The 144,179-nt window shown below is 39.7% G+C and overlaps 4 protein-coding genes across 6 annotated transcripts; 2 read left to right on the top strand and 2 right to left on the bottom strand.

Annotated features, from left to right (window-relative positions):
* Positions 1 to 43,555: 43,555 nt before the first annotated feature.
* Positions 43,556 to 70,057, top strand: ggt5.S (gamma-glutamyltransferase 5 S homeolog). Its single transcript, XM_018244097.2, has 12 exons — positions 43,556 to 43,963; positions 50,851 to 50,981; positions 52,636 to 52,731; positions 53,983 to 54,178; positions 55,776 to 55,933; positions 56,394 to 56,540; positions 56,982 to 57,118; positions 57,335 to 57,522; positions 61,413 to 61,504; positions 65,074 to 65,186; positions 66,256 to 66,366; positions 68,567 to 70,057. Exons 1-12 carry the CDS (start codon positions 43,671 to 43,673, stop codon positions 68,711 to 68,713), a joined length of 1,809 nt encoding a protein of 602 aa, XP_018099586.1. The 5' UTR covers positions 43,556 to 43,670; the 3' UTR covers positions 68,714 to 70,057.
* Positions 70,058 to 73,208: 3,151 nt separating this feature from the next.
* Positions 73,209 to 106,644, bottom strand: ggt1.S (gamma-glutamyltransferase 1 S homeolog). Its single transcript, NM_001092395.1, is given in 14 exon segments — positions 73,209 to 74,536; positions 76,164 to 76,277; positions 78,451 to 78,563; positions 78,830 to 78,957; positions 79,802 to 79,989; positions 80,492 to 80,628; positions 80,781 to 80,930; positions 81,057 to 81,217; positions 81,684 to 81,876; positions 85,362 to 85,451; positions 86,524 to 86,654; positions 89,093 to 89,263; positions 95,320 to 95,403; positions 106,437 to 106,644. Coding segments are annotated over 14 exon segments (1,875 nt in total). The 5' UTR covers positions 106,502 to 106,644; the 3' UTR covers positions 73,209 to 74,386.
* A 9,305-nt stretch (positions 106,645 to 115,949) lies between these two features.
* On the top strand, positions 115,950 to 126,381 carry LOC108707118 (leucine-rich repeat-containing protein 75B). Its single transcript, XM_018244096.2, has 4 exons — positions 115,950 to 116,576; positions 116,914 to 117,042; positions 123,560 to 123,672; positions 124,485 to 126,381. Exons 1-4 carry the CDS (start codon positions 116,313 to 116,315, stop codon positions 124,960 to 124,962), a joined length of 984 nt encoding a protein of 327 aa, XP_018099585.1. The 5' UTR covers positions 115,950 to 116,312; the 3' UTR covers positions 124,963 to 126,381.
* An 8,399-nt stretch (positions 126,382 to 134,780) lies between these two features.
* Positions 134,781 to 141,354, bottom strand: snrpd3.S (small nuclear ribonucleoprotein D3 polypeptide S homeolog). 3 transcript variants are annotated; one of them, XM_018232649.2, is made up of 4 exons: positions 141,198 to 141,354; positions 138,944 to 139,092; positions 136,188 to 136,380; positions 134,781 to 134,952 (listed from the first exon to the last, which is right to left on the bottom strand). In XM_018232649.2, the coding sequence occupies exons 2-4, from the start codon at positions 139,067 to 139,069 to the stop codon at positions 134,891 to 134,893; spliced, it is 381 nt and encodes a 126-aa protein (XP_018088138.1). In that variant the 5' UTR covers positions 139,070 to 139,092; positions 141,198 to 141,354; the 3' UTR covers positions 134,781 to 134,890.
* Between the last annotated feature and the right edge of the window lie 2,825 nt (positions 141,355 to 144,179).

The raw sequence follows: 144,179 nt of genomic DNA, 5'->3' as shown, positions 1-144,179 counted from the left end.
ATGTGGCTAAGTATGTGGATTCACTATTACAACCATTGATCAAGGAATTGGGTTCGTATTTAAGGGACACATCTGACTTCTTAAGGATGATTGGGAGCATTGACACTACCAATATGAGCTTCATCTTTGTAACTATGGACGTCCACAGCCTGTACACGTCTATCCCACATGGGGAAGGGATACAGGCTGTGAGGGATTTTCTCAGTAATAACCAGGCTTACATTGGCCCACCCTCTGAATTTGTGATTTCTCTTTGGAGTTCATATTATACAATAATTATTTCAAATTTGAAATGGATTTTTATTTACAGTTGACCGGGACAGCGATGGGCTCAAATGTAGCACCCACATATGCGAATATTTTCATGCATGGGTATGAAACAATGTATATATACAAACACCCCCTCTTTCGTAAAAATGGGGGGTACTTCAGACGCTACATTGATGACCTATTTTTCCTTTGGTATGGTACCAAGGAAGAGCTGAATGATTTTGTGGATGAGCTCAATGGCATACCGTCACCCATTAGATTTACAGTACACTCGGACCCAATGAGCATTAGCTTCCTTGATGTGACTGTATACAAAAATGAGGAAACACATCAATTGGATACTAAGATCTATCAGAAACCCACGGATAGAAATTCCCTATTGCATTACTCAAGTAGCCATCCACGCCATCTATTAGACTCCTTACCCAGGTCCCAAATGATGCGGGTAGTAAGGGTGACCAGTGATAGAGGGGAGAGGATGCGGGCACTTGAGTGTATGGCCAATAGATTTTTGGAGAGGGGATATCCGAGCGAACTGATAAAGGATACACAAGCGTGGGCCGAATCACTTGATCGGGAGGTGATCCTGAGGGGTTCAACTAGAACCAATGGGGATAAAACGGATGAAATCTTTTATATGACCACTTTTGATGCACGTACCCCATTAATCAAAAAATCTATTTTTCAGCATTGGCCTATAGTAAAATCCGATGTGGAATTGACGGCATTGAATCGGAAAAAGATTAGGTTTGGCCATAGGCGGAATAGGAACCTGAAGGAAATCCTTTCCCCCACGGACCCGGTAAGCAAGTATTCGGCTAAGGCAACCATTATGAAGATGGGTGTATTCAAATGTGGCAATTGTACTATGTGTAATTCCTTAATTACAGGTGAAACTTTCAGCCATCCCTATACGGGTAAAGTTTACCGGATCAAACAGAGACTCTCATGTACGTCCCGGAATGTAGTATACATAATCAAATGCCCATGCGGCTTTCTGTACTGCGGGAAAACCTGCAGGCAGTTAAGGGAACGTATAAGTATGCATCGCTCGACCATTAGAGCGGCTCTTGATCCAAAACCCAAAAAGGAGACGAAACAGGACATTTCTAAACAACCTGTGGCACAACATTGGCTGCAGGCTAAGCATCCAGCCTCTGCCTTCAAATGTATGCCGATTGACTGCATCTTGGATTTAACCAGGGGAGGGGACATTGATCGCCTGCTACTACAGAGAGAGGCGTTCTGGACATACGAACTAAATTGTGTGGCCCCGAGGGGCTTGAATAGCTCGCTGACCTTAAATTGTTTCTTATGAATATTTTGTCCCGAATAATTGCTATATGGTAATCGTACCAAACATGTATATGTGGAAGTATAAGAGTATATCTCCTTTCCAGCATACGAACAGTATATTAGGTATATGTAGCATAGACATTGCTCTAATTGTAGTTATAAAGTCAACTCATCAAAACTGACTACTGCTGGCCTAGATATGTGGGTTATCCTGTTCTGGCAATTATAGATAGTGCAGAATTGACACATATTGCCTTTTTTAGTATTGCGACAGCAAAATTGGATACAAGTATAATATCTAGGGTTGCCAACTGTTAGATGAATGTAACGTATGTAGCATTCTGTAGTTTGATAAATGTATCGTTTAATGATTGACTGTTTTTAACAGCTGAATAGCTGTTTTTTAGCCTGGTTTTAACTACACAGCACTACCTTTATCAGTAAGTGCACTTTAATCGTTTTGATAAATCCAATGGATGTATTCTGCACTTGGTCACTTTACAAATTTTAGCACCAGTCTATTTAATATTTAACACTTTTAATATTGATATTTTAGAACCATACAGAATGTTTTTGTGATTCACTTTTATGGATGATTGATGTCATTTCCTGTTCATGGATCTGTGGGATTGTGGGTATATAAACACGTGTGTGATTAAACATGGTTGCCTTGAGAAAGGTCCCTGAGTGGACCGAAACGTCACGTCGGCTTTGCATGTAACTTGAATACAATTTGTTTCTTTCAAAAAACTCGGTGTTGCTGGTCATCTTTACTACATTATATAGATAGATAGATATATATAAAACTTGTGTTCAGCATATGCACTCTTACAGGACTGTAGTCAATGCGGGTGCGTTTGGTCAACTTTGTTGAATATATCAGTAAATGGACTCGCACTCCATAGTCAAGTGAATAAATGTGTCTTTATTCTTTAATGCGTATCTGATGTTTCGGCCCACATTAGGGCCTTTTTCAAGGATGATGAAAATCTTGTAAATGATCTCCTTATAAACAGTGAGTTCTGATGTCATCAGTTATAAACAGTGAGTTCTGCTGTCATTTCTGTCACATGACTCACTGAAACTTGTGTATTATAATAAATAAAGTACCCCCAGTTGCAAAATATGAGGATATTAGAAGTTACCTCAGAGTTCCATGACCTGTATAAAAACACCCGGCCTTCGGCCTTGTGTTTTTATATGGTCATGATACTCCTCGGTAACTTATAATATCCTTATATTTTACAAAAGTTATAGTAAGGGTTACCTTATTTCAGAAAGACATTTTAAACTGGAGATAAGGGTAAAAATGATTTGTTCTATATGTGTACATATGGGCCCTGCACCTCATCGGTTAGAAAATCTCTTCCACAGTTTTGGCCTTTGATTAGCACAGATCCGGAGATGTCCAAACTAGTGAGCAAAAAGCTACGTTTTGGGCATAAACGCAACAGAAACTTGAAAGAAAACCTGTCAACAGCAGATCCAGCAAGCAAATATACACAGTCAACAGGAGGCAGCTTGCTTAAACCAGGTGTGTATAAGTGCAACAACTGCGTGATGTGTAATACACTGATATTGGGTGATAAATTTTACCATCCACACAATGGAAAATCTTACAGTATTCGGCAGAGATTAACATGTCAATCCCAAAATGTTATACATTATTAAATGTCCTTGTGGGATGCTGTACTGTGGAAAAACCACAACACAACTGAAGGACAGAATCAACATTGGTTAAATTCACACCACCCAATTGCCTCATTTAAATGCATGCCTATAGACTGTGTGAAAGTACCTCATAGGGGGGGGCGATGTTGATCAGTTACTGCTACAAAGAGAGGCTTTCTGGACTTTTGAATTGGGATGCGTTTCCCCTAAAGGATTAAACTCCACGCTACAATTGAATGGCTTTTTGGACAAAAGATAATGTCTCTTACTGAATTGTTTATGAAACAGTGTTACAATCTTTATCTGAAAATCTAATCTAAGATATTTATGTTGAATAGATTGTATCTAAACTTAATATTGTTGTTATCACATAGTTACGCAACGTATTAGAGATAGTATTGGTCTAAATCAGGGATCCCCAACCTTTTGAACCCGTGAGCAACATTCAAAAGTAAACAGAGTTGGGGAGCAACACTACCATGAAAGATCTTTCGGTGCCAAATAAGTGCTGTGATTGGCCATGTAGTAGACCCCTATGTGGATTGTCAACCTACATTGAGACTCTGTATGGCAGTGAACCTAGTTTTTATGGAACCAAAAGTTTCCTCCAAGCCTGGAATTCAAAAATAAGCACCTACTTTGAGGCCACTGGGAGCAACATCCCAAAGGTTGGAGAGCAACATGTTGCTCAAGAGCTACTGGTTGGGGATCACTGGTCTAAATTATCCATTAGGGATTATTTTAAATGTGTTTACGCTGAGTTTTAAACCATATTTTAACCTGAACATGGAGCTGTACACTATATGTAATTTTTTGATTGCTTTTTTGATAGAGAAATTTAAGCAGCTCTTTAGTGCACAATTGCTGTTAGCCTTACGAGCGGTTAAATAATGCACATGATGTCACAGGCACATGAGGGGAGTGTGTTAACTATTTAATTGACTTTTTTATATGTATTTGTACCCTGAAAAAGATCCCAATAGGGACCGAAACATCGGTGATACATATGTTTTAATAAATTTACATACTTTACATACTGTAATTAAACACATACGCCATCAGCGCAGTATAAGATATGAAATGGTTAATCCAGTGGAAAAATGAGAGATTGATATTTATTGTGTTTGATACCGAATTGTTTCTTAATAATGACACATTTGTAATATTAATAACAATATGTAGCATGCTTAGATGGATTGAGTAATATAAGGCTACATTGTGTCTTGTTTTTAACTAGGGGTTTGGTAACTTGTTTTTAACTTGCTGTTTATTTTTTGAATATATGTTATACCTTGCTGATATATGGTGAATGGATGTGTTAATTGTTTAATTGATTTTGTCTGTGACAATGATTATATGAGTTTTGTTATATCTGATGTTTCCCGCCAGTGAGTGAATATAAGGCATGACTGTGAATCCCGCACTCACGGATCTATCCTTCAAAAAGTCGCAACGGCTGTGGTTTATTTCCTCGACGTTTCGGCTACCAAACTCTAGCCGTCCTGAGGTTGTTTATTTACGTTTTCTTTTACAATAAACCAATGATGTTATATACATAATCAGTTATACAGTATGATCATACTTTCATACCCTTCAGTTACACGGGTCTTAAAAGTGGTCATTATGGAGAGTCAGGTAGAGACACTTCAGGGTTGGCATCCAGCCAGGATGACCAGATTTTTTTCAAATTTTGCAGATGAGCCTTTAGCAATGCAAGTCAATTTAATAAGCGGGAGTGTTTTATTAACCAACTCCTTCCACAAGGTAACCGTGGGGGGATAGGGGCTCATCCACTTCATTATCACTAGTTTCTTACCGTAGTATAAAGTGGCCCTCATAAGACCTCTAGTTTTATTTAGTGGTACCATCTCATCCACCACTCCCAGTAGGCACACTATCTGGGACTTAACTTCAGGCATATTTAGGTTTTGATTCAGATATCCCACAACCTCACTCCAGTATTTAGAAATAACTTCACATTCCCAAATCATGTGTAAAAAAACTGCACTTGGTAGTTTACATCTATGACATTGCCCTTCTTCTGATCTGCCCATCTGTTTTAATCTCTGAGGAGTAATGTATAGCTGGTGGCATGCCTTAAACTGTATCAGCTTGTCTCTGGTGGAGATCCGAAATTCAGGGAAGCTTTGGGCCCATTTTGAATAAGCATGAGCAAATAGCTGGGGTCATGGATCTAATAAGGCTCTGTATAGGTCTGAGAGGAGTTTCTTTGGGTTGGGGTTCCAAAGTCTGTTGTCTATCTTCGAATTATCCCATACAATAAAGAGGGAGCCAAACTGGGAACTAAAAGCATGCCTGAATTGTAAGCATTCTATACAGTTCAATTGAGGGGTTTTGTCGTGCAGTTCTCAATTGTTCTAGTGCTGGGAATGCACTTTCTTGGATTAGGTCGGACATAAGTCTAATTCCCACTATTGGCCAGTACTGGGGGTCTGGTAAACCATTTAGATGTGGAAGATTGGAATTTTTCCAAAGTGGAAGCTTGGGGGATACCTGTGTGGGGGGCTTGGTCCTTATTTTATTTAGTCTAGCCGAAGTTTTGATCGGGTGTGCCATAACCTTTCGGATGTACGGCGAATCCTTGATACGCCTATAAGGAGCATTCCTGAGTGCTTCCAAGGACCCAACAATGGAGGCCTGAAGAATAGTTAGTGGATTATCCAAGTCAGGGTCAAACCACTGATGTAAATATGATATTTGGCTAGCCATATAGTAATCCCTTAGGTTGGGGAATGTCAGGCCCCATTTGTCTATTGGCGCTGCTCACAATTTCCAGGACATACATGGCATTTTGTATGGCCCACACAAATGAGCTAATACTGGAGTGTAGCTGTTAAAAGAAATTGTCTGGAATAGTTACTAGGGAGTGCAGTAGGGGGTATACGAATTTAGGTAGGAAAATCATTTTAAATAGATGAATCCTACCCCACCCACTGGGCGCTTGCCCTTTTTAACTTGGTTACACTTGGTTCTAAATTCTCTACACTATACTGAGTTGTCATGTGCAACATTAATACCAAGGTACCTAAATTGGGAGACCCACTGAAGACCCTGTACATCGTCTTTAGGTATGTTGCCACTTAGGATAGATTTTGATTTATTGACATTTAATCCAATCAGTGACCTGAATTCTGATTCTGTACCTTGAGAGCCGTGTCTAAGGATTTGTGCCCATCTGCCAGAAAGAGGAGCACATCATCTGCGTATAACACAATTTTTTCCTCAATCTTTCCAATCAGTATGCCCTTGATTGCTTGAGTGTGCAAACCTTAAAGGAATTGGTCAGTGTAAAAATAAAAACTGGGTAAATAGATAGGCTGTGCAAAATAAAAAATGTTTCTAATATAGTTAATTTAATGAATAAAGGCTGATTTAATGTATATTATGTCAGTCAGAACACTACTTCCTGCTTTTCAGCTCTCATGATTTACACTGACTGGTTACCCTGGTTACCAGGCAGTAACCAATCAGAGACTTGAGTGGGGGCCACATGGCTCATATCTGTTGCTTTTGAATCTGAGCTGAATGCTAAGGATCAATTACAAACTCACTGAACAGAAATGTACCATGTGGCCCCCCTTCAAGTCGCTGACTAACTCAGAGTTATAGAGCTGAAAAGCAGGAAGATGGATTCTGGTTGTTTTATTAGACATCTGTTCACTCCAGCCTTTATACATTACATTTTTGCCTAACTAACTATATTAGAAACATTTTTTATTTTGCACAGCCTATCTAGTTACCCAGTTTTTATTTTCACACTGAACTATTCCTATAAGCGCCAAAGGCTCTATTGCTAGGGCGAATAACAATGGGGACAGCGGGCATTGTTGCCTCATGCCTCTAACATTTGTATTATTTTACTACAACAAACAGAGAAAGGTTTTTTTTTTTGTTATATCACTCAGATATCCACAAAGGATACTCAAAGCAAGATTAAAGTTGATCCCTCCTGAGGCTGGGAACTGGATCTTGTTATGATACAAGGGGCATTCAGGGAGCACTCGCTCTTGTATTGATGCTCTGACTGGGACCTCGAAAGAAAAAAAATTATGTATCAATATACATCTTGTTTTTCCCAACATTTAAGGCTTTCAGCACATGTAGTATTTTTGTGCAGGAGTATTTTAGCTGGAGGAGGGATGTCGACTATCTATCCTCCTTGCTAAATGGAAACTACTAATTACAGGCAACTTTCAGCCCGTAAATGCACATTTGAGACCCTACTTTCACATGTAGTCACGTCAGGTGGAGAAATACTGTGTACACCATTAGCTTTAGAGGCAAGGGGAAAAAAACAACCTACTGGAAGGAAGGAGACAGGAAAATAATATCTGTATTCTTCAGCCTGCAGCTTATAAACCAACTTCATCATTGCTCCACTAGAATAAGAAAATATAAATGACAGTAGTTAATCAATGAGATCATACTGAACAGATACAAGTACTGTGCTGCCTAATTCCATGTACTGTATCCTGTGCCTCTGTAGCACAATGGCCATAGTGTAGTTATTTCTCATCACAATTTTCCTGTTAACACACTGGGCGATCACTCTGCTGGGTAATTTGTTTCAGTCATCTCTAATTCCCCAGCCCTGAACCCTCTGTGAGGTCTGGTGCCTAGGACAAAACAGGACCTAAATACATCCCTGGCAACACCCACTCTCCCCTGTAACTGGTAATAAAAGGCAAAGCAGTGGAGCAAAGGTTGGCACCCACAAAGTCTGCACACTTGACTTCCTGTGACTACTCACTTTTTTTTTTTTAATTTAGTGATAGCATGCTTATTAACAAAGTTGATTCCACACTCTGCTGGGGGTAATTTCGAACTCCCTCCTTTCGTTCTCTTATCACAATAATAGCCTGTAGCCTCCTTCAGTGAGCACCCACAATTTTTTAGATAATCCCTGTGTGCCATCCTACTACTCTTACAAGACCTTAAAGGGGTGGTTCACCTTCAAACAACTAGTTGGTTTCAGATAGATCACCAGAAATAAGACTTTTTCCAATGACTTTCTATTTTCTATGTGTGACGGTTTTTCTAATATTGAAGTGTAAAGTGTCATTTCTCTCCTTCTGAAGCAGCTCTAGGAGGGGGTGTTGCCGATCCTGTAAACTGTTCTAAATGGATACATTTAGTTGATACATTTCTTATCTTTGTCCCTGCTGAGCAGAATCTCTGGGTTTCATTACAGGCAGCTGTTAGAATAGAGTTGCGAATATTCCAGAGATATATTGTTGGTTGTGCTTAAAGGGGATGAAAAGCCAAACAAATAAAATCCCATTTTTACTTTCTTTATTGAAAAAGAAATCTATATCCAATATACTTTAATTAAAAAATGTGTACTCTTTTTATAATAAACCTGACTGTACGCAGTGAAATTACCCCTTCGTTTTACTTGCTCTAACAGCTATGCAGGGAAACGATCAAACTTTTAAACAGCAGTTCACTTCCCTGAACTCAAGCAGCTTTGTTTGTTTCCCTGTTAAGCAGCCGGTGATAGTGTAGAGATTTTTATCCGCAGACCCAGTGCAATCTGCATATTCTGATTATTAATCAGCCTAGCTGTATCGGCTTCTATGGCAGTTATTATTTGACTTGTGCTATTTTGATAATTTAGGACGATCCCTAAGCGTAACCTCCCAACTGAAGCCCAGACCAGACCACACTGAGCATGTGCATGGTCTTGGAAAGATGTTTAACAAAGTTACAAGATGATGATCCCCTGTGGCCAACTTTGAAAACATACAGTAAATCATTTGTTTCATTAGGCTTCTGGTGCAGTAAATTCATGTTTATGTTTAGTATACAAAAAAGTGATACCCACACTAGAAAACTACTCTTTAAAATATAATATGAATGTACATTATAACTTAAAACATCAACATGATCTATAGCAGTGGTCCCCAACCAGTAGCTCGCGAGCAACATGTTGCTCTCCAACCCTTTGGCTGTTGCTCTCAGTGGCCTCAAAGCAGGTGCTTATTTTTAAATTCCTGGCTTGGAGGCAAGTTTTGGTTGCATAAAAACCAGGTATACTGCCAAACAGAGACTCCTGAGGGCTACCAGTCCAGATAGGGGCTACCAAACAGCCAATAACAGCCCTTATTTGACATCCCCATGGTCTTTTTCATGCTTGTGTTGCTCTCCAACTCTTTTTTACATTTAAATGTGGCTCACGAGTAAAAAAGGTTGGGGACCCCTGATCTATAGCTTCTGCTTTTGTAAGTTATGGTTACTTGAAGTTCCTAAACCTGACTGTTTTGCCTACCTGACTGTTTCTTCTCAACTGGTTGGTTAGAGATTCTACTACTAATGGACTACTGCTGTACAAATATGGCAGCCACCTCATAGAGGAATGGGGGGGATCAGATAAGTAATGTAAAAGCATCAGGCAAATACTTTTATGGCAAAATTATAGACAGCACACAAAGACAATGCTATGATAGATGCTATAAAAAAGTTTAATTTCTGGTGTCAGTATCTCTTTAATTTCCTCCAACATGTGCAACAAAATGTCTTGTAATGTCTTTGTATTGTAGCTAAATCTCTGGTGGTTAAAACCACATAATCAAACAAAAAATCCTGCTAACTAAACAGTCACCATAAAAAACTTTGTTTTGACAAAATACCCAGGTGCTACTCCAATAATATCGATAATAGGCCGGTTTTTTTAGTTAACTTAAATACAATTATATTTTTTTTTAAATATCCTGTTGAAAGGTTCCCCATGTGCACTCATTACTTTTGGACAATATATATATATATATATATAGTGTTAAATAAACATAATATCTTACCTTGGATCCAAAAAATCCAAGGCAGTATGAAATTCCAGTGGATTGATACGTTCATGTAAGCCAAGGAGGTTCCAACCCAGTATACTTCCATCCAGACTGCCAAAAACAGTTTCTATTAGCCATGGAAAAATAGCATGAAGCTCCTAAATGCCAAAAAGGAAATATGCACAGGATAAGCAACAGTTGCACGAAAGGATTCCTGTGGTGGTAAGGTTGTGATCCAATTTGACTAATCTTTTATTAAAATGGAGATCATACAACAGTAGTAAAAAATGATGGAGCTTAAAAGATCCAAATGTGGGTCAAGGTTCTATGTCACAAACCTATAGCTTGGGCATCATAGAACATTTCAAACCAAACAGGAAATTACCATCAGAATATGCTGCTGAAGATCATGAAATAACATAAAGAAATCCTTACTAATTTTGGCATCCAGAAATGGCTGGAAAACTGGCAATAAAGATTTTCTTTATTTCAGTCATCAATCATTAGTCACTGGTACCAGGCCTTTAAGTTTTGAAATGTGTTGTAACACGTTATAGCCAAGCACTGGCATGTGCAAGAAACCGATAGTTGTTGTACCATATATGGAAACAACTATTAATTGAACACAGGCATCTGAGGAACCCAAGAAATCTGTAGAAGCAGAAGTACATACTATGCAGGCGAAATGCATCCTATTGAATTCTAAAACTGAATTTATTGATAACATGTTAAAATTCCCTTGAGGGAGACCAGGTAGACCAGTAACAACCCACTGCAAACGTAACATCAGCTAAATTACAGCAATAAAAAGGTGAAATATTCCAGCGAGAGGAAGATGTGGTGAATACTACCTAAAATTGCCAAGTTATATAAACTTGATGCCATACAACCTGAGGGGATAAATGAGGATGAGAAAATCTAATTTTATATGAACTTTATTAGATTGGAGGAAAAAGAGAGAATAGGTTTATCTTAGTTTTAAGTATTAGGTAGGATTGGCCTGGGAGATACCTAGATATGTTTTATAATGAAGCATACATCACTTCTATTGTCTTGAGCAGGAAAAAAAAACCCTGGATTCAAGTAAAAATGGCTGTGGGCACATATCCTTAAACATGGAACTGTGCCAGCAGATTACTGGCAACTAGATATCGGAGGCCAATGCCTTTTTCCACTTACCTTAGCAGGAAAATCCTCTATCATTCTAACTAGGTCCTGACACCTCAGCAACAATGGTTTGGTTACACAATCAGCTTTAAGTGATGGCTGCAAAGGAATTCAGTAACAAGTCTGTTTCCACAGATCATCATTACTGTTTTCCTGTCGATTTAAAGTTTATGCTTGAGATCTCTAGCAGTTTTGCAGTTGCTCTAACCCATCAGCAGCTAATTTTCAGCAGTCTAATGTAGGTCACAAATGAGAAAATTTTCTGTAGAATTTGGCAGGCCTTGTGTACAGACAGACTGTAATGAGCACAATAACTGGTTCCACAGGAGACTAAATCGGATCACTGGAAATCTGTCAACACCTTCATAGCAGATTTGGCAATGGCACCTATACACACATATATATGTATATCACAAATTGCACCAGAATGTAGATATGTACTCATTTCAACAGCTGGATTGATGATTAAAAAAACCTTTGTCTGAACGAGCTATATGACTTCACAGTACCAAACATTTAACTAATGCAGAACCATCCACAGGGCCCAAAATACTGGTGATCGCACTTTATTTTGTGAACTTGTATAACATTTGAAAAAACAAAGACCCATTTTTTCACAGTGAACTGTAAGTTGGGTTGCTCCCATAATGAATCATAAGCACAACCCTCAACTTTCAGTCCACCTTGAGGAGCTGGGTCTGTATTTTTACTGAAAATACAGTAATAAGGACAAAAAGTGCTAAAATAAAAATGACTGAGCAAAGTAATTTGGCTACATTAGAGGGTGTTACTACTTATACATAAAACAAAAGACACAATAGGACTTCATCCCCCAAAAGCCAGATAATAAGTCACTTGATAATTAAAATAGCAATGTTTATTAGTCAACCATGCCAACACTTATGTATTAAAAACACATTAAAACCCTAAAACTCCTGTAAGAGGAGGGGTCCCTCCCTCCTGTGACAAATTACGACAAAAAAGTGTTATCCCCTGGGTTTAGCAATAGCTAAAAAGTCTGTACTGTAGCCTCCGAATCACTTTATAGCTAAATGCCGTCTGGTTGCCGCTGAATAATGTGTTATGATGATGATCTAAGTTACAGAAAACATTATAATGGCACCTATGAGTAGTTCAGTGATGTCCTAATATGTTTTTATTCAGCTTGCTTTTTTTTTTTAATTATTACATTTGAAATTGTCGTTTTTATTCAGAAACTGTCATTTACGATACTGGTCCCCATTTATTACCATAGGTACACTTTTTGCACCTGTGTAGAAACACAGCACTACTCAATCACCTATTACAGAGAGATCTTAATTGTCTCAAAGCATCTGCAGGTTAAATACAAATGTAACAACCAAAAATAACAATTGAAGTTTTACAAAATAGGATACTTAGTCTCTGTATCCACTCTGTAACTCCCAAGCTAACCAGTGCAGATGAAAGACAATAATTAGAAACAATTTTACTAAAACTTGACTTTTAATTTAACTGCACTTAGAAAACTCGCTACCAAAAATACAAGACTCACTATTAGCAAAAAAAGTGCTGGACTGTGTCCATAAAATAACATATATATTAAAAAATAGTGTGGATCGGTGGGGAAATCATAACCTGATAAGATCTCAGGTGCATAAATCAGACATTTGTTTCCTCATTACAGCAGCACCAGATGGATCAAAGCCAACTGCTGATTGATTGCAATGGGTTACTTCAGTGGTACAAATGACGTGGAACATATGGTGCAGGTTGCAACAGGCCCTGGGCTCAGTGTACCTGAGGAAGTGAGATGTGGTACCCAGAACAATTTGTTAATGTACTATGAATGGCAGAGGAACATTGCAGTTAACTGTGTGCCCACTTGGAAGGATCTGTACTGGGGACTTTGTGTATATACAATTGGATCGCTTATACCCAAGCTCATTAGCCAGAAAGCTCAAGATTAAAGAAAGGTCATCTTTAATAGTGTGCATTTTAAGCTAATAATTTTTTTAATGATCTCCTTTTTTTCTGTAATAACACACCTGCATTACCTGATCCAGGCGAAACCACATTAAATCCATATCTGTGGCAAAACAACCCTATTTTTTTTTTTTTTGAAATTTCTTTTATTTTTCAAAAACATATGCATAGACAGAGAATAATGCAAACATAATTTTCAGTACAAAATTCTTCAAATGGTTCTCATCAGTACAACTTCGTTCAGTATGACATATATCAATGTATTTTAAAACAACCCTATTTTTATTTAGTTTTTAAATTATTTTTAGAAGACTTGGAGATCCAGATTACAGAAAGATCCCTTATTCAGTAAACCCCAGGTCCCATGCATTCTGAATAAGATAGTGTCAGCCCTGACACCTCATTCCTGACCATTTGTACATCATCCTCATGTCATATATAGGAGGACATAGAGCAGAGGAATCCTTGGGGTGCTATCCTATGTGTATCCTATGTGTATTATAAAACACAGATATGGTATTTTAGTTACCCTTACACTACTGTTAGATGGATATACAAGCAAAGTATATTTGTATCTGCAGTGGCAATGGCGATGTTACTGGGCCCCACAGCAAATTCATTATATGGCCCTTAAACATTAGTAAATTGCCCTATTCCAACAAGATGAAATTGATTAATTTTGACTGTACTGGGCCCCCTGCAGGCCTGGGTTTCTCTGCAACCACATTGGTCTGTTTCCTCTTAGTTAGGCCCCTATTTGTAAGAAATCCTGCAGGTTTACAGGATGTAAATACTCATTGCAGCATGTGGGTACAAATTAGGTTGGAAGTTCCAGGAATAAACAGGAAATTGGGCTGCTGACTCCCGCCGGCAACAATCATTGTCTCTTTCTGGTTTTCTTACGTTACCGGTTCAAGCCTCGCGCCGCACACACACGGTGAAAAGTTTAAGCGTTCCAGTGACGTCATCTCCCTGCTCAGGACGGAGATGCTAGTTCTCACCAAAGAGAGCGCTGTGCGTCGCACACATAGTGACGTCTCACCAAATAGCGATTCGTAGTATTGGCAGCGGCTGAGACTTGAATTTAAAGGGGAAGGAAACCTAGTCGGCGCAAACCAACACCCCTCCTCCCGTTTGTTGCCCACACTCCCTCCTCCCCCCTGGCCTACCCGTCCCGCTGGGCAAATGCCCCTAACTTGTTACTTACCCTTCTGCGCAGGTCCAGTCCAGGGAGTTCACAGACGACATCTTCTTCCACGCGATCTTCTTCCTGCTGTGAACGGCATTTTGGCGCATGCGCAGTAGGATAATTTCGCCGGTACGGATCTACTGCGCATGCGCCAAAAGTCACGCGCATACACAGTAGATTGTACCGGCGAAATGATCCTACTGCGCATGCACCGTTCAAAGCAGGAAGAAGATCGCGTGGAAGAAGATGTCGTCTGTGAACTCCCTGGACTGGACCTGCGCAGAAGGGTAAGAAACAAGTTAGGGGCATTTGCCCAGCGGGACGGGTAGGCCAGGGGGGAGGAGAGGGGGTGGGCAACAAATGGGAGGGGGGGTGGGGGGTTTGCGCCGACTGGGTTTCCTTCCCCCTTTAACTGAGGTTTGCACTCACGGTGCAGCTATGGAAGAACCTCAAACTTTCTACATTTGAGAAAAGCAAATGACTGGCTGCTTAGCGGAGTTGCAGTCACCACAAATACTTATTTTTCTAATACGGTGCAGTTGTGTGGCATGCGGTAGGGTGTTACTGTTTTAACCCTGCCATTACTGTACTTTGTAATGTCACTACATCGTTGCTCTATGGGTTTCACTGCAAATAGCCAAACAGGTAGTCTTAAAGGAACAGTAACACCAAAAAATATAAGTGTTTTAAAGTAATGAGCTATGTTGTTCTCCAAACTTGCAAGGAGAATTCTCAATAATGTTATGTCTGGCTGACTGAATACATTGAAATGCATTGTTGTTATGCAATTTATTCTTCCCCATTGATTACATTATTGGCAATTCTATGTCCATTTTTTGCAATATTATGCCAAATCTGCCCACCCTCAAAAGGTAATCCTCTTAGTTTCATGCATCAAACTAGAGTCCTGCAGCAGATCAGGTACCTGTGGGTTACCCGCAAAAAAAAGGGCACCCTGCGGAATGAGGGGGAGGATTTTCAGGTGCGGGTAATATTGTCTATATTTTACTCCTTTTAAAGTTTTACAAAACTTGTTGCTGTCCCTGCCCACTTTTGATGACAGCAGTTCTGGTTTGCAGCACCATCACTTCCTGTTTGATGGTGGTCGGCGGGTCGGGTTGTGGATAAGGCAGTTGCGGGTCTGGGTCGGGTAGCGGATCAAGGTGGGTCAATATGCGGTGTTGGGTCCGGGTCTTAGAAATTGGTTCTGCGCAGGACTCAAACTGCACCAATTATTGCAAGTAATAGGCATGTGACCTTTTAAAGTCTTTTTTTCTTTTACAACTAGCAACAATCAACACATTCTTTCTGCATTCCACAACTGCTAGTATTGAGCAGATCCACAATCAGGGTTACCTGGCTATTATCTCCAGTGTCGGACTGGGACACCAGGGGCCCACCCAAAAACCAGGGATCCACTGGGGCCCACTCTCAGTACTATTATTCTTCCTTTCCTCACTCAACCTCTATTCTCCTAGTCTCTTTTCTTTACATAATATAATCCATTATTACATCTATTTAGTCTCTTTTTCTCAAAGAAATAGGTAACGACCATGAAATATGCCAAATGTTTAGCAGCATGAGGGCCCACTGACACCTGGGCTCACCAGGACTTTTCCTGGTATCCCGGTGGGCCAGTCACACTGGTTATCTCATCTGCTTAGCCCTTAAAATACCAGCTAAGGCAAATTTACCAGCAATGTACTCACAACTAGTCCAGCTTTCCCAATCTCCCTTCTCATCTCACACAGGCACTAGCCTTCCTCAAATAATTCCCTTTGTATATCATAAGCACCCAGCTTTTTGTACCATCATCTATTTGGTTCTTTATACTTTTAGAACCCCTCCTTGAATCTGAAGGAAATAAGTTCTGTCCAATTGGATCGGTAAAATCAAAAATTAGTACAGTAATTGTAGGGTTTGTTGCACTGGGGTTTAATTGATATAACTGTTAGCTGTGATAAGTGTTGCTACCTGGCTCATATTTTGCCGGCTTGGCCTGTAATAATGATGCTTGATGCCAATGGTATTACTAGGAAAAACGGAAGGCCGGTATTTTTTTCCAGAAAAGGTGGCAACCCTAGCTCTCACAAATATTTTATATCCCACGTTTTCCTATCCAGATGATAGGTTTTGTTGTTGTAAGCCACAGGGCCATAACTACAGATGAAGCAGACCCTGCAGTTTGGCCCCAGAGATACATGGGGCCCCACAAGGCTCTAATTAAAGGACCAGTAACATCAAAAAATGAAATTGTTTTAAAGTAATAAAAATATAATGCAGTGTTGTCCTGCACTAGTAAAACTGCTGTGTTTGCTTCAGAAACACTACTATTGTTTATATAAATAAGCTGCTGTGTAGCCATGGGGGCAGCCATTCAAAGGAGAAAAGGCTCAAGTTACACAGCAGATGCAGATAAGCTCTGTAGAACACAATGTTATCTGTTATCCATTATTTATCCTGTGCCATACAGCCGTTTTTCAATTACCACCATTGCTACTCAGCAGCTTGTTTATATGAACTATAGTAGTGTTTCTGAAGCAAACACATCAGTTTTATCAGTGCAGGGCAACAGTACATGATATTTTCATTACTTTAAAACACTTTCAGTTTTTGGTGTTACTGTATGAACAATTTCAACATATATTGGTAAAACAGGACAATCTCTTGATATGTTGGGGGCCCAAAAAATAATTTGCTGTGGGGCCCAATAAATATTGTGTTTCTGGTCTGTCCTATTTGCCATATAATAGTGAGATATGTAACTTGCTTGATATAATCTCAAATTAGGATGTAAAAGGATCCATTACCTTGATGAAGACTTCAAAAAGTAAATTGTGTTGATGAGATGCCATCGCCCATTTCTAAATTTAATACATATTTGATTGTTCAGGGACAGAGTTTGTGGTTGTCACTTTGAATAAATTCCTTTATGGCTTGTTGATTGGCTAGTCAGAGTTAGATGTACAGTGTATAATATGTGTGCAGTAATCTTCCCATGGAAAACCACAGACCGTAATATGTGTTGCTGTATGGTTTACACTACAGAGAGCAGAGAGCCCAGACTTAAAATACTTTTGTAACAGCTTTAGATAAGAAGTCTCTTGGGGAAGCTGTAAATTGCATCTTAAAGGGAAATTCACCTTCATTAGCAAATCTGTAATAACACATGAAAACCACAGAAATGTGTTCAAACTTTAATAACCTGGCAAATTATGTAAAATGGACATGGTAATTATAGGGTGTGACCACAAAAATTTGCCACACTATGCGTAGGGTTACCACCCAGGCAGTATTTTACCGGCCTAGCCTGTAAAACACCTGCCGAGGCCGAGGCCAGTATTACAAATTAATGTAGTTGCTGGTAAATTTGTAATACCCTTAACAAAATCCCTTGGTCTGCTGGAAACTTAAAACTGTTCTCCTTCTAGCCATTGCCTTGTCGTGGCTCCACCCCTTTATGTCATGATCCGCCCCCATTTTTGTCACAACACACCCTTTTGTTCATGCACCCACCACCGGCTGGTAGAAAGTTTATGAAAAGGTGGCAACCCTAGCTACGCGGGGAAAATATTTTTGTCCCTCTTTCTGTTTCCAAAATGTTGGGCTGTATGCTTATGGAAACAGTAGTATTTCAGCTGTGACATAAAGTTTATTGGATTAACAGAAAATATGCAATATGCATCATAACAAAATTAGACAGGTGCATAAATGTGGGCACCCCAACAGAGATATTACATCAATACTTGGTTGAGCCATTTTTTGTAAATGTAACAGCCTCTAGACGCCTCCTTTAGCCTTTGATGATTATCTGGATTCTGAATGGCGGTATTTTCAACCATTTGTCAATACAAAATCTCTCCAATTCAGTTAAATTTGATGGCTGCCGATCATGGACAGCCTGCTTCAAATCATCCCATTGATTTTTGATGATATTCAAATCAGAGGACTGTGAGGGCCATTCCAGAATATTGTACTTCTGCCTCTGCATAAATGCCTTTGTAGATTTCCAAGTGTGTTTAGGGTCATTGTCTTGTTGGCATATCCAAACCCTGCGTAACTTCAACTTTGTGACTGATGCTTGAACATTATCCTGAAGAATTTGTTGATATTGGGTTGAATTCATCAGACACTCGACTTTAACAAGGGTCCTAGCCCTGAACTAGGCACACAGTCCCACAGCATGATGGAACCTCCACCAAATTTGACAGTAGGTAACAGATGTTTTTCTTAGAATGCTGTGTTCTACTTCAGCCATGCACACTGTTTCTTGTTATGACCAAATAACTACATTTTTGTATATGACTGTGGCTTGTCTAAATGAGCTTTTGCATACAATAAGCGACTCTGTTTGTGGCGTGAGTGCAGAAAGGGCTTCTTTCTCATCACCCTGCCATACAGATGTTTTTTTGTGCAAATTGAGCTGAATTGTAGAACCATGTACAGATACACCATCTGCAGCAAGATGTTCTTGCAGGTCTTTGGATGTGATCTTTGGGTTGTCTGTAACCATTCTCACAATCCTCCGCATATGCCGCTTCTGTATTTTTCTTGGCCTGCCAGACCTGGATTTTACAGCAACTGTGCCTGTGGCATTCCATTTCCTGATTACATTCTTTCCAGTTGAAACTGACAGTTTAAACCTCTGAGATAGCTTTTTGTAGCCTTCCCCTAAACCATGATACTGAACAATCTTTGTTTTCAGATCTTTTGAGAGTTGCTTTGAGGATCCCATAACAGAAGCCCAGCTTGCAATTGGCCACCTTAAATACCCATCCTCATCTGCCCATGAAGTTCAAGGCTTAACAAGCTAATCCAACCAATTTGGTGTTGCCAGTAATCAGTATTGAGCAGTTACATGCATTCAAATTAGCAAAATTACAAGGGTACCCACATTTTTGCAACAGCCAGTTTTTCACATTTGATTTAATTTCATATAACTTGCTTTGCTAAAAATCTTTGTTCAGAAAACACCCCAGTACTCCTGGGAAATCAAAGACATACCACTGTTATCTTTTTTATTGAAAGTGGAGTAAATTATTATGCAGGCTGAGAGGGGTTCCCAAACTTTTTCATTTGACTGTATTTGTGAATAATAATATGTAGGCGTTATTTTTAGGTTTTGTGAGGCAATGCTCTATATATAACAAGAGTAAAATAAACCAACATAGTTGGCAGTTAATAAAGTGTCATAACTGGTTGCAGTTTGCAACGTTTTTCTGACTCCCTAATGTATTTTAAAAAGTGTTTTTGTTGTTATTTTGTCCCCATAATCTTAAGCAATTTTGACACTTTGATGTGGACTTTGCCCAAAATATCACTGATGATTTAAACTGTAACATCCTACTATTTCTATGAGACTAAACCATTACTATTTAGATATGTGTTGATAAAGTTGTCACAATTAAAAGAACACCAAAAAATCAAAATGGTTAAAAGTAATAAAAATACAATGTGCTGCTTCTGTGCACTGGTATGTTGTGTTGGCTACTGAAGTTCTACTATAGTTTATAAAAACAAGCTGCTGCGTAGCCATGGGAGAAGCCATTCAATGTTGAAAATGGAGAAAATACACAGGTTACACAGCAGAAAACAGATAAACTCTTAAACAGTGGGATGCTACAGGGCTTATCAGTTATCTATTGTGTATCCTGTACTTGAATGGCTGCCCCACGGCTACTCAGAAGCTTGTTTAGATAAACTGCAGCTGATTTTCTGTAGCAAACACACCAGTTTTACAGTACAGTTTATTGTTTTTTCATTACTTTAAAACATTTAACTTTTTTTGCTTTTACCATTCGTTTGAAATGCTATAGATCGGATTGGATCCAGCAACTCCTTTAACATTCAAACATGATTTCAACATCACTCAGCTTTTCTCAGAAACCTTTTGAAACATAAACAAGCTAATGTTACTTAAAGGAGAAGGAAAGGTTAAAACTAAGTAAGCCTTATCAGAAAGGTCCATCTAAATATACCAGTAAACCCCCAAAGTAGTGCTGCTCTGAGTCCCCTGTCAAAAGAAACACTGCATTTCTTTCCTTGTATTGTGTACTCATGGGCTTCTGTATCAGACTTCCTGCCTTCAGCTTAAACCTCATTGCCCTGGGCAAGAGCATGCTCAGTTTGCTCCTCTTCCCCCGCCCCCATCCCTTCTCTACTGTAATCTGAGCCCAGAGCAGGGAGAGACTCAGGCAGGAAGTGATGTCACACCATGTTAATACTGCAGCTGCTATCCTAAACAAACAGAGCTTCTAGAGCTGTTTACTCAGGTATGGTAAAAACATTCTACAGAATAAATATAGCATTCTAGCTTGCACTATTGCAGCTAATCTATTGGCAATAAAATGCCTCCGTAGCTTTCCTTCTCCTTTAACATATAGTGGAGTAGTGTATCAAGTAATGTACTACGTCAATATTTTATAAATAGGGAGGTTAATCAGTACCAGAAATGACTTAGCTCCTTAGAGCCTACTCTAATACACTAAAGTTTTTTTTTAGCCTAGTGAGAACAGAACCAATCCTTATAACCATAAAAGGGCAGTATAACCAGCAAATTATGTAACTGCTTGGGAATGAAGATGATTGTTATTGTTACATATAAATAAAGCTGAACAGACACAATCAAGTGCTCAAGTGGCTGAACAATTGCATAAATCATCAGTGATGAGCAAAATTCATATTACAGTATTATTAATTCCAATTATGTAATTGTTCTGGTCAAGCCAGTTCTATATATCTTTCTTTTAAAAGTATTTAACCCTTTCGATGACATTTTACATGAAAAGTGTGCCTTGTGACATGTGAGTGCTGTACAATATTGATGTGTGGGTCAGGAAAAACATGCACCCGACCCTAATCTGCAAAACCTTAACCCGCACCTGACCGTAACCATGTTGCCATTGTAGGACCCGTGCCCAAACCATCCCTGTGTCTTCTCTATTTGTATGCTACTACTCATTCCCAGACAGGGAATTTTCAGATGCAGAAATGGAGTATAGTTCCCCAGTCTGACCCCCACCCAACCCTATAACACAATGGTCACCCAAATTGCAACTCAAACCCACCAAACCAACAGTAAACCTTGTAGTCCTTGCACTCTCACATATACAAGGCTCCAAATAATATTCCAAGGATGCCTTGGAAACTCTTGGGGGCAGATTTATCAAAATGTCCTGTGAGTTTTTATTCAAATTTCTTATTGTTATTTCGAGTGAGAGTTGTAGAATTCGATAATTGAGTTTGCAAAATTTGAAATTAAATGTTTTTTCAATTCGACTATCCGATTCTTCTATTCGAATTCTACTATCCGAATTCAATATGAAAGGATTAGAAATTTATCAATATTCACTCGAATTTTTTTTCAAAATATTTTTTCCCCTACTTTGAACTGCCAAGTTCCATGTCCCACTTAGAAAATTCAAATATTCAAATTTTTATAATTTGAACATTCTTTTTAGCCTATCTATCTTTAGGATTTAGTAAATTGGATTACCAATAAAAACCTACAACTGATGATATTTAACTTTAAAATAGAGTGTCACCCGGGCTCATTTTCTTACACTCAACCCAGGCAGAGTGGATAACTTAGAAGCAGGGCTTTTTCCAAATTGAACAATTCCCTAATTACCTTTGAGTCGTTGATTGCATTCATCTTTTGATCACGAACCACCTCACCATCAACAGGAGAGCTACCGTCATTGTAAGTGATCCCATTACAACAATGTGCAGGTGTTGTGTGATTCCCACATGCACATCATAAGTGTGAAATCTGTCTTTCCTGGAAGTGTCCAGGATGCCACTATCCTGCCTCACTCAGCTCTCCATCACCTCTTCACCCAATGACAAATGCCCGAGGGCTGGCTTGTGGCTATAGGTAGCCAACAATACTTGTAAGTGCAAAGTAACAACTGACGCTTTGTGCCTTTAAGGCATACCATACACCTGTGACTTGCTATTTAAGTAGCACAGGCTGGAGGAGGTAATAGTAGACATTAGCCCATATTATGAGTGCTGGGTAGCCAATGTAGGCCATAGGTAGCCAGCAATTCTTCATAGTGCAAAGCACAAGGTACACTTTTTTCACTTGAAAGTGCTGACAGTTGCATGAACATAGGCTATTGTTACATGAATGCACATAACATGTAAAACATACATACAGAGCTTGATAAGCATATGTTAACTTTGAAGCAACACTGCACTAGTGATAAATACACAATAAAAAGTGTAGTCATACGCTTGCAATGATTGGAATTCATTGACCCTTACATGTAACATTTTTGGCCAAGTGAATGTGTTGGGCAACACGCAGCATCACCATAGAAATATATTAGAGCAAATGCACTTTTAGATGTTTTTAAGTGCTTTTCCAGATGTTATTGGAAAGGGTGCCAATAGATTTTAAAATGGCACCCCTTAGTGACGAGAAGGGAGCATGGTAGAAATAATGGGATGTGTTGTTAGGGAGTCAGTCCCATTGCTGGGTAACGGACAAAGTTACACCTAAAGTTTGTGGCCAGGAGAAAATAGGCAAAGAGGCCAGTCTCGGTTGTAAAGTGACACAAACTGGAGCTAAGAATTCTTGCTCTTGTCCCCTAGGATAGGACCATGTCCCCTTCCACACACCCTTCCCTTCAGCTGTTAAGGAGCTTCAGGGGATGGAGGGGGAGCAGCAGAAGGTCCAGGGACCCTCAACAGAGCCCTCTGATCAGTGAGGCTAGGCTGCCACCAGGTAATGAAATCCATGATGGATGGTCAACCTAATCTCCCGCATCTCACCATGCATTTGGGCCATCCACTGTCTCATCCAGAGATCCTGGCGGTGTTGCTGCCGAAACGCTGGTTGTATGGTAGCCATCATTGAGTTAACAAGCCCAGGTTGCACCGCAGGTCTTTGACCGAGTCTCCGTCCTTCCTCCTGTGGTCGTCCTCCAATTGCTGGAGCAGCAGCAGCATGACCTACAAGAACAATCAAATATAAATATAGATACATATATTGGACATGCACATAATCTGGGAGGCCAATGATTAACTGATTGCAGTAGCCTTGTCAGGGAATGGATTAGGGACAGGCTCAGTGTTTTAACAGTGTACAAGCACAGGAGCTGGCACATTATTGTGATATTTGTAAGAAAGCAATTGCATATTTTAGTCTAGGATTCAGGGTGGGCTGAGAAGGTAGGGGGCAAGTATATTGTGATTCCAAAAATGAGAGACCACAAGTTATCTGAACATCAGGGAATAGTCTGTATCGTCTGCAAAAAGTAATCCAAAAGAGACAGTGAGGTCACCCATGTATAGAATGAAGATAGAATAGAAGTCACTTGGAGGAAATTATAAATGGCCACTTTTAAGCACTGGGGGCCCAGGACAAATAACATAATAAACACACATCTTTGTATGTGTGTATGTATATAGCAGGGCTGTCTGTTAGAAAAAAATGACTATTTATAACACACATCCATACCCATAGCATCAGTCAGGGCCCTTAATTGTCTAGAGAAAGCAAAGTACGAAATAAAACGCGAGCATCTAGCAACGAAAATGATTCCAGGTCTTTGGCTCTGCTTGCAACAATAAATGCGACAAAAGGTCAGTAAATTGTGTTAGATTCAGGAATCCTGAGATAGAATAGACTAACCTTGATTTTTTGTGCTATAAAACAGGACACAAGGGGGAATATTGGGCATACAAAACCACAATTACTCTTTTTTTGCAAAAGACAGATGAGTATCATTTATTAAGTGCTAGTTCATTAACAAAATTCTATCTTATCAAGTGTGTAAACGAAACCCTGAAAGCATATCTAAGGGTGAACACTAATCCACAAGTATTCTTTGTTTAAAGTTAAAAGCCGTGTTGTGTATTTAAATGGAGTTCAATAATCAGCAAATTGTCCACATGGAACCAAAGAGCAACTAGATGGATTACCAGTCTTTAGTGGAGTAACATAGGGCAAACGCATGAAGGGGATGCTCTTCAAGCGGTAAAATGTATTGTACATGCTTAAGCAGTTTTGTATATTCACATGGTAACAGAGAATTCTGCCAAATTAATTAGCACTTAATTAATAACACTCATCTGCCGTTTGCAAAATGAGTTGTGGATTAGTGTGCCCAGCATTTTTCCTTGTGTCTATACACATATTTATATAGTTTGTCTTGAGATTGATTCACCCTCCACTATTGGGGTTTAAATTAATCAACTGCTAATTACCATTCTGTATTTTATAAAACACATTGTTGGTGGTGGAAAAGTGATTTTGCATTACTTAGCGTGAGGGTTTTTTTTATACTGGGGCAGCTGTATGAATGGGGCAAGTGCTGCTTCTGCCAATCTCTCTAAAAGTTTAGCAGCAATTCATAGACTTGTTTTGCCAGAGTTTTTGCTTCCCATGACTGATCCTTTTTATGTTTTAAAGATTTAAGAGATAAATACAATTTAATATGAGATCATCTGGAGTTTAAGCTTTACTTTCCTCTTCCAGATATAGGTACAAATTAAAACAACCACTTCAAAATATTAAGCGGAAATTAAATCTGCTCTTTTGGTTATGAGGGACAATCAGCAAAGTGTCCAGTCTAAATACGGTCAATGTTATTAAAGAGGCAGCATACTCCCTTTTCAACATGATAGGACTTACTGTATTCTTTTAATCATCAAAAAGCAAAGATTTTGTTTGCAAACTGAAGCTACACTGTGTACAGTATGTTATGTAGATAATTAGATTACTAGTGCACAGTACTGATTTGTGGTTGATCTGATACTTGTGAGACCCACCAGTCCATGGGTTCAGGTTGAAAATTGGGTAACCATGGCTAGTTGAGCGTGGATCATAGTGGTATTCAAAAATTAAAAATGAAAATCTGCTGATAATGCAGGCTCATTAGGTCTCATTAACACAACACAACTGTTGTATTTTGATTGGGGATGCACCAAATCCAGGATCCAGTTTCTTATTCGGCCAGGATTCAGCCTTTTTCAGCAGGCCGGATCATGTGACTTTTTGTCACTAAACACGCTTTAGCCACACGCTTTAGCCTCCACATCCTCATTTGCATATGTAAATTAGGGTTCACATTTGGTTTGTTATTTGCCGAATCTTTCACAAAGTATTTGGGGGTTCGGACAAATCCAAAATAGTGGATTTGGTTCATCCCTAATTTTGATCCAATTACATGGACGGTTCTTCCTGTGCACCCATGATGTCTGTGTGAATCAGCTTATGTGATTGTCCTATGTGATTACTGCTGGAGTTGAAGAATGGTGCAACTTTTCATCAGAGCAGTTAGATGAAAAATCCCATCAACACTGGGCATACATTGACTTTCCATGCAACTAGTATTGTGAATTACGTTGAATATTATTTGTTTTCTCTAAAAATATATTTTTTGACGAGTTTGCAGTTTCACACAGTTTGCAGTTGCACCCAAATTCAGTAGGATGTGATTTTTATGCTACTGTAGTTCATTCCACTGAATAGGGTCAAAGGCCTCAGCAGTAATAAAATCCACGTATAGTCATATACCATCTTGCAGCAATGGTAGTTGTGAAGACTAGTACATCAATCCAAAACAATGGATATGATACTGAATATAATATCTTATAAAAATTGGTACATGTAAATGGAAAGTATAACAAACAAATAAACAAACATTTGCAAATTGACATTAATAGAGCAGGGGTCCCCAACCTTTTTTACCCCATGAACCACATTCAAATGTAAAAAGATTTGATGAGCAACACAAGCATGAAAAAGTCCCTTGTGGTGCCAAATATGGACTGTGATTGGCCATTTGGTAGCTCATATGTGGACTGGCAACCTCCAGGAGACTCTATTTGGCACTATACTTAGTTTTTATGCAATTAAAACTTTCTTCCTGAAATATAAAAATAAGCAACTGCTTTGAGGCCAGTGAGTTCAACATCCAAGGGGTTGGTGAGCGACATGTTGCTCACGAGCTCTTGGTTTGGGATCCCTGCAATAGAGCAATATGCTTTCGTATTTGATCAGAGTGGGATGACGAAGCAGCATGCAATAAGTAGGTGGAACATGATATACCTGTGTTTACTGAGTTTAGCTCAACCCACAGAATAGCCCGAGATAACAGGTGCACCGCATGTTATAGTGCTGTAGTACTTTGTTCTTGTTCAAATATTTGAACATGTTTTATGTTACTGTTACAAGATGGATGAAATTAAACATTAATAAAACATTATTCTTGTCAGTACATAGGATAAAAAAAAATGTATTCTGTAGATGAATCAATAACTCAAAGAAAGGCGAAAGCTACATGGCCGCTCACTCTTAAAATAAAATCATGTGGCCTCCCAAGGGCTGTTACACAAGGGCATTTTTCATGCATTTACAAAAGCATGCTGACAGCAAAATACTGCATGTGTTTGTGATTATATCCATTTCTGGGGGGTTCCAAACACAACCCTGTGAATTAATTTCTGAATGTGTCAAGCACAAAAAAATACAGCATGTTGCATCTAAAAAACATGACAAATGTGAATGGAGTAAACCACAACTGTGAGGGGATTATTTATCAAAGGTCAAATTTTACAGTAATGTGAATTTTTTTCAACTCTAATAAATTGTATTCACAATTCGAATGGTATGTTATTTATGAAAAAATTAGAATGTCTAATATTCAATTGAATAGTCCCGACCTGAAAACTTGAATCAAATTCTAATCGAGTTTTCCTAGGAAAAAAACATCAACGTATTTTTTTCAAATTATGACGGGCAACATTTTTTTTCTCCCATTGGAGTCTATCGGGCGTAATTTTCTAAGCGAAACTTGGCAAAAATGTGGCTCAGCACTTCTATTAACATCTTCAAATAGTTCAAGGGACCTCTGCCATTGACTTCTACTTTTTAGGTGGAGAATAGTTGAATTAGAACTGTTTCCAGGGTCGAGGTGACATTCAAATTCAAAAACAAGTTGGTGGTTTTAAATTCGAATTTGTGAGTTTTCACCAAAAAAAATTAGAAAATTAGAATTTACCATTCTAACCTCAGTAAATCTGCCCCGTATGTTCATGAACACAACCAGGCAGAATATAATACAATCAGTTCAATTCTAGAGAGTGTAGTCACATTAAATCAGCATTAAATCAAACACCAGCCTTTCTCTGATGCCAGCTATTTCTTGCTTATTGTTCCTTGCCATATTATATGTCATTTGATCTATTTTTTGTTTAAATGGCTAAGAATTCTTCATTCTTCATTAAATCCTGCTTATGCGTGCAAGCTGTGAAATGAACTTTTGAAGAATTTAAGTCATTAAAGAAATAACTTGAACTTACAACAAGTAATAACTTGTCTCTAAGAGCATTTGGCTCATTAGATAAATTAGATCTTATTGGTCTGAGAGACAATGACCTACAATGAACAGCTGGAGACAGAACAGCAAAACAAAATTACTTTTCTAAATCTGGACTAAAGCAGTGACAAATAACTGCTGTGGCTGAATGGTCTGTAGGGCTATAGTTTCATGGTTCATCTAAAAGCGCTTGACTGGTCTCAATAGACTTTTGTTTCTGATGTACTATACAGCCTTGGGCTACAAATATGTGGATTTTATCTGCCATGTTAGGATTTAGTAATAGGATTTAGGGGATGACTAACAAACCTATATATGCACAAAATCTGGGGCTCATTTTCAACTGTGTGTTACCTGAGTAAAAAGTAGGCTAGAAATAAGGTACTTTTTTATAGGGTTGTTATTGTACCACACTTGACATAAGATTTATGACCTTGTCTCTCATAGTTTGTTACCAAGTGGCGCATTTCTATGATGCACATGCTCTGTAAATACATGTAGTGCTGCTTGCTGCTTCCTCAACTCATCCCAAATCATTAGCTAAAGTTGGCATATACCATGTGTGGAGTGTCCCAACATGGCAATCGGTCGTCCATTTAGGCAAAAAAGATTTATCAGCTACCCATAATTTCTCTGCATGTAACGCCTATCTGATGATTAATGGGTGACTGTCAATACTATTTGTCGGACATAACTTTTGTACGATTGCTGTCTGTCAATGAATGGGCCAGGTATTGTATGATTTGTTCTCTTTACTACTCTATATTAATCTGAATGGTTAGTTGCAGGTCGGAAGATCGGCAGGGGAGATCCTTTGTTCAACATAGGCTATAATCTGCACCTCTATGGCCAGCCTTATTAGTACTGCACCTGAGGAAGGGGTTGACCCTGAAAGCTTGTGCCACATTCTGCTGAATAAATGATTTAAAGGCATTGCCAAAGGTATTGGTGTGCTTCCTCTCTCTGGGAAATCGACCTTTATTGTGATGCATGGAGTAGAACGAGTGCATTTCTAACTAAATATTATTTATTTTATATGAGCACAAATGTAAATACATATAATACATTATGACAATAATGCCAATTTAAGTAACTTCCAGCCTAATGTCAAATTCTATTAGGGATGATATGGAATATATACATATAACTTATGTATAAGGTTCTTGGTTACAGTTTTAGTTTACAGTGCAATTTATCTTGTTTCCTGAGAATGTTCCATCTGTTTACTTTGGGAAAGAGCCTTCCCACACATTTCCCTGCACATTCTCTGATTAAGTTATCGTGTTTATAACTTTTACTGTGGTAGGTTTTTTTTCTCCAGAATGCCAGTAGCACAAAATGATTCAATCTGAATACTTTCAATAAATAATAGAATTGGACACATCTATGTTGAGGGAAATACTGCATGGGCTCGAATAGTAAGAACAATAAAAAAGACTTTAGTGTGCTAGTCACTGGTTAATTATAATACTCCAGATTACATTCAATTTTGAAATCTGACATGGGGCTAGACATATTGCCAATTTCCCAGCTGCCCCAAGTCATGTGACTTGTGCTCTGATAAACTTCAATCACTCTGTACTGCTGTACTGCAAGTTGGAGTCATATCACCCCCTCCCTTTTCCCCCCCAGCAGCCAGACAAAAGAACAATGGGAAGATAACCAGATAGCAGCTCCCTAGCACAAGATAACAGCTGCCTGGTAGATCTAAGAACAGCACTTAATAGTAAAAACCAATGTCCCACTGAGACACATTCAGTTACATTGAGAAGGAAAAACAGCAGCCTGCCAGAAAGCATTTCTCTCCTAAAGTGCAGGCACAAGTCACATGACTAGGGGCAGCTGGGAAATTCACAAAATGCCTAGCCCCATGTCAGATTTCAAAATTGAATATAAAAAAAATCTGTTTGCTCTTTTGAGAAATGGATTTCAGTGCAGAATTCTGCTGGAGTAGCACTATTAACTGATGCGTTTTGAAAAATAACATGTTTTCCCATGACAGGATCACTTTAAGTATAAGGGATTTGTTTCCCACATGATTTCCAACTCATGGGGTGGAAAGCAATATGCTCACATTTGCCTGTTTGTAGCCTATCATTCTGACTCTGCAGCCAGGCACGCCCTTGGGTCAGGCATTTACTACTTGAAAATCATAGTGCTTTACAGGCTGCCCAGTGCCCATTGCGATGGAGAGCACCCATGCAGAAAATTGTTGAATATGCACTGTATGCCATTGCCCAAATATTAGCCATTACTCTCTCTTGTGATGTAATTTATACTTATATATTGTTGTCACTAGCATGACCCCTTCATGGAGGAGTTACTGCTCATTAACAAAGACCGAGCCACAGGGAATTCTCAAATAAAATTTTCCCTTGCATTTTGAATGTAACAAGGTGTTAGACATGGTTTCCTAATTACTACTATATTCAGCTTGACATGTTTCTTCTGCATCTTTAAGACCAGAAAAGAAATGGATTGTATTATATGTACCATAAAACTAGAAGTATAATTATTAATATTTCTGGGGATTTCAATAAATTTAGAAATTCAACTTTCTCTTTTGGTTTCACTCAGCATATAATTTAGGCCACACATCTGCGGTCTATTGTGACTTCTCTGTTCCATAGGTTGCTCGTTAGTAAATTTGTCTTCCAATTATGCCTTTTAAAATTATATTTTTAACATTTTAGTTTATTTTTAATCATTTAGAACTGATTTTCCCTTGCCTGGAGAGCAATATTTAACAAATATTAAGGGCCCATGGGTGTTTTGACCTGTGTTCCCCTGTGCTTGGTTAGTTTGGGTCTAGACCAGGGGTCCCCATACTTTTTTACCCGTGAGCCATATTCAAATGTAAAAAGAGTTGGTGTGCAACACAAGCATGAAAAAGCCCCTTGGGCTGCCAAATAATGGCTATGATTGGCTATTTGGTAGCCTATATGTGGACTGGCAGCCTACAGGAGGCTCTACTTGGGACTTTACTTAGTTTCTATGCAATTAAAACCTGTTTTCAAGCCTGGAATTCAAAAACAAGCACCTGCTTTGAGGCCACTGGGAGCAACATCCAAGGGGTTGGAGAGCAACATGTTGCCCATGAGCTACTGGTTGGGGACCATCTGTATGCTATCTCTGGAATGTTTACAGCTTAAAACATTGAATAATCAAGTACCAACTTCTATTATATCGTACAGCAAGAAAATATATTTGTGGGACACTATGGATGCAAATTCATGATACCCATGGGGACTGAGAGCAATGCTTAAAGCAATAGAAATTGAACAATATCATTTTTGCTGTTTTAAGTGTTGATTTCACTTGCTGCGAATACAGACCCACTGGTGAAACAATTGTGAAATCAGTGGTCTGCCATGATGTGAACAAATAGAACTGCTCTGCACGGCACAGGCCTCTGTATCTATGTACCCTGTATATAACATGGGACCTCTGTGTCTATGTTGCCTATATATATAATGTGACCTGTATCTATGAAGTCTGTATATAACATAGTTACATAATTAAGTTGGGTTGAAAAAAGACCAGGTTTAACACCTCCAAATGAAACCCAGCGCACATACCCACTGAAACTATATGCAGTATATACCAATATCTATATTAGTCATAGATTTTAGTATCACTATAGCACTGCATATTGTGCTTGTCCAAGACATCATCCAAGTCCCCTCTTAATGGCATTAACAGAATCAGCCATCACTATATCACCTGAGCATTCCAAGACTTCACTGCCCTAACTGTGAAGAACCACCTACACTGCTTCAAATAAAAGTTGTTTTCCTCTAGTCTAAAGGGATGGCCTCTGGTCCGATGATCCATTTTATGGAAAAAATAGATCTCCCACAAGCTGTCTATAATGCCCTCTATTGTACTTGTAAGGAGTAATCATGTCCCCTCACAAGGGTCTTTTCTCTAGAGTGAAAAACCCCAACATGACCATGCTGGCACAAACTCATAGTATTATGATTGGCAATTATGTCAAGTATCTTATCCCATAATATCCCTTCAAAAAGTTTTCCTACCACTGACATCAAACTAACCGGCTATAGTTTAAAGGCTGAGAACAGGATCCCTTTTATATTATACTTACATGTTTTAATCTCTTTTGAATTTTCTTCTGTGTGACCCATGCATCATTTGTTGTATTACTAGAATTAGGACTTTTAATAATGAAATCTTCATTAATCATTGGTGTGTAGGCAAATATAAAATAACGGTTCAGAATCTCTGCTTTTTCTCTGTTCTCTACAACCAACTGACCCTCCTCTGATATTAATGGTCCCACTCCATCCTGCTTAATTTTTTTTTACTGGAAACACAGAAAGAAATTGTCAGTGCTCAATCAAACTCATGCTCAGGCCCGGACTGGCAATCTATAGGTTCTGGCAAATGCCAGAGGGGCTGCTGTATGGTTCTATAGAAAGTTACCATATAGTGGGCTGGAAGGTGGCTGTTTGGGCTGGTAGGGGGCTGTTTGGGCCTATGTGGACTTGGAATGGCAGGGTCTATTTTGACTCCCAGTCCAGGCCTGCTCATGCTGTGGTGTTGACCAGCTGCCATAGACACCATTGTCTCAGTGCTGGGTCTAACCCTGGGTCTAACCCACATTCTCGAGTTGAACGATAAAAAGCCAATATTTGTACACAAAGAGAGTGAGAAAATTTGCCAGCGCTCGGTTTCTTTTTAAAAATAATTACAAAAAATAAGGTGTTAGTACCACACTTTGGCCAAAATATGTAAGCTCACGTGCCACGCCAAGGCACCTCATTGTATGTGAGTCCTACACTGTTTGGGAGCATTATAAGTTTGTAGTGCATTTAAAATCAAGCCCCCCAGCAACCAGTGTGACTGAGTAGTAAGACCATTGTGCACTTACCCTTAGCTCTGGAGCTCTAGTGGGAAAGCTGGGAGCTTTTAAGCCCCAGCCAACAAACATATACCACATGTCTGCTCATATTTGAGCCAATAAAGTACACTTTTGAATTTTATACAAATTGCAGTGTGCTGCAGTATATTGGATTTCTACAATTGATTTTCTGACCCCTGGCAGGTTGGATCAAATACTGCTAGAAGCACCTGATCCGAAAGGATACATTGCCTGAGGTAGAGCACTCCATCTTTGTGTGGAACAAACATATACCTGTGAATAGTTTCCTTCCTACACTATTAGCATTTTAACTTTGTAGTGCATTTAAAATCCAGTCCCCTAGTAAAGATGTAACTGAGTAATAAGACCATGGTGCACTTCCTCTTAACTCAGGGGCTATAGTGAAAAAGCAAGGAGCTTTTTAGCCCCAGCCAATTAACATACATCTATAAGTGATTCCCTGTTTTAAAGGCTAAATGGCAGTCATAGGCAATATTTGGCTAGAATTTGTACACGAAACACAGAAAGAAATTGTGAGCTCTCGGTCTAACTCAAGCTGAGGCGTTTACCAGCTGCCATAGACACCATTGTCCCAGCGCTCGGTCTAACTCACATTCTGGAGTTGACAGCTGCCCTAAACTATAAAAAGCCAATATTTGTACATATTTAAAAAAATATTTTTGATTAATTTTTCTCCTCGCTGCAGTCCCCTTTTCCATGTCAAATTTTTGGCATGATATATTGGCCTCCTTATACCAGATAAATGTTTTGGCTGTCCTGGATAACTTAAATACCTTAAAAGCATATTTTTTTCTTACCCACCTCAACACCAAGACTTCTGTCAAGCCACAATGGTTTTGCTTTGTGACAATGTTTCCTTGCTTACAAGGGTAATATACCTACATGTATATTTACAGTGCCATAACTACATTGCACTGCCCCCCCCTGAAAAAAGATCTTTGGAGGGTTCGGCGCACTGCAATTCCCAGCACGCCCGCCCATCTGTTCCTCACTGCCTGTCTGCGCCGATCCTTGCCTGTCCACTCCTCGTCCCCTAATCATCTAGCACCGGAGCAGCCTACACCCCCCTTCTCCGGCTGAAGGTAAGATAGTGGCTGGGGGGGGTTTCCAAGTAACTGTAGAGGACCCCACTGTCCGAGTCCCCCTTTTCCCTAGGTGCCCCAGCGATTGTGAGGTCTGCTTCCTCTATAGTTAAGCCACTGTATTTTTTATTAAGAAGCATTTTAAAGACATTCTTGATGTTATGATCCCATGTTATGATCACTATTCCCTTAATGCTCTCCTGTGGAAATGCCACAGATGAGTTCAGTATTATTAGTTATTGCCGGGCCATCCAGCCAGCCAACCCGCTACCCCCTGTGCGCATGTGCGTCTAACTATGACTACACAGTAACAGAGAGGAGGGAGTGTAAAGGAGTGGGAGGGGAGGATGATTGAGAGGGGAGAAAGGAGGGGAGTGAAGGAGAGCTAGAGAGGGCAGAGAACATGGACTAGGGGTAGGCAAAAGACGCTTAATAAGTACCTGCCAAGCGCCCTATTATCATTGCACCCTAAGCAGGGGCCTTTTCTGCCTACCCCTGGTTCCGGCACTGTTACCAGGTCCACAAGAGAGTTATTCCTGGTTGGTTATTTATTTTATTTATTTTTTATTGGAAATATTTTGTTTGGTTTTCACAATAAACCATAAAAATCAATATGATAACAAATAGTATGCAGAATGAGAAGATTAATACAATGACATATTATACAGAATGTATAACTTACAATGAAGTAATATGTAAAATAAAATAGAAACTAACAAGAACTAACTACCACTAACTAAGCCAGTGGACGCATAGACATTCTTAAAAGAAAAAGAAAAAAGAAAAAGCCCATTGTCTTGGGAATGTCAGATAACCCCCCCCTATGAACATTTTACAATTGAAGAAACTGAGATATTTGACTTCTGGTATTTGAGTCACAGAACTCAAAGTAAGGAGATCATATAAGTCTAAATGATTCTTTGGAATTATTCCCTTTAGTTTTTACTAATAAAGCGCCCTGCCAACTAAGCTGGTTCATATAAGCCATTGTGTCTGTCAATGATGGAGACTCATTTTGTAGCTAACAGTTAAATAATGCTGATTTGTGCAACAGACTGTAATGTATATGTTTTCTGTGTTGTAATTGATCGTCCCTCCCCCTCCCTTTCTTCTGTCCCCTTCCCCCCCTTCCTTTTTTTCTTTTTGGAAATCAATAAATATATACTTTAAAAAAAAAAAAAAAAAAAGCCTTTCTGGAGGCAGCCAAAAATAAAATTGTCAATATATTATTTTCTTGGGACTTAAATTCTATATTAAAATTTGAAGAGAGCCTACTATCATCTAGAAGCAACAAAGCAAAACCTGGAGATAATTTAATTTTTATTTTAAGATTAATGTTTAGAAAACTGGTAACTTCCTTCCAAAATATACTGATATTTGGACAAGTTCAGTGAAAAAGGGACACATTATACTCATCACACTTGGGACAGTATGATACAGGACTAGAAAAGATACCTTTAGAAAAAATTTTCCCATAGCCTAAGTCAGGGGTCAGCAACCTTTACTATCAAAAGAGCCATTTTGCCCCCTCTTCCACTAAAGAAAAATAGTCGGGAGCCGCAGAACATAACACAGCTTATAAACTTTAAAAAGTTTTAACCTAATTTAATTTTAACTGTTACAACAAACAGAAGTGCAGTGCAGTGTGTATGCGTAGGCCTACTTTGAAATAAATTAAACACTGAATGGCCCTATTAAATGCTAGTGTTCTCATCTGTTTAATGTGACTTCTGTTTCTGAAGCTCCATGTTGATCTTCCCTCTCTTGTCTTGAGTGTGTGACCGCAGTAAGGACCATGATGAATCATCTTGCTGCGGCTCGGTCTTGCCTGTCACTCCTGAGACGTCTATACAGCCCTATCACCTGCTGGCGGCTTCCTGAGTGTGCGACCGCGGTAAGCTAACCGTTAGCTTAACGTGGTCGCACACTCAAGAAGCCACCAGCAAGTGCGAGGGCTGTATAGATGAAGTGACCGAGCCGCAGCAAGCAGGATGAAGAGCCGCATGAGGCTCCGGAGCCGCAGGTTGCCTACCCCTGGCCTAAGTGAACTAACTTAAAATGTTGTATCCTCCAATTCTCTGCCAAAATGAATTTATTGTAATTACAAATAGACTTCACCAAATCTGAAGGGGATATTTGACATTGTAGAAACTCAGCCCATTTGTTGGACACTTTAAGTAATGGGTGTGGGTCTGACCCATAATCATTCCAGAATTTTTTAGATATAGAGTTAATAGAAATCAAAGAAGGAATCTCCAAAAATCTTCAGCTAGCCTATGATCTGACAAAACAATGTTTCTATTATTACTTAACAAAGAAAGACCACATTGACAAGCTAAGTAATAATATCTATCAGATTCAAGAAGCCAGTAGTCTTTTTTGAGTCTTGACCAAGATAACAGAGTCTCATTGGGTGGATCTAATAAATCTTTTACTAAGTCTAATAATTTTTTCTTCAAAGAAAATAAAAAGGACTCAGACTTTTGAAAATCTGAGGGTTTAAGTAAGAGTTTAGCCGGCATAAAAGTAGTTTCCGTATAACTGTAGCTATGTGGAGAGAATAAGTGTTTCCACACAAAAATAGAGTCCCGAAAAAGGGGATTCTTCTTAAAATCGCTAGGAATACTACCCCATTTACTATGTAAAACAGATTTAATATCAAAGTGAGGTTCATGAAAAATTTCAATTTCAGGATTTGTAAACTTATTACCTTGAGAGATCCACTCAATGAGATATCTAGTAAGGGCTGATAAATTGAAAGTTCTGAAATTAGGGAGATTTAAAGCTCCAAGTTTAACTGGAGCTCTCAACTTATGGAGAGCAATCTTTGCTTTTTCCCATTCCATATAAACTTGATAAGAGCAGAATCAAGTTTCTTGATATCAGAATGTTTTATAAGCAAAGGGAGATTAATTAATGGGTATATCAGCTTGGGGAATATCAATGATTTAAAAAATATCACTCGTCCCTTAAGATTAAGGGGAGCATTGGCCCATTTTTCACACATGGAGAAAACCTTATGACAAGCTGGAGTCATATTTAATGAATATAAATTATTTAAATCTGAAGGAATTATAAATCCTAAATATTTAATCTGATTTTTGGGATGTTTCAGGTGAAAATTTTTAAGTAAAGAGTTTGAAAAAGAACCATATATGTTCATCACTTCAGATTTATCCACATTAACCTTATAACTAGAAAAAGACTGGAAATCTTGTAGTAAGTCAAAACCAATCTTAAATGAAGACTCTGGGTTTCTTAAAATCAGCAACAAATCATTTGCGAAGGCTAAAACCTTAAGTTGATGATTATTATTGATGGTAATTCCCTTAATCAATTTAGACAAATCAATGAAACGAATTAATGGTTCTAGTGCAATATTAAATTAAAGGGGCAATAAAGGACAGCCTTGTCTCGTACCCTTAAATATTTCAAAGGGTGATGACTTAGCTCCCCCCAAGATTATTTGCGTTTTGGGACTTTTATAGAGGCATTCGATATATTGGTAAAATGGGCCCGTGATACCAAATTTTTGAAGGCACATAAATAGATGTTTCCATGTAATATTATCAAATGCCTTCTCAGCATCAATATTAAGAATAGAACTGGGAATTTTATGCTTTTTGGCAAAAAATAAAATATGGATCAAAGCCCTAATATTTTTAAGTCCAGATCTGTTTTTAATAAAGCCATTTTGGGTTTCTGAAATTATGGAGGGAAGAATTAAAGAGAGCCTATCAGCAAGAACCTTAGATAGCATCTTGATATCTTGATTTAATAAAGAAATTGGTCTATAGGAAGAGGGAGGAGATAAGTCTTTGTCCTTTTTTGAGATAACTCTAAGATTCGAGAGTTCACTAGAGGGTAACCCAAGGAATAACATGTCATTAAATAAATTTTTTAGAAAAGGTTAGATCTTGTCTTTCATTATTTTATAAAAGATAGCCATCAGGACCACCTGCTTTAAAAGTTTTCAAATTATTTATAAAATTGGACTATTAAGACTTTCCAATTGTTCTTTTGAGATCTGAGGGATTTTACAATTTTCAAAAAATGTTTTCATTTTCTCTGAGTTAACATTACGATTAGAGTACAAGTCTTCATAATAATTTTTGAAAATGTCCACAATTTTATTAGGGTCATTTGTTAATTGGTTATGAGTATCCCTTATTTTTATAAGCTTATCCTGCTTATTTTCTGCCTTACCTTGTATGTAACAAGTTGCACCAACTCATAAAGAGGTTAGCATATGTGGTGGCAAAAGATGCCCCCATAGCGGCCTCACATCGGCGAAGATAACATTTCCCATCAAAGAGAAAGTAATTGGACTTTAAAAAAAAGTGGACTGTCTGTACAATAAATTCATTTTGGCTTTCAGGATAAAATTGTTTTCGATCTTGTCAAAATTGTATAGATTGAAGCCCCAAATCATGATTGATGGATGAATATAAGGCCATAACATCCATCAAAAACCATCTATATGTAGGCTTCCACATCAAATGAGTCAATTTATTAATACACATAGTTGTGTCCCTTAAATAAGTTGGAAGCGGTCCAACCATAGGCATCAGCAGTTTATCCACATGTTAGGAAAGACCTTCATTCAAAGCCCTCATACCTGCTACTATCGTGTGTCCCTTAACTTCCTCTAGGGACTTATGAACTTAAGTATATGAAATATGGGGATCACTGTATGCAAACAATTTAAAAATTCCAATTCATTCTTCTTATTAATAATCCCCATGCTATATCCCTCCAAAAGCAAATCTCCTAGCTGTGTCTGAAATGCTTTCGATGGATCACATATTAGGGGAATATAAGTGTCACGATCCATTAATTAATTGTCTCAATATCTCTTTCTCGTATACTACTGCATCCGAAACAACAACCAAGCCCATTTTATCCGCCCGCTTAATAACCACATTTTTATTTCTACTCAAATCCTTAAGGGTTAACACTCTCCAGGGGTAAGATTACCATTGCTCAAGTCATTTAATTTCCATATCCAGTTATTAAAAAGAGCCTCTATATAATTTAAGACTAATTTATAAAATAACTATTTGCTTACTTTTTGATTGAACCGGAATCTAATAGATATAAGGAATGAAGATCCAATTTCCGGAAAGATACATTATCCGGAGCATTCTGGATAACAGGTCCCATACTTGTATTAGGCTTACAAGCAGCAACACTTTGGGGGCCCATACATGTTATTTGTCTGGGAGCAGAGCATCACAGAAAAACAGGGGAAAGACATGTATGATCCCCTACAAATCCATTTTATTTGTTTCCTATTGAGAAGTGTAGATGAGTTCCCTCCTCTAGGGAAAAGTGTTACCAGTTGTAGTCCTATTATTGACGATCAAAGAGAAAAGTGTTTGGAGACATAAGTGCCTTTTTGCTTTTTATTAAAGATATGCTTTTATAAAATGATATTCTTGAGAGTAGACCATGCTAGTGGCCAAGATTTTACCAAGTGTTACATATTCGTACATAGTTACGAATTTACAGCCATGTTCTAAAACGCTGTCAAGGATGGGATCACTCTGTAGGATAGAAATTTTTCTTGATTATCCATTTTATATGAGAATTGAGGGCAATAAGGAAAAATACAAACTGGGCGAAGATGTGACATTGACGGACAGAGAAACAATGTTGGGTGGCTGGAGCATGTCATCAAGCATGGAATCAGCTGGGGATTTGGTGAGTATAGGAGCCAAAACTGGGGGGGGCAGGGACCCTGTGGGACCCAGTATCAGTCAGTTCATTGGGGGTCAATGGAGTTTTCCTTATGTTTGTTTATTAATTCTTTCAGTGGAGTTTGTCTTAAAGGGAGTCTTTCATGGGAAAACATGTTTTTTAAACTGCATCAATTAATACTGCTGCTCTAGCAGAATTCTGTACTCCAATCCAAACCAATTTTTTAATATCTAATTTTGAAATTTGACATGGCTGTCAGTTTCCTAGGTGCCCTCAGTCATGTGACTTGTGCTCTAATAAACTCCAGCCACTTTTTAATACTGCACTGCAAGTTGATATCACCCCCTCTCAGCAGCCTCATCAACAAAACAATGGAAAGGTAACCATTTTTGTGTGATATAGAATGGCCCGTTCTAAGCAACTTTTTAATTGGTCTTTCATTTTTATTTTGTGTAGTTTAGTAAGTATTTGCCTTTTTCTTCTGACTCTTTCCAGCTTTCAAATAAGGGGTCACTGACCCCATCTAAAAAACAAATGATCTGTCAGGCTACACATGTATTGCTATTGCTACTTTTTTTTTACTCCTCTTTCTATTCAGGCCTCTCCTATTCATATTCCAGTCTCTTATTTAAATCAGTGCATGGTTGCTAGGGTAATTTGGACCCTAGCAACCAGATGGCTAAAATTGCAAACTGGATAAAAAGCTGAATAAAAAGCTAAATAACTCAAAAAACACAAATAATAAAAAATGAAACCCAATTGCAAATTGTCTCAGAATTTCACTCTCTACATCATACTAAAAGTTAACTCAAAGGTGAACAGCCCCTTTAAGAAACAGTGACACCAAAAATTGAAAGTGTCTTGAAGTAATTAAAATATAATGCATTGTTACCTTATGGTGGTAAAACTGGTGTGTTTGCTTCAGAAACTCTTCTATAGTTAAATAAGCATGCTGCTGTGCAGCCATTCAAAGCTGAAAAGGAGAAAAGGCACAGTATGTACAACAGATAAGCTTTGTAGTATACAATGGGATTGTTCCGAACGTATCTGTTATCTACTGTGTATCCTGTGCTTGCTGCCTCCATGGCTATACAACAGATAACTTATATAAATTATCATAGTCTTTCTGAAGCAAATACTCCAGTTGTACCAGTACAGGACAACAGTGTATTATATTGCCATACCTTTAAAACACTTTCATTTTTTGATGTTACTGTTCCTTTAACAACTCCATGACACAAGATAGTCCTCTAGTAGATATGAGAATAGTACTTAATAGTCAAAATTCAAGTCCCACTGCGACTTCTCCACTTACATTGGGTAACAATAGCTAATCTGCCAGCAGTTCCATAATGAAGCGCGGGCTCTTTCTGAAAGCAAACATAGCGTAATACTTTCCAAATATGTAATATCACCCTGTGCATGCACTTAATATTAAGTACGTGTTTTCTCCCCTTTTTCCCTTCAAATGGCTGTTAATGGGGGGGTGGTGGTGGTAAGGTAGCAATAGAGGTGATAGGAAGGTGATGGCTTCCCTGCGAAAAAGTTAATATATTCCAGGAGTGAAGCGCCTCCACCTTCTATAGAAATGCCTACTTACAAACCACAACAGTGGTGTTATGCATGTAACGAAAAGCTCTTTCTGGTCCCTCCTTTAGGTCACGACATTCCTTCCAGGTTCCAATGCCAGAGATAAAACCGGTGATAGTATAATACCGTTTTTATTAAAAACAATTTAAAATCAATTAAAAAATTACACTCACATTTACCCTGACGGGTTTTTGCGCATTCAGTCCAATAAAAAGTCCATGTGGGGTCGCGAGTAGTAGTTCTGCTTACTCACTCCAGACTCCCTCGTGGTGCCTTGCTTCTGGGCTCTGGTGTCCCCCAAACAGGCGCTGATCTCTTCCCTTATATATATCCCTCTGGGAACATATATACGCTTGATTTTGGACTTATATACAGTTGAGAAACTGTGAAGGGGTCGGCAAGAAATTATCTAAGAGACTGACATTCTTAATTGGCTGCATTTGTAAGCTGTATATTGTTTTTATTCTTTCTGAAAGCAGATGACCAGGCGAAATAACCTGAGATGGCTGCCTACACACCAATATTACAACTAAAAACAATACATTTGTGGGTTCAGGAATATAATTTAATATGGTAGGGTTAATTATTTGTAATCTAACAGTGTAATTTAGAAATAAAAACTACACCATAAAAATCATGATAGAATCCCTTTAACTTTAACCCTACACTCCTGTCTGCCCATCACTCTTCTTTGCTCTGTCATTGCTTGACATGTAAGTTTCTATGTTACATTATATGTAAGTTATGGAATTTATGTAACTTTGTGGTAAGTGGCTGCCCCCCCCCATTCAGATTAAAATGTGATCAGGCCCAAGACCTTCTCCACCCCGATGGTGGCCCTGCTCTCAAGCATACATAGGGGCTGTTTTGTTTGTAGGCTTGTATGCTTTTTTTTTTTAACTTTCTGGGTAAGAAACCCCTACACAATTCTTTGCTGCATTCCTAAAGTATATTCTCAATATATCAAGGATGAAAGCAGCACACAGTGGTACTGACTATCTTTGCTGTGTGAGGATCAAAAGCACTGAAAAGGTTATCAGCTCTCATGCCCATTCATCACCACTTAAACTATGAGTTGCAACAGTCTGGCCTCTGTCTGCTGAGTCTGTACTTTGGTAATTTATTGCAATTTGTACTATAGTACATAGGAATACTTTGTGCAGTATAGTATAGTAACACATACTGTATTGTACAATATATACACAAATAGATAAATGGATAAAACGGCAGTGCAACTGCCTTATTTTTTATCCCTGTCAAAAACCACTCACATATACATTATACAGATGTTATTTGTTTGTGCTAGGAAGAATTTGCTTCTGGCCCCCATTCCTGCCGACATATGAGATCTATGGGGGTTGTAAAGCTCTAGAGACTTCTGTCAGTTCTCAGAGTGAAAAATTTGACCCCCAACCCACAAAACATTTTTAGCTGCAGGCTGGAAATAGGGAAAGGACAAAAGTTCAAAAACAAAAAAAAGGTTGCATAAAGTATGTCTGTCTTTCCAAAAATACTAAATGTCTGGGTTGCATTGACACCGGGACCATGATATAAGAACTTAGCAGTTAATAGGTTACTGTAATTTAGGAACAGGCAAAAATTCAATGGCAAGGTATGCAAGGTATTAAGCAGAACCAGAGTCCAAATATCAGACAGGGGTCTAGGTAGGCAGTCACTAAGATAGTCAGGAACAGGCCTGAGTCAGTAAAGAGAATATCAAACATAATGGAATGCATGTAGGAAAACCTGCTATTGGGTATTGAACCTTTATTTTTTAATCTGGCACCGGTGCACTGGCAATGAGTCATAGCACCATAATGATGTGGCACCAGTGTGTTGATCTTGATCACAATGCAGTCACAATTATGATATAATGCTAATAGGACTATTAGCGGGACAAAGACTGCATGCTGACCATTGGCATGTTTCATTCTGATGGTGGTAAACCTCTGTCTCTTTCAAGCTCTGTATGTGGTGAACCTTGTCTCCCTCACTCTTCTCAAGGCCTGTGACTGATATATCTCACCATTTCTCACCTCTCTTCCTGCAATTTGTTAATGTTAGCTTCTCTATCTCAGTTTTAGTCCCTTTGTGTGCTGAAACCTGTCTTCTTCTCTATGTCTGATATCTGTTTTTTTCCAATGAAGGTATATATTTATTTATATGGTGCTACATGTACACACAGTATTGTATACATTTATACTGTACAGTAACATAACAAACACAGAGGCCAAAATTCATGTCTCATAACTAGAATTGTTTTATTCCAGCTTCCAAACAGCTTTTAAACATCCACTTATAAATACAGGCATAGGACAAAGAGGGGAATCGGTGCTCTTTATCTTTATTTGTTTTTGATACAAAAAACATTCACAACACACAGACTTCTTAGAATACACACATCTCATCTATTTATCTGTCTGTCTGTCTATCATCTATCTATTTATCTCTCTCTCTCTCTCTCTCTCTCTCTCTCTCTCTCTCTCTCTCTCTCTCTCTCTCTCTCTATCTTTCACACATCTCGTTTTAATTACATACATAACAAACAGGGATAAAGTACATGCATTGCTGTGAGACACAGAGGAGGAGTGAGGATAGGGTGGGGGAGAGAAAGTCCTTGTAAAAGAGAAACTAAGAAGCAGTGTAAGCAGTAAGCTAAAAAGGAAAAGTTTGCAGTACATTTGTTGCAGTACATTTAAGCACATGGCACAAGACAGCCAGGAACACAGGAGTACAAGGGAACTGGAAGAGCAGATTCATTTACAAAAGAAGAAAGTAACACAGAGAGAAAATGTGACAAGAGAAGCAGAGGGATCTGCTAAGATGTCCAAATCTCAGGGGTGGTGTTATATTTTGGCTTTCATTATCCTGCTGGTCCTGACTGCGCTGATCTCAGTTACTGTGGTATTAGTCAGGCAACAGAAGGCGGGCTGTAGAGGGGGATTTCTACATGGAGCTGTGGCTGCGGACTCCTTGGTTTGCTCTAAAATTGGCAGGTGAGTGTTAGCCAGAGAATGGATGGGGCGTATTTATTAAGATTTGTGGGGAGATAATAAAAAAATAAAGAAACCATTATTTAACACCATGGTCCGCCGTTTAGGATCAAACATATTTATAGAGCAGCATATTTTACATGAATGGTTACCCAAGATTAAAATTATTATGGAAAAGGTGGTCATAGCTGGAAAAAAGCAGAACACTTTGCGCTGCAGAAATTCTTTGACACTTGAATTTGTCCCAATTACTTTAATGGGTAACACAGGGAATGGCATTATTCTAGTTCTGTGTATAAAATAATACAATTATTTGTACGCATGCTTATTATTGGTTTGCAACTCACTATGGCAAAAAAATCCCTGCAGTGACAAATGATGACATTAATTTATATAAGAGGACATTGTGCCAGTGTTATTAAAATGATACTGACACTCAAAACCTACTCTTCAAAATAGTAATGTACTGTACATTAAAAGTTACCTAGGGGTCATGTTGATGGGTTTTCATTAATTGTAAGTAATTATTACTTAAAGTTCCTAAACTTTTGCAAACCTGACTGCCCCTGCCAGTAAGAGTTTCTAATGCTAACGGACTAGTGCTGCACAAACATGTCAGCTCCCTATTAGATGAACATTGGGGATCAGAGAGGTAATGTAAAAGCATCGTAATTTTAAGGCAAAATTATAACTGGTTTCAGTATTTTAACTGGGTACATATTTAGCAGTGACATTTACAATTGCAATATTAATTCTATAAAGACTGGAGAGCTGGCCAGAAGTATAAATAAAGTGTTTGTGGTTATAAGGGCTGGCAGATATTTTGTATTTTTATCTAGCAATTATCTCTTATAAAGTATGGTTAACATTTGTCTGTAAATTATTAAAGGTGTTCCCTAAATTTCCCAAGCTACATTGTAGAAAATATAATTATAGGTTCTTTGCTCTGAATGACAACTTTATACATTTCCTTTCAGTGTACAAATTTGTATGCGTTTTCTTAGATTAATTAGTAGTTGCAAAAGCCAAATCCCAAGTTTAAGAACAGCACAAAAGGCTACTTCTGATTAAAATCATACACAAGAGCAGCCACAACTAAAGTGGATCAGAGGCAAGTTGAGAAACTAGCCTCAGGCAGCAGCACACCATTGGTTACCAGGGGCAGCAAAAAATGCAGCTTCTGGTAACTTTAAGAGACGAATGTCTGGTTTTCAAACTGTAAATTCAGCTCTTCTATTGCAGAGCACACGATTGTGCTTCCCTGCGCTATTGTTGCAGACCCCGGGACAGAGCGAGCAGGGTGGGGGGACAGCAGTAGCAGCAAGCTGCCTCAGGTGGCAAGGGGGCCAGGATCGCCCCTGGGTGCCCTTGTGCTTAGGCAAAGCACAAACATGCTGGAAAAAAAATTAATTCTAGAAGCCATTTTCAAAGACATTATCCAAAGAACTAATTATATCAGCTATGCGCCATGCAGTGCCCTTTTCTGCTGATACATGCAACAGTTTATTGGAATGATGCCTTCTGCCAGCTAGAATGAAAATCGCTGGCGGGAAGGCACTCGGAGCACTTCGTTTTCCGAAGTTGCCTCAAGAGGAAACTGGGCAACTTTGAAAACGAAGTGCTCCGAGAGCCTTCCCGCCGTCGATTTTCATTCTAGCCAGCTCAAGGCAGGGGAAGGCAGTTCAGGGAGATTAGTTGCCCCAAAGAAGAGGAGATTTGCCACCAAGAACAAAATGGTGTATACATGTCTTCTAGAGAGAGAGGAATGTTACAGTCTCTTAATAAAAACTATTAAAAAGAAAACAGTGACGGTAATAGGACAGCAAAGACATGCAATGACCTGGCAATACCGAGCACAGTGCAAAATGTCCAATCAAAATTGTATTTCAGAGAGATGCTTTAGGCAGGCTTCTTGTGTTTAAACAGCTGATCACCATCTTTAGGTGGTGATCAGTGGTATAGGTTATGAGTATTGGTCAAAGACAGATGCCCCATCCAGCAGTCATTTGCCTTATGTTCATTCTTGCTAGGAGGCAAGTCCTAAAGGTAAAAAGAAACAGGTTTAATGCCCAGGGCCGGATTTGCATAGTTGGGACCCCTAGGCCCACTGTCATTCATTGCCCCCATCCCCTCCCCTTTATTCATACAAATTTTCATCGCTGGACCAGGTGTACCGCTGTCCCAGACTTGCTCCCTGCGCAAAGCCACTAGCACTCCAACCAGTCCGACCATGTTGTGAACTGTTGTGCACCATGTACTGATTGTCACCTGTTGACAGCACCTGTGGGAGCACCTTTTTACATCACAAATTTACAAAACATAAGTGCAGTTTACAATTTTGATGGCAAGTCTCCATATTCCTTACCCACAATGCAGAGTTTTCCACATAATCTCATAATTTCGATACTAAAGGATCACCGTAGCAAAATGAGCACATTTGGGCTTGCGCTTCATTGCAAATTGTGTTGACATTTTTCGTAGTTGGAATTGCATCATTTCTGCAATTTGGCATCAGAATGACTTATATGCATGATTCTTTAAACATAAGGGTAGCCTCTCAGTGTCTTCCAGCAAAGCCTCTTTTTGGCATTGCCAGGCCCGGATTTGTGGAAAGGCCACCAAGGCCCAGGCCTAGGGCAGCAGGATTTTTGGGGCGGCATGCTGCCCAACCACACCCACTTTGGTTCAGAAACACTGGCAATGTGCAGGTGATCCGATAGTTTTTTTAAATTTCCCGTGCACCAATCCCCATTGTTTTGGTCCCTATGAAAATTTGAGTGAATAACAGGGAGGGGATGGGGGCGACAAATGACAGTGGGCCTCCATGGTCCACTACACACCTACAAGAAGGAGAAGGTAGAAGTGGGGGAGCTTTAAGGGGGTTGTGGCTCAGACAGGAAGCTGGAGGGGGTCACGGCTTGGGCAGAGTGGGGGCTTTGTGGTTGGGGCGACAGTCCAAAAGTGGTTAACAAAATACATTTAAAAAAAAATACATAGCTTGTTAATGTTGCAAAAACATCTATGTTTCTGTGCAGGGAGTAGAATTCCCCTATATTTCAGGGCAAATTATTTCACAAGAAAATTCCTTGCAGTATCTTGACTTTTCTCTATGAAAAATGGCTATGTTCCAACATGTTGGGGAATTCTTCCCATCATGTAAGACCCTGGTGTTTACTTTTAGAAACAACGTGGTTTTCACTGTACTTTGTGTCCTGTTATGCACCAGATACTTTCTTGCAAAAGTATACGCCAGTGTCTGGGTTTTTGTTTAATATTTGCCCACATAGAGACATAGTGGCATGTTTACTAACATTGGAGATAACTATCTTCACAGAGCACAATTGTGCTCTCTGCACTAAGCGACATGGACCGCCCCTGCCCTCTCCGGCGCTGTAAAGGTGAGTGCCATGGGGAGGGGGTGGGGCGGCAAAAGAAGGCTGCTTCAGGCGACATAATGGCTAGAATCGCCCCTGACCTGAGCACACAGTTTTTAAAAACTGCGCACACAAGTTTAAAATGTGTGCAAAAAAGAAAATGTTTTTGTGCGCATAGTGGAGAAGGAATTAAAGAGAATATTGATTCATAGTGCCTTTAGTACTTATTACGGCAGCCGTTTCCCCCCAAGTGTGGCTGCGCTTTGAACCTTGTGCCAGATATAAAAAGCCAAACTTCAGCACTACGGGGTGCAGCACAGTCCATACTGCTCGAGGCCTCATCTCAAAAGTAATTTTGGGAAGAATGGTAGAATCTGCAGGGGAGAGTGAAAGGGGTTATGAACAGGGGGTAAGACAGTAGAGTCCTGCGTGGGTTCATTTTATGGAAACTGTACCCGACCCATACTCGCAACCTGCAATCCGCAACCCGGAACCGCAACCTGCATTCTTACCTGCTTGGACCCGACTCGCAAGTACCTTATCCACAACCCGCAACCCACTGACCATCACGAATCTATACCCGCACCTAGAACCTCTACCCGCAACCTGCGGGGTACCGCAGGTTTTTGCGGGTAACCCACGGGTACCCGCTGGTAGCTGACATGCTGCAGGACTGTGAGACAATGCAGGAAAAGCATTGACTTGAAATGTCCCACACAGTGGCCATAAGGAATGGGACCTATTATCCAGAATGCTCGGGACCTGGAGTTTTCTGGATAAGATATCTTTCTGTAATTTGGATCAACATACTTTAAGTGAACTAAAAAATCATTTAAACATTAAATAAACCCAATAGGAGTGTTGACTGACATCAGGGGGGAACGGATGATGTGTCGATCAGCGATTGGTTGATCACCATTCACTTCAATGTCCTGTCTGGATTCCCTAATTTGGATATCCGGACAGGAACTTTTCACCCTGGCAGCCCTTCCAAAAACCGGCCTGTCCAGGTGAAATCCGGACAGATAGCAACCCTTAAAAGGGTGAAGGAATGCTGTTGTGCAACTACACCTCATTAGTGTTGTATTTGTAAATAATAGAATTGGACACCAGAAGGTTCATGAACAAAACAAAAAGCAACAGGGTTTATTCTCTTAAAGTGCAAATCAGGGTTTGGATACTCACAATCCTCTGAGGTATTCACATACATGTCAGGTAACAACACAGCAAATCTCTAAAATTAGTAATAGGGGTTTAGGGTAAGTGATTTCCCTGATCCAACATTTAGGGGATAAAGTTCATGGTACAGAGATCCTGAGGGTACATCTATCCATGTGGTACATTATCTCCACAGTGCGGTGTTGTAAGCTGACATGTATGTGATAAACCTCAGAGGACTGTGAGTAGCCAAACCCTGATTTGCATTTTATGAGAATAAAACCTGTTGCTGTTTGTTTTGTTTGGTCCAATTCTGTTGTTAACTCATGCAGCACAAGTGAGGTATATTTGCACAACACTATTTCTTCTTCCTTTCAAGTAGCAAATGCCCATCCTGTGTAGAGAGGGTCAAATGTAACGGGTGCGCAAGCAAAAGGAGCATTATGCCTACCAGAGAATGGATCCCTGTGCTCCTAAGCATGCGGCTGGAGGCTTGTCGTCCTAGGCCTGGGCCTTTGGGACCTCACCACTAATCCGGACCTGCTCAAAGCATCCTCTGCTTAACCAATATAATATTAAATCACAGATGAATACACTGAATTATCTGGCAGTTTATAATACACAGGACACTTTATCTATTCTCCAAGCCTTTACATTGCTTTAAAAACACTTTAATTGAGTTCAGTTATTAGTAAACATTCCTACACACAGATCATTGGTTAAATAAGTAAGACACACAAAAAAAAAATCAGTCTAGTACTTTTCCACTGTGGTGATATTTCTTATTCCAGGAATTGCAAAGACCATTCTGGCTGACTAATGCTGTCCATTAGCCAAAAAAAGTTTTTGCTGCTCTATTATAAATATTATGAGGATGAGTTTCACTGTATGAGCTTTTACAATTGTGCTTTCTTGTATTATGTACAAAGCCCTGTGCAATGTATTGATCTCTCTGGGATAATATGCACAAAGTCCACTATAATATCCCAAAGTTTACTTTTTAAAATCTGAAGTGAAATCCTCTAGGACAGACACAGGCAAAGCGCAAACCTGTATGACATAAAGCAGTTTCAGCTTTTAAAGAAGTTGATACAGGCTTTGGGTAAAGACAAGGATGTCCTACACTCAAATTAAAGGGGATAAAATTATTAAAAGTGCAGAAAAATTCCTCCCCATGGATTCATAGTTATACACGTTTGTAATATATATTTGTAATGATATGTTTACCAGTTGGTTGGGAATTCCCTTTTCAGTTATTCATATTGTATATGCTACCCAACCCTTGTGTGTAGCTGCGTGGAGGGGGCAAAGCCGATGAATGTTTATTTCTGGTGTTACTGAATAGGTGGTCCTGGTCAATGCTGAAAATGTAGTAAGGCCTAAAGAGCAGGGGCACAGCCAACAACCATATTATTACACTGTGGGATCAGGGCTACAGGGAATAAAAAGGCCAATTTTCAAAAATGTGCCTAAACAATAGATATGATAAGAGAGGTTAAGGGCAGAGACACACACTGCAATTCGGGGAGATTAGTCGCCAACGACAAATCTCCTCTTCTTCGGGTCGACTAATCTCCCCAAACTGCCTCCCCTGCCTTCCCGCTGGCTAGAATGAAAATCGAGAGCGGGATGGCACTCGGAGCAGTTAGTTTTCCGAAGTCATCCAAAGTTGTGTCACAAGGAAACTTCAATTGGCTTCGGAAAAGGAAGCGATACGAGAGCCATCCCGCCGCCGATTTAGATTCTAGCTGGCGGGAGGCAGTTCGGGGAGATTAGTCACCCCGAAGAAGAGGAGATTTGTCGCCAGACGACTAATCTTCCCGAATCTGAGCACGTGCCCTGACCCTTACAACACTGCATCAAAACAAATTTGAGTAATCATAAGTTACTTTGTGTGCTAAGTCAATCAATTGTATATTTGCATGTAAACAGACACACAGTATAAAATCTGGAGAGAGACTGGAGACTGGAGCCACACGCTACAAGACCATTCACTGACTATGTTTTGGGTGGTAACAATGCCACTGTTCTGCAGCTAGGAGTTGTAGTACCACATGGGGGCGGGGTTACACAGTCAGTAGTGTATTTGTGGGGCAGGTGTCAGGTCTCAACATTCTGAAGCAGAGCACATAGAGTTGTGTCAATTCCTAAATTGTAAAATGTAGTGTGCAAAGTGCAAAACACCCACAACCGTGCCTTTTTTTGCACTTTGCACACAGCGTTCTGTTTTGTAAATGACTCCAATATATCATATGAAAGGTGGATGGTAAAAAGTCCTCTAATGGACAAAACATATGTAACAATGGTTTTTATATTCATGAGTGGCAAAGCACATATATTTATTGTTTCTTCCAACAGGGACATCTTAAAAGAAGGAGGGTCTCCAGTGGATGCTGCTATTGCTGCTTTGCTATGTACTTCAGTGATAAACCCACAAAGTATGGGACTTGGCGGAGGTGTTATTTTCACCATATATAATGCTTCTACAGGTAGGTATATCACAGACAGATACTGACATATGTATGGGGGTTGCCACTGTAGATCTGAAAGGGCTTGGGGTTACTAGGTGTGGGTCATGAGCCCTCTTCATATCTCTCTAGGTTTTAGAAGATGAGTACCTGAATAGTACTGACTGCACCATAATTAGCAGTAACACAAATCTGGGGAAGAAAGATGTTTGCTGTGTATGTTTTAATAATGGGATCTGAAACTATGTTTGTGCTGCCATGCAAGTGATCCGTGCAATTATCTGGCTCTGCTGTTAGGCCAATTACTGTTAAGGCTGGATAAGCGAGTTACTGAAATAAGAAAAAATTTGATAGCAGATAACAGATAAGCTCTGTAGTATACAATGGGATTCTTCAGAATTTGTTACCTGCTATGTATCCCATGCTTGAATGGCTACCCCATGGCTTCACAGCAGCCTGTTTATATAAACTATAGTTGTGTTTGTGAAGCAAACACACGTTTTACCAGTGCAGGAAAACACTGCATTATATTGTCATTCCTTTCATTTTCATTTTTGGTGTTACTGTTCATTTAAGTTAATGTTTAGTATGTAATAGAATTGCCAATTCTAAGCAACTTTTCAGTTGGTCTTCGTTTTTTTTTATAGTTTTTGAATTATTTGCCTTTTTCTTCTGACTCTTTACAGCTTTCAAATAGGGGGCCGCAGGCCCCATCTAAAAAAAACTGTAAAGCTACAAATTTACTGTTATTACTCATCTTTTTATTTGGGTCCTCTTCTATACATATTCCAGTGTCTTGTTCAAATCAATCCACTGTTGATAGAGTAATATGGACCCTAGCAACCAGAATTCTAAAAATTGGAAACTGGAGAGCTGTTGAATTAAAAGCTAAATAACTTAAAATAACTCAAAAGCCACAAATAATAAAAAAAAAAAAATGCAAATTGTCTCAGAATACCACTCTCTACTTCATACTAAAAGTTATCTCAAAGTTGAACAACCCCTTTAATATATGTGTATGAGTTCCAATCCAATCATTCTGTACTTGTTGTATCCCTAATGCTTCTAATAGCTAATCATTTCCAAATAGGTTTAATTTATGGGAACAAAAAAGGTAAATAGATAATAGATTAGCTTCAAATATTAAACCTACGATTCAATTTTCCTTAAAGGGGAGGTTCACTTTTAAGTTAACTTTTAGTATGTAATAAAATGGCCTATTCTTAGCAACTTGGTCTTTGTTATTAATTATTTATAGCTTTTACATTACAGTATTTGCTTTCATCTTCTGCATCTTTCCATCTTTCAAAATGGAATCAATGACCCCAGCAGTCAAAAAAAGATTGCTTTGTGAGGCTACAATTATATTGTTTTTATTACTTTCTATTACTCAGGCCCACCCTATCCATCTTCCATACTCTTATTCATATTACTGCCTGGTTGCTAGAGTGAATACCAACCCTAGCAGCCACAACAAATATAAATGGAAGACCAATTACAAATTGTGTATCATTGTCTGCATCATACCAAAAGTTAATTCAAAGGTAAACTTCCCCATGAATAGATCCTTCTCTTGAATACAGAAGCAATTCAGGAAAATACTTTACAGTGTGTATCACATATTTCTAGTGCAGTGACTTTTCTTGCTAAAATGTCTGCAACATGTTGCCCTTAGGACTGGTAGAGGTTATCAATGCCCGTGAAACTGTTCCCAAGAGTTCTACGCTAGACCTTACACAATGTAAAGGAATAAACTCCATCTTCAAAACAGGTGAGGCTGAAATCCGGATGCACAGGAAAGGTGCAATAAACTGAAAAGAAAAAAAACAGTTATATGATGATATCATAGAATTAAACCAAATCTAGACAAATAAGCCAAATTTAGTGCAGTAAAATATAACATTAAAAAGTATCAGGATGCTAATATCCCTTGAAAATGTATGCCGCATTATGCTCACCAGCCATTAATAGCACAAGATCTTATAACAGTAGATATTAAAAATTGGTGCCACTGGTTTAATTCTGTGTTATTGAGCCCCACAGCAAATTTTTGTATAGCCCCAAACAGATGTTGACCTGTTTAACCAATATATTTAGAAATTGTTCATTAGTTAGGATCCAATGGGGCCCTCTTCACACCTTGGCCCTGCTTCTTATTTCTAATAATAAATTGACAAGCGGCACCGGTAGGCAATCTTCCGTCTAACCGAGTCAATAGACTCCCTGCAAACCCAAGTAAGGGATGCCTTCCAGATGGCCAGTTGGTTAAGGTGTCCACCCGCAGTGCGAATGGTCATGAGTCTGAGAATGCACATGACCGCGTGACTGTATCCATTGTGGATTGAGTGCGGGCATGTAGAAGAATAATAAACATTCAAATCTATTATCTATATAGAGGAATGATTATGAATACAATTATGTATTAATGTAATGACATTTTCAGTTGATTTTTATGGTTAACTTTTTTTGTAAGAATGAATTTAAAATTTCATTTTTATTAAAGTGTTAAAAAAAATACAAAAATGTATTATGTTTATTGAACTGGTGATCACCTTCCCTTAAAGCAGAGACACATGTGGCTATTTCAGGAGATTAGTCGTCCAGCGACAAATGCTTATTCTTCAGGCGACTAATCTTCCCGAACTACCTTCCTGCCGGCTAGAATGTAAATCACTGATGGGATGGCACTCGGATCACTTCAGCTTTCCGAAGTTTCCTCAGGAGGCAACTACGGGTGACTTCGGAAAATGAAGCTTTCCAAGTGCCATTCTGCCTGTCATTTAGATTCTAGACAGCGGGAAGGCAGAAGCGATTTGTTGCTGGGTGATTTATCTCCCGAAATAGCAGCTTGTGTCTCTGCCCTTAGTTTGCTGCTAACATTTAAACCCAATTGGCTTACACTATCAGTATTATTATTATTAACATGTATTTATATAGCGCCAACATATTGCGTAGCACTGTATACAGTATACACTGTTGTTATGCATTGTTGGTGGTATAACAGAAGTGACTTTTTTTGTAGGTGCCCAGTGGATTGGGGTGCCTGGGGAGCTTCGTGGTTATGAAGCTGCTCACCGGAGACATGGCCGCTTACAATGGAAATCACTATTTCAACCAACAATCAACCTGGTGGCAGAAGGGGTGAAACTCTCATCTGTTACAAGCAAGTTTCTTAAATACCCACAAATTGAAAGTAATATTCGAAAGCACTCAGTTTGGTAAGAAAGGGTAATGCCTGCAAACAATATAAATGTGTGCTGGGTGTGTTCTAGTGTTATTTTCCCTAATAAAGACATCATGACAATCCACAGTTAGGGAATTTCAAAGTACAGGTGTGCCAGTCTGCCAGGCATGTGTGGCGACAACTGTCTGTGTCTTCCAACTTATGTAACATTAACAACTGTAGAGGTGACATTAACCTTGCAAACACAGTGGGCAAAATAGTGGCCACTGCCTTCTGGCAGGCAGAGTTCTTGTTACCTGTAAGATTCAATGAATATATACAGTACATGCTAAAGAATTGAATAGTAGTGGTTTTATTCGTTTGACCCCTGTACTTTAGCTAGGCTCAGGGATGCTATTTCGTGAAAACCAATGACATTGATTACCTCCACCTTTAGACCTTTAAGTACTCCATTGCATAACATTAAAGGGATACATTATGTTAATTTGACAATTGGAGGCTTCTTTAGTGCTTCCAATATTTTACGTCAAATGAGAATCTTTTTATTTTTTATTAACTTATGGACTATTTCTGCAGGTTTTAGTAAATCTAAAGAACTCTCATTGTGTTGGTGAAGGAATGAGGATCAGCCCCAAACATTAAATAAGTAGGTTCATAGGTGACAAATATGCATCAGTGATATGTGCAACAAAATTCTGTGCACTTTTGACTGAATTCTCAAAATTCCACAAAAGGCCTTTGTGCTGTTAAATTTTCTATAATGTTCCCTCTTGCACATCCCTAGAGATAGATATAAATAGCATCAATCCTCAAATGCTTCTCAGTTTTGTTTCTAGTATTTAAAGGGGTTGTTCGCCTTTAAATTAGCCTTTAGTATGATATAACTAGTGATAGTCTGAGACAATTTGCATTTGATTTTTATTTTATATTATTTGTGTTTTTTGAGTTATGTAGCTTTTTCAGGGTCAGACTGGGAGGGTTAGGGCACACCGGGGCTCCAACATCAGGGCCCTGCACCCCCCAAGGGACCCCCTCCCCAGTCACAGTACTACCTCCCCAGCAAACCAACCTCTGCCCTTTCCCGTCCCCCTCAGAGCATACCTACTTCATGGAGCGAGTGAGCAGGTAGGGCAAGTGGGCGGATCGGGTAGGGCAAGTGGGTGGAGTGGGCAGAGCAAGTTGGCGGAGTGGGCAGGACAAGCAGGCAGAGCGGGCCAGGGGGAGAGGAGGGGGTATGGGCCGGCGAGGCCCACAAAGGCTGGGGCCCAAATCTGGTTGCTAGGGTCCAAATTATCCTAGCAATCTTGCACTGATTTAAATTAGAGACTGGAATATGAATAGGAGAGGGCCTGAATAGATGTGTTTGCTGCCTTACAGAGCATTTGATTTTTATAGTGGGTCAGTGACCCCCATTTGAAAGCTGGAAAGAGTCAGAAGAAGCAAATCATTTTAAAACTATAAAAAATGAAGGCAGATTGAAAAGTTGCTTATAATTAACCACTCTATAACATAATAAAGTTAACATAAAGGTGATCTACCACTTTAAAAGCTGTGATGGTTATTGCTGTTGGATGTGCCTCCAGCATTGCCTTTTCATTGACTTCACTGTTTTATTCTGTGCTGCCTTGTAGCACGCTGCTTTGCAAGGACCAGGATCTGGTGAATGAAGGTCAGTTTCTCAACTTCACTCAGCTGGCTCACACTCTGCGTGTAGTGTCAGAGAAAGGAGCAGATGCCTTCTATCAGGGGCCTATAGCAGAACAAATGCTGGAGGATCTACAGAGTCAAGGTGATGCATCCATGTCCTGTGAAAGCCTCCCTGCATTGCTCCTGCTTTAACAACCTTCTTTCTTTTCCTACACGATCTTCTTTCTTTTTCTACACAATCTTCTTTCATTTCCTACAGAAACATCTTTATTTTCCTACACAAACATCTTTATTTTCCTACACAATCTTCTTTCATTTCCTACACAAACATCTTTATTTTCCTACACAATCTTCTTTCTTTTCCTACACAACCTTCTTTCTTTTCCTACACAATCTTCTTTCTTTTCCTACACAATCTTCTTTCTTTTCCTACACAATCTTCTTTCATTTCCTACACGATCTTCTTTCTCTTCCTACACAATCTTCTTTCTTTTCCTACACAATCTTCTTTCATTTCCTACACGATCTTCTTTCTCTTCCTACACAATCTTCTTCTGTTTCTTTTCTGCCCATCCTGACAACTCAGTTATCATTTTTTTTAGGAAGTAATTTGACACTGGATGATTTCACAAATTATAAAGTGCAAATAGGAAGAGCTCTGAATATGTCATTGGCAAATCACACATTGTACTCTGCACACCCGCCATCAGGAGGAGCTTTGCTCAGTTTTATTCTCAAAGTTCTAGAAGGTATGTTTGCTAATCCCTTACCTGCATTTTTATATCTGATTATATATCAGAAATTCTTTTGCTTGCTACACAAAGGCCAATATTGTCAGATAATTTAGATATATATTTATTTTACCAAATTAGATCTAAAGTCATACTGTCAGATCACATATTTGCCACCAGTTACGTAACTAGAGGGGGGCGGGCCCTGGCACGGGACAGAAACACCACTGCACATAAACATCCAACAAGCAATGCCCTATGGTGTTTCTATTGCATTATTACTTACTTTATAGCATAGTCAACGTATCCTGCAATCTATAAATTAACAGTGTATAACATTATGTAAATATTAGCGAAAGACTGTGTTTATAGAACATATCCAGTCTAAAATAAGGTGGAAACTATGTTATTTGTGTGGAATTTAATAAGGAAATTATTACACAAAATGTTTAATTTCAGGGTATAAATTTTCTGAGAGCTCCATTCAAAATGAAGAAGCACAGATAGAGACTTACCATCGTATTGCTGAAGCCATGAAATTTGCTAATGGGCAGAAGATGAAAATGGCAAACTCTGCATTGAAACAGATGGAAGAGGTTAGTGTTGGATTAAGAATCAGCATGTTAGATGAGTGTGTACACACTGATGGCAAGTCAACATGTGGCATGAATGAATGCATGTAGGTATGCTCCCATTTTTGATTCTTGTCTCATACTTTCCATTGTCCCAATCTCTCTTACATGTAATGAGCTCCTTACTATTTCTTACTTCATTTAAGCTTCATCTTAATCTCTTTATTCCTATCCCTGCAGCTCACTGCCACCTTATTGTCGGAGAGATTTGCTCAGCAGATCCGGGATCAGATTGATGATTATGGTAATCATTCGCTGAGTTATTATTCTCTGAATATACCACATTCAGAGTCCTTCGGCACTTCTCATATCTCTGTCATAAGCGAGGATGGGAGTTCAGTATCCGTCACCAGCTCCATCAATCAAATGTAAGAAAGTGAATTTCATTTTTCATTTGTGCTTGTGTATTTACTAATGAATATTAGGGTAGTTCTACACCAGACCTAAACTCTGAGACCATACAGAAGTTTGAATTCTGGTGTTGATAATGGTGACTGAAAGCATTGGGCACATGTACCTTATATAGACCTTCCAAAGGTCCCTGATTCTTTTAGAAAGTTTTCATTTTAGTGTATTCTCCCAGGAACCCAAATCATGCCTCTCCGCCCATTTTTGGGAGTGAATTCGTAAAGAGTGTATGGAATATTTGGCATAAATAAAGGGCCTGTCAATCTACTTCTAGTTAATTCAGCACATATCCCACTATGCAATTTAACTTTTTTAAGACTTGAGAAAAGTTTCTTTTTTTTTTATAAATTCTTTATTTACGTGTTTTGCAAAATACAAAAAGTACAATGGTATGAGATTCCTGCAATAAAGAATTCAAGTATATGATGCAGTGTTTGAACATACAGTATCTCAAAATAAAGATTATTACAAGACACCAGCAGGTTACATATCTTGTAGTCGTACTTTGTGAGTAAGAAACCATTGAACAAGAAAAACAAAAACAAAAAAAACAAACTATGTTGGGCACATCTACAATCCTGTGAATAGTAGCAAAATGGTGGGTGGAGGAGTAAGCACAGAGAAGATAGGGTGGTAAGCACTATGCATTAACTGAGTGTCGCAATCGTATATCAATGAAATAGCAATTGGATATCAGGGGTCTCATGTAAGCAACGGACTAACAGTGGCCGTTTCAGGAAGTAAGGGTCCGGTATTCCTGCGATTCGGTGAACTGGAGCCAATAGAACCATTTCTTTGTCAAGTTTTCTTGGTATTGCGGATTACTCGTCTCTGTCTTGTAGTGTTCAAATTGGTAAATTTCGTTTACTTTAAGCGCCCAGTCCTTGAGCGTAGGGATTGCTTTTGATTTCCAAAATAAAGGTATCAAGGATTTAGCTACTGTAATTAAAGTTGAGATGAGCGATTTGCGATATTGTGCGGGAGACATTTCGTTGCAATGCAATAAGAAAAATGACGCCGAGTCCGGTATTGCCATATCAGTGAATCTGGGCAGTAACTGTTTTATTTGAGTCCAGTACGGTTGTAGGTTGGGGCCATTCCGAGTCAGTAAAGGTGCGTTGCAATTCTCTTTCCCATTTTAGTTTGAAATCATTCGCCGGTGTAGAGGGGCGACGTAGCAACAGTTTATAAATTAGTGCAATTGCATGCGGGGGGTGTTCAGTTCTGGTGAACAATTGTTCAAACAAGGTATCCTCGGATCCTGTGGCGTCAGTTATCATTCTAGTATCTAGGAAATGCCGAATTTGATGCAATCGTAATCTCTCGAGTGGTGTAATCTTTTCTGGGGGCAAGATATCCGCTAACGGTTTGATGGATCTACCATTAAGCAATTGAAAAGCCCATAAAGTTTCTGTTTGTGTCCAGTTCTTGAAATGTATGGGCAGTAATCCTGGAGGAAAGTCCTTATTGTACAATATCGGGGTTAACCTGGAGTGCGGATTAAGAAGGCATTTTTTATGTTTCAATGCGTCCCAAGTGTTGGCAATTTCCTTGATAACTGGATTCAGAAATGTTGGCTTGCAACGGTTAGGTTTGGGCAACCACATGTATATGTCCAGTGGATATTCATAGCCATCTTGTGCCACAAGTGGCCATAATTTAAGAGTCGTAGGCTGCATCAAGTCTATCATCCGTTGCAAGACCGCGGCTTTGTAATACGCCCAAAAGTCCGGCAAACCTACACCCCCTGCCTCTTTCGGTAGAGTAAGGGAATCAAATTTCTGTCTGGCCTTCTGATGCTTCCAAATAAACTGAGAAATGAGAGAGTGTAGCTCTTTGAAAAACGGTCTGGGTATCTGGAATGGGATCGTCTGGAACAGATATAGAAAACGAGGAAGTATATTCATTTTAACAATGCTGATACGTCCAAACCAGGAGAAGCCCGGTTTGTCCCATTTCTGCAAGTCGGCTTTCACTGTTTTGAGAAGTGGGTAAACATTCAGGGGGACTCCATCTGTAAGTTTAGCCGAAATCTTGAGACCCAGATAGGTGAAATATTTAGGTTCAATCATAAATGGACAATTATGTCTTATATGTTGTAATTCCTGGTGAGACAGAGATATATTAAGGAGGCTGGATTTCTGTTGATTTATTTTTAGATTGCTTAGAGAGCCATAGGCATCTAGTTCAAGCAAGATCTCCGGTAACGTGGTTCTTGGGTGTGTTATAAAAAATAATAAATCGTCCGCGTAAGCCGCCGTTTTATGTGAATGATTGCGTACATACACTCCCGGGATATTCGCATTCTGTCTAATGCGCTGCAGGAATGGTTCGAGTGTAATGACAAAGAGGAGGGGATTGAGAAAAGTTTCTAATTTTTTTCATAAGCAGAAGAACATCAGACCAGCCCTGACAACTTCCTTGACTACTTGGTGTTTAGACTGGACAGAAAATGACCAGCAGATGGCACTGTTGTAAAAAATGCATTCATGTTAACAGTACATGGAACCTTTAATATCATGGAATTAAAAAAAATGAATTAATGTACATTGCATTGCAAACGTTCTTAGAATAGCATCTTCAATTTTACATTCACTTATTTTTAAGGGTTTACTTATCGTTTAAAATGGTATATTAATAGCGCCCTGGAATAAATAGGTGCTAAAAGATAGATGATATGGTTTCCTTGTCCCTTTAGCTTTTTTGCCTTAGGAACAATAAAATGAAAAAATCCCTTTCTGGCATGCTGCAAAATGATTCTAATTGGGATTTTATGGCCATACTATTGAAACCATATTTGTCCATATCTCCATATATCAGAAGGGTATCTTTAGAACAATACACATTACACATAAGCTTTGCAACAGGACTGGGAGCCATATGGCTTGCTTAGCATGCATTACAGGCTGTGCCAGTATACTAACTAAGCACAATGCAGCTGGATAATTTACACATAAATTAGACCCAGTTTCCTAACTTTGACCTTAAAGAAGTTGACCAGGAATAATCCCAGAGTTTAAACCTTCCAGAAGAGCAAATAGAAATATATATAGATGCATTTTACAATAACAGTGAATCTGCTTTACATATTCAAAATACCTGCCAAAACATAATTAACTTACAAAAGTCTCTGACCCAAAAGGATACGTTTGAATCCAGCAAGTATCTCTATATACTAATGCAGCCCGTGATGTATTGTAAATATTGTTTTTTTGATTGCCTCAGTTAGCCTAAGAAACAGATCGGTAGCATTTATCCTAGAGAAATGAAGTAACAATTCAAAGTACATCGATACAGCCTCGGGGATTAGCCAGCCAGTGGGAGTCACTGGCAGATATAAAACTATGGGGGTTATTTATTTGATTCTTTCTGGTCAGACTTTTAAAGGGGAAAACACAATTGTTCATAGGTTTCCTGATTTATTAAACCCTGATGGTGGTAAAAGTCAGAATAAAAAAGTACTCCAACTCAGACCTGCCAAGTTCATGTAGAAGTCAATGGCAGATGTCTGTTTATAATTGGAAGAAATCCTGATCTGCACTGGGTTTTGTACAATAATCTGAAGATTTTATGGTTTTCAGACGATGATCCGAAAAAGTTGCAGTTTTTGGTGTCAAATCTGACAAAAACATAACATTTTGTTTTTTTCACGAATTTAAAGAGTTTTTTCCCACACATGAAATATTGGTGACAATTTATTGATAAATAGGGGGGGAGGAAGTTTGTGCAGATTTGGGTGGAGTGGTTTCAGAAAATAGTGAGAAAATTTCAGATTTTGATAAATAACCCCCTAAATAACCTATGTTTTACATTTTTACTATACTGTAATCTGTACATCATTATCTTCCAGATTTGGTTCCATGGTTTATTCCCCACAAACGGGAATCATATTTAATAACCAGCTGGCAGACTTTTGCTCTGGAGCAAAAGCCATCAGTACAGGTGAGAACATAGTGCCCCTCAATGCAAAAAAAAAATTATATTAAAGGGGAAGACATGTTTTTTTCAAAAAACATAAGTTATTAGTGTCGCTCCAGCAGATTCTGCACTGAAATCCATTTTTTTTAAGATTAAACAGGTATTTTATGTTTAATTTTGAAATTTGGCATGGGGTTAGACATATTGTCAGTTTCCCAGGTGCCCTTATGTCATGTGACTTGTGCTCTTATAAACTCCAGTCCCTCTTTACTGCTACACTGCAAGTTGGAGTGATATCACCCCTCCCTTCCCTCCTCAGCAGCCCATCAGCAACCTATCAACAGAACAATAGGCAGCTAACCAGATAGCAGCTACCTTACACATAGTTACAAAGTTACATAGATAACCAGATAGCAGCTACCTTACACATGTGCTCATGGATTTGTTTGCGTTTCTAAAGGTGCTCCCTTTCCTGCTTGGGTGCTATTCTCATGTCTATCACAGGTGGGACTAGGGAGCATGACATAGATCAGGGCTGTCCAACTGGCAGCCTGCGGGCCAGACTCCCACCCCCTTGTGTGCCCCCCCATATGAAAGCCTGCCTCCTGTGACTGCTTACCTTGTGTAAAATTCAAAAGGTATCAGTACTGAGATTAAGTGGCACCTGCATTGTTTACACCTCAAATCCAGACAAAACACCTGCATTGTTCACCCCTAAAAACCTGTACCATTCACACCTCAGACCCAGACTGAAACTACCCACATTGTTCACCTTTTCACATCCCAGACAAACTGCTGGAGGGGCACCAGCATTGTGTCACTGTATGTAGCACAGTATGAACTGTTCATCTTAGAGTCCTGTGTGTGCCAAACTCTGCCTTCCCTGTGCTCCTTTTGTGTCTGTGCCATACTCTGGCCTATGCGCCCTGTATGTGCCATATTCTGCTTTCCCTATGCTCCCTGTGAGTGCCATACTCTGCTTGCCCTATGCCCTCTGCTTCCTGTGTGTGCCATACTCTGCCTGCCCTATGCTCCCTATGTGTGCCATACTCTGCCTTCCGTATGCTCCCTGTGTATGGCATACTCTGCCTTCCCTATGCTCCCTATGTGTGCCATACTCTGCCTTCCCTATACTCCCTATGTGTGCCATACTCTGCCTTCCCTATGCTCCATGTGTGTGCCATTCTCTGCCTTCCCTATGCTCCCTATGTGTGCCATACTATGCCTGCCCTATGCTCCCTGTGTGTGCCATACTCTGCCTGGCCTATGCTCCCTGTGTGTGCCATACTCTGCCTTCCCTATACTCCCTATGTGTGCCATACTCTGCCTTCCCTATGCTCCATGTGTGTGCCATACTCTGCCTTCCATATGCTCCCTGTGTGTGCCATACTATGCCTGCCCTATGCTTCCTGTGTGTGCCAAACTCTGCCTTCCTTATGCTCCCTCTGTGTGCCATACTCTGCTTGCCCTATGCTCCCTGTGTGTGCCATACTCTGCCTTCCCTATCCTCCCTGTGTGTGCCATACTCTGCTTGCCCTTTGCCCCCTGTGTGTGCCATACTCTGCCTTCCCTATGCTCCCTGTGTGTGCCATACTCTGCTTGCCCAATGCTTTTTGTGTGTGTTATACTCTGCCTTTCCTGTGCTTCTTGTGTGTGCCATACTCTGCCTGCCCTATTCTCCCTGTGTGTGCCATACTCTGCCTGTCCTACTCTGTACCCTGTGGGATTTGAGCAATGGTATAATGTATAATGGTATAATAATAGTATAATAATAGTATAATGTGAAGTGTAGGGTAACTACTGTAGATGTCACTGGGCCCCACAGCAAATTTTGGGCACCTCAACATATCCAGAGGATGTCCTGTTTTACCAATATATGTTGTAAATTGTTTTTTGTTTGGACCTCATGGGATCTGCTATACCTCCTGGGCCCCCCTGCAGTCGCAGGTCCTGCTTTCTCTGATCCTAGTCGGACCCTGACTGATAAGCACTTTTAATATATGTTCATCAAAATATTCTTACTAGCAAAGTTTAGGGGATTTTGCTGTGGGGCCCAGTAAAGTCTAGTTACCATGGTTGACATCAGGGGGGTACAGGGGTACTGCAGTCAGGGGCTCTGTGACAGAGGAGCCTGTAGCTGTGAAGTGCTATTTGTAGGACAGGCTTGTGGGCATGGTTTAGGTGGATTGTGCAGAAAAGTTTATATCAAAAACGATATAAGTCCCAAGGCCTCTTCAAGTAAAAAATATAAATTTATTGTTATTCACATTAAAACAGTAACTAGTACATACTACCCCACATACCCCACGCGTTTCACACCCTCCGGCGCTTAGTCATAGGTGATACACAAACAGATTAAATGTGAAGCATTTTTTCTGCCCTTTTCTAGTTCACATTCCAGCCTAATACTACTACTGTCTGAGTGCTGTGTAAGTGACCCTAGCAACAATTAGATGGTATCAGCATTTGGGAATAACTGAACACTTTATGAACAAATCTTGCTAAAAGGTCAGCCAGTTGGCCAAGTCCATATTAAACGGCATGTAACCCCCTCCACAAAAATTCAAACAGTGAGCAGCCTCATTGAAATCTTTAGATAACTGTCACTCTGGTTGTTAAAATGTAAGGTAAGCAGTAAGGCTGCAGTATTCCCTTAAAGGGGAACTCCACACAAACATAACTTAAAAAGTAAACATAATTTCAAGCAACTTTGCAATATACATCAATTAAAAAATATGCAGACTTTTCATGGTTTTTAATGGTTTGGAACAGTTCCCTAAGTCTAGCTCCCTGCTCTCCTGCTAATCTGTCTGACTACTTTGCTGAGCTGGCTGACTACTGTTACTTTATATCAGCAGCCATCTGTCCTCAGTCTGCATCCTCCAAACCCCACAATTGTCAGGCTGTCTGATCCTATTTTTCTCTCCTAACCACCTCTCCTGAGCTCAGCTTAACCATTACAGTGCTCAACCCCAGCAGAACTTTTTATCAAAGTATGTTGTGCCTTGTAAAGCTGCATTCTGCAATGCATGAACTTTACAGCATACATTTCCTGTTCACAGATATCAGTGTTACTGATGATGTGTCAGAGGGAAAATGGCTGCCGGCTGAAAGCTGCAATTTGTTTTAGATGCTGGCAAATGGAGGGGGTATATGCAGTAGAAATTATGTGGATTGGTTGGGGAAAATATGCCTAATTTAAATACATGATAGGAAAATGTAGGCTTTACATGTCCTTTAAAGGGTATGCCTCTCAGACTAACAAGCTTTCAATGTTATACTGCTCTTCTAGTGTGAGGTTGATTGTACAGAAGAAAGGGCAAGCATGGCAAACATATAAATGCAGTGACTTTTCAGAACTTGTCCTTAGGCAGACTGCAATATGTAGTGATTTTGCTTCAGGGTATATCTCAATGTCTGTTGTAAAGATTTTGTTAGCTTCAGGCGGTATATCTCAATGTCTGCATGCTTTTAACTGTGTATTATAATTAGGTTAAACAAGTTAGGGGACACTGTTGTGCATAAATATGTACAGCTATACTTATGATTATGTGACTTTTCATATAAAAAAATCTTTTGATCCTTGTATCTAGGTGATCGCCCTCCATCTTCTATGGCTCCCAGCATCCTCTTGTCCAATGACAGGAAATCTCAGTTGGTTATAGGTGCATCTGGAGGAAGTTACATCACAAGCGCCACAGCTCTGGTGTGTATTTGTATTTTCATCTTCTATTGTCCCTAATATTGACTGGGCTTTTTTTTACCTTTGTTGTGGCTCCCCATTGCCACAAAGTAGATGTTAGATTTTTAAATGACTTAATGCCAAGTTCTTGAGGTGCAACGAATTAGGTGTATTGTCAAACAGAAGCAGGTATGGGATCCTTTATCTGGAAATCCATTATCTAGAAAGTTTTAAATTATGGAAGGCCATCTCCCATAGACTCCATTTTATCCAAATTTTTAAAAAGGATTTCCTTTTTCTCTGTAACAATAAAACAATACCTTGTACTTGATCCAAACTAAGATATAATTAATTCTTATTGGATGCAGAACCAACCTATTGGTTTTAATGAATTTTTACATGATTTTCTAGTAGACATAAGGTATGAAGATTCAAATAAAGATCCGTTATCTGAAAAAACCCAGGTCCCGAGCATTCTGGATAACAGGTACCACCTTTATCCAGGTGGTATAGCCTTTATTTTGCAACCACTAGGAATGTTTTCTTTCTTGTGATGCTTCTCAAGCCTTGTTGGCACCAATAATTCCAACAATCCACATTAAGAGACTTCTACTTTATATGGTGTGGGATCTATTTGTGAGTGTATTTGGAAAGTGTAGTCACCCACTGGGTACATGTTTATTGTTTTGACAGAATACTGTAAATGATCAGATATTTTTACCACATTATGTTGTAAAGGAAAGAACTAGCAGTTAGGTACAGATTAACAACTACAACAAAAAGTATTATTATTAGTAATAATAATAATAATAATACACGTTTCTTTCCAACAAACCAGAAGGCCATCCACTGTAATGGACATATTTTCCTTCAACAATGGGGGCTACTTAATAATTAGGCCATTTTATTATGCAGTGAACGTGTTTCAGTATACGGTAGTTTTGGCTCTAATCAAACATTATCAGCTGAACCCTTAATTTGGGTATAGGGAAAATTACACTTTTAAACTGGTTTTATTAATTCATTTCACTTGTTTTTCATTTTCTAGATGTCACAATTCATAGCAAAATGAAATTAATTTGTTTTCTTTCAGGCTATTGTAAATACACTTTGGTTTGGAGCCAACCTGAAGAAAGCCATCTCTGACCCCATCCTCCATGTCAGGGAAGATAATAAGGTTGTCTTTGAAAGAACATTCAGTAAGGTCAGTGGAACATTTATTTGGTAAGAGAAGAAATTATTTTATTCAGTAAGGTGAGGGTTGGAAACATTATATGATGTATAATGTATAAATACCAGAAAATATATACATGAATTAAATAAGGACAGTTTTGTGGCAATAAGGTGAATTATAGGTGAGGAGAAAGATAGTTTCATTCAGTGAGTTGCCTGTTGGTTTTATTTAGATTGGAGAATGTTTTAGTTCAGTGAGATGAGGGACAGTTTTATTTAATAAGCACAGGACAGATTGATATAAAGGAGAGGTACCATTTAATGTGATCAAGGGAAGTGACTGTACTGTCGGGTGAGGAATAGTTGCATTCAGTAAGGTAAGGTTTCATTCAGCAAGGTTAAGGCTTTTGAACTAGATGAGTTTCCTCCCATAATTCATCTATAATACCTGCTTTTTGAAAACCATGTATTTTGGGTGTATTTTACAATTGTACCTGGTTCAGGGGCCATTGCCTGTGTGTCACAGTGCAAGGAACGAGGTGTGTGTGGCATTATTAGTCAAATAACCAGGAAACTCAGTCTTTTGACTTACCCTTTTGACGTACCCTTTCTTTTACCATAGTTGTATAGGCAACTAATAACAAGGATTTAGGGAGGCTAAGGCTCCCCAAATAGAGATCAACTGCTATAAATTCATATATAATTATTAATTTTTACAATGTAATGTGGTACCGAGGGCAGAAATTTTTCCAGCCTACATAGTGGAGGGCCGATAATGGAAGCCAGTGTTGACCACTCCCTGTTTTTTAACCACACCCACTTCAAACCACACCCATGTTACCAAAGATAATGTCCACATTAATTATGGTAGCACACCAAAAAACCAAATGGTTGGTGCTCACTGCAGGGATATCACTTATAACTCATATGTGAAAAAAGTTGTCATATTAAGACATACTCTTAAATCAATATGCCTCATCTTGCCCTTGGATAACACAGCACCCCCAGCACATGATTAAACACCTTAGGGGCCCCTAACAATATTTTTTTTTTAAATGCTAACAAACCCCCAGAACAAATACCAGGCTTATATTCCACTGGCAGAGCAGGGCACACACAGGCAGAGCAGGGCACACACAGGCAAAGCAGGGCACACACAGGCAGAGTATGTCACACACAGGCAGAGTATGTCACACACAGGCAGAGCAGGGCACATACAGGCAGAGCAGGGCACATACAGGCAGAGCAGGGCACATGCAGGCAGAGTAGGGCACATGCAGGCAGAGTAGGGCACATGGCACACGCAGGCAGAGTATGGCACACACAGGCAGGATATGGTACAAACACAGCCAGAGCGGGGCACACACAGGCAGAGCAGGGCACACACTGGCAGAGTAGGGCACACACAGGGAGCATAGGGCAGGCAGAGCATGGCACACACAGGGAGCATATGGAAGGCAGAATATAGTAAGAGACAGGGAAACCTATCTAATATGTACTACATACAGTGACACAGTGCTGGTGGCCCAATTAGCATTTTGAAAAAAGTGTGAACAATGTGGGCATTTTCAGTCTGGGTCTCAGGTGTGAACAGTACAGGCTTTAGGATGTGAACAATAGAGGTGTCACAAGTGTGAACAATACAGGGGGATCACAGGTGTGAACAATATAGGGGATTAGTTTGAAATTGAGGTTTAAACAATGCAGGGGCCAGTTAATCTCTGTAGTGATACCATTTAAATTTTACACATGGTAAGCAAACACAGCAGGTAGATAGGGGGGCCACACAAGGGGGGGGGCGCCAGTTTGACCGCCCTGGTCTAGATCATAAAATAAAGTCCCCCTGTGCCTGGGACATCAAGGTGAGGATGTGCATTAGTGGGGATGGGGTGAGGATTGTAGAGCAGAAAGGGAGGGGAAAAGCAGATTATAAGAAACTGTTGCATCCTTTACCCTACTATTAATATTGTAGTTATTTCAATAGGACTTGCAAAAATTAAAATTACAGTAATTGGTACTGGGCTTCATCTCTCCATTTTTGTGTTTAAAACAACTCTCAAAAATAAATAGGAAGTATGGGTTGGGTATGTGTCTTTTTTACCAAAATAACTATAAAGTAATGATAAATAATACCGAATGATCTATAGAGCTGCAGAGGGAAGGCAATAATTTAATATTCCAATATTCCAATACCAGTTTTTTCTTTGTAACATCTTTCTATCTCTGTGCAGGATGTGCAGATAGGGTTGCAAAAAAGAGGACACCTGACTGACCCTTCTTCAGTTTTCTTCAATGTGGTCCAAGGAGTACATAAAAAGGATACTTGCCTGCTTGCATATTCTGATCAAAGAAAAGCTGGGGAAGCTGCAGGGTATTAGGCCATATGGAGAGACAAGGTGCATCAAAAGAAAGATAACTGGCTTTTCCCTGATAGGTGCAGGTAACATCCTTGTTTTTATCAACAAGGAATAAAATACAAACCAATGGACCTGAGAAGAGAAGCCCATCTATGAAGTTCACATAACAAAAAATGTTTGACACCTCCATATATGTTCATTGCTGTTTTGTTTTGCTCATTTTTTGTTCTCTTCCTTTCCTCCTCATTCATTGGATGTATTCTCTTTGTATTCTCGTTGTCTCCATTTTCTTGTCCAGTTCTCTGCTTTCAGTGTAGACTGTCCCATTCACTTCTGGTTTCCTTGATTTCTGTTAAACATCTTTTTCTTCTCTTCTTTACCTTCTGTTTATGCTGCTCCCCCCTTTCTCACTGTTATGCTTTATTTTTCTGTGTAGGACTAGGTCTGCTAGGGCCAAACAACAAACCTGACATCCAAGCCAACAATTAGATGGAAACAGGACTAAATGGTATAGATGTTTCATATGCTTAATGTGAAAATAAGGACTGGGGTCCTTAGGGGAATATTCTGGAATCTGCATGGTACTTGCTGGTAAATTTGTAAGAACTCTTCCTCTGGCCTCAGCCTGCTCCTGATCCACTTCTAATCCTCCCATGCCCACTTCCAACCCACCCCCATCCGCTTCCAATCACCTCTTCCAGGTCGGCCCTATACCTGAGTTACCCACTTAGTTTACTTGACATGTCCTGTGACATTACAACTCCACACTTGATTTCATTGGCCTGCCCCTTCACAAACACACCCTGGCCGGTATTAAAATGGACAAAAGGTGGCGCCCCCTAATAACAATTGATGCAGTCAGGCTTGCATTTTGGCATGAATCAGCCACAATAGTGCTAAAAAGATGGTAGAAGTAATTTTCAGCATTCGATGTGAGAGTTCGTATGTGGCAGATTATCTCTAGGTCACTGTGGGTACCCTGAAGCTATTGCTTGGTTTGAAAGTGGTGGAACCTCTAGGTTAATAGGCACAACATTGCTTAATTCACAACAGGCAGAATGCAGTGTAACTATACAGAAGTGCAAGGAGCTCATATCAATACAAGTAACTTAAATAAATGGGATTGTTTATGCAAACAATTGTGGGGAAATGTGTGCAGTGCAGTAAGCAAATGATCCCTGTTGACAGTGTTATCAGGTGCTGGTATGTAATTTAATAATAGGGTTTCTCTTGGAATATGCAGTGTACCTTTGGAGAAATATGGCATCCAGAATAAGTGCAGCAGTGGCAAAGTTGTTGAACAACCAATTAAAAAATGGGTCCAGGAATTGTTTCAGAGCTGGATACATTAGCAGTAGGGGTTCATGGAAGGCAAGGTTGATAAAGGCAAGATAAAGTAGATGTAGGCACTACATTATGGCACTAGAATAAAATAAATGGTGACTTACAGTCTGTATAGTAATCTATCATATTATACTAGTGATCTATTCATCATACCCTATCCCTCCTACCATTGCTTCTAGTTGCTAACCCCCTTTACCGGAAATGGATTTCTAGGGGTCTACATGATTTATCCCCAGCCTACCTTATCCATTGGATCTGTTTGATGTTGGTGGAGGTCTGTGTGGCTATATTTGTTCATCCTATTTACATTTGTTTTCATGACAAGGAAGGATGTGGAATTTTTGAAAGAAATGAGTTACTAATTACCCTGGGCTGGTGCTCTATATTAACTATATTGTGCATGTACAAGGCCAGACCAGGGCAAGGGATCTATACAAAAGAAAACAAAATACCAGCATGGAAAGTACCCAGGGCTAGTGCATTTCTTGTAGAACAGAATGGATGGTCTGGAGTGAAAAGTGACCTGTGTCTTTGTCCTTTAATTTGTATATGTGTATGTATATTTTTTGTGCATTAGTAGTTGCCTCTCTTTTGTGTATGCTGAATGTGTGTAAGTTTGTGTGCCTGGCTGTGTCTTCTACAAATACAGTATTTTTCTGGAATTACTTTCAACTGTTTGGCTCAAATATGCACACATCATAAGACCTATATACGTGGCAGCTATAAAGCTAAATGTGAAGTTTGCCTTAGTTATTATACAAATTTAATTTCAAGCCTATAAACAACATTTTTATAAAGACATAGGAAACATTCTGCTCTGTATCAGAGCTGCATATCAGACATCCTTGAGCATGTAAAAGATAGAGAACTGAGAAAAAGAATGAGGGAGGTTGTATGTAAATCCCTGATTAGTTTGCCAAGTATGGTGCTAACATAGGGTTGCCACCTGTCTGGGTTTTGAACGGGTTCCAAAATACCTGACCGGTTTTCAGACTTTTGAAAGCTGTCCACAGCTTTATGAGTGATTAGACCAATCACAGGCTTCCAATTACTAACCCGCTCCTTTGCGTCATTGGTGCTGTTCCCTGTCTGGATTCCAAGGGAAGAAAAGGTGGCAACCCTATGCTTACATGCAGCATGAAGACTGGCATACTATGTGGAATGGTGTTTACATGTTCTATAAATATATCCACTAGCACTGGGGTATTTTGTTCTCGCTCTATACAACTTCACTAGGGAAACTCATTCAGTCATTTGGACTTCAGTATCACCTTTATGCTGATGACACCCAGCTCTACTTGTCTACTCCTGATCTTTCTAGTTCTGTCCTTTCCCAAGTCACAGACTGTCTCTCTGCTGTCTCCTCCTGGATGTCACTGCGCCACCTGAAACTGAACCTTTCTAAAACAGAACTCATCATATTTCCTCCAAGATCTTCCCCTGTCCCTCAGATATCACTCACCGTAAACAACACCACCTTTCATTCCACCACACAGGCACGCTGCCTAGGAGTTATCGACTCACATCTGTCTTTTTCACCACACGTTCAAACACTTGCAAAATCTTGCCGTATTCAACTGCGCAACATTGCTCGAATACGACCCTATCTCAGTTCAGAATCAACTAAAACACTGATTCAGTCTCTCATCATCTCCCGCCTTGATTACTGCAACTTACTCCTCACAGGTATTCCAACAAGTCACCTTTTACAACTCCAATCTATTCTAAACGCGGCCGCTAGACTCATTCATCTAGCTCGCCGCTCAACATCAGCTGCTCCCATATGTATGTCCCTTCACTGGCTCCCAATCTCTTCTAGAATCAAATTCAAATTACTTACACTCACATTCAAGGCCCTTAATAATGAAACCCCTCCCTATATTTCATCTCTAATCTCCAAATACACTCCTTCACGAAACCTACGCTCTGCTTCTGATCTTCGCCTCACTTCTCCTCTGGTCACTTCTGCCCATTCTCGTCTACAAGACTTCTCTCGGGCTTCTGCTTTTCTCTGGAACTCTCTGCCACAAGCTGTCAGACTTTCTCCTTCCTTCCAAACTTTCAAGCGCTCCTTAAAGACCCATCTGTTTAAAGAGGCCTATTCGATGTGCCTTAATTAATCTGTATCAAAAATGACAAAGTGTTTATACAATCCTAATGTCTCAATTGTACCCTAACCTTTTAGTTTGTAAACCCTATTGTACTCTGTAATCCTTGTTTGTTATCCACCATTTATTCCCTGTTTGCTATAACTGCAGTAAAGCACTGCGTATCTTGACAGCGCTATATAAATAAATGATGATGATGATGATGATGATGATGATGATGATGATGGGGTATAAGAGGCTAACTCAAGAGCAGCTGTTATGGGTACAAAATATGCTACAAACAAGGCAGCCATTATGGGTGCAACTGAAGCTACACACAGGGGCAGCCATTGTTAGTTCACATAAATCAACAGACAGAACAGCAGTAGTACAGAAGAAGTTACAAACAGTAGAAAAACCTCAGGAACTACAAAATGGTCCACATAAACACATGGATACACAAGGATCATACAGTGGCTGTTGGGGGAGAGGAAGTTCATAAAGGCCTTTCCTCCAGAATCCTGCACTACATGCCAGTTTTGTTGAAAGCAAGCAACCTTCAAAATCTGAATGTAAACTACAGCAAATGATTTAGTGTGACAGAAGGCACACTGTGTTTGTACTCCAGTGGTCCTTTCAAGGCTCCTGCCCTCCATTAAGGCATAGTAATAACCCCCAGCCATGAAACCACTTTCATTCCCCTTCCACCTTTTATCATGTGAATCTGATCTAACCCCTTTCGGATAGCTTGTGGAGATCTCCATGTTTGCTCTCGTATATGAATATTTACCCATACTTTTATACGTAAACTATGTAAAATGTCACCTTTTATTAGAGAATTGCAAATGTTACAAACTATTACAAATAATATGAACTTTTTATAATTACCAATAAATGTATTTTTTGTACTATGTTTTGAGAAGAGTTCCTTTTGTATATATTTCTTTATGGTGTAATGGTGTATTGCTCCAGATTCATTTTATGGTGATTACTGCTAATGTCCACAATAAGCACAGTAAATTGCTCTTAGCAGACATTTCCTTGGAATTTTGCTCTTCTTCACTCAAAATAAACAGGCAGGTGTATAAGATAAAAGAAACATTTATTCCAGATGTAATTTATTAATTTCTAGGACAGAGACATTGCAGCATCTTCCATGCTGACCATAGCAGGAAAATGGCTTTGATTAATGGACAAAACATAAAAACCACCACTCCCTATAAGGGATGGAGTGCCCTCAACCAAAAATGTGACCTGCGCAAGGCAATGGCACTCTATAATGATCAGTTCACATATAGGAGTCTCCACACTGTGCACTTTAGGGTGAAGCGGCTGTTAGCGAAAGTTCGCCAAAAAAAACCCACTTCCCAGGTATATCGCCAATTTACTAACAGGCGCCAATGACGTTTTGTGCCCTTTCGCCAGGCAAATTTTCTTTACGATTGTTACTTCACAAATTCATTAAAGTGCAAATTTTCCACTACGTTACCCCCTTCACCAGAGTCTGCTTCGCCAGGTTATACCTGGCGAACTGATAAGCTGAAGCTACATTCTCCTCAATCTTATGTCAGTGACATCATATCCTGTATGCTGAAAAATCATTAAAAAAAAAGACAAAACGCTGGCGTTTTTTCCTATTTTAAAGTGGGATTATGTTTAAAAGTTGTAACTGTTAAATATTTTTATTTTTTTTAACCATTTGAGGGGCATGTCACATTTGTTTTAGGGTGGGCTCATGTCTAGGACAATAGAGGATCTCTTTTGTCTTTATTTACTTCAAGCATTGGTACCAACATCACTAATAAAGAAGACATATAAATGACCTGTAGGTACCCACCCTATTCAAATTGACCTAAGCATAAGTGTGTTAACATAGTTTGCTAGGCAGAAATTAACACTAGAGGAAGTAATTTTCGCTGGCGACACTCTGCCCAGCCTGTCTGCTGAGACGCAACTTCGCTTTTTGATGAATAAGTGAAATAACATCTGACGAAGTTGTGCAAAGTGTGGCGGAGCCTTCCACAGTGAAAATTCGCCCTTTAGTAAATTTCCCCCCTAGGTATTTATTTTTGGCTAAGCTGGAGAAATATGTTGACTGATGCAGGAGGAGAGCAGCAAGATCCATAAGTAGATCCATCTTAGATTGGCAAGATCCATAAGTACTCCACTGAATGTCGTCCCTGAGTAAAGCGTTCTTGAAATAGTTCATCATAGTTATGGATAACAGCTAGATCAAATCAGTAGTCCACAACATGGTTTCAGTTTAATAGCCAGCTGGGTAACCCCCTTTTCGTGAGTCTGAGGCTGCAGCCCATTTGCCATCACTGTGCAAAACTGCCTGAACTACAGATCCAAAGTAATAGCTCTCAAAACTTACATTATGGTTCCGCTTCACAAGTTCCTCTACTGTGGCCTGCAATGCAAAAGAGTGTGATGGAGAAAACGATGAAACTTGGTTATTCAGGGATGAGCAATTCATTACACGAGGTGTAAAACTATTATTGCTGGTGAGAAGGATGATAAGGAATAACATATCTATAGGATCTAAAATTATTAGATGCCAAAAAGTAGATTTGTGATTTTATAAAAACAAGAAGCTGTACACTGAACCATGTAACCCCAATTTGACTTCCTAATATTCCATAGGAGGGAGTTCATGATATTTTTAGATGTCTCTATACAGTATAGGTATGGGACCTGGGGTTTTCCAGATAAGGGGTCTTTCTGTAATTCGCTAGCAAAGAAGACCATTCGTTAGCAAGAGAACTTTTGCGCCATTTTGCCAGGCGAATTTTCACTCAGTCAAACGATTGTTTATCAAAGTGTAAACTTTCCAATACGTTAACCTTTTCGCCAAAGTCTACTTTGCCTGGTTCTACCTGGTGAATTGTTAAGCTTAAGATACATCCTCAACATTACTGTGTCAGTGATATTATATCCTGTGTTTAAAAAAAATCATATTTTAATGTGGGAATACTGTTTAAAAGTTGTTATACTTTTTTAACCATTTGAAGCTCATGTCACATTTGTTTTAGGGTGGGCTCATTTTTAGGACAATAGAGGATCTCTTTTATCTTTATTTTACTTCCTTGGACATTTTTAATAATAAGTGGCCACTTCCAGCAATTTCACCAACATCACTAATAAATACATACATACAGTATGACCTATATGTACCCACCATATTTAAACTGTCGAAGAAACTTTTGCTCTAATGAATATTCGCTAGTGAAAATACGCCAGCGTTCATTTGCAGGGACAATGGTACACATTTTGATGAATACGTATAGTCATAGCAGAATAGCATCTGATGTAGTTGCACGAAGTAAGGCAAAGATTTCCGAAGTGAAAATTAAGACCTATGTAAATGTGGCCCAAAAGTATTGGGGAAAATTATCTAGAGAATTTTCACCATGGAGAAAAGTAGCATGGAAAGGGGGACGTTGATTGCAATTTAAAAGTGGCTGCTGTATCTTTATAATGGGAGTTTGCCAGCCTAAACGTGGTCAATTACAATTTGGTGAAAACGTTTGCACTTTGATGGTGAAATGGTGTGTAAGTTCTCGAGCTCTGAGATTTTTTGCTAAAAAATTGTCTTCTCCTTTTAGTAAATTGGCAAATTTGCTGCAAACTGTCATTTTAGGGAATTTTGTCCAAAACAATTCACCCTTATAAATGTGCTCCTAAGTCTACTAATAAGTCATTTGAACATTATTTAAACCAAATAGGATTGTTTATCCTCCAACAAGGCTTAATTATATCTTAGCTGGGATCAAGAGCAAGTTACTCTTTTATAATGACAGAGCAAAAGAAAATATTTTTTAAACATTTAAATTATTTGACTATTATTGTTTGATTATTATTATTATTTAAATGTATTTGATTATTTGATATTATCAAATGGAGTCTCTGGGAGATGGCCTGCATAACAGGTTGTACTCAGTCGTTTCTGCTTTCTTTGCTCCATGTATTTTAAAGTATCAGGATGTACAAGTGAATATCTAACAATGAACAGAAACAAACATATCATAAACACTAACCTGATTAATTGTTTTCTCCAGTGTTGAGTTACCAGGGAAAAGTTGGTTGTGCAATCGAGGTGCCTCCACTGCCTTCTTAACATCATAACCGAACCAGATTGTGTTCATAATGGCCTGCAATAAAGCTTAATATGAAGCCCAGACAGCAGGTCCCCCACATTGATTGATTTAAGCAAGCCTGACGTTTTCTTTCTACATAAAATCAATAAGGTTTTTTTCTGATCAGTGTGTTCTAGTCATTTGATATTAGTCTACATATTAAATCCATAAATGACTGCCTGCATAACTGGTCTATCTGTAAATGGATCCCTGTGTGAAAAATAAATGTGGGCACCTCTCATAAAAACACTAGTGTTAAACACAGACAAGGTACATTTACCTCTTTCATTGCAGACTTAACAAAAAAGCTAAAATTTATTTTTTTTCTTTAATAAAAGATGTAGCCACTGAGTGGGAATATTGAATAACACACATCACTTTGCTTGGGTTTCAGGTAACATCTTTTACCATTCTTTATATGAATACAATGTTTACTTTCCAAGGAGGCAAGAACTAACTGTTATATTTAGGTGAAGTGTTTCCAAGCTGTTGTGTGTTATTTACGACAGAGCCAGAAATGCTACTAGCTAAAAATAAAATGTGTAGCCCCTTTTGTTGTCTGTCTCCAGTGAATGCGGCTGGCGGTGTTCCCCTCAGTGATAGTATACTGAGCTCTGGTCATTGTTGCCTATAGCAGAAGCTGGTCTTACTGTCAGATGACAGTTGTTAGTGCTGCCTAATAGTCTGAAGTAATAGAATAGGGCGTTGTAGTTCAGCAACACTGAAGAAACAAAAAGAAAGAAGCAGCCGGGGGTATGGGCCCATCATAAACAGTATAAACCTAGTTCCAAACATTGCCATTTGCACTTAATTCACATACTTGTGCCTGTTACAGCATCAGTGGTAGATTTGTCTTTAATACTGGTTCCTGTAAAAATTGCAGTGCTGTGGATAAGGGATCCCTGGATCTATAGCTTCATCAAAGCTTCAGATGTGTTACTATCTTAAGGATGACTCCCATTTTCATGCTGCAGTGATGTGTAGTTATATTGTTGAATTCCTACTATATATGATGTCCTTTTCTGCTCTCCAGAATTTACTGTTATAAGATAATTTGCCTTTTGCACCTACTGCAATCGACATTACTCTAGCTCCCTCTGGAGGTCAGATTATGGTAGTGGAGACCCTGGATCCAACTTCTTTCTGAGCTTAATGGTTGTCAATGAAGTTTGCCTCAGTTCTTGCTAGATAGGATTGAAGTGAGGATTAAGTTTGAGCATACCATAAAGGTGCAAGCATCTTAGATGTCTTAGATAATGCTAGGCTGCAACAGAACTGAGTGACTGCATATTGTTAGTGAAAACATTCTGTGTCCCATTTCTACCCTTTCCATGAGCTTTCTACCCTTGCTATACCCTAACATGTGTCTCTCCATGGGCTGCTGAGTTATGTCCCCAACCATCCTGAGCTAACAGTTACCTTGCTGAGAATGAGTAACAGACTATGGGGCAAATTCACTATGCGCCGAAGCGCCTAACGCTAACGTCAATTCGCTAGCGTTGGCCATTTTCGTTACTTCGCAAATTCACCAACGAACGCTGGCGTAACTTCGCTAGCTTTACTTCGCACCGGACGTAACTACGCAAATTCACTAACACGCGCATTGTACTGAACGCTACCTTTTTTGCTAGACTTCCTTCGCCACCTCAGACCAGGCGAAGCGCAATAGAGTAGATAGGGATTGCTTCAAAAAAAGTCCCAAAAAACGCTGGCGTTTTTTTCTATATTATGAGTGATAGGCTGAAAAAGATCAAAATTTTTTTTGGGGCTCCCCTCCTTCCCCCGTACATTTCCTAACTCGTGGCAACTTAACTATAAAGTGGGCACATGTGTAGGGCAAAATAAAAATTTTATTTTGATGTTTTGAAGGTTTCCCAGGCATTTGTAGTGCTGCTACATATTCCTCCATTGAAATTTGAATTTGGCGCTGTATGCAAATTAACCATCGTAGCGTAAATTCGCTTCGCTTAGCGAATCAATGCTGGCGCAACTTCGCAACCTTACGCTACCCCTGAGCGCAACTTCGGATTTTAGTGAATTTTCAGAGCGCTGGCGAAACTACGCCTGGCGAAGTGTGGCGAACTGCGGCAAAGTTACGCCTGGCGCAACTACGAATCTTAGTGAATTTGCCCCAATATGAGCAATAGATTTCAACCATTCATCTCTATCAGCTGTTGTTATGACTTACCAATGCTGTTGATGTTGTTATTTTTGGGCCTCCAGAAGCTCCAACCACTAGGTGTACCATTTTGTTTTTGTCCAGTATGATTGAGGGGCACATGGAAGAAAGAGGTCGCTTCCCTGAAACACACATTGTTTTAAGGTTTAACATGCAATTCATTCCTTGATGTAAATTGTTAGCTCATATCTGTCTGTGTTGTTATAATTAAGTGTATCCTAATATATATGTGGCTGCATGGGAATGACAAAATAACTGGTGATCTAATGTATAACTATTACAAAATAACTGGTAATCTAATGTATAACTATTACAAAATAACTTGTGATCTAAGCTATAACTTCTCATTAAACAAAAACAAATACAGGTTGCCATTGAATGATAGTACCTGGTTTTATGAAATTTGCAGGTGAAGGGGGGATGTCAAAGAAGCTTTTTATCAGAGGGGAGCTAAAGTCATCCATTTGATCGTTATAAATGATTCCTGTCACATTGGAAATAACCTTAGAACCAAAGCTGGAAAAAAATAATACAGGGAAAGAAAAAGGTTAAAACTAACATGACATAGATTAATACATCAAAATAAATGGGGGACTGGGACATCTAGAATAGATAGATTGCTAAGTCTTAATAAATTATATAGACTGGGTAATCTAACTGAATGGGACAGAATGGCAAATCAAATTGAATGGGATAAACTGGTAAATCTAACTAGATAGGAAAGAGCAATAGATGTAATTGGTGCTAGTTGGAGAACTGTACTCTTGAGCTATAATGTTTATGTAAAACCGATACACAGAAGACCACATAAGTAATTACATCCTGCTTTCCAAGTATATCACTACATTGGCCTGTTAAATCAAATAAAAGCATTATAAAGTAATTAAAACATCTTGTACCATTGCCCTGCATTGATAAAAGTTATATGCTTGCTTTGAAAAGACTACTATCGTGTAGTCATGGGTTCAGCCATTCAGGATGAAAAAGGAGAAAAGGCACAGGTTACTTAGCAGATAACAGATAATGTAATAAAATACAATGGGATTCTACAAAATGCATCTGTTATCTGCTATGTAACCTGTGCCTCGGATGGCTGCCCCATGACTACAAAGTAGCTTGTTTATATAAACTATAGTAGTGTTTCTGAAGCAAACACAACAGTTGTATCAGTGCAGGGCAACAGTTCATGATATTTTAATTACTTTAAAAAACTTTAATTGTTTGCTGTTATTGTTCCTTTAAGTAGGATTTTTACCATTATTTTTACCCATCAGGCTGATAAAACAAGGTTTTCTAAGAGATCACAAAAGAAGACCAATATAATATTCAATTGGCAATATCAATGTGTGACGGATCTTACTAGTGATTAATGGTACTTGTTGCAGATACAGCACTACCATCTTCAGCTACAACGGATAGGTGGGCCGTGCCATGTGGATCTTGTATGAAGTAAGTTGGTTCATAATAGTCAGGCTGGTGAGTAGTATCATCTGTGATTTTCTGTCTCAGCTCTTCAGCATAATAAACTGAGGTCAAGTTCTTTATCACCTGTAAGGTTGTGATAAATGGGGAAATATTAAACTTCTGGGAAACCATAAGGAGTCCCCAGTTTGCTGTTTGAACTTTGACAACTCTGCCCTAAGGGCTGTTTATACTGAAACTTATGAAACACTGAGGAAATTAATTAAATATCAAAATATGAAAACTTATGTAAATGTAATTCATCTTTTAATTCTCAAAGTGGGCACTAAAACCATTCCCCTTTTGGAACGTCCTCTAGAAGCTGCATAGAAAACAATGCTCTCAGTGTAAGTTGTGCACTGGACTATGTGGACACATGCAGACAACACAAATAATTGAGAAGCAAAGAGAAATCTTGTATTCACACATATAGTTTATACTTGCTCAGACAAACATATGTTACTGTGATACAGGGAATACACAGGGTTTAATAGTACACACAAATACAATTTTTATAGAGATGATCTTTAAGAAACTAGAGAGAACATTAACAGAAAGTGACAGAAAGTGAAAGGGGCTTTGTTGTTACCTCGGTTATGTTCTCATACATGGGATCTCCTAATAATGTTCTTTTTGCATAAGCAAAACGGAAGGCTTCTAAAATACGGTGATAGGTCAACCCAAGTTTCTCAACAGTATCTACGCTCTGGCTGGAAAAATTATAACCTGCAAGCATTAAAAAAGCAATAAATATACATCATTTCCCACTTCTGACAAAACACTACAACTAAAAGAAAAGGATTCTCTTCAGATACACAGACAGCTCTAGGCTGGTGCAGGGAATTGCAGTCCAACAACAGCTTTGAATTAGGACTCACCTTTTAAGATGTTCAAGATAAGGCCAAGGACAGGCCCACTTAGGGGTGCAGTGGGACTGACCAGGGTATAGTCTCCCAGTGAAAATTGAAGTGGTTCGTCTTGGAAGTCCACAGTATAATTATGTAGATCTTCTTCAGTGATAATACCTCCTACAGCACACACAGAGAAGAATAAATCACAGGAATAAATGCACATAATCAATGAATACTATTTCTCTCCTACAACAACCATCCAGATGTCCAATTTGCTGTCCCTAGCTCTCCCATTACACTCACCTGCATCCTGGATGTCCCTCACTATCTGCTTAGACAGGGGACCTGTGTAGAAAACATCAGGACCTTCATCTGCCAAGGTCTGTAGAGTGTTTGCCAATTTTGGCATTTTTACTATATCTCCCATCTGCAGCACATGACCATCTGGACCGCAGAACACCTCACTGTGGGACAAAGGTAAAGGAGAGAGTGGGTTTAAGTAGATGCAATTACTATGTTTTTTCCAGTTCCTCATAATAAATGATTTTTCTTTGCTGGCCAAGAAGCTAACCTGTGTTTCATGGCTTAACATTCATGTTCCAAAATACAAAACTACATCAATTCAATATATCTATATAGATCATTAGATGTCAAAATAGTTTGCCATCATTACAAAGGCAGGAGATTTGGATAAAATGAAAGGCATGAAAAGAAAATTTAAAAGAAAAAAAGAGTAGAGTTCTTACCTGTGTAAGAAAAAGTAAAGTAGATTGGATGGGAGACAAGTGGCAGAGCAATAAGTATAATGCAAGTATGACTGGTAGTATTTTGGACCATAGAAGAAATTTTGAAATTTTGAAAAGGCAAACAGCTCCGGAGAAACATGTAGGGAGGATAAGACCAGTCCAGTTCTAAAAGTTTTTTTTTTACCAGAGTAATGGATTATGCTCAATGTCCTCCCTGCTTTTATTCAGCCCTTGTTCAAGTCCCAAGCCCACAGGAAACCCCTCCCGTGCCAATTTAATGCTTGGCTCAAATAACCGTTTCCACGGGAGTTTGCCATGACGCTTGTGTGCCAACTGGTATCCTCGTATCTCCCCAGGCACTGCTATTGACAGGCCACCTACAGAAGGAGAACAAGAATGAAATCAAGTCAGAGTAATGTCTACATGCCATGAGGTGTACCTAGTACTGGTAGCACCAACAATCACAGACTTGTGACATAGTACACTCATTTTGCACAGCTGCTTGCCTTAAATGGGCCGCAATATGGGGCTTATGAATAACCAGACTGCCTTGCCAACCTGACCTGCACCCTGTGTACAGGACACAAGTGCAAATCTGCTTTGCTCAATAATTGTGACTACTGATGTCATTCTGTTGCCAGTAATCCTGTTAGTGTTGGGACCCCTTTGTGATGTGGTGAGTCCACTATTTTGTTCAAGGCACCTAATTTTGCAAGCCATAAAGTAGCCAAACTCCAAGAAACGCTTAATCTGTCATACTGAAATACTTCAAATGGAGTGTGTCTGCTTTGATGCATATTGCACTCAGTACAAGCTCTTTGATGCCACTTGTAAAAGCATGGTACATAGTACCTTTTGATAATCCAGTTGCCAGATGAACTGTCCTTTCACCAGCTGATAAATATGCTTCTTTATACCTGGCTGATAATTTAAAAATATTAAGTATAATGCAGGACACTCTTTAAAGGAAACATATAACATATATGAAAAAGCCCTAATTTTGTAGTCAATTGTGAGTAATAAATGGTGTTGCTTTTACATGGTGCTAAAAATGTATATTATCTTTAAAAATAGCCCCTTTATTAGAGCTCCCTATAGATTTTCTCTGGTCCCTGTCCCTGTTTCAAATGTGGGGTGGGCATGTCCTAACGGTCCTTGCCAGAAGCACAGTAGGAGGGGGACAGCCAATCACAGCCCTGCAGTGACACAAGCACATACAGGCTTCAGTTACCTATCAGGTCCTGCTAGCTGCTGATTGGCTCCTGTCCTACAGCACAGTAAACTGAGAGCCGCTGGCTCCCCTGCACAACCTGGGAATTCAGGGAGCAGGAAGTGGAAGAGAAGGGAGGGATTATAAGGGTTTTTGCAGAAATATTCAATAAATCAGCCTGAAACACTACTTTTTTAAGCACAATTCTTCTATATCTAAATGAGTATAAGGAACTGGTACGTTCTTATTTTATACACAAAATGTCTCCTTTAACATAAGGGCTCATTTACTTATGGAAGGCTTAAATTTACACAGCATATTGTGCCCATAGGGGCTTCATCTTGCACCTAGTAAATAATATATTAGAAAGAGGAATGCAACAGGACATCCATACGAACTTGTAGGAACCGCGGCAGCAGGAAGGTTTTAGTGCTGCAGCCTGAAGCTTCAGCCCCAAAATAACTCTCACTGTATCTTGGGACTCCCATATGCTGCCCATTACATGGAAGGTGCAGCCAGGTTCTTGCATTTTTAAAGCACTAATGGTACTGTCTGACATTAAACACAAGGAAGCATAAGGAAGGCTTAATGGCTTGCTTCACACAGAGGTAAAAGGTGGTTTCTGTTTTGCATGTCCTCCTTATGTTCAGTTTGTGCAGAACATATAACAATGATTTTTTGACCACAACACATGTCCAGCACTAAGAAATCATCTGACTGCAATGTTATTCCTGTAGAAATATCAAGTCCTAATCAGTGCCGTAACTAGAGGGAGGCGGGCCCTGGTGCGTGACACGCAGCCGGGCCCCGCCCCCCTCCATACACGGCGGATTCCAGTGGCTGCCGGGGGGGCCCTGAGGGGGTGCGGGCCCTGGTCCTCTTGCACCCCCTGCTCCCCCGGTAGTTCCGCCACTGGTCCTAATTATCTACATGTGTGGGAGTCACAGGATTATGCTACTCTAAAGAGATGATGGAAGATTTTATTAGATAAACAAACAAATAAATTTGCAATAATCGGTGGCTTTAACATTCTGGCTCAATGCAAAGGATCCTCCCCAAATGTAAGTATTCATCTCCTCATCTGCAGAGCGCTACTCATATCAATATGTCAAAGAAACCAGTGTAAACACTACAACTGTTTAATAATGTGATGGCTTCTTTATTGAAAATAAGTGCACCCAACTTTTCATCCTGAATACAAGATTACAAATGAATGCACACCACATCCTTCAAAAGCACCTATCTTCCCCCCACCTGTGGTGTTCTCTCCAGTTGGGGGAAACAATAGTTTAGTTTAAGAAAAATGCCCCTGATGAGGATCAACGTGCTGTGACGTCACATTCATGCAATAACAGAGAAGAAAAGAAAAGAACCCCTCTTCTATCCGATAATCCTATGGTCCATTTCTAATAATCAAATTCATCAATCAACTTTCTTAATAAATATAAATGAACGTGAATACACCTTACCTATATGGTTACGTGATCTTAGCAGTATAAATAAATAGTGGATATAGCAATTCATTAAAATGTCATTATTTGATTACAGAGTTTTTAAATTGAAGTGCTTATTCATTGAATTTTTTAAAAAGGCAGACTAAATTAATTTAAATCAATTATAGACCTACCATTCATTAACAATTAATTCAATTGCAATCGATCCACTACCTAAAGTGCATAGGTGTTAAGAATACGATAAATTAATTATAATACCTAAAGTGCAAGTGCATTAGTCCAGCTTAGGACTTAGAAGAAAATAAGAAAAATTAATACATGAACCAAATTAATTAAAGATAAATCAATTGCCCAGCAACTCAAACCCGATATGAAAGTAAGAAAATTGAAATACAAAGAGAGTTGTCCCAAAACTTTCTACCTATTATATTTACTATCCCTGGGACACCACAAAGCAAAGAAAGGCAGGACAACCAGGACTGTGGTCTCAATTTTGAAAAAACTGGCCCTATATGTTAAAAGAACTGTCTAGACCTCACAAAACCACAAATCCTGGCCCCCTTGAGAATCCCAGTGCGGGATACAATAGGAAGAGAAGAGAATGGGGTTTGAGTGCCGAATTCCCCCAAACAACCTCTCCCCTTGACCAATTCTAATAGTTAAATAAAGAGAGCTTTAAGCTAATATTAAAAAGTTATTTAAAAATAGCAGAGTTCGCCAACGCTTGTTTCGCAAGTGTCAAGGCGAAAGTCACATTCATGCACATAACAACTGAGAGCTACAACACTATGCTTAGTAAGAAAATTTACATCCTTTAAGTCAGGGCCACCATCAGAGGGGTGCAGGGGGTACAGAGGTCAAGGGACCCATGGCAGAGAGGGGGGATGGAGACCGAAAAGCAAGATCCTTTGTAAAAAAACAAAGAAAAGAAGGGGGGGCAAAATTTGGGTGGATGGCAAGCAAAGTTTTGGCATGCTTTGGGAGTGAGCAGGGTGGACCAGTGATATGACCATATGAAAGGTCCTATTTTACTTGTTTGCAGAGCACAACACACAGAGAGCCCAGGTGACCAATGGGCTAGTAATAGTACGGGGACCAATGATAATGATGGCAGCCCTACTTAAAGTTCACAGCACCGTCAGCCATAAAAGCAATGCATACGGAGGGCAAATAGCCCTGAAAATATAATTTTTCTCACCAGTTTGTGATAACTGACTGTTGTTTCCAAACATTTCCTCTGTTGCAGCCAGTGGAGCCTTTTCCCGAGCATTTATAACCTCAACTTTTCCTGCAAGGAGAAAAAAAAGTGCTGATGAAGCACCCAATTGCGCGAAACGCGTCAGGAGGGAGTGGCTGAACATAAGGTAGGCAGACTGGCGGGAGACTCTGCATTGTGGTGTGTTATGTTGGAATGCCATGGAAGGCTTTACTAATGTGAATTGTAATTTGGATGAATTGCACAAATAAATGTTTTAAGTGAGACACTGTGCATGTCTTGAATTTATATGCAATGTGTGATATTGGACCCGTGCACATTTCTCACTGAGAGATAGCATACACCCCTAAAACAAAATTGCGCTAATTATACAGTAGCCCAAAGCAGAAACAATAATGTCCCTTTTAAACCCACTGACGGATGATAGCAAATAATTTCTGGCATTGGTGAATTCATTCTGCTACGATCTTAGGTATGCATTTCTCAGGCTAGGCACCATGCATGCACTAATTGACTTGCACAAAATTTACCAGCATGGAAGCTAATTTGTACCTGTGAAGCAAAAAGGTATGCAAACTGTGCCACGTGTTATTTTGCAGAAGCCTGATATTACAGTGGAATTCTGGATAGGGCTGTTGCATTATGGGTAACACATGACAATTTGCACAGGTATTTTGCTCTGCCTCAGTAACTGGGCTTTTTTTGCACAGCTATGTTGTTCTGTATTTTAAATATTCTAATCAAAGGTGGATGTATTGGCTCAAATTGATTACTGCTCAGAATGTCTTAAAAAAACACTATTTGCCTTTGTTCCAATCTTTTTGGTTAAAATGCCCATGTACATTGGCAGCTCAGCCATTCTTGACTGAATTAGCATCTTATTAGCCCAGTCAAAATGATGCCCTGAAAAATTCCCTGGAATCCATTCGGCATGCAGGAAAATCCTGCCAGGCCTTTATCTCCCCAAGGTCATGCAACTGTCAGCCCATTGCTGAAGAATTAGATCTGCTAATACAGTCCATTGTGTTGTTGCCCAAATCAGACAAATATCTGTCGATCTTGCTGATATATGGCAAGTATTAAAACTGAGGTAAAACTGTGACTACATTTTATAGTTATAGTATATTTTACCTGTTGTTCTTACCAGTTTTGGAATCATATATAGTCAAGATGACACCGCCTCCAATTCCCATGCTGTGAACATTTAGTAGTCCAACACAGATAAGAGAGGCAATAGCAGCATCTACAGCCGAGCCAGATTCCTTCAGGATGTCCCTATAACAAATAGAGGAGAAGTAATAGATGGTAGGTGATTTAGTCTGAAATAAACATATATTTCCTAGAGCAGGGCTGACCACTTTCATGCAAAATGCTGTCTATGCATTTCCCATTTGTTTGTCAAAACTAGCCTGTGTAGTTTTTGAAAAGAATAAGCGTCATATACATTTTTTTTTATTAGCTGCATCTGGAAAAAGGTTTGCTCTGTATTGTCTAAAGAAATTAAACTATAAACTTGGATTTTTTAAACAACTCCCATGCCAAGTTGCCTAACAAAAGTTCAAACTAGCAACCTGTGTGTACAAATGCTTGCAAAATGTTTAGTTGTATTGTACTGAGCTATAGTAACAACATGACAATTCAGTCAGTGGCTCAGTATGAATATCCATACAGCGCAACCAAAACCGCATCCCTTTAACAAACCTGAAACAAACAGTCAGCCATGAGTGCTTACTTTTAACTTTGGGACATCATTTAAGGGCGAGGCTATGACATCTCATGGCTGGAAATGAGTAGGTTAGGCGGGGAAATGAGAGGTCTGGGTGAGGAAATGAGCTGTCTGGGTAGGGGAAAGTCCAATCTGGGGTTAGAAGACAAGTCTAGAGGTAGGAATTTGTAGGCATTATAAATTTACTGGCAACTAAATTGCTGGTATATTTGTTATACCGATACCAGCCCTAGCTGGTGATTTACCGGCTGGGCCGGGTAGTGAGCACCCGTGGACCCTATGCAGGCCTCTAGTTTTCTTGGTATTCCACCAGGACACCAGAAAAACTCCCAGTGGGCCCAGATGTCAGTGGTCCCTCGTGCTGATAAACATTTGACCTATTTCATGGCCATTCCCTATTTCTAAGATAAGAGTCTAAATAAATGAAATAATAGATTATAGTATGTAAAGAAAAGAGACTAGGAGAATAGAGGTTGAGTGAAGAGAGGAAGAATAATAGTTCTGAGAGTGGGTCCCTGGTCTAAGGTTTTTTGCTGGGCCCCCGGCCTAAGGTTTTTGGGTGAGCCCCTGGTGTCCCAGTCCAACACCGATAGTGTACCACTACAATTTCATATAAAAATGGGTAAAGGTTTCAGAAGAATATAAGAAGTAAATGCTTGTAAATAAACATAATAATATACTGTAGTTCCTTTTGACAATAACAATTACCATTTGATATATAGGAATGCACCAAATCCACTATTTTGGATTTGGCCGAACCCCCAATCCTTTGTGAAAGATTTGGCATATGCAAATTAGGGGTGGGAAGGGGAAAACATTTTTTACTTCCTTGACAAAAAGTTACCAGATTTCCCTCTCGCATATGCAAATTAGTATTCAGTTAGGCCTGGCAGTAGGATTCGGCCAAATCAAAATCCTGATGAAAAAGACAGAATCCTGGCCGAATCCCGAACAGAATCCTGGATTCAGTGCATCTCTATTGATATACTTATTACTAGGCTGTGCCCACGCATCAACAAACAGATTCGGTCCTTGATCCGACAGGATTTTGTAGCCTGCCTGTCCGCTTTTGATATTGGGTGGGGTAGCCTGTTGGGAGGGCATACACTGGCAAATAAGCTGCCAACTTGGTCTGTCAGCAGCTTTTATCAGCCTATGTAAAGCCACCTTTAGAAAACAAAAGCAAAGATCTGATTGGTTGCTGTGGGTAACAATGGTGATGTTTCTCTCCACTACATACAGTAGCATGATAAATAGGCCCCATGTGTATAATATTTTTTATTATTTTTTCATGTTACTATTACTTTAGTCTAGCACCTGCAAATAAAGTATTTCTTTTATATGAGAGGTTTTCATACTATAGTCATGTAGAGAGCTATGAATGACTTTTGAGCCCTGTTTTTATTCCTGTGTTAGAATTAAACACATACATACTGTATCATATCTAGTATCTGCTATATAAAATGTAGAATGCCATTTCAGCCTTAATGGCTGCCCCATGAGTACCCAGCAGCTTACTACAGAAGTATTTCTGAAGAAAGACAAATTTTTGTTAGCACAGGGCAAAAGCACATACGTTAAACACATTTAACTGCATATAAATCACTTTAGTTTGATGGTGTCCATTTAATTATCTAGTTGGATAGGTTTCCAGTTGGCTGATGGCAGAGCCGTGATGTTGAAGCCAAGAGTTTTCCGAGAACAAATGTCCTTGCAAAAAAGAGACAAAGTGCATTTAGTGCAGACAGCCAGCTGTGTATTTCAGTCCCACAGGTACAGCAAGACACTCACTGTGTTTCACTCCTCCGCTTTACTGTGATGAGCTGGTCTCTATTTGCCACTAACTCTTCCAGACAAGATTTATGGGTATGGTGAGACTGTGGGAGCTGGCAAAGACTGCAACCCTTTGCATGAGTGCCCTAAAACAGCATTTATTGGGTATTGTAAAACAGCATACACATTCACAAAAGAAATAATAAAAACTTACCTTCCAATCTCTGAACATATTCCAGCATCAGTGGCTACAGCTGCTCTTGCATAGACATATTCCTCAGAAGGGGTACCACAACTCAATCCAAAATAGAGACCAAAGAATAATGCAAGTGCCACCACTAGTATGCTAAGGACGCCTATTAAGATGAAGCGTTTCCGCATGACTCTGGGTAGAGAAAGACACACAGACCTATTAGTGAAGTAATTATCTTCATATATTTGTTGTATCTGAAGCACTGCAAGATAATGTGCCTGCACTTATACTTGACTAAGCCATGAGTTATTATATATTAGTACAAGATTGTTGAGGAGCTGGCTGTGTCAGCGCAGACCCCTACAGAAGATTTCCCTGTCTTTGGTTTGCTGCCTTTATCCAGGGCCTGCCTTGTGTTCCTGCAGCATTGATATACAGTCTGTGCCTGCCATCACTTCATGCTGTTCCTGACTTTTTCAGTTGGATGGCCAAACTCAAATCACAAAAGGCCCAAATACAGCTATGATCTCAGATGGAAATCCTTTATATCAAGCACTGTCCAGTGTAAATGCTGGGACCTTATTTCCAACATATGTGAGTGTAAACTATGTGACATATTAAAATTAAACATTGTTAGAAGCATGCTGCATTTCCAGATTTTCTGTCTATAAAAAATATGAAGATCTACAGTATATTTAATAGCTATATAATATAACAATGGCTCCATTAATTGGTAAGTTTAAGATGCAATGAAGTGGAACAGAGAAGGATAATTACTAGAAATCCTGCTTTCTCTCTAGGTATGATCATTAATAATCCTTCAAAAGGAGATAATCTGTTTCTAATTGCCTATTTAGGGGGTCAAAAATCTTAGATGTCACAATATGATATTTCAAGATAAAAGACGAGAGACAGTCGTCTGTTCTAACACAGCAAGGTTTAGTCATGTCTGCAAAAATGTCTAGCCCCCTTAAGCACCAAGAATACGTTTAGGAAAAGCCACTGCAGAAACCTTCTGGCTAACAGTTTAAAGGGGTAGTTAGCCTTTGTGTTAGGATGTTATAGAACACCCTATTCTTTTCAGTTGGTCTTTATTATTTATTTTGGATAGTTTTTAATTACTTGTTTTCCTCTTCTGCTACTTTCCAGCTTCCAAATGGGGGGTCACTGACACCGGCAGCCAAAAAACATATTCATTGTTATTTATTTATGTTAATATTCATTATTATTTTATTATCTCCTTATTTACACCCTCTCCTATTCATATTCCAGTCTCTCATGCAAACCACCGCCTGGTTGCTAGGGTAAAAAAGATCAGATTAGTGCATCCAAACACACCCAAATTCTGGCCACTGAGTGCCACTGTAAGTCAGTAATTTTGAACAATGGGTAAGTATTCTGTGTCCTACTTATCAAGATTTTTTTTATAAGGGGCACAACCTTAAATAAACTGTAACGTTTATGTAATATATTGATACCAGATACTTATAATACATCTCGGAACCTTATGGTAAAATCTTATCACCCAAACTTTACAATGCTTGGCATGTGCAAAACCAACTCAGGTACTGTAAGAGTTAATACATTTAAAAATGTTTCCTTCTTGATGTACCTTGGTGATGCTGCAGAATCTCAGCACGAGTATATCCCAAGCACAGAGTGGGTGGGTGACAGTACCATCTGTTCTTCTTATGTTAAGTAAAGAAGCCAAGTGAAATTGAGGAATCACTGGCCAGTAGAATTTGCTAAAAGCTATTGGAAGAGTATGTGTTTAGGGGGGACATCATTGTTTTTAACACAAACTATTACTCAAATCATGTATAAGATCCTAGCATAAACTAATTCCCCTTGGTTGACTACAGTTAAAATTTAGAGCATGCTCTGAAGCAGAAATTAAGGGATATTATACAAAAAGTCTCGGGGCAACCCCAAGTCCTCTACTCAGAACTTGCATTTGTCCTATAAAACAAATATTACATTTGTATGGGTGAACATTATACTTCCTTTTAGTGCAATGTATTTGTATTATATAAGTATGATGCCATTTGTATCAATACAGTAAATGCCAATTGCCACTGGCCGCCGTCTGTTCCCTTGTACAGAAACAAAACTGCCAATAACTGGAGATAGTATGCCATTGTGCAAAATGCAGCAAGTCCAGTGGCCAGTCAGGAAAAGCAAACAAAAATAAACCTATAAATAAAATACAATTCAAACACCCATCTTGGCTCATTTGGTCTGTTATAGAGTTTGATTAAAAACCAGTGAAATGTACTGAAGCTATCAAACTGCTGATTAAAGGAACAGTAATGCCAAAAAATGAATTTCAAGTAATACAAATATAATGTCCTGTTGTACTACACTGGTACAGTGTCCTGGGAATTTTTTGCTTGGAACTGCAAGTGTAACCAAACTGAAAGCTGCTAATGACTTTCAATTGAGTACAGCTGTACAGTTTGCTCAACAGAAAACAATGACACCTACATGTAGCCAGCCTATAATGCCCAGAAACTCTTATAGCTTTCTAGGAATGGAAAGAAGGACTTGACTTCAGGGGTGCAGGGGCCCAATACAGCAGCAACCTCTTAACTACCTTTCATTTAGGCTGGCAAATTCTAAAATAACAATGTATAATTAAGTTATATAAATATTTGCACTTGCAGCGTTATCCTTTTTTTACTTTTACCTAATGCAAATATAACACACACTTAGAGAAAATGATTACCTTAGCAAAGAAAAGAAATATGCTTAGTCTTAAACCAGAAAACATGTCTGTAAGATAGATGAAAAAATACAATGGTCTGTTCATGTAGTCAGGTTCGCCACAGTAAATCTTGGAGCCCAGTTCAAGTTGTCTTCACCCCCCCCCCTTCCTATAAACACAAGTGATTAGCAATAACATTTTTGTTCACACTCCTTGTATGTGCTACACAAAACACAGCTAGCAGTTGCAAAGATACAGTCATATAAAAAAAAGTTTTGGAACCCTTCTCAGCCTGCATAATAATTTACTTCACTTTCAACAAAAAAAAAAACAGTGGTAGGTCTTTCATTTCCCAGGAACATCTGAGTACTGGGGTGTTTTCTGAAAAAAGAGGGTACCCTTGTAATTTTGCTAATTTGAATGCATGTAACTGCTCAATACTGATTACTGGCAACACCAAATTGGTTGGATTAGCTTGTTAAGCCTTGAACTTCATAGGTATAGGTATTTAAGGTGGCCATTTGCAAGTTGTGCTTCTGTTTGACTCTCACCTGAAGAGTGACAGCATGGGATGTTCAAAGCATCTGAAAACAAAGATTGTTCAGTTTCATGGTTTAGGGGAAGGCTACAAAAAGCTATCTCAGAGGTTTAAACTGTCAGTTTCAACTGTAATCAGGAAATGGAAGGCCAGTTGCTGTAAAACCCAAGTCTGGCAGGCCAAGAAAAATACAGGAGCGGCATATGTGGAGGATTGTGAGAATGGTTACAGACAACCTAAGGACCTCCAAAGACCTGCAAGAACATCTTGCTGCAGATGGTGTATCTGTACATGGTTCTACAATTCAGCGCAATTTGCACAAAGATCATCTGTATGGCAGGGTGATGAGAAAGAAGCCCTTTCTGTAATCACGCCACAAACAGTTGCTTGTTGTATGCAAAAGCTCATTTAGACAAGCCACAATCATTTTGGAACAAAGTGCTTTGGAATGATGACAAAAATTGAGTTATTTGGTCATAACAAAAAGCGCTTTGCATGGTGGAAGAAGAACACAGCATTCCAAGAAGAGCACCTGCTACCTACTGTCATTTGACACATTTGGTGGAGGTTCCAACAAGACAATGACCCTAAACACACTTCAAAATCTACAAAGGCATTTATACAGAGGGAGAAGTACAATATTCTGGAATGGCCATCACAGTCCCCCAATATCATCGAAAATCTATGGGATGATTTGAAGCAGGCTCTCCATGCTCGGCAGCCGTCAAATTTAACTGAACTGGAGAGATTTTGTATGGACAAATGGTTAAAAATAGCACCATCCAGACACTCATCAAAGGCTATAGGAGGCGTCTAGAGGCTGTTACATTTGCAAAAGAAGGCTCAACTAAGTATTGATGTAATATCTCAGTTGGGGTGCCCACATTTATGCACCTGTCTAATTTTGTTATGATGCATATTTTCTGTTAATCCAATAAACTTTATGTCACTGCTGAAATACTACTGTTTTCAAAAGGCATGTTATATATTAAAATGAAGCTGCTACTTTGAAAGCTCAGCCAATGATAAACAAAATTCCAAAGAATTAAGAGGGGTTCCCAAAGTTTTTCATATCACTATAGATAGTTGAACTTGATGTGGGGTTTTTTGAACCACTGCTACTTACACAATCACAAAGGGAAATAGAGGAAACAGATCCTAGGAACTATAGGAAGCCCTGCTGAACCCAGCTGTAATATATGTTTGTGAAAAATGTATTAATCCCAAAGTTAAGGGGGTACAATGATCTTGCTGTGAGGGAGGCCCAATAACTAAATATTCTACTCCTTAAAAGTTAATGTAGGACATAGCTCTAATAATTCAGTTAATAGATAAAAATAACTGATGTTACTTTACAATAAGTAGTTCATATAAGTAATTATAATTATTAATTCAGTTAATGAATGTGCTAATAGTTTTATTATTTATGGTGGTCAGTGGAGTTTGCCCAAGTTTAAATCGGACCTTATTAGATCCATTAGAGGTTTTGCACAAAAGACACTGAATACAACGATCAAAGTAATTTTTACCATTTCATTGGCACAAAGGTAGTTGCAAAATACAAAGCACACTTTCAGGACTTCATTGGTGTGGGCCCACTGGGACTGCTGCATCAGGGCACCTGCCCCCCCCCCCCACTGGGCCCCCTTCCTGAGCTGCAAATCCCGCTCTGCCCCCAGCCCCACCCGTGCCTACCTGTGCTAGTCATTTCTTCGATCATGGGTGGAGGTCAGGAGCGCAGATAGGTCTAGGCCATCTGGGCCGACGAGGGCTGGCAGATCAAGGCCCTCATCCTCCTCCCATAAATCCCGCTCTACCTCTCTGCATCCCCTGGCACCTCCCCCGCCAGCACATACTGGTGCACATCAGGTGGGGGGTGAAGTTTTCAGAGTGCAGGCTATGTGAAGTGGGTCTGGGCCGTCTGGGCCAGCTGGGCCGTCTGGGCCAGCTGGGCCCTCAAGGGCTCAGGCCCACCGGGTTTTTTCCAGGTGTCCCGCCAGCCCAGTCCGACCCTGTATATGGCCAATTTAGATTATCAGTGCATAGATAACCCCCCCTGCATTGTTGACACAATTAAGTAAGGAGGGAGTTGCTTAGTGGTAATTTAATTACAGTATATACCTCTTTAGTAGTCAAACCAGAAGTAGCTTCAGTTTCTGTGATTTCCCTGCCTATCTTAAAAAATACATGTTTGTGATTAAAACAATAGGCAAAATTCCAATTAAAAAGTCCAATTAATGCTGAGCAGGGTGTATATTCTACCTTTAATCTCTTTAGAAAAAACCCTCTACGGGGACTAAATGAATCAGCACATTAGTAATAAGTGATATGTGTCACCTCTGAGAACTTTTTTTTTTGTATACATTTGGATAGTTGCTCTCTATTCAGAAATGTGTGTCGGGTATTGCACCTTTCCTATTGTTTCTTTTTGTAAAGGAACTTGTACTGTTTGCATTAATGGAGATAAAGGTTATTTGTACTCAACCCTTTGTTGTTCTGCCTGTATGCTCTTTTTGGGAGAGCCCATTTATACAGCGCTGCACAATATGTTGGCGCTATATAATTACATGTTAATAATAATGTTAATAATTCATTCATTTGACTTTAAATATCAGTTGTATGTTGATGATATGCAGACATTTAACTTCCTCCTAGCAATCTATTTTCAGATGGAGCCTTACCATCTGAAATGGAACCTTACAAAATTGAATGCTTATTACCCCTCTTATTTATAAAAGATACCAAGACGTAAGGGCAATGTCACACAGGATGTCTTGTCACCTACTGTAGTACAGATTTACCACAGGTGATAAAATGAGTCAGCGTCAGACTAGGAGGCCCCAGCCACAAAGCTCCCCCTGCCCCCTGTCCTAGCCGCAACCCCCGTCGGCACCACCGCCCCTACCTTCTCTGTCTTGCAGGTGCACGGAGAGGGCCAGGGAGGGAGGTCAGAAGCAGAGCTAGCAGCTTCACGCAGGGTGCGTGTATAAACAATACACAACTAACCTGGCATGTAGTAGTGTGGTAGGTGCCAAATTCCTTATATGAAGCCCCCACTCTCCATCATCCAGATTCTCGTATGCAAATAAACTGAAAGAATGAACACAAGAGAAAGATTAAAATGCAAAAAATGTATAGAAACAATAAAAAAATAAATTAACTTTGAGTCAACGAGAATATCACTATTATACTGTATGTAAGACATGTAAGTCTAGCTCCCAAACTGACTGAATAGATATTCAATCAGCGACCTAGCTAAACAGAAGTGCTTTGGGTGCTTATTATTGAATTCCAGACTTAGAGGTTGCATAAAACTAGTCGTACTGCATAACTGTAGGATGCCTGTCAACATAGGGCTGTGATTGGCTATTTGGTAGCTTTTTATTTGGCACCCCCAGGGACTTTTTCATGCTCGTGTTGCTCCCCAACTCTTTATACATTTTATTGTGGCTCATGGGTAAAAACAGTTATGAACCTCTGCCATATGTCATCAATCTTGAAGCTGCCTTTTTGTACTTGTTTTGGCCTTTTCTTATCAATAGGTAGAGGTAGATCTCCTAATTACTCTGGTCATCTTATAATGGTTGGAAGAATGGTTCTTTTGAAAGTAGAACTGTCAAAAAACTTGGCACCCCCTAGGATTCAGGGGGGCTCCTTGCCTCTCTGAGGCGGCCTTTCTGATGCCGCCCCTGCACCTGGCGCATATCATTTAGGGCGCCGAAGCAGGTGTAGGGGGCCGAATTGCTAGTGTGGAGAGCACAGTCTGGACTGGGATTCAAAAGAGGCTCTGCTATTTAAAGTACACAGAGGCCCAAATACCCCACTGTTAGCCCACTAGTTAGTGACTGTCTATGGTATCTTACAGTAGCCCATGTGTTTACTACTCCCTGTATTTAAACCACACCCACTTTAAACCACACCCATGTTACCACAAGAACTTTGTCCACATTAATGGTGGTAGCACACCAAAAAACTAAATGGTTGGTGCTCATTGTAAGGATATCACTCATCTAATATGTGAAAGAAATTTATTAAGTCATATTAAGACATGCCCTTATCCATATGCCTCATACTCCACTGTGGATAACACAGCAACCCCTAGCGCATGATTACACACCTTGGGGACCCTAACAAGTATTTCAAAATGCTAACAAACCTCCACCAGGTTCACCTCCCACAGTCATGGCACACACAGGGAGCATAGGACAGGCAGAGCATGGCACACACAGGCAGAGAATGATACATACAGGGAGCATAGGGCAGGCAGAGTATGGCACACATAGGGAGCATAGGACAGGCAGAGTATAGCACACACAGGGAGCATAGGATAGGCAGAGTATGGCACACACAGGGAGCATAGGGCAAGCAGAGTATGGTACACACAGGGAGCATCGGACAGGCAGAGTATAGCACACACAGGAAGCATAGGGCAAGCAGAGAATGGCACATAGGTAGCATAGAGAAGGCAGAGTATGGCAAACACAAGAATCATAGGGCAGGCAGAGTATGGCACACACAGGGAGCATAGGGAAGGCAGAGTATGGCGCACACACAGGGAGCATAGGGCATGTAGAGTATGGCACATATAGGAAGCATAGTACAGGCAGAGTATGACACATGCAGGGAGCATAGGGCAGTCAGAGTATGGCACACACAAGGAGCATAAGGAAGGCACAAACTAGGAGCATAGGGCAGGTACAGTATGCCCCTGACATCACCCACCTCAAAAGTAACATGCAGGGGCTCAGGTCCCATGTCTGGCAATATCAAATGCCAGACCTGCCACCCACCCAAACCCATACCATATTGTGATCTAAATTTGGATATATACAGACATCACTAAGGGTCAAGGCCACTCAAGCAGATTCAGGGAGATTAGTCGCCCCATCGACAAATCTCCTCTTCTTCGGGGCGACAATCTCCCCGAACTGCCTTCCCCCTGCCCTCAGCCTGCTAAAATGAAAATTGCCTGGGGGAAGTCACACACGGCGCTTCGTTTTCTGTAGTCGCCCGAAGTTTTCTCGCGAGGCACTGATGTCATCAGTTATAAATGGTAAATAGTGATGTCATTTCTGCTACATGACTCACTGAAACTTGTGTATTATAATAGAGTACCCCCTGTTGCAAAATATGAGGATATATGAAGTTACCTTTGAGTTCCATGACCTGTATAAAAACATTCGGTCTTTGGCCTCCTGTTTTTATATGGTCATGAAACTCCTCGGTAACTTATAATATCCTTATAATTTACAAGAGGGGGTACTTTATTCACTATATATTAAACAGTCCATACCATTTTTCTCCAAGTTGGGGGTGACACCTGTGATTTCCCACGTGCCTACAACTGATTGACGCCAAATGCGACGCTGAGGTGAAAAACTGCAGAATGTAATCTTTATCTACAGACAGACACAGGTACATGGACCCGAAGATTCCGCAGAGTACCAGTGAGTCCTTCTTTCAGGAACATGAAAGTGCCACGCAAACCACAACAGGGAGAATGGACAGTCCCCAGACAGCGGCAGGAGCAGCAGAGAAGAGACTGCAAGGCACAAATTGGCAACGTAGCATTCTCCGGCTCCACTGGCATCCCCCACAGAGTAGAAAGCTCTGGGATCCCCAGCACCACTGCGGATTTACTGCATTATATCCACCCAGGAGAAATCGCACATCAGTAATGTGGTGGCAAGACACAAGCTGGCCATAGATGTTGAGATTTTTAAAAGATCCGATCCTCATCGATCTCTGAACGATTGTACAATCGTACGAATTGACCATCAACTAAAAAGACCAATTTGCCAGGAAAACAAAGGGGAGCTGCCTGCTTGGCCCTGCAAACATACATAGATTGCACTGGGACCGACAAAGATTTTTTAACCTGGCCGATCAATGTCCTGACAGATGTCGGCCGAAAAATCGTAAGATGTATGATCGTTCGAATCCCACTAACCGCACGATAATTTCAAAGAATCGGTCGTTTGGCAAGAAGACAGACTGCAGGAAAAGGTAGCACAGACTTTCCAAATAACCAATATCTGCAAGAATATCATCTCCTTCCCTTCATTACTGTCTTCTCACCCTCTTTTGTCCTCTTTCCTTAAATTCTTCTCTTTTGTAAATCCCAATGTTGTTTTCAACGTTGGATGAAAAATCAATAAAAAGCTAATTAAAAAAAAAAAAAGACACCAGGGAATGCACAGTGTCCTTAATAACCTGAACCCGCAGTTCTCTAGGGCATTGCTGTCCAATAGGTACCCCCCTGTGCCCAGCTCTGCCCCCCATAGTGTGTGACCCACCTGTATAGATGTTTATGGACTGTGGAGAAATTTCTGTTTTTTACTCATAACTTAAATAATTCACCTTTCACTGTGGATTTCTTAAAAAGTTATTGAAAATGTTTTTCTTCCTCAATAAAAAGATGATTGCCTATTCACTATTACTGGCCACAATTTCTTCCCATGCACAAATGTGCCAACAATATTGTCAAGCAAGTGAGACTTTCCCAGAGATGCCAGTTATAACTAATCTCACCTCACCAGTCTTGTTGGCTCAGTCCATTGACATGTGGGTAAACCTGCAACAATTTTGGCAATAGGCCACCTCCTTGCTGCCAAGAGTCAGAGGCTTCCTAGTAACATGCTTTAGGAAATACCTGAACAACTAGGAATGAACCAAATTCTCTGTTTTGTGATTCAGCAGAATCTTGAATCCAGACCATAATTTGCAATTTTACATATGGAAGAACTAAAAAGAAACATTTGCTATTTCTCTTTTTTGTGTGACCCAAAGTCGCATGACTTAATTGTTTTGAATAGGGTTCAGCCAGACACTTGTGGATTCGGCCAAATCCTGCCTAAACAAAAAGGCTCAGATTCAGGCGAATCCCAAACCGAATCTAGTGGATCCCTATGAAAAATCATTTGTTTTATTGAAAAATCTCTTTGCACGTCAATAAACATGAGAAAAACAGGTTTGTTGGCAGCACTTTCAGTCCAAAGTTATATTGTGACATATATTGTGACATTTTGCCACCTGCATTTTAGACAGTTTAGTGCTGGTGACAAAATGTCATGTGTTGTCACTAGAGATCCAACTGTAAACTGCAGACTTGCAAAACAGAAGGTTTTAATTAAAAAAATACACAAACATATGGAATAATTAAGGCTGTCTGCAAACAACTAAAAGTAAATTTATCTCACATGATCACTTTTAATTGGCTGAGAAGGCATATTTGTATAGATAAGGTAGAGGGCTGTTGATCTGTATGTACAGTAGTATGTGATCATACAATGTTTGCAGAGGTGAGCACAGCTTTACATTTGTTAATAAACCCTGTGCGGAAGGGAAGACTTTAGAATGTATTTCAGCACCACTGCTCAATGCAGTACCTCTCCTGTCAACTTTGTGACATTCCAGCATTCCCTTAGATATAAATATTTCTATGTGTAGTCAGATAAACTGGGAATTAGAAATAGGAGCAATGGGACAAGCATTGGCGGAAACCTTGGAATTCCTGTCAACTTGGACTTGGAGGTAGTTGTAGGGTTCCACGTACAGGTCACATCAATTGGAGCTTCTGGCTTCTCATTTATTAAAAAAGAGACTAGATGCAAAGTTCCAAGAAGGGACTCAAAGTTCCAGGGAGGGACTCAGAACAACAGTTTTTTTTATACTTTAATGAATTTGTGCTGGCACCCAATCTGTGAGCTGCCTGACAACAAGTGTTATTCCTCTCACAGTATCCCACACAGTGTACAGTATGTGGAAAGGTGAGAGGTGGGTGGAACATGGGAGTCGACTGGCACGCTACTATTGTGTCTGTATTCAGAACATGCAATCTAGAGCACCGGGGGACAAAAGGCACTAGCGTAATGTATTGTAATGTCACCTTGCACTGGAAGAACCTGGTGTAAATGACACCCTAGTTGTAACCCCTATATAACCCCTTATAGACCGAATTATGTCCTAAGCAATTTAAAATGATTACAAAAATGTAAGTATTTTTATCAAGGGTTTCCCAGTCAATTGACCCCCTTTTGTGATTCAGGCGAATGACTAGTGCCCTCCCCTAAAACTGTATTGTGTTTAGGGCTGCCATCAGGAATCACAAGGCTAAATACTGCTAAGGTAGCCCTGCCAGCAAGTAGAATGGGACCCCAATGAAGAGAACATTTCCTGCACAATCATGACCACATCTACCCCAGTTACAGCTCATTATGCTAAAATCATAATCCATACAAATCAGGCCCCACCCACTTTATGGTCACAAATCACTATTTTATGCCTCTTGTGACCCCCACTGCCATGGAGTCTCTCTACAGTACTCCATTTACACCCGGAATGACAGCACTGCCTGGATGAACAAACTTGTGTGCAAAAAAAGGATTTTCTTTTTAACAGCATGTTAATACTTTTGTAATGTAAAGAACATATCATGGCTGGTAAATCCCCAAAAGTTCTTTGTATACAATTTAAATGTTACAGTCATTTTTATAAAGGAAGTTAGTGTGTAAAAAAGTCACAATCCACATTTTTTGCACTTTGCACACAGGCTTGTTGCTTTAAATAATTTGCTACAAACCCCTGCACTCAATTTTGAACCTACAGCCTTGAATAATTAGGGAACTGTAAGGGGAATGACACACAGGGAATTTTGTTAAATTGCAGGTGACAAAACTCCCAGAATGCCTTGCCATTGCTGACAATGTAAATTGTGAGGCCAATTCATACCCACTAATGTGATAATGGGCACCAATGCATTTACACACAATTACTCACTATGAATAAGTTACTTACAGCAATTTACATTTCTGGCAATGGCAATGCATTTCAAGCATTTTGTTGCCTGTGATCTAAAAATGGAGGGCAGTAGTCAGGCGGGGGTCGGGCAGGTTGGGGTCAGGTGCGGGTAGAGTTTTTCTCGACCCGCACATAACTACTACCTGTGTATACAGAAAAGGGAGTGTAAGTCAGCGAATCAACCTGCAAGTGGGGTATGAACTTTCACTTTCACCCATTGATAAATACTCTTTTAAAAATCCCATAGAAATGAATAGAGAGTGGCAGAATTCTTCTCTAGAGGACTTTGGTGACCTCTAACTTCATTTTTTCATAAATATACCCCCATAAACATAATTCAGAAACACTGCCTCATTCTCTGGGCCTAAGCTCATTTAAGGTGGACTAAAGCTGGCCATAGACATGCAGATTTTATTATTTGTCAAAAGTTGTTTGTTTTAGTCTACCATTAACCATTCCGATTACAATAAATAGGAAATATATCAAATCAGACAATGTTCTGGTCATTAATTCACAGACAGCAATTGTACAAAAGTCATGCCCAACAAATAGTAGTGACAGTCTCCTATTGAAATCATCAGATAGGCAATACAGACAGATCTTATCGGTAGCCAATATAAATCTTTTAACCAGTCTGATCGACTAAACAACCAATTGCCATGGTTGCCAATTGTCAGGATGCTCCACACACAAACCGAAAATAGTACAACTGTATCTCTTTGCACCTATGGCCAGCTTTAGACAGAAAACTTTCCTGTGGTCTGACCACTGCATCCTCTGGGCTAAAGAGAGGAGGGATGGGTACCTTGTGCATCTGGAAAGGCACCATTAATTTTGAACAATATACAACAGGTTTTGGGGTAGCATGTGCTACTATCAAGACAACAAGGAATGACGTTGCTTATTTCAGCATACAATACCAAACCATATTCTGCACATATTACAACACCATGTCTCCATAGTAAAAGAGTCCACATGCTAAACTGGCCTGCCAGCAGACCAGACCTGTCACCCACTGAAAACATTTGGTGCATTATGAAACAAAAAAATACTGTTTTCTAGATAAAATCCTATTTCTCGGTTTCAACATTTGATATGTTGTCTTTGTAATAAATGCAGTCAAATATAAGTTTAATTGATTTGCAAATTATCCCATTCGCTTTTAATTTACATTTTACACAGTATAAAATATTTTTGGAAATGGGGTTTTAGTTTGTGTAGCCACTTCTCTTTATAGTTGACTGGGTTAGGGCACATGGATGGTAAGTGAATTTCCTGAATAATGTTGGAAGCAGATACCATTGTGGGTAGAAAGGTAGGCACTCTACTCAGGACAACCCTATCCAAGGTTCACTCCAAGGCAAGGCTCCTATCTCAGAAACTCATGTAACTGATATAATGGAAATTAGGAAAGCTGCTTTAAGCCTAAGCCATTTAGGATCACACAACTGCAGTGGTTCAAAGTGATCTTGTTCTAGTATTATAAGGACTAATTTGTGATACATTGTCGTGTGGGGTTTCGATATGGAGATGTATACTGATGGTTCCTTGTAAGAAATGCTTCATTACCATTGTCCAGTATTGTTGATGTAATTATTGAGAGTTGCTACAGCCAATCCTTTGGCTAGACCCCAAACTAAAAAGTCCAACTGTTGTGATATTCTGCAGTCCTTCTAACAGCAACTGTGCTCTTGGCACCACTGTGTAAACACTCTCCAGATCTGGCCCATCCATAATTCCATGCCGTCAAATGCAGTGTTATATATTGACACATATAAGGACAGTTTTAGTAATTCCATAGACTGTGTTCTGTTGGTCAGCCCAGTGCAGTTAAATTTATCTGTATGCTGTCTTTTTTCATCTTCATCATAATTAAGATGGCTAGCGGTGGAAAGGCAAGTATCCTGTTGAACTTCTAAAGTATGGGCAACACACCTGTGAACCCTGCCCTTGGATCTCATTTCCTTGCACCATGCATTGGAACCTTGTAGTTCTTTGTGGAAACCAATATGTCTATTTCTGATGGTCCCTACCTGTTGACTTGATGTCAAACTGGGGTTCTTGAACCCACCACAAAACTTCACCTCAGGGGCCAACCATACACATAAGACTTAAGAGCACCCACTAGCTGCCCACTACAACATTTTGCACATACATATTGGAACTGCCCATCTCCTAATGTCATCACTTTAGTCTCCTATATGATTGGGCATACATACCCACATAACAGTGCTGGTAATTGCTAATAGGCTTTCTAGGAAGACATGTGCACTCAAATGAAGAAACCTCCTTCAGTTCTGTAAATATACTTTACATTTATGTTCACTAGGCTCATAAATGTCCACTTCATATGCATCTAAATGCCATATACAAAGTATCTGACCTACTTATACTCAACTATACTAACATAGTTTGCCAACTGCTCCTACTTTGCATGAAACATATGAATGACACAATCATGCTGGAATTTTGAATCAAATGTATTGTGGGTAAAAACATGGTTAATGGGAGTTAAATTAGTCTTATTATGGGACAGAAACAACATTTGTGCAGATGGTGCAGCTGCACAGGGGCTCTTTGTACTGCAGGGGCCTGGGATGCCATCTAACTGGACAAGGGACTGGACTCCTCTAATGCTGCAGAACACAAAAATGTCCTAGAAATGTAATACCCATAAAATTACCAAGAACACGCACAGCACAAAATAAATATCCATGCAAAAGCCTGAAAGACTTACCCTTTCCTTTTGTTTAACTTGTATATATGAAATGGCAATATAAATGGATTAATTATATTCTTTCTGAGGGATGTGGAATACATGTGGAATTTTATAATACTGTATGTGTGTGAAATAGATTATGTTCCCCTGGGCTCGTGGTGAATGATTATTTGTGATGCCCTATCCACTTTTAACTGCTCCCATTTATTTATTATTATTTATAAGGACGAAGGGCCTGATGCGGTAGCTTAAATCTGCCCATGTATGGCCACCTTAACAATCCACATGCCAGGCGAAAAGTGAATATTTTCCTATATTTGCCACCCATGTGGTGGGCCAAAATCAGACTGATCCAATTATTTTTCCTGGGGTAAACAATAAGAAGGCCCCTTACATGGTCCCTATTGGACCCTTACCAATAAAAATGTTAGTTTCAAATTTAACTTTTCATAAACAGGTAAAATATTTAACCATAGGAAAATTTATTTTTTAATCAAAATGTGTATAATGTTAATTATTTTATACATATTATACAATGAAGTCTATGAGAAAATCAGGAATTTAATTGACAAACTATTGAATAACAATGGAGGCAGTTAAATAGGGCTTAATGGCACAGGATGGATAGTGGATAATGGATATGCTCTGTAGAACACCATCATATTCTATAGCACGTATCTGCCATGTAACCTGAGCCTTTACTCATTTGAATGGCTGCCTCCATGGCTACACAGCAGCTTATTTATATAAACAATAGCAGGGTCGGACTGGGGGGCCCGTGGCCCACCGGGACTAAAGTCCAGGGCCCCCTCGACCCCCCTGCCTCCCTACTGTGACCCACTGAACACGCTTGCGCGAAGGCGCTGCTCGGCGCGCCTGCGTGTAGGCGCCGCTTCTCACTGAAAGGTGCCGCGCGCATGCGCAAATGGCGCTGCGCGGCACATAGAAAAACATTTTTTTCTTTAAAGTATGATCGGGACGGGGGACTGGCCCGGCGGGGGCCCATTAGGGGTCGGGGCCCACCGGGTTTTTTCCCGGTATCCCGCCGGGCCAGTCCGACACTGAACAATAGTAGTGTTTATGAAGCAAACACAGCAGTTTTACCAGTGCAGGAAAACACTACATTATATTTTAATTACTTTAATGTAATGTTTCTTTAACAATCATAATTTGGATAACTGTGATATTTTTTTTGAGGCAGGCTACATAAGCGGTGGGCCAGCCAGAGCAGAAAGAGGGGACCGGAGTGGGGGTAGGAGGCAGAGAAGGTATGTGCCTGGCACCCCTAGGCTTGTCCTAGCCATAGTTCCGGCCCTGGGCTACATTATGTAGAAAGTGTAGCACAGACTTACCAGATGGGATGTTGGTGCACTCTGAACTGATTGAAATTATTCTCCTTTATTGATAGAAGAACTAGTTATGCACAGATTTACAGATTTAATCTTAAAGGATTACTGTCATTGGAAAACATGTTTTTTTCAAAATGCATCAGTTATTAGTGCTGCTCCAGCAGACTTCTGCACTGGAATCCATTTCTCAAGAGGGTAAACATATTTTTTTACACTTAATTGGATCAGTCTGATTTATATTTAATTTTGAAATCTGACACGGGGCTAGATATATTGTCAGTTTCCCAGCTGCCCCCAGTCATGTGACTTTTGCTCTGATAAACATCAGTCATTCTTTACTGCTGTACTGCAAGTTGGAGTGATATCACCCCCCCCCCAGCAACCTAACAACAGAACAATGGGAAGGTAACCAAATATCAGATCCCTAACACAAGATAACAGCTTCCTGGTAGATCTAAGAACAGCACACGATAATAAAATCCAGGTCCCACTTTGACACATTCAGTTACATTGAGTAGGAGAAACAACAGCCTGCCAGAAAGCAATTCCATCCTAAAGTGCTGGCTCTTTCTGAAAGCACATGACCAGGCAAAATGTGATGGCTGCCTAAAATGAGATGGCTGCCTACACACCAATATAAAATACACTTGTTCAGGAATGAAATTTTATTTTGAATTATAGTGAATTATTTGCAATGTAAACAGTGTCATTTAGAAATTAAAAACTACACCATAAAAATTATGACAGAATCCCTTTAATGAAGCCATAACCTACTGGATCCTACAGTCATGTGCAACTAAAACAGGCTAAATGTCATCAGAAGCTTGTTAATCTGTGTGCAGAACCCCACGGAGGTAAACTACACAAATATGGGGAGAATATACAAACCCAAAGAGCCCAAAGAGATATGGGCATCCAGGCCACCACATACTAACCACTGTCTCTACACCTAGACCCACTGCCCAAAACCATTGTCCACCTAGAACCCCCTGTCTGCCCTTTCATTTGCTGCCATCTGCCCATTAGCTGCCAGTTTGCCCTTGCTTGCAACCACCCACCTGCTCGGTGACATTCCCCATCCCCATCCCCAGTGCTACATGTGTGAAGATATAAAATATATATATATATATATATATACACATAATAACTATGTGCAGGACCAATAGGAACTTTACACAAATAAACTTGTGAAGGTGTAAGATTTAACCCTTAAGCAGGTATAATTTTGCCATTGCAATCCTATCCATGTTACTCACGAATCCATGTCTGCGACAGTCACTCCCTGGTCAGTTGTTGCAGGACTCAGCTCTTGTATCAGCATCACAGTTCGGGATTCCAACACTTGCAGTCACTCCTTACAGCCCTAAGTTATGTATTCTGCTTCTTTTACATATTTGTCTTGTTAAAAAATGTCATCTCCCAGCATCTGGGAGCCTTCGCTCAGCACTGTAAGGGACAGCTTCCTACCACTGATATAGGTGTATAATATGCGTAAGGCACTTCCTGGGTAAACAAAACTAAAAACAATTCTATTAACCCTACCAGCTGTAGTTAGTATTTGATATGAACAATATATATGAAAATGCAAATGTATTTCTCTCAGTACAGTCATGGGTATTTAAATGAGCCTGTCAACAGATTCTACAATAAATACCGGGGAGTGTTATTTATCGATAAAAAACTGAGAACTGAGAAAATGTGAAAAGAAATGAAGGCAGGTAAATCCAATGGGTGTTCCTTCCTTAATTACAAACTTGTTTGGCAGGTTTCCTAGGAATTCGAAAGCAAGACACATCCCCTTCATTTGAGAAGAACCACAGAAAAAAGCAGTGATTTTGAATGAAAGCTTTTCATTGCTGTAGAGCAAGGGAGGGAACAGAAAGCATTGTCATGAAATACATTCAAAGGGCTCCTGTGCCTTCATTCTTTATTTGTCCTATGTATTTGTGTAATGGAAACATAAAGAAACACGAGGAAACCTTACTTTAAAGAGGTTGTTCACCTACAAGTTAACTTTTAATATGTTAGAATGTTCTATTCTTAACAACTTTTCAATTGGCCTTCATTTTTTATTGTTTTTAAAAATTCTCTTCTACCTCTTTTCAGCTGTCATATGGGTCACTGACCCCAGCAGCCAAAAAACTATTGCTACAACTTTGGTATTTTTGATACTTTTTTTTTACTTATCAGTCTATTAAGACCATATCCTACTCTCATTTAAACCAATGCCTTGTTACTAGGGTAAACTGGACCTTAGTAAGCAGATAGCTGCTGATATTTCACTCTGCAGAGCTTCTGAACAAAAAGCTAAATAATTATTCTTTAAAACAACACAATAAAATAAAACGAATTGCAAATAGTTTTAGAACTTGAATGTCTACATATTACAAAAAGTGCATTCAATGTGAACATAGTTACATTGAAAAAAAATCTAGATCAAACGTTTGACCTTGTAAATCCATCCAAACTTCTAGCGGAACTAGTTTAAATACTTTCCTGCTCAACTTGCCCTAGCTTCAATAAAGGTGGCCATACATAGGTCAATACTCAGCCTATCCAGACCAGCATATTGTCCCATGCAAAGTTCCTGTATGCTGTGTGTATTTGTAAGGACCCTTCTGAATATTTGAGAAAAATAATCATATCAGATTTTGTTCAACATATTGGTGGCCAAATAGGGCAAAGATCCACTTGTGTGACTAACAAGGGGATCTTCACATGTGTGCCCAGTAAAAGACTAGTTGTCCCAGGCTAGCTAACCAAAAACCACCACTTGCCTTTCTATTGTGTTATTCCCTAACAAGAAAGCAAGAGGGGTATGTTATCAGAGGGTGACCTGATGTCACTAGAGGAGTGGCTGATACTGCTACACTTCAGTTCAATCCTACACCAAACACAATTTAATTTAAAAAATCCATCTCCTCTTTACCCTGCAGGAATTTTTGGGAAGGATCCTTACGCAGCTTGATTGCCTTTGCAATTGATTATCTGAGCAATCAGGGACACATCTGAAAATTGCAATGACAATTTACTGACAGACTGGGCCCAAGAATAAGTCTGGCATCAGATATAGATAGTACTAAATATAATTGGTGTCATATAGGCCTATGGTAGAAATAAAGAGCTAATGAAAGTTGTCCTTGGCATAGACCAACCAGGCTGTTTGACATACTTCACTGCACTGCCGGGTTTGCAACTGGATCACTTTAAAGTCAAGGTAATCATTTCATACCTTTTTGCTTCAGGTGAATAATTTTCATTGTAATAATATAAGTGTTATCACCCTTTTAATTGACCCACAAGGCTCTTTTTATTTGCCCCACTTGTAATTAAAAACAGCAAAAAGTTGTGAGTTTTCTCCAAAAAGTAAAGACCAAGATTATAAGTAAAAATTTAAATCATTTATTAGGACATACAAAAAGCCAGCTAACACGTTTCGTGCCTACTGGGGCACTTACTCATAGGCTCACACTTTAATTACTGGTAGCTGGCAAATTTTAGCACAGAATTTCAGTATTTCCTGTGCCGGCAGCAGATTCATAAATATAAATATGGGCGTGGCAGGCTCCTTTATGCACAGATTTTAGTAAAGACTTACAAAGTATTTCCTGTGTGAGCAGTAGATTCATGAATATAAATAGGAGTTGGGCTTATAATAAACTGTATCATTTTTATTATCCTGCATGTAGCGATGACATATTCCACAGTGCATTACAGAGTAAGTGTATTGACAGGAACGTATACATTTTGGTACATTTACATGATTTAGATCAATTCAATACAAATGTACTTTTTAATGTTTTTGTCATCGTCGCTAGAACAGGCAACAAAATATACCATATGCCATCACCCTTAAACAGAGGCTTTATCACACACACTGGAGTAAAGATTTATCAGGAGTCATTAAACCTGTCTGTGTGCTTTTGGAACACCATCATCATCATCATCATCATCATCATTTATTTACTGTATATAGCGCTGTCAAGATACTCAGTGCTTTACTGCATTTATAGCAAACAGAGAATAAATGGTGGCTAACAGACAAGGATTACAGAGTACAATAGGGTTTACAAACTAAAAGGTTAGGGTACAATTGAGACATTAGGATTATATAAACACTTTGTCATTTTTGATACAGCAATGATTAATTAAGGTACATCGAATAAGCCTCTTTAAACAGATGGGTCTTTAAGGAGTGCTTGAAAGTTTGGAAGGAAGGAGAAAGTCTGACAGCTTGTGGCAGAGAGTTCCAGAGAAAAGCAGAAGCCCGAGAGAAGTCTTGTAGACGAGAATGGGCAGAAGTGACCAGAGGAAAAGTGAGGTGAAGATCAGAAGCAGAGCGTAGGTTTCGTGAACACAGCAAGAAAAACCCATAAAGCATAGGGAGAGTCCAACAACACTCTTGCAAATAGTGCCCTGGCAGGGATTTACAAAAGGACCCCAGTGCTGTGAGTAGCATTAGTACCTACTGTGCTGCTGCAAGTATCCCACACTTATCTGGCTTCTATATAGTATATTGAGTCATACAATTCTGGCATAAATTTCAGGGTCTTGCAACCCTCGCTTGTATTTTTATAGATGGGCACAGTGGAAAGGGAAGCTTGGTGTTATATAATCCTAACTTTACTAACCAGATCGACAAGTTTAAAAAAAAAAATAGGGGACACTTAAAGGAAATCCACACAGAAGGGCTGCATGTACTGTATATTTACTTAAAATTAGTGCCACAAAGCTACTTCCATTTACTAGTAGTGTATGGTTATTTAATGATCGGTAACCTTAATTTGCTTGCCAAATTTACAAGGGGTAAAATTAACCAGCATAATTATAAATATGCCACAAAATCCTGATGAAGGGAGTCTAAATCCCCCTGAAACGTTGATACAGTGGTGTATTTTAAATAAATTTGAACATACTGCATATAAATAGTGTGTGTGCGGATCCTTAAACGAGATTGCTGTTGCTGACCTTGCTGGGTCGATGGATGACCAGCACCACCATTGCAGTGAGGTGAATAGCGGGAGTGCAGTGGATCAAAACATTAATTAAAATTAGTTGTAGTAGTCACTTGTATCACATGAACTCAAAGGGGATTGTGGGAGCACACACCAAATCTAAGTAAAATAAAGGTAGTAGTCACCAGAACAGGGACACAGCTAATACATGCATGTCACAAGGATGCATTGATTGCACTTAAGCTGGTTGATTGCAACTCTTCTTTTCAGATGTGTCCATGAATTTTCAAGTGATCTGGTAATTGAATGGGAGGGGACTGATCGTTGTGTATTAATCACTACACATTACCTGCCCCCATTTTTTATTAGTAATTTAATCAGTGCCAGCGGCATAATTATAGAGGGCTCAAACGGGAGTAGAAGAGGCAAAGGGGGTGGGGGGTTTGCCGTTAAACTGCAATTTTGCATTGGTCACCTGTGATTTTGTGCAGGAGGGGATGTGAAAAACAATTTGCAGGGGGGCATGAGCTTCAAAAGCTATATACTTGTCTGAACAAGTACATACATTTGAAAAACAAGAGTTTTCTTGTTTTGAGTTTATGATCATAAAATGCTGAAGCAACAAATCATGCCAAGGTAAACCCCTTATGGTGGTCTTAACTATTTACCTCCTGACATATTTCTCATAGTCTGGCACCTCTCTGCTTGGTTGCATTTTTTTTATAAATAGTGTCTCCTGACAAAGTACTGGTCGCACAGGCTGATCCTCCTCCTCCACTGTAGCTAAGGAAGAGATCTCAAAGACCACCCATTTTTAAAGGCATAAGACCACCATTAAGATAGAGTTGAGGGGGTGCTACAGCCACTTGGAAATTCGGTTTCTGCAGAATAACTATAATGAAATAATATATTCTAAATCATAATGTGACCCTGTTTTTTTCCATCAAGTGTTGTGTAAAGCCATTTTCCAAGTTTCACACAATCTTCCTGAATTTTGACATTATTAACTTAAACACAATGTTAATAATGCCTAAAAAGTATACAGTATTCGACTAGGTGTAAGCTCTAGTCCAGATCTGTATGGAGAAATTAGTTCCTCGTAATTCACTGTAGTAATTGTAATGCAGTGCTGGCCATGTCATTTTGACTAGGCATTAAGATGGTCACCTCTGTGGAAGACCTACTGATAAAAATATTGGATATTTTCCTGTGGAAGAGCATACTGAGCTGGCAATGCTACTGCTGGGTACGTAACTGTAGCAGAGTATATAGTTGTGGTAATGCAATGCAGGACATATAATTTTGCCAGTACATATTAGGCTTATAATACAGATGCTGCAGAAATTACAGCAGCAGAGCAAGTGATTTAGCAGAACAAATACCAAGATAATCTTTTGGATGGTCATGCTGTGGCAGACCAGTTACCAAATACTGGACATGTGACTGTGGCAGAACATACTTTCCTCAGTTGTTGCTTGATTACAAATCCCAGCATGATGCAACATTTTATCAAGGTTAAGACATTCTGGGTAGTATTTTTTAAAGAAATAAAGCTCAATAAAACTTCCCCCAGCTCTCCAGGACCCAGGACAGCATTAAAATGTAAAAGTAGTGATGGCGAATCTGACCTGCATCGCTGAAAATTTGCGAAATGGCGAAAATTAGCTGAAATGCATAGATAAAAAATTTATAAGAAATTTTTTCACCCATTAGAGTTTATGGACGAAACTTGCCGAAAGATTTCGCTCATTACTAAAAATAGTCCTCCAATGTGAATCCCAACTGATCTGTGTAAATCTGGCTCCATGTTCTTTGTTTCTGCATTTGGAGTTGGAAACATTAATCACATTAATCACAGTATCCCAGCACTAAACAACTCTGTCTATTATTCCCATGTCTGATTCCAATGTCACATAATGAAATAAAAAATGTCACAATACTCTCTGTATGTAAGATAAGAGCAAGATGGGTGACAGGGCTGGGAATCAGCATTCTCACTGTTCAGTTCTCTTACATTTGTAATTACATTTTTAGTCAATAGAATTGTCATTGGTGAATTGGATTTCATGTGTAATTAAGTTCTTCTCGACTTTTATCGAGAATTAGGGGGCACAGTGGGACACAGTTATGGTTGGGTTTATTGTCCCTTTAATGGGATTAGTTAAGTGTGTGATTCTAAATGTGTGTGCCACTCTCTGCCATGCCCGGTTTTGTGGGAAGGCCACAACAGCTTGGGCCTAGAACAGCAATATTTTATGGGTGCATACTATACCTCACAACTTTGACAACTCAACCTGCAGTCCAGAATTTTTCAATCCAGAGTTTCTCTTTGATCTTCTGCACTTATGCCAGAAAAAGATACAATGTATCTGAAACGTTTGGGGCCTTTTGGCAGAGAACTCAGAATAATCAGCACCTGCACTTTGATACAATTGTAACTATTTAAGAAAAACTCTCTTGTTCTCTTGGGGGAACTGAGATTCACAGCTTAAAGAGCAATTTCACCTTCATTAGCAAAACACATAAAACATGGCCCTAGAATTCCCAGAAATGTGTTCAAACTCTCATTACCTGCCAAATTATGTAAAATGGACATGGTAATTGGGGGGTGTGGCCATAAAATGGGCATGGCCAATAATGTTGCCGCTTGTATGTAGATTTTTTTGTTCCTCTTTCTATTTTTCAAATGTTGGGACATATGGTGTAATACTCTTTTGCCTACTACTAGAGATACAATAAAGAATGCGTGCATAGAGGCTGTGTTTATCTTCAGGCTAAGAAGATAAAGCCGTAACTTTACTATATGAGACACGTGTTTACAGATGAGATTCTGAAAGAAGCACTTTAGGAGACCTCATAAAGTAATAAAGAGATATGAGCAGAAATGCCACTCATACTTCTTAAAATAGAAAATCATAACGGACAATTGCTTGAATAAAAGTCATTGGGTTTATTGTTTCCATGGTTCTTATACTGTTTCTCTCTTTCACTCTCTCTCTCTTTTTCTCTCTCTCACATTAGGCACAGCTAACAGCTAAAGGCACAGTTTACCTTAAAATGAATTTGTTCTCTGGCATAGACTGATATACTCAGGCAAAATGGACTCACACTTCATGTCATTATTTTAAGCTATTTTGGACAGGGCTCTCTTCATCCCTTGTATCAGTTATTGGTTGTATGTAACCTGTATGTTCATTGTATAGCACATTATAAATATGTATGCCAGGACCACAGAAATTAAAAATTATAATGACCAAATCCAATATGTCATAAAAGCTATGGATTAAGGGGCCCCATGGAAATAAAAATTATAATGACCATTTGCAATATGTTTAAGAGAACAGTGTATAATGAATGTTGTTTTGAGCAAGAAACAGCAAAAGTTGGTAACCCTAGTCTCACAAGACCGAACCTAAAAATTTGGAGTGCAATAAAATAGTACTGAGTAGTAACCCACATGTGACCTACCAGTACATAAAACTAAAAAGTCAAACAAGTCAAATTTTTAATAAAATGAGGTTGCACAGTGTGCAATAACGGTCAAGTATTTATTTTGTTGACTTGAATACTGGCCTGTGCAGTGAAAGAGCATGTTACAGGACCGTAACATGAGACATAGAAAGACATGGAATCCAACATTCAATTTCCATGTCAGCTCATTGCATTTAACCTCTGTGCCTCAGGCATCAAAATGTGATTGCTAATAAATATTTAATAGTGTTATTTGCCTCAGGCAGTAAAAATATTGCCAGTCTTTAGCAACCATGTAGACAGATATCTATGCTTATGTGTATTGTGTCCCTTACCTTAGAGAAAAGATCTAAAGAGCTTTTCTTTAGAGCCATAGGCTAATGCTACATTTAGCAGATGATGTACTATTCTCCATCTGCATTTATACACAGACAGAAAAAAGTGGATCCACTTTTCAATGATACACATAGGCTAATGCCACACTCTGGTATGTTTGGACTCAGGTCAGGTGGGGAAAGGTGGATCCACTCCATCCTCACATAGCTCCACTGACAAGCACGGTGTTGGCCTAGGTGCAGCTACAATGTGTAGATTGTTGAAGTGAAAACACCAGATCATGCATTTTCATACTGAATTAGCTCAGTGTAGCTACATCCAGGTCACCGCAGTATTTGTCAGTAGAGCTACACATAGGAGAGTATAGGAGTGGATCCACTTTTGTCCTCCGGTGTCCAAACATGCCAAAGTGTGCCATTAGTCTATGTGTGTCATAGCACACTATCCCATTTATTTTTCCACAAAAAAATGAAAGATTAGGATCTTGCAAAATATGTGTGTGACTTCTATATTCCGGCCAGGCCCGTATTTGTGGAAAGGCCATCTATGCCCGGGCATAGGGTGGCAGGATTTTAGGGGGGTGGCATGCTGCCCAACCACACCCACATTGGTTCAAAAACACTGGGGATACGCTGGAGATACAGCAATTTTTCAAATCCCCATTGTTCTGGTCCAGATGATGAAAATTTGCATGAATAAAGGGCAGGGGACAGGGTGACAAACGGCAGTGGGCCTAGGGGTGCCCAGTATGTAAATCCGGCCCTGATTCCGGCAATGTACACACTGAAGCCATACCAGGCATTTATGGAATTAATGTACCACATGGAATATATTTGGAGAATGTGTGCAAATACCCTCTCCAATCTGGCCAACAATGTGGTCACAAATTTCTTCCTGATCTACAGACTTTTATATGTGCGAGGGCTCTTACGCACTGGAGGTTTTTCCTGTGCTCCTCTGTGTTGCGCTTTCTTCCGTTCAGCCACAAAGGAGTGCTGTAGTAGACGCACTCAATTATTGTGAAGGGGGCTATATTCACACAGACGCATGTAAGCACCAAATGCAGGAGGGACGCAGCATGTTGCATTTCACCTGCGTTGGGCGTGAGTACAGCCCCATTCAAAATAATTGACTGTGTCTACTACTGCGCTCCCCTGCTGCTGTGGGGCTCATTTATAAACACTGGGCAAATTTGCACCTGGACAGTAACCCATAGCAACCAATTAGTGATCAGCTTTTTTCCAGTCGGCTGTAGTTTGAACACTGGAAACAATAGTCTGATTGGTTGCCATGGGTTACTGCCCAGGTGCAAATTTGCCCAGTGTTTATAAAAAAAACCCCAGTAAGTCATATGCCATAAATTATTAGGGATTCGCCGAATACTGGATTTGTTGTAGGGATTCGGACAAATCTAAGGCCATTTCAGAAGGATTCAGATTTGGACAATTCCAAGAGTTTGGCTGAACTGAATCTGAACCCCTAAACCATGTGATTTAAAGATGCATGATTATGGAGATTGAATTTTAACCCATTCAGTTCTGGATTTGCCCAAACGATTCGGGTTCACCCACATCACCAAAAAAAGGGATTTGGGCCATCCCTACAAATTAGCACATTAAGCACTGATTATAACACCTGCCATCAGTAAGGACATAATTCACAGGATACTCATGGCTCTTATGTTGTATATGAGTACTGAGTATATTTTATAGGTACTTTATTGCTCCTGTGCTTTGCACCGCATCCAACCACAGCCTAAATTGAAAACAGAAAAGTAAATGTCGCTAAAAATAATCCGAGAGAAGTACAAAGCATTATTGAGCTGCTTCTCCCCACATACTGACAAGGGACCATAAAGGTTTGTAGAGTAGCCCTTCCCCTGGGAACCTTCCCTAAACGCACAGCCCCCTGTTTCACACACTTCCCATTCTCATACGATTCCCTTCACCCCTCCCAACCCCCACTCTTCAGACACAGCCGCCCCGCCCATAATGTAGCCCTTGTCACCCAGACACATCGCCTCCCTCCTCACTACACTCGCTGCCGGCCCCTGATTGGTCAGACTCTGGGGGAGAAATATAAACAAACAGAACCAGGCGACTCCAGACACATAGGCAATCGGAACCGACAGACCCAGTTCTGTAACCGAACCCTTTGGAATTGACTGTACGAGTAGCAGTGAGAGCAACAGCCCCACGCTGATTTCAGAGGCAGCTTCAGCACCAGCAGCGGACAGCTCCAGACGTGAGAGCCCGGCACGTAGTCTATGGCAGCGGGTCTGTGACCCCCCTGAGCGAGTACATCATCTGGCTGAGCACCGGCTAATTCCAATGGCTGGGTAGTTGCCAGGAGCCTATTATAGTGCACAATATGGGCGGCCGACTGAGCAGACAGAGTAGCCTGGAGGATGAGACAGACGAAGCTGTGGATTCGGGGGGCCCAAGGGCGGACGCTTCCAGGGTGGAGTTTGCCCTCACGTCTCTGATGCTGAGTTCAGAGCGCATCCCCGGGGTGCTAAGGAGAAACAAGCCGGCTCCCTATATGCGCAGATCCGCCTGGATCCGAGACATCCAAGCGCTACTCCGAGACCACAAGCTGCAACAAGCCGTGCAGGTCCTGAAACTGCTCCGCAAGGTGAGGAATGGGGCTCCCCTCTACCCACCCGCGTACTCACTACTGGCACATACATTCCACACGGGCTCCCATACAGCACAAGTCCTATACAGTATTGGGTTTGGTCATTTATTGCCACGTTGAAAGCAATACACCATGCATGTACACTCATTATTAGCCCTAACTTGTGCAAAGAGCTGAGAAATCTAATCCAGGAGAGGTCTAAATTGTTCTTTCAGTTGTTCAATTACAACTCCCAAATTGCTGCTGTGCCAAACGCACCTTCACTTGCACAGAGTGTCCCTGGTACAGCCCTTCTCTCCTTCTTACCATGGCCTTCCCCTTTGTTCTGTTTCAGGACCTGGGCCTGGAGGGGACATTCCTCAATGACATCCTCTATAGACACTCCACCTTTCTCAACCTGGTGGATCCCATCTCCCATGAGCTGCTGCTCAGCCTTGCCAGAGAACTACAGTGTCCTAGAAAGGTAAGTCTGAGAGTGACCTACTGCTTCCATTGATTAGAATGCCCAGTGCTAGAAATTATATTTATCTGGTCAGTTCTTATATCTCCGTTTTAGGAGGACAATTTACATTGTAGCCCCTGAGGATTGCGTGCAACGTAGAAAAAGGGAAGGTCCATTCCACCCCTCCCTCCCCAGCTAATTACCAATACCAAGTGTTGCTTAGTACCCGCTGTAAATGAGCCGAAATTAAATCTTGTTTGCTGCTCACTCGTTTCAGATCTTGCAACGCATTTAACTATATTTAGAAGATTTTTTCTCCTTCCAGAAAGCACACGGTAGGTTCTGCATATATCAATTATAAGGATAGAAGCCAGAGAGGGAGGGAGGAGATTGGCAGTGAGACAGAAGCATGGAGAGGGAGAAAGGAGAAACAGACAAGTGAGTGACGATGGGAAGGAGAAAAAGTCACATTAAGGGGAAACTGAGAAGGACACGCAAGGAGAATGAGACTCAAATTGGAGAATATCGAGTGATTAGAGTTAAAGGGGAGGAATGTAATTAAAATCGCAAGCATTACTTAAAATTGCATTTTTGCAAATGTTTAGCACTGCTCTCAATGAAACATTTGTTGGTGAATATAACATTGCACATTATTGCTAAGCAAAGGATAGTGTTAACACCTACTCTGGAGTTTAGTTAAATATTTTGTCCAAAAAACGCTTTGTGATTGCAAAATTTTGTTACATACACTGCAAATGTTCGCAACAGCCATTTGGTCGCTTACTTTGCAAAGGAAGTCTGTACAGCCAGAGGCTCTCTTGCTGAGATACAGCTCCCAATATAATATTTGTGGGATTTTAGCTTATAGTAGCTAAGCTACAATGCTTTAGAGGTCAGCTGCCAGGACATTCACACTTTCAAGTTGTCAGAGGGTGCTGGAAGTTGTAGTACAACAGCGGCTGGAGAACATTTAGGCTGTTTTACCTTTTGCCAGATAAAATAAGGGTTAAACACAGGCCCATTGTTCATTAAATTATTTCTTGCTATAGCAACCCACAGGTGCCCATGGACATAGTAGCCACTAAACTAATTTAGTGTCCTTTAGTGTACAGATACTGAAATACACATAAAAAGCAAGGAAATTAAGCATTGCTGGTACATCAAAAGTACACCTATTGCATTAAATTTTGTTCTACTGGTGCCCCTTCCTATAGTTATTCAACTGAATAAAATATCACCAAAAATATTTATTTTGCATAAGGGGATTAAGCCAAATACTGTAAAAGGTGCTGATTGTAAATTTGTAGTGTACCGAATGCTGGAAGGGCACCTTCATGTGCATAAAACATTCCTGTCCCAGACCTTTTTCAGTTTTTTCATTTAGCACAAGGGCAGATTCAGGGAGATTTAGTCGCCTGGCCTCACAAGGAAACTTCGGGTGACTTCTGAAATCGAAGCGCCGCGAGTGCATTGCAGCAGGCGATTTTTCATTTTAGCAGGCGAAAGGCAGGGAAAAGGCATTTTGGGGAGATTGTCGCCCAGAAGAACAGGCAATTAGTCGCCAAGCGCCTGAATCTGCCCATGTGCTAAAGCCCTAATCAGTAACACCAAAAAATGAAAGTATTTCAAAGAATGTAGTGTTGCCCTGCACTGGTAAAACTGCTGTGTTTGTTTCAGAAGCACTACTATAGTTTATATAAACAAGCTGCTGTGCAGCCATGGAGGAAGCACATGATACTCAGTAAATAAGAGACAAGTTCTGAAGAATCCCATTGTATACTACAGAGTTTATCTGTTATCTGCTGTGTATCCTGTGCCTTTTCTCCTTTTTCAGCTTTGACTGGCTGCCCCCATGAATACGCAGCATCTTGTTTATATGAACTCTTGTAGAATTTCTGAAGCAAAACACCAGTTTTACCAGTGCAACACAACAGTACATTATATATTAATAATGGCAGACTAGTCACTGATTCAGACACTTGAAACAAACTCCCATGCAGTGTTCTGGCACATTTGGAACTGTGTGCCTTTGGGGTTAGCATGCAATCAAGTTTTTGTAAGAAATTAAACCTTGTTATTTAAAGAAAGCAGGTTATTTATGTATCAATGATATCCATTTAGTCTGCCACAAGATCCTGCTCACTGCCATACTTAATGGCAGCTTAAATCGATACTTTTCAGTCTTATACAGTCCTCAATGTTATAGTCTTTTTGTATTTTTATTTTGCAGGATTAAATACCCCCTACAGGGATTAGTCAGGGATTAGATTTGGCTGAACTACAACATCCAGCATTGTAATCGAGTGTAGTCTGCAGCCTGTTTCTCAACTGATAATTAACTAACCCTTTAACATTTGTGTTTCTTATAAGGGCCATATTAAAATGTTGAATCAGGAGCCTTAAAGGGGTGGTTCACCTTCAAACAACTAGTTGTTTTCAGACAGATCACCAGAAATAACGACTTTTTCCAATGACTTTCTATTTTCTATGTGTGCCGGTTTTTCTAATATTGAAGTGTAAAGTATAATTTTTCACCTTCTGAAGCAGCTCTGTTCTAAATTGATACATTTAGTTGATACATTTCTTATCTTTGTCCCTGCTGAGCAGAATCTCTGGGTTTCATTACAGGCAGCTGTTAGAATTGATACAATAGTTGCTAATACTCCAGAGATGAGGCTGAGAAATGTATCAACTAAATGTTGCAAAGTTGTAACAGTTTAGAATCTGCACCTGAATTACTGAGCTGCCAGACTCAAACACTAGAGACACGAACATTTAACTTTAAACTTAGATTTTGGGAAAAACAGTAAAAAATAAATAATGGAAAGTAATTGAAAAAAGTCTTTATTTCTGGGGAACAATCTGAAAACAAGTGAATTTAAAAAAAGGGTTTGGAAGGTGAACAGCCCCTTTAAACAATTTAACAGGACCCCTCAATAACCCCATTACATAATATAGTTTGTTAAATATTGCTCCATGCAGGGCTGTGAAAAAAATCAGAATTAAAGATTCTGCATTGTTTCTGAAATAATCAAGTTTATATTCACTATCCCTCTCTCAGCATCTGTTTCTCTTCATTCTGTCTTCATGCAGCAGTTGGGTGTCAGATGAATAATCCAGTATATCTTATAGGAGGGGGTTTCTTTCCTAGCAGATGTATTAGAGCTCACTCAAATAAATGATTCCAGGACAAACAAAATCTAACAAAATAACTGCCTTTTGCATATATTCTGCATGGTGATTTTAATAGAGTGAGCTCTAATACATCTGTTATGTTTTGGGTAGACGAGGATGAGGAGAGTATAACAGTGCTTTATTAGCAGAGACATGCAGGCATTACACAACAGTAACTTTCACTTTCACTTTTTAAGCTGTCCAGGAAGTATGCACAGTATGTCTGAACACAGTGACATCTACAGGCCATTTGTATAAATACCAAATATTCCCCTATAGTAGGAAAGCATTTGGACAACTATTATAAACAGCAACAATTGAACAGTATGCATTTTAAAACAACATTATGCATTATTCACATCACATAGTCCTGGGTCCGTGCAGGTAGTTTTCTGATTCTCTCAGTACGCCTTATAGGTTTGCTTTCTTCAGGCCCATTGCAGTTGGCATCAGGAGTAGGAAAATGTCCTTCATCAAATGGAGCTTCTCCAAAGTCATATCTAACAGGAGCAAGACGACTTGCATTCCATATGCGTCCATCAGACAGTTCATATGTGTATGGTCCTCGCTGGCGTCTCACTTCAAGTGGTGTAGTAAATTTAGATTGTCCTTGTTTCAGTATTCCTGATTTCTTAATTCTGACTAAAGATCCAGGCTGAAAGTGTACTTCTCTGGCACCATGTCAGCAGATTTTTGTAGGCACAGTATTTTGTGGAAGTTTGATGTCTGCAACATGTAACTTAGTGTGCATCTGTCTGCCATGTAATAATTCAGCAGGAGATGATTGGGTTGTTGCATGAAGATTTCCTATGCACAATATTCCTCTCTCTCAGAAAGGATTCAAACTCATATGAGACAAACTGTGGTCCGTTGTCTGATATTAACTCCTTTGGATTACCTTCTCTGCTGAAGACTGTAGACAGAAATGTTATCACTGTAGCTGATGTTATAGGAGAAACAAATGCAATTTCAGGCCATTTACTGTAATAGCAAATACACAAGGGGGGTTGTGGGAGCACCCGCATTGCTAAGTAAAAATATATATAAGTATAAGGGAAGTGCTACTGGCATATCCAAATGGGTCAGTGCACATTCCCTGGGCCCCTGTCTAAGTAATTCAGTAGATGTGCAAATGCATGTGTTAACAAAGACAGGGGTTTTTAGTTGCAAAGTTATGATCATTTACTGTAATAGTCTATCAAGGTTATAGCAAATCTACAATCTATAGGAGCATCTGTAAAAGGACCGACAATATCAATAGCAAGTTTTTTTCATGCTGAATCAGAAAAAGGTACTGGTTTGACATCTGGTCTCACTTTGTGTATAAAGTTCTTTGCACAGTCCAGTGAAGTGTTGCTTTGTGGTGAAATTTTAGACACAGGCTATGTGGGAGGCACTGGTGCTGTAGTAATGAGACCATCAACTAATTGTAGGTTTAATGCAGCAAAGAGATCCCTTCCAAGTATAGCAGTACCCTTATTCACAATGTAAAAGTCACATTTTGCAGTATTTGATTCAAATTGTACAGTCACTGGCAAGCAACAAAGCACAGGGATTGGATCCTTTAAGTAACTGACCAGTTTCAGGGCAGGTGCAACAAGCGGATCTTTTGCAAAGTATTTCAAGAAAATATCCTTTGGTAGTATAGAAACAGCTGAACCTGTATGAAGCATCAGGTTAATGGAGTGACCCTTGTCAGCAGAAGCAGTACTGACACTGACAGTGCATATAAACTTGTCAGGAATAAATGTACCAGCTTTATCCACACTTAATACTGTGACATTTGTAGTAGTGACTTCATGAACATCTTTAGCAGAACTATGGCAGATCTTAGCAAAATGTCCTATTTTTGTGCATTTGTGGCACCTTTTCGCTTTTGCAGGACATGTAACATGATTTGCAGTGTGTTGTGTTGAACCACAGCGAAAACAGAATTTTCTATTTGTATTTGCTGTATGGTTTTGCAGTGTAGGTGAATCCCTTTCCTGTCCCTGCACTGTATTTTGCCTGTGACTGTGCATTATTAGACCACAGTGCTGAATTCACAATCTGTACATTCCCAGCAGTTCCCTGACTGAGAGTTTTAGCCTCTGCCACTGCTGTTTCAATTTGGCTAGCAACTGTAATAGCCTTTGCAAGGGTTAAATCCTGCTCTAGGAGCAGTCTCTCTCTAATGCGAGGTGAGTTTGTTTTTTCCACAATTTGGTCTCTTAGCATTTCATCTGTTAGAGTCCCAAACTCACAGGTAACAACCAGCTCTCTCAAAGCTGCTACAAATTGTTCTGTGGATTCGCCATTACGTTGTCCATGTTGGCGGAATTTATATCTTTCAGCAACCACATTTACTCTTGGCATGAAAAAGTTCTTTATAGCAGTAAGAGCAGTTTCATAAGTCTCATCAAGTAATGGTAATGTATAGAATATACGCTGTCCCTCTGCTCCCAGACAGTGAATAAGTAAAGCACGCTTTCTAGCAGCAGAAATCTCCCCTTGGTCAGCAGCACTAATGTAATTTTCAAACATACGGATCCAAGCAGTATAAGGTATGGTAGGCTCACCAGGGTTTAGAAGAAAAGGTGCAGGCTGCTGCAGAGGTAGAAGAGCCATCCATGTCGCCATTTGTTATGTTTTGGGTAGCCGAGGATGCGGAGAATATAACAGTGCTTTATTAGCAAAATCATGCAGGCATTACACAACAGTAACTTTCGCTTTCACTTTTTAAACTGTCCAGGAAGTATGCACAGTATGTCTGAACACAGTGACATCTACAGGCCATTTGTATAAACACCACAACATCTTCTAGGCAAAAGGAGCCCCCCTATAAGATATATTGGATCATTCATCTGACACCCAACTACTGCATGAAGACAGAATAAAGAGAAACAGATGCTAAGAGAGAAATAGTGAAGATAAACTTGATTATTTCAGAAACAATACAGAATTTTTAATTGATTGTATTTAGAAAGTTTCTTATTTCAGTAAGCAGAAGCTAATATTAAATTTTAATTTTCACGTTAGTTCCCCATTAAATTCCTTTGTGTGCAGGATTGTGCAGCCCAGATGCTGCCCCCTTCCACTCCGCGCTTAAAAATCAGCATCAAAGCTGGTCAAAGGGGGGCAGCATCACTAGTGCAATGAGCGCAATTGACTCTGCACTAGTGGAGAAGAATTTTTGTGTTAAACCCTGGAAATTCGGCTTTTATAGTTACAAGAGGAGGCTTCTTGCCTCATGGCAGTAGCCTACATTTGCTTATAAAAAAAAAAGCACTTATTTTGTGTATATAGTATTTAAGTAAGTTTGTTATGTAAGTTTGTATTTAAAACAAAATATACATAGAAACACAATATATATTACTAATTGCAGGAACATGACACAATGAAATCCACAGATCGCATTTGTCGCCAACTTATCTACCACCTGACACCTCACTCCAAGTGGCATCGGCATAGCCTGCCTCAGAGAAAAAGCCTGACAAGGTAAGATAACACAGAAAGCGTCACTGAGCAAAGTTAGCATTTTCTACCTGTTGCTACTCATCTTTGTTGTATTGTTTTTGCACTTTCACCTGGTGAAACTTTCACCCCCATGCTTGCTTATTTGAAAAAAACATCAGACCAACAAGAAGGCTATGGGAAGAAATAAGGAGAGTTACAGGAATTAAATACAGAAATGCACAAACTTAAAGGAACCAAAGGTAGTACATACATGGAGGTATATTTATCAAAGAGTGAAGTTAGAGATGGCCACTGTCCGCTAGAGTGAAATTCCGCCACTGTCCATTCATTTCTATGGCATTTTGAAAGGCATATTTATCAAAGGATGAATTTTCTCTTTCACCCATTGATAAAAACTCTTTTAAAAATCCCATAGAAATAAATGGAGAGTGGCGGAATTTCACTCTAACGGACTGTGGCGATCTATAACTTCACTCTTTCACGCCATGGAAGGTATGGAACTGGAAAATCATATAAACAGATACCAAGGGAATATAATAGTACTTGTGTACCCAAAAATTTGTGTCTTGGGACACTCCTTAGGTTTTTGCCATAATTTGGTTTGTTATCTAATTACACACAAAAGTGTAACAGGCACAAAGTGCCAAGTCTATGCTTTGAAAATAAACTTTGCTTCTTTTATAATCACATTGCCTACGAGAGTTACCATACAGAGACGTAGCAAAATGTTACACCTTAAAGGACAGATTATAAATATTTTATGGTTTCGTGTGTACACAATCTGCTTAATCTTGCCCTTCTATTTTGATCCATTAATGTTTCTGTTGGTACAGCCTGAAGAACAGCCTACTGCAGAAACTGAGCACTGACACTCTGGATCTCTCTGGAATCCCTCTTTCACCCCGTGATGCACAGCGTATTGCTCACTACTTGCAGAGTCATGGAGACCACCTCACCAGTATAGATCTGAGCTTTACTGACCTAACTGATGGCACTTTATGCCTCGTACTACCAGCTCTTTCAGCTTTGCCCAATCTTACGCACCTTGCACTCAATGGGAATCGACTGACTTGCAACACCCTAAAGGAGCTCAGTGAAGCCATGAAGGATAGTGTCAACTTCCTCTGCTTGAGCTGGGTGGATTTGGGCAATAATGTAGATATCTTCTCCATGCCCCAGCCTCTGCTTCTTGGTTTAAGGCGACGTTTGTGCCAGCAGAATCTTCTTCCCACAATTCCTGAGGCTCAAGATGGTGACATTTCCGAGGGGGGCATTCCTGTGTCTTTTCCAGAGCTGCATTGGGACAGATGACATCTCTAAATGCAGTGATCATGAAGACTACAAATGACCCCACATACTGTCCCGCCTCTTAATGAATCAGAGAGTGGGTCCCACTTGTATTAGTGGTTCTCTGTGACCAGTTACAGAGGAGGAGAACTGGATACAAATTGCCCACATCCCCACTCATTTTCACCACCCAGCAAGAGTAGTAGAGCAGCACATAACATTTCCACACCAGCCTTATCACTGTGTGTCCTGCTGCTTATTCCCTTAATAAAAGGAGCCAGGAATCAGTCAGAACTGCATTGTCAGGAAAATTTGGAACTGGGTGGCATTTGCTGTCCAACATTGTAATATTGTGGGTGAAGCAATCACCAGTACCCACTCCTAACTTCTATACATGTAGTATGAATGTTTGGCTGGGTGCAGCAGAGCTACTGGCTCGCAAGTTTTTCAGTATATTGGTAGGATATGTGTTTGGCTTTTCCATGTTAACTAACGCAGTGTGACAATTAACTGTGCAAATATCAAAGGCTTCTAAGGACAATATATGATTTATTACAAATCTACCTAAAACTTGTATTCTGTTCAGCAAAATCAGAGTTACCGTTGTTGGAAATTGTTGAAATTAGTAAAGCCATATTTCTGCATTGCAGATCCGCACACACACGCATACACTTGTTCTGTTAAATATTGGGAGAGCCCAACATTTTTGGATGTATAGGTATATTCTGTATTTTTTGTCTGAGACCTCCCTTTTTGTCTGAATGGTTTTTTTGTGTAGAATATCAATGCTATCATACTCAGTGCACAGTCACAAGATAGAAAGTAAAACAAATGCTTACGTACTTACACAGCTATTTAAAGGGCACTACCATCATAAAAGAAATATTCTGTACCATGGGGTTACTATTGGCATCTTTTATGAATATTAAACTAAAATGTAATCATATTTGCTGTTAATCATGGAACTTTGTTGAAAAACCAGCTGATGAAACACAAAGGTTTAATACTTTCCCAAAAAAGCTCAAGCCATACTGTGAGCAGGAGTTGCTTTCTATCTATCTATCTATCTATCTATCTATCTATCTGTCTGTCTGTCTGTCTGTCTGTCTGTCTGTCTGTCTGTCTGTCTGTCTGTCTGTCTGTCTGTCTGTCTGTCTGCCTGTCTGTCTGTCTGTCTGTCTGTCTATCTATCTATCTATCTATCAATCTATCAATGTATGTGTAATTTGCATTAAAGATTTGCCATATGAAATGGTAGGTCTGTCAGAAGCTATCACTGCATTCTGTGTTTTCATCCAACAAGATCATGTCTGACTTTTGTTGTCATTGAAGTAAAGAGATTTGGTCTGCTTAGTCCTTCATTTGCTCTGTATCATATTTGTATGGATAGTCATTATAGTGATCAATCAGTGGTAACAAAAAAGTAAATACTATAAACTATTACTTCCAGTTGTCAATATTGTTTTGTTTCTACTAAGGCATAGGATGCAAGGCACATGGTAAGATAAATCTGCAGTACAGCAGGCAACAAATCCCCCTCAAAATTTCTTGCCATATCCTAATGATTGCAATCACTGCAAGTGATACATATAACTTGCAGCAATCAATTTTAATTGCAGGAAATTGCCTTGTTTCTCATTTTCCTGTAATTAAGCTGGATTGATTCTCTGTATCACACTCACAAGAGAACCTGGGAAAACACAGCTGTACACACATACTGGACTCCTGGTTCGAGCCTGCCTTCTCTTTCTACTCCACTACTTCTAATATGCTTAGTAATATTGGCTTATTTAAAAAAAAATATATATATATATTGTTGCATTATTTTGTTTATTTTATTTATATGCAAAGGCCTGCCACATAGGAAGGGTTGCCACCTTTTTTGCAAAAAAAATACTGGCCTTCCTATATATTTTTAGATTTTTTTCCCTATTAATAACATTGGGGTCAAGCGTAATTTTTACCGGTCATGCCGGTAAAATAGTGGCCAGGTGGCAACACCTACACATGGGTTGCTGTATATACTATATTTCAGTGAAGTGACATCAAACGTTAGTCACCAAGTGATTGTATTTACTTACCTCAAACCTCAGGCTGGTGCTCGTATCAGAAGAAAACTGGTCGGGGTTCTTCCAGTGAGCACCACAAAGCGATCCTCTTCCTGCTTCTGCATGTGCAGAAGATCAAAAAGCCAAACTTTAACTAAAAAGCCGACTATTTCACATATGCATCTGCCCTGGAAAATTTGAAGAAAGAAGAAGCAGGAAGACTATCGCTCCATGGTGCTCGCAGGAAGGAGCGGGGTATTAGGTAAGTAGATACAATCACTTGGGGGTGCCTAACTTTTGGCACCCCCAAGTAAAAATGCTTTTCATTCTCCTTTAAGCAATTCAATGCCACCAAACCTGGGAGCCCAGTAAACAGGGGTGCTGCTTCCATAAGGCAAGGTGAGAGCCAGAGGCGGCCAAGCGGGCCAGGTGCCCTACGCAGCCCAGCCAGCCTGCTCGCCCCCTCCTTTCCCCAGTCTCTTGCGCATGCGCAGTAAAGACGTTCCCGTGCACCGCTCGATGCATATCGCAAACAGAGTTCCAGGTGGGTTCAGACTAGGGGTAGACAGAAAAGGTAGCTGCCCATCGCCCCCCAATTGTTGCGCCCTAGGCAGCTGCTCCTGGAAACTTTAAGAGCGACAATTCTGCTTTTGAAACTTGAATTTAAATTTTTTAGTGCAGAAAGTGCGTTGAGAAAGTCTACCTCAGGGCTGCACATATAAGCTTCATCTTTTCACTTCCAGGTTTGTATAATTTCAGATGTTATTGTGGCCACAGCTGCCCAGAGTTACCCATCAGCCTGTCTATTTAATCCCCAGCTCTGAGCCCACTTGTTGCCTGTTGGTCAAGTGGGCTTGTTTCTGGGTGTTCTAAAGAACAATTTTGGTTCTTGTTTATGAGTTTGCTGCATGATTTTAAGCCCATCTGACTTTGTTTAGTTCTGTCTTTACCAGGTCCTTCTCTGTTGTTTGTCTCTCTTTCCTGCCCCTGTGGGAGTACTGGATTCTTGTGAGGAGCATCTGAGGGCCAGGCCCAAAGCCAAAGGTGTCTGTTATAGGCACAAGAACACGCCGGCCCTAGACAGAAATCCAGATACTTCCCTTGGGTTTGGGTGACACTCACTTAACGCTGAACTGACTTTCTTGACAGGCGCAATCCATCAATGTCATGTTAAAAGGCAGCGGTTGCTGTAAGTAAGCAGGCTGTGATTTATGTAAGTGCACTTAATGAATACATTTATCAGTGCAGAGAACACTGACATAAAACAAAGAACAGCTTGTGTGAGGTGGAAATGATATGTGTTCTGATTAAAGCATGAACAATTCCACCAAAAAGCAATGACCTTTAATAATGCATTTGTGTGTGTAAAAAAAACAGAAAAGGAAATGTGAGAGCCCAATGCAAGTAACAGCAACTATAATTCTTTATCATGCAACTCATGAACTGCAGCTCTCAGCATGCTCAGCCAGGCATTCGTTTCAGGCATTGGTATTGGTTTTAGCTCCACATGATATAGGGGCGTAACTACAGAGGAAGCAGACCCTGCAGGGGGGCCCAAGAGGTATAAGGCCTCCATAAGGCCCCACCCAATTCATATATCCATTCAATAAATATAGGTTAAAACATGTCAATCTGTATACAAAAAAGTAATTTGCTGCGGGGCCCAGTAATATGTAATTCCGCCACTGCCATATAGTCTCGGTATAGTCTCGATTTTTTATTCATTATGGGTGTCTGTCCACTGTATTCATGTGCAGAATAGTATGGTGCAGACTAGTATGGTGCAGCAGGCTGGAGCCTGGAACTCTCAACATATCAGATACGCTACAGTATGGAAAAAAATCCTTTTTAAGTTGCTTCACACTGGGACCTCTCCTGCATCTCATTGGCAGCTACAAAAACTCAAGGTGGTTCTGCATATTCACTATGGAGCAGTTCACACAGGCAACTGTACCAGTTAGTAAGAGTCACAGCTGCTGTTACTGTCATGTAACCAACATAACACTAATGTTTTTAACCTGCAACGGTGTCATGGATTTGCTTCATGGATTTGCAATGATATCAATGGTATCCTGTGTATCCTGATATCATGGTATACAGTTGCATGATTTGCATTTTATCCTTAAATTGCAACAACCAAGTTGCATCAGATATGGGGGAACCATGAAGTGCTGAGCAACTTTCCTGCAAGAGATTTGCTTTGAGAGAGCAGTTACAGCAGAGACACACGTGGACATTCGGGGAGATTTAGTCGCCCGGCGAAAAGTTTCCTCTTCTTCTTGGGGCAACTAATCTCCCAGAACTGCTTTCCCGCCGGCTAGAGTGTAAATTGCCGGTGGGATGGCACTCGGATCGCTTTGTTTTCCTGATTGCTACACAGGCATGGAACTCATATTTAAAAATATGCTACTCTCCTACATACTTAAAGGGGTTGTTCACCTTTGAGATAACTTTTAGTATGATGTAGAGAGTGATATTCTGAGACAATTTGCAATTGGTTTTCATTTTTTATAATTGAAGGTTTTTTAGTTATTTGGCTTTTTATTCAGCAGCTCTTCAATTTGACTCTTAACCAATCTGATAACTAGTGTCCAAATTCCCCTAGCAACCATGCATTGATTTGAATAAGAGACTGGACTATGAATAGGAGAGGCATGAACAGAAGAATCAGTAATAAAAAGTAACAATAACAATACATTTGTAGCCTTACAGAACATTTGTTTTTTAAAAGAGAGTCAGCGACGCCCATTTGAAAGCTGCAAAGACTCGGAAGAAAAGGACAAATAACTATAAAAAATAAATAATGAAAACCAATTGAAAAGTTGCTTATAATTGGCCGTTCTATAACATAATAAAAGTCATTAAGATGAACCACCCCTTTAAGTACTTATCTTAACAGATCCAAATAAGAAATTGCCAGGCTGGTTAGATAGACACTCCTATAGAGTGCTATTTAGTAAGCAACTGAGGTTCATCTTTTGGAGGATAATGGGGGATAATGAAAATGAACAGTGCATACCATTTTTAATAGAGAATTTCACCGTACAAATGACAGCTAGAGTCTGAAAATTAAGATAGAAGCCAAGTGCCTTATCAAGCACATAACAAGATACACTGGTATTGCAGTGCAAACTTCCTTTATTGTATGTACTGTATGTATCTACTTATATATATATATATATATATATATATATTTGTGTGAGAAATAGCGACACTCACGGGACTTTGTATAGTGCAAAATAGATAAATCCTTTATTTGAACGAGTTCAAACAAAGGATTTAACTATTTTGCACTATACAAAGTCCAGTGAGTGTCGATATTTCTCGCACAAGTATCTATTCCCCTATTGCGGGCACCCAGGCATTTCCACAGTAAATGGTGTGCACCTTTTGGGACTAGTTTACTTATATATATATATATATATATATATACACACCCGAGCCATGAATATCCTGTATATGCGATCCTTATAAACAGTGCTTACTGATATAATTCCGCTCACACAAGTCACTGAAACTTGTGTACTATAATAAATAATGTATCTTCTCTTGTAAAATAAGAGGATATATAATAGAATATGGAGTTCTATAATCAGTATAACATGTGATGGACCTCCTCTGTAATTTATAATCCTATTTAATAAAGTTCGAAGTGTCTCTGTGTCCAGTCCCTGTGTCCGTGGGATTGCGCTACTGCGCATGTGCCCCACGGACCGTCTCTGGCGGCCCGTCTAGCGCCCGTTAATTTAACGGGCTTAATGTCTAGTATCTTTATATTATACAATTGGGGGTACATTATTCGCTATGTAATTAAATTGTCTCCTCATTTTACAGACAGAATATTTCTTTTAAATACAATTCACTTTTACAGTGGGCCCTTATCTGCTCAATGACAATGATTTGATCTCCCAGCCACTGGTTTAGATTAACCCATCAAGGTACAAGGGACTAGCATGCAATATGTTGCTTCCTCGCTGGCTGGCAATGAGTTAACCAATCTTAGAATAAACAGAAAGGAGATCGGTGGGAACAGCCCAGTTTGGCAGGAGCTGGATGAGATTTGGCAAAGCACAGTGTTCACCTCTAAGCTTATTAGCAGTGAAGCGAACACAGAACTAGACTTTCTGCAGTAAAGATAACATATTGTTGCTATGGTCACATCTCCCTACTGCTAATCCCTATGGGGCATTGCTCAATTCTGTCCCACAGAGACCTATGAAGCAGGCAGCAGTGCATAACCACAAGGTATAGGAAAAGCTTGCCAGGCTTTCACAATCATTTCTGAAGCAATGGCTACCTGTCACAATAAGGCAGTGTACTGAGCCACTTTAAACAGATGTTTCATTATCTTCTGTTCGTTAAAGAAGTATTCAAAAATCCATAATTGTTTCCTAGAGTAAAGAATGGGGTCCATCTTGTGTGACATTCCTGTAAACTACTGTCTCATTGGCTTGCATACACATATGAATACACATTCATTTGCAGTGCTCCGACACATGAACAAACTATAACGTAGACCAGGGCTGTCCAACTGGCGGCCATCCCCCCTTGTGTGGCCCCCCACCTACCTGCTGTGTCTGTTTACCATATGTAAAATTTAAAAGGTATCACTACAGAAATTAACTGGCCCCTGCATTGTCTAAACCTCAAATTCAGACTAAACACTTGTGACACCTCTTATTATTCTCACCCCTGAAGCCCTGTACTGTTCACACTAGAGACCCAGACTGAAACTGCCCACATTGTTCACCTGTTCACACTTCATACAAAATGCTAACCGGATAGCAGCACTGTGTCACTGTATGTAGTACATTTAGAGTGGTTCCCTCTCTTGCTCTGTTCTGCCTTCCATATGCTCCCTGCGTGTGCCCTGCCTATGTGTGCCCTGCTCTGCCTGTGTGTGCCCTGCTCTGACTGTGTGTACCATGCTTTGCCTGTGTGTGCTGTGTGCCATACTCTGCCTGTGTGCGCCATACTCTGCCTGTGTGTGCCCTGCTCTGCCTGTGTGTGTCATACTCTGCCTGCGTGTGCCATACTCTGACTGTGTATGCCCTGCTCTGTCTGTGTTCTCTACTCTGCCTGCGTGTGTTGTGTGCCCTACTCTGCCTGCGTGTGCCCTGCTCTGCCTGTGTGCCATACTCTGCCTCTGTGTGCCATGCTCTGCCTGTGTGCCCTGCTCTGCCAGTGTGTGCCATGCTCTGCCTGTGGAACATAAGCCTGGTATTTGTTCTGGGGCTTTGTTAGCATTTGAAAATAAATTGCCAGGAGCCCCTAAGGTGTTTAATCATGTTGTGGGGGTGCTGTGTTATCCAAAGGGAAGAGGAGGCATATATTTAAGGGTATGTCTTAACATGACAACTTTTTCACGAGTGATAACTTATATCCCTGCAGTGAGCACCAACCGTTTTTTTGGTGTGCTACCACAATTAATGTGGACATGATCTTGTGGTAACATGGGTGTGGTTTAAAAACAGGCTGGCTTCCACAAAACACTGGCTTCCATTATTGGCTGGAAAACTTTCAGCCCTTGGAACCACAGAAGTTGGACAACATTTATGTAGACTATAAAAAAAACTATTTATGCAACAATAAAAGTTACTTACTTAAAGGAAAAGTTAAAACTAAGCAAGCCTTATCAGAAAGGTCCATCTAAATATACCAGTAAACCCCCAAAGTAGTGCTGCTCTGAGTTCCCTTTCAAAAGAAACACTGCATTTCTTTCCTTCTATAGTGTACACATAGGCTTCTGTATCAGACTTCCTGCCTTCATCTTAAACCTCATTGCCCTGGGCAAGAGCATGCTCAGTTTGCTCCTCTCCCCCTCCCTTTTCTACTGTAATCTGAGCCCAGAGCAGGGAGAGACTCAGGCAGGAGGTGATATGTCACCATGTTTATACTGCAGCTCCTATCCTAAACAAACAGAGAGGTTCTAGAGCTTTTTTCTCAGGTATGGTAAAACATTCTACAGAATAAATATAGCATTCTAGCTTGCACTATTGCAGCTAATCTATTGGCAATAAAATGCCTCAGTAGCTTTCCTTCTCCTTTGCATTCTAATGCATTTGATAAATTAGCAGCACCCCAAATAAACATGTATTTAAATTTGTATGCAAATTAGCAAGTGTGCTGGGCACTATTTTCGAACACGGGGAAATATAATAAAATTGTAAAGTTAGCTACTGGTATAGCTACTGCTGTGGGTCATTGCAACTGGACAAGCCCTTAGCCTGTAAACTCTGTGGGACAGGGACTGATGTGAACACTGCATAATCTCTGTGAAGGCTAGGTAACACCTACAAAATGTAAATAAGGGATAATAGTAAATCTTTTGACTGTGTAGACAGCCATACTGACCATATATTTGAGATAAAGCCTCTGGTAGGAATGTCTCAATATTTGACAACTGGTTAAAGGGACAGAAAGATCTGCCACACTTACATTTTAGACCATGCCCATTTTATAGCCACATCTAATATTACCATGTTAATTAAACAAAATTTGCCAGGTAATGAAAGTTCGAACCAATTTCTGAGAGTTTTAGGGCAATATTTGTTTGGCTAATGAAACTAAAAGTCTCAGTTCTACCAAGAGACTTGTTTATCTTAAATAGTTACAATTGAATATTTGCTCATTTCTTCTTTAGAAGCATCCCATAAAATTGTGCTAGAAGCTGTGTTAGTATTTCATTCCCATTACTGTATGTATGTCACAGTTTATCAGAATGAGGTGGGTTCCAGTGAAGGATGAGCTGTAGTGGAGAGTGATGAAAAGTTCCTGGAGTACTGGAACCTAAACAGGGATTCATACAGCATTTATAATCTTCTAAAATACAGAATGGACTCCTGGAAAACCTGCTAGTTTAGTAATAATTTGATCTAGCATGGACATGTGTAGGATGCCTATATCAAGTGAATGTCAGCCTACCCACCATTTCTTTAAAGACAATATTTTCTGGTTAGTAATATAGGTCTCTTGGATGTTTCTTTAAATAACTGAACAGAAGGTTCCTTTTAATCTTAGAATTGAGCCCCCTTACACTGCATCACTTTTGTAAATATGCTGCTCTTTTTCTGAACACAACTGTATGTGTATTTTGATACGTCTGTGAGGCATTTCAATTAACACATTTCAACACATTGTGAAACAACTCTTGTTCAATTGCACCAGAAATAATGACTTTTTCCAATTACTTTCTATTTTCTATGTGTGACCGTTTTTCTAATATTGAAGTGTAAAGTGTAATTTTTCACCTTCTAAAGCAGCTCTGCTTTAGAACCCCCAAAACGGTTCTAAATTTAGACATTTAATGGATACATTTCTTATCTTTGTTTCATTACAGGCAGCTGTTAGAATTGATACAATAGTTCCTAATATTCCCCAGATACTGCTGGATTTCATTAAAGGCAACCGTTAGAATTGATACAATAGTTGCGAATATTCCAGAAATGCTGCTGAGAAATGTATCAACTAAATGTTGCAGGACAGGAACATTCAACTTTAAAACTTCAATTTCGGAAAAACAGTAAAAAATAAATAATGGAACGTAATTGAGAAAAGTCTATTTCTGGGGAGCAATCTGAATACAACTGCACTGAAAAAAGTGTTTGGAAGGTGAACAACCCCTTTAAGTTGTGAACTAGGGAACATTTACATCTAAAGCCATCGGCCAACCACATGCAGCTGTGAATGAGTCAGAGCAACTAGTATCTGCCTGCATACTCCAGAACCACACAACCAACATCCCAGGCAGTAGAATATGCTGTTTATCATCTAGAGCACAAGACAAACATGTTATTCCGTTCATGAACAGTTTTATTAAGCAAAAGAAAAAAAAACAAAAATGGAAAATATTCAGGAACATATCAAAACATATCACCACATTAAAAATACAAAACCAATTGTGGTTATCGCCGTTTTTGGAAGATATTCCCGCGTCCCATCCCACGGCCTCTTCCTCTCGCTGCCACTGGAAAACAAAAGTACGACATAATGGTGAAGTACCATGCATTATATATAACTGCACCGTCTGTAAAACATGGAAATGTTTGCACAGGCTGGGGTATACCTCTTCACTATTCAAGCCCAGAAATGCATTTTGCATAATGTAGCAGCCTATATTTTTTCTCTATAAAAGGAAGATTCACATTGTACCATGGAATCATCTAAAAGAAAACCTTGAACTAAAGTCAGAATATTTAAGCCTGTACAAAATTAAAAAGCTGAATTGTATGACCATGTTGCTGGTTAACCACAAAACACATTATTGGGTGCTTATTTGTAACTACCCTTTCTACCCAGTTAAACAAATGGTGTGTGCTATTGGTTCAAACTAGCTTTCTGCAACCAGAATCAACATCGGGCACAGAAAAGGCGGCAAAACCTGATAAATGTCTTTCTTAAAGGACAAGGAAAGGCAAAAAAATAACATCCCATTTTTACTTTCTTTAATGAAAAAGAAACCTATCTCCAATATACTTTAATTAAAAACCGTGTACCGTTTTTATAAGAAACCTGACTGTATACAGTGAAATTCTCCCTTCATTTGATTAAGCTTTGTGGTGAAGTAAGTTCATGCTTATGTTTAGTATACAGAATACAGCATTTCTAGCCTTATACTATTTTAGACTTTCCTTGTCCTTTAAATTGTAAGGTGAATATGCAGCCCCAGTGGCCATTTAGAGGAATGCAGATAGACAATTATCCCAGTTCAAGTAGCTGTCATTTTATAGCAGGTACTCAATCCATGGAAAACAAAAACAAGAATCTGAAGATAGTGTCTAATATCTAACAGAATAAAAGCCTGGTATTGCTAATGGAACCGGATTTCATGCTGAATCTTTGGGATTGTCTCAAAGTGGTGGGTACAAATATTGCGCCCAAAAGTATTTTCCTTCTCTCTTACCCATATTTTTCCCCTTTCTATTCTCCTTGGGCTAACAATTCCTTCCCCGAATATGAAGCAAATACCCATTTGTCATTTAGTTTGTACCTTAAAAGCAAATTTTCAGTAGGATTGGAGAATTGTTAATGAAGATCAGTAACTATTACAGATAGATATCATGTCTGCGTGTCACAATGTTATTCATTAACAGTACACAAGAAGAAAGAGTGAAAGAAAGGAGAAGACTAATAAAGTCATTGTAGGGTCGTAATCTAAATGAGATTTTACGCTACTACAGACCCTGCACAAATAAAACTCACCTTGGGCTTTGAGGATGGCTGCTTTCCCTCTACCTGCACCCGAACCCTGGTTTTTATTCTTCATACTCTTTAACATGGGTGCATTTTTCAACATGTCTGGGAGAATGAGGAAACGGATTTTGCTGCCTCGGATGTAGACTTGCTCTAGCTGTGCCACTCTTCCATCCCTATACGTCACAGTGATGTTGGACATCTGAAAATCAAAATACAACAAATATTCATAGAAAAAAAAGTAACACTGGCTAAACACATTGCAATACTTGAGAAATTACCTGTGCCTTCACCAACCTCAGTGTCTATGTATATATGCATTGGGAATCTGATTATCACACAGGAAGATAGAAACAGAATAACTTGTTTTTTTGACTTGCTAAGCTCAAAAACAGTACAATTTAGATTTTTTTCCCAAAGAGTTACCACCAAGAACATTTATGCACAATAATATAATTGTTTGCAACTTTTCAAAATCCAGTATATAATTTCCATGTGTTACTTCAAGGGGTTGTTCACCTTTGAGTTAACTTTTTAGTATGATGCAGACAAAATTCTGAGATAATTTGCCATTGGTTTTCATTTTTTTTTTTTTATTTGAGTTATTTAGCATCTCTCCAGTTTGCAATTTAATCTAGTTACTAGGGTCCAAATTACCCTAGCAACCATGCATTCATTTGAATAAGAGACTGGAATATAAATAGATGAGGCACTGAATAGAAAGAAGAGTAATAAAAAGTAGCAATAACACCACATGCATAGCCTTAAAGAGCATTTGTTTTTAGATGGGGTCAGTGATCAACATTTGAAAGCTTGAAAGAGTCAGAAGAAAGGCAAATTAAAAACTAATACAGACCAGCTGAAAAGTTGCTTAGAATTAGCCATTCTAGAACATACTAAAAGTTTACTTAACGGTAACCCCCCTTTAATTGCTTATGAAAGCACCATCTGTCTGGTTACTTTTCCTGCACTTCTGGCTCTGACTCCCGAAACAATGTTGCAAGCTAGCTGATTAAAGCAGACTTAAAAAACCTGGAGATCAAACTACTGCTACATTGCTTTAAAATTAAATGAATGCATGGTTGCTAGGGCAATTTGGACGCTAGTGACTGGATTGCTGAAATTGCAAACTGGAGAGATGCTAAATAACGCAAAAAAAATTAAAACCTATAAACAAGAAGGAATAAGCAAGCACCTGTGTCAACTGTGATTACATTTACAACCAATGACTATTATAAAATGAAAGCTCAACCCTCAAAATAAATGCAAATACTATACTGACCTCTAGGGATATATCTAGGGCACTGCAAATGTTAAGGATTAAGTTACAGTTTAACCCCCCATTTTATTTTTTAGGGACCAGAAAAGGTGGCATAAAATCAGAAAAATATATAATGCATTATATATTGGTGGGACGAAAATGCAGGAAAACAAAATGGGGATTCAAAATGGTGGGTTAACTGTATTTGAGAATATTAGCACAATCTAATGGATAGGGTAATAGGCGTACTACATTAAGGAAATAGCCCTGCATTTTAAGTTTAAGCACCCCTGTAATTGAAGTGCAACATTGTATAAATGGCCTAATTCTAAGGCATTTTAAAGGGGTGGTTCACGTTTAAAGGAATTGTTTAGTATAAAGATAAAAAAATGTAAATACTTAGGCTGTGGAAAATAAAAAATGTTTCTAATATAGTTATTTAGCCAAAAATGTAATGTATAAAGTCTGGAGTGACGGGATGTCTAATAGAACACAACTTCCTGCTTTTCAGAACGCTTGGTTTCCACTAACTGGAGACCAAGCAGTAACCAATCAATGACTTGAGGGGAGGGCACATGGGTCATAACTGTTGATTTTGAATCTGAGCTGCTAAGGATCGATTGCAAATTCAATTAACAGTCATGTCCCATGTGGCCCCCCTCTTCAAGTTGCTGACTAACTCCGAGTTAGAGAGCAGCAAAGCAGGAAGTTGTGTTCTGGCTATTATGTTAGACATCCAGTCACTCCAGCCTTTTTACATTACATTTTTGGCTAACTATATTAGAAACATTTTTTATTTTGCACAACCTATTTATCCAGTTTTTATTTTTACACTGAATTGTTCCTTTATGTAAGCTTCAGTATGCTATAGAATAGCTTATTTAAGGTGACAGGCATTTTCTTTTATAGTTTTTGAATTATTTGCCTTCCTCAGATTGATCCAGCTTTTAAATTAAGTTTACAGTGAGAGCTGTGAAGGTGTGGAATTCTCTCCCTTGAATCAGTCGTACAGGCTGATACATTAGATAGCTTTAAGGAGGGGTTGGATGGCTTTTTAGCAAGCGATGGAATACAGGGTTTTAGAAGATAGTTCATAGTACAAGTTGATCCACAGACTAGTCTGATTTTGGAGTCAGGAAGGAATTTTTTCCCCTTCTGAGGCAAATTGGAGAAGCTTAAGATGGGTTTTCTTGCCTTCCTCTGGGTCAACTGGCAGGCAGATTAAAAAAAAAATAAAATGTTGAACTTGATGGACATGTACTAACTATGTTACTATGTAAATGGAGGCCACTGACCCCATTTAAAAAAAAAAATGCTTTTTAAAGCTACAAATGTAATGTTGCTGCTAGTTCTTTATCACTTGTCTTTATTACAGTCGCTTATTCAAACAAATCATGGTATAAAGAGTTAATGCTACAATCAAACACAAACATGGTACGAGGGAAATATGTTCTAGGTGCACTTGCTATTAAAAGATTAAGAATGACTTGCTGATTGTACTTACTTGGCAGTTCATATTATCTTCTGCTTCAATCAATTTTCCCCTGTACACCTCTCCAGTGTTGGTTTCACACGTCACAACGTGGCCTTCAGCCTCATGAAGAACTTTAATTGGTACCCCGATAGACATATTGACAGCTGATGGAAATTAAACTGGAAATGAAGAAGTCAAAATGAGCAGGAAGGGAAGAAAACATACAAAGGATCTGCAAACAAATTTACATTCAACTAAAAATCCTTAAACAAGATGAAAAACAAACCTAATCCGGGGATAAATAATACTGAACACATGCCAATGCGTTGGTAATAAGCATTCCTTATTATTAGGTGATGGTGGGAGAACATTTTCCCTGTAGTAGCCAAAGCATATAAGAGAGTAGCACAATCAATGGCACATACATCAAACCTACAAATAGACAGGGAGAGTATTTTACAAACCACAAAGTTATCCTTGCCCAGCAGTAATATTTTTGTACTCATATATACAGCTGCGATATTCACCTGCCTAGCTGTAAGCACATATTGTGTTATATCTACCGCAACTCTACTTTTACTGGCAACTCCGTCGACCTGGCAAGATCCCTTAGCAACAGTAGTGAATACACGGATACATACACACACACACTATTATCTGCAGTTGGGGACTGAATTTTAAATTTTTTTTATTTTGTTTTACAATAAAGAAATAGAAGAAAATCAAGTTACAGTTGCTGTTCCTGTTTTCCATGAGTAAGCACTGTTTACAATTTAAAAAACAAAAAAAAAGTCAATAAGGCTGTGATGCAGATTACAAATATTGTTTGATAAAAAGGAAAATAGAACGCCAATAGTAATAGTATAGAAAAGAATAGACACAAATGGTACAACATTAACCAAGAAAATGTATCCGTAAGGGGGTGCATAACTGTTTATAATGTTATCTCATAGGGGTTTTTATTGTTTTATTTTTTGGGGAAAAAAGCAAACCTTGGGTTGACTATGAAGATTTTCATTCATCCAGGTCATGGTATATCTAGTATAGGTAAATCTAAAAACAACTGGACTTGCTGAGTAATCAATGAAGATGTTTCACTACTCATCTGAGCAGCTTCTTCAGTTCAACTTGGGTTTCTGTTCTTTTTTTTTCTTTATTTTATCCTATTGCTGTTAAGCCTCTATATTGGATCCAGGCCCCCCCAGATTTTATTGCAGGAATGCAAGTCGCCTTTGGCAGCTGAGGAGAGCCTTTCCATGGCTAAATAGTTTTCTAGTCTGTTTTTTACTTCCTGTATGTCTTGTGATTTGGCTTTCCATGCTTTGGCAATTGTCTGTTTGGCTGCTGTGAATATACGGCCTACTAGTTGCCGAACCCATTTGTTTCCTCCCGCAACTCACCCATGTAGCAAAGCTTCTAGGGGGGATTTCCTAAGTATAAGCCCTGTTACACTTGTTATTATGTATACTCTGGCTCAAAATCTGGTAGCTTTAGGGCAATGCCACCAAATATGAATAAATGAACCCGTCTACCCGCAACCCCTGAAGCATGTTAGTGAGGTGGAAGGGTACCATTTTAATAGCTTTTTGGGGTGGCCCCTCAAGATCTTGCTGGGGGTAGAACAATAAAAAGAAGGGCCACGTCCCCAACTTAAGATAATAGTGTGTGTGCGGATCCGTGAATTCACTACTAGTTGTAAGCACAGCCACAACCCCAGAAACTCAGGCACAACATCTCTGATAAATTCACTTTAGTGATGTTTGAAGAAGATCTTCCGTTTTTAGTCTGACGTTTCTAATTAGAACAAGGCTGAGGAAAGGCCTAAGCATAAAGAAGTACATGGCTAGCTGTATATAATTGAATCTGGAGAGACATTTTCAAGTTGAAATGCATTCCTGAGAAAACTCCATACAACGGCACTAAGTGTGAAGACATGTTGCAGCAGTGAGTGCAAAGCAGACACTGATACACAGACAGATACAGACAGATACACAGACAGATACAGACATGCCCCAATGCCTCCCCGACATACGCGCGGTTTTTGTGAAGCTTAATCCACACAAGTGGGCGCGATAGCCTTAATGAATGGGATAACCGGGCCTACAGAGAAGAGTGCGCGCCCCGGACTAAAGCAGAAATATGTCCCGACAAAATGAGCGGGATTATTGCGTCCGGACTCCGCTTGTAACCGCACTAGCAAGACAATATTTACAATGAATCACTACTCCCTCCCATACAAAACAGCCGAACGCGCAGCACAATTGCATCCCCAAGATGCACCAACCTAACTGAGAGCGAGGAAACAAGACCTTCAACCCTCGGCCTTCTGCAAAAGCGCGGACTCAACTTCTGTTTGTATTCCGTGTCACTTACTAGCGTGGCTCTGCTCTACGATCTAATGGCGTCCCACAATGCACAGCGAACAGGAAACAAGTTCTCTTATCTCCGTCCCTTTTCCCAGCTACTGCGATAGCACAAAACTTCCGGTGGGAAACAGATATAGGTAGCGGCTAGTTCCTAGCCTCGGAAATTCACGGTCATGTGATCCTACCATTCCACTGCGGCTTACCTTTTCGTGAGCGGCAAATTCAAACATAGGAAAGTGCTAATGGGTTCTAGTGGCGGCTGCGGACTCTTGACAGGACCTGCAACTAAATTCCCAGTGTTGCCAACTTGTATTGTAGGTTTAGTACAGGTTGTAACCTCTACCTCAGGTTTTGGGCCAGTTCATGGTGTCGCTGGATGTTTGTAGGGATTGAAGGGGTCGCTGCCTCTGAATTTCTGTGGGGTGAGGGGGGGATCACAGTGAATTAATGTCAAGTAGACTCTATTCAATATTTAGACACCCAAATGCAGCTACAAGATTGTTGTTGGAGCTGTGTTTTTTTTACCATTACTCTCGCACTATTACGGTGCAACAATGGCAAGATAAAAATGAAAGGCAAGACATAACTGACACGTCTATAATAATATTATATTCATTAACCATAAACAGCTTTGCTTTTCTGCTGTGCACTGAAAGTCTCCCTTAAAGGACCAGTAACATCAAAATTTTTTTCTAAAAAAATTGTTAGAATACAATGAAAAAAAACACCAGGACAAGTTAAACTTTTAAATTGCAAATCCTTTATTAAGGAATAACTTACTGAAACTCGACTTCCTGTCCCCTACAGAAAAGGCGACACGGCGACCATCCATACTGCGATGCTCGATTTCTCCTCCCTGGGTATTGTAGTGACAGCGTGTGAAGGAGGCTGAAGCTGTAGGAGCGTTGGCAGGGTTTGTTCGTCTCCCCAGTCCATGTCTCCTGCACTCAGCCCTCATGGTTCAACATAGAGTTCGGACAGCAGCAGCATGTCGAGCGGCAGCCCCCACAGTATCCCGTCTAACAGGTCCGTCAATCTGGAGATTGCAGAGACTCACCACCCGCACCAGCACCACAGCCACGGCTTCAGCGTGAATATGCCTCTTCCTGCAGTGTAGCTTTCCTGTGAAGCACATGCGCTGCTGCGCACCAGTGACCCGTCTAGTCTTACACAGGAGCCGAATACTCGGGAAGATGCACCAAAGTACTTGAACAACTATACATTGGTGATATAATAACACTCGCCCCCCGTCAACCACCGATACCGTATCACCCCCGTTTCCGCCCCAGAAGGGCCCGCGCCCTACAGGAAAATACTATTAATGAGGCGCCATGGTCACCAGGTACCTGTAAGGAGCGCTTACATAGTGCTAACAGAAGCGGCGAGTGGCGGGGGAGCTCTAAATAACGGCCGTGTATCGGTGGTTGATGGGGGGCGAGTGTTATTATTTCACCGGTGTATAGTTGTTCAAGTACTGGGTGTTATCTGCACTTTTGTGCATCTTCCCGAGTATTCGGCTCCTGTGTAAAGGTGGCCATACACGGATAGATCCGCTCGTTTGGCGATGTCGCCAAACGAGCGGATCTCCCTCCGATATGCCCACCTTGAGGTGGGCAATATCGGGCTGATCCGATCGTGGGCCCTAGGGCCCAACGATCGGATCCTTCACGTTCGCAAACGGGCGGTCGGATCGCGAGACCGCATCAACGAACAGATGCGGCCGCGATCCGACGGGATTTTTAACCCCATCCGATCGAGATCTGGCCGACTTTCGGCCAGATCTCGATCGGGGAAGCCCGTCGGGGGCCCCCACACACGGGCCAATAAACTGCCGACTCGGTCTGTCGGCAGCTTTTATCGGCCCGTGTATGGCCACCTTAAGACTAGACGGGTCACTGGTGCGCAGCAGCGCATGTGCTTCACAGGAAAGCTACACTGCAGGAAGAGGCATATTCACGCTGAAGCCGTGGCTGTGGTGCTGGTGCGGGTGGTGAGACTCTGCAATCTCCAGATTGACGGACCTGTTGGATGAGATACTGTGGGGGGCTGCTGCTGTGGTTCAACTCTATGTTGAACCACGAGGGCTGAGTGCAGGAGACATGGACTGGGGAGAAGAACAAACCCTGCTCCGCCAGACAACGCTCCTACAGCTTCAGCCTCCTTCACACGCTGTCACTACAATACCCAGGGAGGAGAAATCGAGCATCGCAGTATGGATGGTCGCCTTTTCTGTAGGGGACAGGAAGTCGAGTTTCAGTAAGTTATTCCTTAATAAAGGATTTGCAATTTAAAAGTTTAACTTGTCCTGGTGTTTTTTTTCATTGTATTCTAACGAATTTTTAAAAAAATTTTTTTGATGTTACTGGTCCTTTAATGGACAATAATGTAATGGACAACTTGGGAACAATAAATTGTATAGAAACTGTTGCCTTGCTGTTTCATGAGCTGACGGAAAATGTGGAGCGTCCAGTCAAGTAATAGAACATGGGATAATGGTAATGAGAGGGACTTTAAGGAGAGGATCGTTGCCCCTAAACCTTTTTAAAGGACCAGTAACATCAAGTTAGCTTAAAACTTAATTCCCCCCAAACTTCTATATAAGTCAGGCTTACTCTCCCCTTTGGTTTTCTTTTTAAATCCTGAGCTTCAATCTGACTTCCAAAGTGCTTCATAACAGAATGTGAAATGGTGACGGCCACTTGAATTCCTCTGTGTGCTGAACCAGAAGTCAGCTTCACATGGATAATCTAAAGCACCTAAGCTTTTTTTTTTTTTTTAAGCAGCATCTGCAGTTCAAATGGTAATATTGTGAGCATATATATTAAAAGAACAGTTCCGTGTAAAATTAAAACACTGGCTAAATAGATAGACTGTGCAAAATAAAAAAATGTTTTCAATAT

Source organism: Xenopus laevis, chromosome 1S (assembly GCF_017654675.1).
Source record: "Xenopus laevis strain J_2021 chromosome 1S, Xenopus_laevis_v10.1, whole genome shotgun sequence".
NCBI classification, from domain to species: Eukaryota; Metazoa; Chordata; class Amphibia; order Anura; family Pipidae; genus Xenopus; species Xenopus laevis.
The sequence above is the reverse complement of the archived record's forward strand: the minus strand, read 5'-3'. Positions and strand labels throughout refer to the sequence as shown.

Coding starts and splice junctions, on each gene's coding strand:
- ggt5.S (XM_018244097.2), top strand. CDS start 43,671: ATGGCACAAGACAGCCAGGAACACAGGAGTACAAGGGAACTGGAAGAG. Junction 43,964..50,850: donor GTTTGCTCTAAAATTGGCAG/GTGAGTGTTAGC, acceptor TTCTTCCAACAG/GGACATCTTAAAAGAAGGAG. Junction 52,732..53,982: donor AAACTCCATCTTCAAAACAG/GTGAGGCTGAAA, acceptor CTTTTTTTGTAG/GTGCCCAGTGGATTGGGGTG.
- snrpd3.S (XM_018232649.2), bottom strand. CDS start 139,069: ATGTCTATCGGGGTACCAATTAAAGTTCTTCATGAGGCTGAAGGCCAC. Junction 136,381..138,943: donor AAGATAATATGAACTGCCAA/GTAAGTACAATC, acceptor TTTGATTTTCAG/ATGTCCAACATCACTGTGAC. Junction 134,953..136,187: donor AGCCATCCTCAAAGCCCAAG/GTGAGTTTTATT, acceptor TTTGTTTTCCAG/TGGCAGCGAGAGGAAGAGGC.
- LOC108707118 (XM_018244096.2), top strand. CDS start 116,313: ATGGGCGGCCGACTGAGCAGACAGAGTAGCCTGGAGGATGAGACAGAC. Junction 116,577..116,913: donor TCCTGAAACTGCTCCGCAAG/GTGAGGAATGGG, acceptor GTTCTGTTTCAG/GACCTGGGCCTGGAGGGGAC. Junction 117,043..123,559: donor AACTACAGTGTCCTAGAAAG/GTAAGTCTGAGA, acceptor TACTAATTGCAG/GAACATGACACAATGAAATC.